Genomic DNA, 144,179 nt, shown 5'->3' with positions numbered 1-144,179 from the left:
AATTATCATCACGACATGGCCAACATTTTGTTCTCAGATAAGTGTGCACGCACGTTTGTGAATGTGTGCTCGTTTATGTATTTTTTGTGGCCAGAAAGCATTTTAATCTCAACCTTAATTCCTTTCTGGTTTCTAAAGTTGCAAACGTGGCTTCTAAGCAAGTTGATAGTTGACATTGTTGGATTTCATTACAAAAAAAGTCCCTGTCTTATCCTCCGGGTTTATGACATCCTCTCATCTTCATATTCTTTCACTACCCTCTGTGGGTTAGGTTAGGCTAGGTTAGAGGCTTGCTTTATTTCCTGTCTCCTGTAGCAGGTCTTCATACATTTTGAAACACCAAATAGATGTGTTTCCGCTCTTTCCAGTCATCTTCCCTGCATTTCCATTTACCACAGAGAGTGATAGTAGGCTCAGTACTGATGGGAGAGGAGCTATTTTATTTTTGACTTGCCTCTCCACAGTTTCAGGCAGTTTGAGAGAGTGTGTGATGTGGTTTGGGGACCGCAGTGCGCTTCCTATTCAGCAGATAAACAGCCGCTGCAAGGGTGATGTAAATCTCTTTTTATAGTGTCAGTCAGTGCAATTTTGGAGGGAAACAAATATTGAGTACTGCCACCTTTCACAAATGTTTTTCATCCTACCCCATTCAACTCAACTTCTCTGAAGAACTGTATAAACAACTTGGATTGATTTCCTCCCTCAGGGCAATTCTTTGGAGGCCGAAACATAAAACATAAAAACAGTTATTGTGCATTAAAAGGAAGTGAGCTCGCAGCTAACACTTGGTCAAATGACCGTGGTGAAACGTTGTCAGCTAAAAGTCTCTGTTACTTCTATGGTCAAGAACCAATGTTTCTATCAAGAAATGCAGTGTGAGGAGTACTGTGATTAGTATGACGTTGAACTTAGGTCCATGTGGGTAGAAAAAATATATATTACCTAGATTGGTTGATGGGGGAAATATCCTGAGAAAAATAATAAAAATGTCCCCAGATTACAGTCGTAATATTATTTTCTGAGATAAATGTGTATAGTTACACATTTATCTTGTATTTTATTTATCTAAAACACTACAGCAAGTTATGCAAAACATGTATCTTTAATCTAACATATATTGTATACTATAATTGTATGTGAATTGGCTACAGAAACACTGGTAGGGTGAAGGCTCAATTCACATGGGTCACCTTGCAATGACGGATCGGGGGTATTCTGATGAAGTGAATGACATTGAACCCCCGATGGACAGTGTGTCCCTGGAGGAGAATGGAGAGCATTTAGAGGCAGTGAGTCACCCAGTGTTGATGAATAGAGCCAATGACCCCCAGATACAGCACAAGGCCACTCTAAGACGTCTTATAAAGGGGGCAGGTCGTAGTCAATAACATGTTTGATTCAGTTTATTAGGACTATATATAGAACAAGTTACAAAGGGCTACAACAAATCATGTCCTTCAAAAGTTTGTATTGACACTCACTGCTCCACCAGAACAGTCAATATTGGTTCACTTACTACTTATTATAATATTCTACACTATAGCCTGTTTAACCTTGTGTAGCTTTTGTGGAGGAAGTTAATTATCTTGCAAGTGATGAGCTGGTAGGTGTTGCAACATCACTTTCCTGGTTACAGTAATCTGTTGTTGAGTGGAAGAGAAACATGATACTGCAGGTGTGGCCGAGCTCTGAAGATTACACATTTAAAAGAAGTAATGCTACTCAACACAAGGATAATCCTCCCTCGGCCTCAGGGCTGCAATTTCTATCCAATCATGTCCAAATAAACTTGAATACTTGAAGGTTTATCAAATAAAATAAAATCAAATAAAGTTTTATTTATATAGCACATTTATAAATGATTTTTGGTCGAGCCAAAGTGCTGTACATATAATAAAAATAGCCTACAGTAGAGACACTTTACAGCAAATACAACAGCACAGATTGTTCACAATATCAGTATGAGAAAAAAAACGACACCCTCTATCCTTAGACCCTCACGTCGTACAAGGAAAAACTTCCGGAGAAAACCCACAGTTTAAAGGGGAAACAAAAATGGGAGAAACCTCGGGGAGAGCAACAGAGGAGGGATCACTCTCCCAGGACGGACAGACGTGCAATAGATGCAGTGTGTAAATCGAAGAGATAATACATTTTGCAGCGTAGGTAGACCAAATGTTAGGAAATGCATGTGTCTGTAATAAGAAGATGAATCTACGAAGATGTCAACCATAATCCTGTGGGATTGGGTTTACTGTATGAGAGAGGTGATTAACCTGATGAGTAACCACCCAGGAGAGGAGAGCAATGTGATGATACGACCATATTCACTAGAAGTGGGGAGAAAAGGCAAAAACTACTATTTGCACTTAGTTTGGGGGTGGCGTTAAACATCTGCTCCTCTGTGTATGTGGTGGTTTACACATTCTGCAAACGTAAATCAAACTGTATCCCTCCATTGAAGATTTCCTTTTTGTTATGTGAGAAATGTCATTACAATTTGCAGATCTTAGTAAAGCGGTGACCTAAAAGCGCCATGAAGTGATGTCTTGTGTTCCCTAATGTGATCTTTTGTTGTTCCTGCGACAACCGAGGCCGGAGGCGTAATGTTTTCAGGATGTCTATCCAAGTGTGTCCCAATCTTGTGAACACAAAGTCTCAAGAACGCCTCGAGTGAATTCATTTCATTTTGGCTCAAAGTTCCACTCCAACTCAAGGATGAACTGATCAGTATTTGTTGGACAAAGTTGAAAGTCTTTGTGACCTCATAACACATCTCAAACCCCCTCTCTTTACAATCTGTGTGTCCTTTAAGTCACAGCTCAAGGTCTTTTTCTTTAAAGGAATGGCCTCTGGGGATCATTTGGAGTGATGTTTGTCTTGGACTCCATTAGTGATGTCTGGCAGGGGGGCCCAGCCCGGCTGTGTGTGTCTGGGATGATGAGTTTTGGATGAAGGCCCAGCCCTCCTCTGTAGGGTCAGTGTGGCCGTCAGCCAGGGCTCTGCACAGCCTCCTCTTTAAACCTGACAGTCTTTGCTTTCCCCGGGACCTGAGCATACACACATAGCAGGGTGTTACACAAACAGAGAGGAGAGGGAAGGAGCTTTTGATCGTGGCATCCTCTACGGCTACGCAGACAACACAATGAATCATAGTATTGGCCGCACAGATAGAGGAGATAAAGTCAGCCACTCCCCAGGCTGCCTTCAAGGGAACCATGAAGCCTTTTGTTAAAGGCAGATTAAAGGCCTTTACAACAAAGCGCTTAGTAAGTTGACTGTCTACAGTTGACTTTATTCTACTGTATTTACTCTGCAGGCCAAGGCCATTACATTTCCCTTTTAGTTTAGTGCTCAAACAATTAGTGGGAAATGATCTGGTCTCCACCAACCACTGGAAAGTGCCTGGCTCTTTAAAAAAAGAATATGTGCTCTGTGGAAGTGAACTGAAGATCCAGCTGATACATGTATGGCTCTGTGGGTTTGGAACTTTGAGCCTAACATATGGTCATTTGATTCATTGTGTTTATACAAGTATTCAAGAGTGGCTTTAAGTCATTTTTCAAGCAAAAATACCAAACGTTATCAATTACACTCATCATATGGGAGGATTTTCTCCTTGTCTCTGTTTTATGTAATTTTCAATTAAAACAAGGGTTTTAAACTGGAACTCAAACAAAACAAGCACTATTGTGTTAGTATTATTTTGTGAAATGATGGTATGACATACTTTTGATGGATTAGTTGGCATTTAGTAATCATTACTTGAAAAAACACGTGGGTTTGCTATCCTGGCTCCAAAATGGTGGAATGAGCTCCCCATTGAAATCAGGACAGCAGAAAGCTTACACATCTTCCGGCGCAGACTAAAAACTCAACTCTTTCGACTCCACTTTGAGCAATAGAATTACTAACAAAGAATTACTAACAAAGCACTTATATACCAACTAAGGACTGGCTTATCTAAAGCCAGTTGAGTAGCACTTGAAATGTTTTAGCTCTATGAAACCTGATGTACTTATATGATTCTGTTTTCTTCAAGTTTGTATCTTCTTGGTCGAATGCACTTATTGTAAGTCGCTTTGGATAAAAGCGTCAGCTTAATTAAATGTAATGTAAATGATAAGTCTGTGCAACGATAAGACACTTTTAGTTACCTCATTATTGCTATTTCCAAAGTAATGACGTTAGCGTAGATGCCTCTTGCCACATGAAGCGCCACATTGACCCAATGAAACGTTTCCATTTGACCTCAGTTTCAGACCACATCACTCACTGTGGCAGCAATCTACGGCTCTAATTTGCCCCGGCGAGACCACCTCCTCACTTCAATCCCAGGAAGAGAGCAGCCTTGCTTTTAATCTCGTCTTCTAGCCTTGTACCCAGCAGAGAGCCAAAGCTGATTGCATCCCCTTTCCCTTAAACCAACCCAAACACACTTTTGCATGAACAACAACCTTGTCCTCCCGGCCCCTGGAAGAAACAGCAAATTGGCAACAACAGCAATGTTTTGAAAGGTTTGTCATGTCCTTTAGAGAGAGGTTTGTCTGCTTCAGATGCTATCATATCTTACTGGAATGAGCAGTATGTGATTGGCGGGTGTTTCCTTGTGTCACTTTTCGACAACAAAGAATGATGTTTCTGTGAAACCTGTTGCGTAGATCCTAATCTTTCCAAAGCAGCGGGAAACCTGACTTTTTAGTGTGGTGTTCATGCCTCTAGTGTTCAAATCCATCCTTGTGTTTTCCACCTTCGCCTCTAATCTGCATATTGGACTGATGGATGGATGAGATACTCGAACAGCACATCAAATGACTCAATAGCTCCCGTGTCATTAATTATAAACCTCTCCGGCAGCAGCACAAGGTGAAGTAATGGAGAATGGCTGTGCATGTAGAGTAGTGCATTACTCTTAGTGTTGCGTGCTCGCTGTAATCTATCTTTGCACAGGATACTTGATTAACTGACTTGGTCACAGATATTGGTTTCCACACAAGCGAGCCAGTTGTTGTTTAAAGGCAAGGACGAAGAATGGCTTACAAGATTCTGTGTGGCAGCTGTGCAATACCGCTCTTAGTGTCACAATATTAATACAAAATTATAATATATCCCGGATATATTATGACATGAGCTGCAGGATAAGTGACAGGGCAGCTGTGGCATTTGCCCCGGCCTGTTTCTCTGATAACGTAAACTTCCTCACCAACTACGGCCCGTTCCCACCATCCCGCATATCTGTGAGCGTGTCAGGCTGCTGAGAGCGAGGGCTCTTTGGCAGCCGCTGCGCTAATGGCTGTTTTCAAATAGGTCATAAAAGAAAACTGGGCTTTCTGTGGCTAGGGCTTTCACGGGGTATTCTTGTCAAGAATTACAAACCCACGCCTAAAATTGAAGTGAATCAAATCAAAGACTGTGTCCTAAAAACACTTATCCACTATTCCTTACATAATAAGCACTCCATATGGTTTAAGTAAAGCTGGATTTGGGGCACTTATTACCACTTACAGGCGTTTTGTTGCCAGTTTTAATGTCAGTTCATGGAAAAATCCCAGCTGTTCTTTTGCTCTGGTGATGCCGTGGTTTTTAGTTTCCAGGGGAAAGTCTTCATGTTACCACTTCTTCTGAATTCTCTTGTCCAATTCATATTTTATTTGTATGTGATCACTGATGTTGTGATACCTGTGACGTAGCTGTGGCGAACATACTGTAAGCTGTGGTGATTTTTCCTCCTGCTTTAGTCTTGACGCGTATTGTTTCTGGTTAGGGTTGGCCTGCTTGTCTTTTTGTGAGCAGGTTAACAGATTTTCTTCGAACCTTGGTAGGAAGAACAGCACTGGCCAAACGGGGAAGCCTTTAACATCTTAAGAGGATCCACTTCATGGGGAGGATACACACATTCAATTCTGCCCTCTCTAATTGACCTTCTAGTTCTAGTTATTCCAGTAGGTTTGTAAAAGTGACTACCTGCTGTGTATTTTAATGGTTGCACGTAAAAAAGCTGTCGCCAATTCAGAGAAACTCTCCCAGTACGGACCCTGTAATAGGCCCTTTCAGCCCCCTCAACTGTCCATGGAAAAGAGGAATTACACCCTATAGAAAGACGAAGTAGAGAAATACTAGATTACATTGGATTATTATGCTATTTACAGCCAATAGACACTGATTAAGGTACTTTTCTCCTTCTTACGATGAAGCACATAGCAGTACAACTTAAACCCCTGCACTGTCTCCGATGTAAGCTGACCTCATTCTAGCCCCTCGTGTTTTTGAACTACTCTCCTGTTTGATGAAGAGAAAGTGCTGCCTGGGATTCAAACCATGATGATCACAAGTTCATGCCCTCCTGGCCCGGCAGCAGCACTGGGAGTACCATTGCCAATCTGGGTCTGAGCCAGGCATAAACTGACACAACAGCAGCTGTCACTCAGAGCCGGCTGCTGTAATTACAGAGTCCCTCCTCCGTCAGACATAATGTAGACAAGGCCCTGACGCACACACACACACAGAAACATAAGCTCCCTCACAAACAGCCTTCATACAGGATGGAACCTGGCTTATGGTGTATTAAAAAAAGAAAGACACACTGCTTAAATCCTAATATAATGAATTCTAATTAGATTAGCCTTTAGCTGCCTGGGAAAGGATGAAGTGGAAGAGGAGACCTGCTGGTTTTTGTGCAGTAATGCAATCTGGGATAAGAGCTCTTAAAAGTGTTGGGCAATTACGTGGGTTTGTGTAAAGGGCAATGTCACAACTTCACATACTGGAGCGGGGGGGTTAAGCTGAAGGATGTTGGGAAATGTGTTTTTAAAGCCTTGTACATGTTTAGCAAACATTTTTGTTAAGAAATGATCACGGGCATATGGCACATGTATTTGCCCCATAAAACACCATCCAGGGGGAAAGAAAATTGATTGTGTTTGTAATTGCAAGCTGCCGGTCACAGCAAACAATCAATTTGAGTAGTTTGATCACAATCTGGACTTTATTAGTTATATACGAAGTCACTCGGCTCCCTTTTTTACAGGAGCTAATATATCTAATTCATCTAATCTCATAATCAGGCCATCACCCGACCCAGGACTCGCTCATTTCCGCTCTTATCTTATCCACAGTTCCTTCCTGAAACAGAAGGAGACTTGGATGATCCTCATGCTTAAATGCACCCCAGTGTTGGTATGAGCAACAACCCAATATATTCCTGTAACTCAAGCTGGTGCTGATGCTACGCCTCCTGTAACGACACGCTGTAATGTTGGTTTTGCAAGATGAGCGTTGGCCCCTGAATCTCTCCCTCCTCCTGGCTTGAGTTTCCCACTTGGCACTTGTCTCTTAGCTTTCGATGTCTCCATGTTGGCACCGGGATGTAAAAACGCCTGCCCAAAGTTGTAGAACTCAGCTACTCAGCGACATTTTGTTTTACAACGTTGGCTTTGTTGTTTAGTGAAAAGCACTGTCTTAGCACTGCCATGATTCAATTTGACTAATGCTGCCGTAATTGTTGGTTGGATTTGCAGCCTTTTGTGCCCTCCCCTTCTTCTCCTCCACCGCCATCTCCGATAGCTGTTGTCCACTTATAATGGTCTCAGCCAGTGTGCAGCTGTAGCGCCCGCTTTTCTCGTGTCTCAGCAGCACCCGGCTGAACCACTAATGGAGGGCTTGTGTGAGGAAAAGCTGGAGGCAGCGTAGGAAATGCAGAGTTGCAGCTCAAATCAACCTGCAGACCTCCCGGGGAGCGAGGCTTTGAGGAAACACAGAAAAAACCTCTCAGTCAGAAGAAAAGGAAAGATGAAATAAGGCCAGAGTGCTGCTGAGTTGTTTTCTTACGCCTTCAGCATCTCCAAACTTTACTTTGAAAAGACCCTGTGGCTTTGGACACGACGCAGAACTTTGTCAAGATGGCATCATAACCTGAGAAGCTGGTCCCTGGAGGTTTCAGCGCGCGTCCTTGCTGTCCAGTACTTTGACATTTTTTCTTTCAAGTCTTAAAACAGACTGTAAAAAGCATGCTTATCTTATTCATCAGTGACGACACAACAAGGTTAATAATGACACACATTGTCTGAGCTTTATTCTGCTCGTCCTTCACGACGCATATGATTGAAGAGGACAGGATCCGGGAATTATAAAAACTATCAGGCAGCCTGGAAAAAACACAAATTACCCAGTAGGGCTTTGTATAGTTAAGAAATGACAGTACAAGTACCTTTCAACCCTTAAGGTGATACAGATACCAACAGAATACTTAGTTGAATACCATTTATTTAACTTTATTCCTATTTTTTCATGTTAATGAAAGTATTCAGTTGTATAGATGCAAGAACACTTCTCATCCCCATCCATAGAACAGACTGTATGTGTTGTAGCTGCTGCAATAGTGGGCTAATCACATGGCACATTAAAACAATGAATCCTTACAATGATTGGCTGTGAGAAAAACAAACAAAAAGTCCTACTTTTTAAAATGTTGGTACAAAAATTATTAGTTGCAGGTATCCATTAACTGGAGAATTGTAGAAAGGTGCTACTTGGTTACCTTCACCTTGCCTCGGTAAACACTTGCATTTTAATACGAATAAACAGACAAACTGTACTTCAGGACATAATAGCCTCTCTGGCAGACCTCAGAAGAATGCAAGGGATGTGCCCGTCCATTCCTACACTTTTCCAGCTGCAGGAACATTTCCATTGTCAGGCGTTAATCCGTAGTGACTTTCAGCCCCCCCGCTCTCGTCCTTGGGCACACAGGGACTCTGTGTAGCACAAAACAGGAATGTCAGGGGCCTCCGTCAGCAGAAGACCTTGACCGACCTTCTTAATTCAGTGTGTCTGCATACAGAGTAGTAGATCTGCAGATATTACCTTGTGTGTAAATTATATATAGGATTAGAGGACCTGTCGGAACTTGTGTGAATGTAAATCTCAGTTGACTTTGCTTTCAGCCTGAAAGCCTTAGTTTGTGTGATGCATCGTTTCCACTGCAAACCAGAGGAAGACATAATCAAACACACACACGTTTTTTCTTGTGTGTTTAAGGGAATGTAATTCAATATTGTTAGCGCAGAAGGCAGAATGAAAGGAAATCAAGTAAACACAAGATTGTTTTGTTATCTGGGCCGCGGCTGGCTCGAGGGGTTTTGATTTCTGTTTTCTGTCTTTGCGCAGACATGCCGGGAATCTGCAGCTCGGAGAGAGAGAATCAAACAAGCAGACTTGAAGGAATTTTTTTAATCTTTGGTACAAATCACAAGCTCCACTGAGTCACTAAAAGTGCTGCTGATCCAGCGTCAGCCTTGGCTAAATGTTGTGCTATTGTTGCCAAGTGCAAACGTTTTATTGGTAGGTGGCATCCTTATCAGCACTTTCTTTGACATGCTGGTTAACAGATGTTGGACAGGACTTGACGTGCTCAGAGACAGGAAGCTGTCATCGTGCCTTCAAGAAGCGTGTGTTTGTGTATCATTGTCATGGTTGTGAGCTATTAGCCCACACATCCAACACAACGCTTTGATCAGAGAGACCCATATCTGCAGCATGCCTTACAGAGGACAACAGCAGAAGTCACATGACAGCTCAGATTGATGTCAGTTATTGCCTAAAGAAAGAAATGTTAAAAGCCATACAGTTACAAATGTGCTGTGCCTCAACATAATATATTGTGTTTATTAGAATGCTTTCATAAATTCACTTTTTGACATCCTCAAACTGTATCCTACAATTGTATTTTCTGGACTAGATTTCATGAGGTGAACATTCTCTCCTGTCTGAAACACAGTCTGAATTAGCGGAATATTATCGACTGTGATAAACCAGCAGCCATACTTATTTATTCTTCAGTTGCACATCTACGCAGGGCTTTCCTGGAGCCATAGTCCCGCCATAATAAACATCCAACGTCTCATTTTTCTCAAGCGGCTATATACGCCTGCTGTTATATTGTTGTCTCTGTGGGTTTGACTGTAAATATTTGGCAGCATAATATAGCTACCAGACAGAAGCACAGAACTGCAACAAATCCACAATAAGTGTGTCCTTCTCTTGTATGTTTGAAGCCATATTGTTACAGATAAACTGTGCCGCTTCTTACTCTTGATAATCCATGGAACACGAACTCGTCCATTATGACTTTCTATGTTACTTTTTCCAAAATGGATTTCACTGTTTTTCAAGCAAAAATTTCAACATGTGTTGGTTTCAGCTTCCTAAATGTAATATTTTTTTTCTTTTGCATGTTGTACATTTAAAGGTGGGGTAGGTCATTTTGGAGAAACCAGCTCGAGTGTGCTAGAATTTGAAAATACACAGCCGGAAAAAATCTGCCACTTCCTTACAGAGCCCCTCCTCCAACACACACGAACGTGCACATGACCAATGAGGGCACGAGATAAGTTTCTGCAGAGATGGAAGGCTGACAGGCAGGTAGGCCATCCAGTTATTTTAGCCGGGCCGGCTCAGATGATTGGTCGTGCTTTTTACAGAACTACGGCTTCCACAGATGATGTTTTTTTTATGGATTTTTTGTCAAAGCACTTAAGATATTCATTGCTATCAGGATGTTAAGAAAATTCCATGGAATATAACAAAAAGTATATCTCGAGCCGATTTCTCAAACGTACCTACCCAACCTTTAGGTAAATAGAATATTTGTATAGTTTATATTTGAACTTTGTACAACAAAAACGTTACAAAGTGTCTCATTGAACTCTGGGAAACTGGAACAGACCTTTGTCTTATGATTTTGAAAACATCAAACAATTATTTTATCCATCTATCAAACAATTGAGCTGATTAAGTGATAAAGAAAATACTCTTTAGTTGCAGCACTAGTTTGATTAATAGTTTCTTCTGGAAAAAACATTGAGCGCTGAAAGTAACTAAAACATATCTCGCAAACCTGAGCACATAAAACAAAGCTTTCACCCAGGAAAATACTACATTGTTAGTAGAAGCCATCTTTTGTTGTATACTGTATGAAGGTTAATTGACAATTCGACCCACAAATGATCCAAATCTTTACATTCAGGAATCGCTGAAAATGGGTTAGGGTTAGGGTCACTAAAAAACCAGCAGTGGATTCTGACGTTGCTCATGATTTTCATTTAGCTAGTCAGTCCATTACACTCCTACCGTTATCATAGCAGTTGATCCAATTAAGGTGTCATGGAATAAGAGTCAGAAACACGTCAATCATCATTGGAAGAATGACACAGTGCCAGCGTGGGTCACTTTATTTTGGGTGTGTTTCAGCAGGTGTTTGAGACATTCTTGATTTTGACTGAGTTTCAGTGAGTTTAGATTGTTGAATAAATGTTGAGGCTAAACAGCAAAGCCTCCAACTAATGTTAGTTTGGATATGTCACCATGTCATTTTTTATCATGCAAGGATATCCCTGAGTACTTTTACTCACAAATAACGTAAATGATTGCAAGAGAAGTAATGCAATGTCTCTAAAACAAGGTTAAAGTGTTCTTTAGGATCAGATAGATGTAAGTCAAGTGGGATATTGTTATGATGATTGTAGTTGTACGTCCTGTGCTTGGACTTTGGTCGTCAGATAGTGGATATCAGAGCTGTAAAGTCACGACGTCCCAACCAACAGGTGGTGTTCATGTTGGCCTGTGGTGGCGTCAAAAGGTAACTGGGAATCGATTTACATCCCAATATTGACAAACATTTCTGACAGATATTGCAATTCGATTTGCGATATTTGTTTTTAAGCGACCCAACGGAAGTTTATTGTAAAATGAGGCCATAACTCCGGCTAGGAAGGTCGTATCAACGTGCTCCCGTCTCTAGCACCCCCGCAGCCCGAGCTACGAGTGAAAGAACTAAACCTACATGAAACTTCTGTTGGGTTGCTTTAAAGTCAAGCTTCAGTTTAAGATTCACCCTGTAATAGATGTAAAACATGTGATGTAGCCTTACTGACCTGACTCAGATGGTTTGTTTCACCAAACCATCTAGGAAAGCTCCATTGGAAGCCATTTGGAAAAGGGCAGGCACTTTCAAAAATACTTGGCACTTGGCAGGTGATTGGATCAATCTGTCTATCACCTTCTATCATGGGCCACTTCTGATTGGTTAACAATGACTGGTACATGTGGAGCACAGCACTTCTGATTGGTGTGGATGACTGACACACAAGAAGAAAACAATTGTATTTATTTTAAAATTAAAAAAAATCGCAGGCTTTACGATTTGATAATTGCATCATTTCAAATCTCGATTTAAAATTGATTAATCGTTCAGCCCTACTTTGACTGCATTCACGTTAAAAAAACTCAGTTAACGCTCCATCTGAATATTTACATTCACCCACCTGTCTTAAACTTTATTTTTTAGCACCCGACTCTTTATTCCCAGTTTGCAGACTGTGTTAATGTGTTTGTTCTATTCCAAAATATATCACATTCATTCAAAACATACTTTTACAACCTTGCCACATTAGTGTGATTCACAGTTCAGATTTGGCTACTGCTACATCACTGAGTACTCACACACACACTTCACAAGGACTTCCTGATAACAGTATTTAAACAATGTGGCTGCCAGCCCTCACACTCATTGTATCCTCCTCCTCCTCACTGCACAGGAGCCGTCTGCAGAGCGGGACCTGGACGGGTTAGGGGAGCAGGCAACAGACGGAAACACCAGACTGACGGACATCAGCGGGGGCACAGAGGGCCGCAGCATGGTGTCCATACCGGAGTACTACGCCGGCAAGAATGTGCTGATCACAGGAGCCACAGGCTTCATGGGAAAAGTGCTGGTGGAGAAGCTGCTGAGGGCGTGCCCTGAGGTCAGAGCCCTGTACCTGCTGGTCAGACCCAAGGCCGGACAGTCCATGGAGCAGAGGGTCAGCGACATGATGACCTGCAAGGTAAGAGCTCTGTGTGCACTGTGAAGAGTTGATATGTTTATATATGGAGGATTCCACTCTTACCAAACAGATCTCCAGCAATATGTTAAACCTTCACAGACAACACATTTAAACCTTACATGAATGCCACCATTGAATATATCAGTACGTAAGAGAAGTAAACTACGAGTCTTAATTGTGATCAAAGCTCTTGGGAATTGTGGAGATCCAAACAATAACAAATAATAGAAATGCATGGTTTCAAGATAAATAAAGACATTAATAATTCAAACCTGTGGATAAACTTATAGTATTGCTATATTATTTAGGAGAGTGACTTAAAGTTCCCATGTCATGCTTTTCCGGTTATTACCCGTCCCCTTGTGTGTTATGAAGGCTTTTATGCATGTAAACAGTCTGCAGAGTCAAAACCCTCAAAGTACACCCTGTAGCGAGTAAAACTCTAACACAGAAAATACCTCCCCAAAACGCCTCGTTGGAGATACGTCACTGTCCATTGATTCTTCCGGGCACCGCATGATGTCATGCGTTTCCCAGAACCAAATAGACCAATGCGTGGAGCCGTTACGTACGCGGAGCCGTTACGTTAAGCCCCCACTGATTGGTCCAAATTGACCAATCCACGGACTTCCTCACACACACACTCAGTGCAGGCAGCTCTGCTGATCTCTCCTCCCTGGCTGCAGGCTAATAACAGACAGTTGGGATTGCGGCGAAATTCTCTCTGCAGACCCATTCTCACAGCGTTTATCAACCTTTTTCTTAATCAATATCAGGCCACACTTATTGTTTTTACTTCGGCTGTGACTTTGTGTGTGCTCAGGGTGAGTTTGGCTGTGTTTCGATGTGTATCGCTAAACAATGAAACCACACCTCCACGGAGCTCAGCGCGATTCACAACGTCCCGACCAATCAGAGCACACTGTGCTCACAGGGAGGGTGGGGGCTGGAGCTATTGGAGCTACAACGAGCCGTTAAAGGCAGAGAGTGAAATTCAGTGAATACACGTAGTTTACAGAGATGCTGTATGACAATCCAATGTGAGTTTGGAAAATATAAATCTATTCTAGTAGACCTCAACAATTGAATTATGATCAGTGGAAATGGCCATGACATGGGTGGGACCTTTAAAACAAATGATTTCACAAAAAAAGGAAAAAGTGGAAAAACTTGATGATAAAATGATGAGGGTTAAACTTTTTCTTTTAAATGTTGATGAAAAATGAAATGAAGAAACATAAAGGATTATCCTGTAAAAACGTTTTTATAACCTGTTAATTCGCAAGGAAATAGATCAAAATGTATGGATTACCAGATTAAATGTTCATACTTGCCTCTCGGGGCTTAAAATCCTCCCCCTACTTTGCAACTCCATTACAAACTGCATTGAACATTGGGGAAAACGTAATCGTACATGTATGTAGAGGCATGTAAGACAATGTCACACTGCCTCATTTCTTCACCACTTTTCTGCATGAATCATTTTCAGGGTTAGTAACCATCAAACAGATATGAGATAGTGTTTAATCGCTATGGCAGCATTTGTGAGACCTTCATGCCAGGTGACGCCATGACTGTTTGGATGTTTTGACTAGTGGGCTGTTAATTCAAATCATTATTCAAAACCAGGGATGTTCAAATAGCATTGCATTGTGTGTTTACAGAGAAATAGAAATGTGTCTGTGAAACACAGCAGCAGCTGCTGTTGCCATGGTGAAGCAAACTCAATGAACCCAGAAGAATTTCTCCGAGTTTAAGCAGAGACACAAAAAAGAGAGGAGCTGAGGAAAGGGAGAGTATTGTGAGGGGAGGAAGAGGAGGGAAATAAACAGGTGGCATCAGTTATATCAGGCCAACAGCAAAACATGACTCAACAAAAACACCCAAACTATTTTGGACCTAGTTAGGGCCGGAGCATTGACACCAGTTCTGTTTTGATGTGCTCTGAAGCAGCTGCTGCTCTACTTTGATGCTGTCGACCTCAAATTGTCAGAACACCTGAGAAGAAAATCCCACTTTCTCTCTATTCTCCTTTCTTCTTCTCTTTCTTTTAATAGCATCTATTCTTACCATTTCCATTGAACCTTACATTCTGCTCACTGCTATGGTAGCAGTTTGATAATTTGTCCCTTTCATTAAGCCGAGCACTTGTGTTTATTTGCCTCTTTCTTTTATTTCCCCAATCCTTTTGTCAAGGTGAGCGTAATGCTTCGGCAAACCGGGATCCACAGAATAAATCTCACCGTATAATTAGTTCCCTGTGACACAACAGTGCTGCTGAAGTGCCAGTTAACACCCTGTAATCTCTGCTCATCAGAGTGGGCGACACTGAGAGGACTTTTTATACAAACACCTTATTTAATGTGCGTTCCTCCTCTGCTGCTGCTATTAAGGAAGAAAGGAAGCAGAGATAATCAAAAGTGTTTCTTTTAACCAGCGTCTCTATTTGCTAATATGTCATCAACAAGGCAGAAACTTTTGAGGTTCACAAAACTATAACAGAAGAGAGAGAAGATAAACGGTTCGGTTTACAGCTCTGCATCCCATAATATAACATGGTCTTCATTACAAACAGGCTTTACCAACTTAACTGTGAACATGGCTGATGTAAATGCATATTCTACTTATAATACTGTTGAAATGCCACTATACATACTTTAAATAACATCCTTCTTTTGTGTAAAAATACATTTTTTTACGATTTCTTTATGGTATTGGCCACCTTTTTTCATACTTACTACTTTGTCCATTGTGTCTCTCTTTGATATGTGTTTTCACATATCCAAAAACATGCTGTCTTTAATTATGTTTAAATGTTCCTCCCTTCAACAAGAAATGTGGGCTTGATCGATTGTTCAATGCAAGATTTTCAAGGTGATATGTTAAATTGACTTAAATCTGAATGGACTACATACATGTCCAAAGACTGCTCTTAAAACCCAAATAACGTAGACCAAGGGTGTCCAAACTACGGTGGGCTGCAGGCCCGTGGTCCACTTTTAACTTTAACCTCAGCGAATTCTAAGAGTATAATGGAATTTGGCCCACACATGAAACTTGAGCTTGTCTTATATTGTACTTCTTAAATATGTAAAAATATATTACTCAGTATTCATGGACCTTACATTGGTCAACCAAATTCCTTTTACTCGTCCACTTTACCCACTTCATCTTCACAGAAATCAACGTATAATTGATCTACTGCTAGCGTTTGCAGTATCTCCCCCTCAAAGCATGTTCCATTGGATGCAGCATCACTCTAATGGTGTCCGTTATCAGAACACTGCTTGACTCTCTGCCAAGTTCAGACTCACTCGCGCTCAGCCCGATGCAAATGTGATGTCATTAAGTTTCCATCACCGGGCCTCAAGTACTAATTGGTATGCATGCCAGTCCTCAGGTCAGTATTATTCTATGCAGATTGGGCATAATTCTTGAAGGAGAACAGTGGTTTCGACTCTCGAGTAGCCTCTCTCCTCATCCTTCAAGCCAGGCCAGTCATCATGCCACCTGTTGCTAGGTAACGACTATCAGATCTGTCCCATAGTGGGGGTTTTTAAAGGATGCATTCAGGGGATATGCCCTGGAGCAGGAGAGAGAGAAAGTGATAGAAATCTCAATGTCTGTCTGTCTGCTGCTTTACTGTAGCTCCTGATGAGCTCACCTAACAGACATTTCTGTTCTTAACTTTGGGGTTATATTTATTCTGGACTGGCTGGAATGTTGTGCTCCTCTGTCTTTGTTGTTTTCCTTGCACAGCTGGCAGAAGTGCTCCTCTTTTGGGATCCATGCTGTTTGGACACTGGCAGGCCTCATTGCGCTGCCAGCCTCTGAATGGCATGTCAGTATACCAGCAGGCCTCTCACAGGTCTGTCTGCTGCTTTCGGCTGGAAGGAATTGTTACATTTGCCTACAGAGCAGGAACCTGGAAATGCAACATTTGCAAAACGACTATATTGTAAATCATTGCTTCAGAGGCCATTCAGTGATGGCTGTGACGGCTGAAAAGGAAAGTGATACAAACAATGCTTTTGTGTTTGTGTGCTGACTGCATTAGTAGTATGTTGATTATTTTCAGAAATCTAAATGTGTTGCCCAAAAATCATTAAAGGATTAACTAAAAATGTATTCATATATTATTTATATTTTAATGTTTTTACTTTCCCTTGTAGCACATCATATTTTTTAGTTGAAGATATAACAGAACAAAATAAAAAACAAATACACATAAAAATGGGATCAAACTATAAATCATAAAAAAGTCAACATTGGGGCAGTTCATTTTCACAGTTCAATGGCAAGACTATTATTTTCTTTGCATAATGAGTAAAATATAACTGTATTTTTACTGCAATTATAGGATTAAGTTGATAATACTTTTACATTTAAGGTTTCAAAAGAGGACTTTTCCTTATTGTGGAGTATTGTTTCTTCCACCATCCCACTGAGAGAGTTTGTGTTACAGTTATAAATAGCTCCATGCCTAACATGCCAGACACATAGAATAGAATTGGAATTGGGAGGGATGAAACCCTCTTTTAATGGTCACACATGCAGAGCACACAGCACACACAGTGAAATGTGGCCTCTGCATTTAACCCATCCTAGTACTAGGAGCAGTGGGCAGCTATTGTACAGCGCCCGGGGAGCAATGGGAGTGAGGGGGGAAGGGGGGTGTCCAGTGCCTTGCTCAAGGGCTCCACGGCAGGGCCCAGGAGGTGAACTGGGACCTCTCCAAGTAGCAGTCCACACTCCATATTTTTTAGGTCTGGTCGGGGACTTGAACCGGTGACCCTACAGCTCCCAGTGCCGGACATCAGAGTCCAGCCAGAGCCACGCCATGATGACAATGCTGATGCAAAAGAAATAAGCCACACCAGTTTCTTAATGAGGGGTTGGTACGAGTTAGAAATGAGGGCATCATTGTAATTGCTTTTATTGAAACGATCCCAAATCTGGGCGCTTCATTAGGCGTGCACAAGTCTTTTATCTACCGTGCAGATAATTAAATCTCTTACTCTAAAGAAGCACGTCAACAAATGCCGTCTATCTTGATTGAAGTGCAGATATTCCTCTTTTAGCTGCCTCCTTTTTTCTGCGAGAGGTCAGGCGTGTTGCCTGGAGGCCTGCAGCTACTACGTTATTAATAGTTGTGCATATCAGACACACATGAATGCACAGTAACATACAGTACAAGGAGGTATATTTGCAGTAGGTGGGTTCTAGGGCTGAGGGATTCTGAAAACATTACTTATATTACTTACATTACGGTATGAGCCGCGATAGTACAGTGATTCAGCATTTGTGAAACATTTTCTAAGAGGATCTGTACCAAACAAGGATTTTGTATGAAGTCTGTAGGCTGGAACATCTTTGCAGCACCACCATATTTAATAAGGAATAATATTTACACATTACCATATACCAATACCAAATATTGCACAAACTGCATGGAGTTGAAATAGGCTTTATTGCAATTTTGATATATTTATGAATAATTGTGCATCCCTGCTGTGTGATGTGCTTTCCCATTGCACATTATCTCACTCTGACCGTACATGACTACACGGTTGCATTGATTTCCTTTTATCTGCGTCCAGGAGCCAGGTGATCTTTTGAAGATGTATTGATTCCTGCTGCCTCTAACAGGCTGCCCCACTGTGTGTGTTTCCACTTGTGGAGCGCAATGAATTGTTAATGCTGTCAGTGAAGACACACCAACCCCAAAGAAGAGAGCCAGGCGTTGAAGCACCTCATTTGTAGGGGCCAAACGTTGGCACTACAACTAACGTGTCAGTCTGTAATATCATTGGGCACAAAAATACTTTCTCACATCGGGAAAGAGACGTCTGTAAAGCATCGTATGTGTTTTAAAAATGTTATTTGCTTAAAGCCAAATCCAGAGGTATTTTTTCTCTGCCTGCGCACTTGCGTTTTCCTTAAGCTCCGCCTCCAATCTGCAGCGTTATGGGCGCTCTTGGTTCAGTGAAATGAATAGACAGGCATAATCATTTTGAATTTGGCTTTTGGTGCATTTTACAGCTTATAGGTCATAATGATTTAGGGCTGTTCAAGTGTTCATACTGGATATTTACATTTGCACAATTAAATGTATAAATGTAAATACTTACTTACTAAATCATAAATTGGTTTAAATATGTGTCTTTCTCAATGTAACATGTTTTTAAGGGGAAAATACATCATGGACTGACAGGGAGTAGCCGCTAAGAGAATGTGGCTCTCCACCCGGCTTGGCACTATTATGCTACTATTAGTCGGGTAAATTCACCTTCATGCGCCACTTAGCAACTTTCATATTAATGAACGGGCCCCACCTACCACACTCTATCCAGTTCTAATACATCCATCAGGCACACCTGGCACCACCAAGTCCACAACCTGAAGTAAGAGCAGACCATTTATCAACATGCTCCTCTGCCTCCCATCATGCAATCATTCAGGCTTTATAATCTAAATCCTCAATTCACTGTTTGGCAGGAAGCAAGCTCTGTAGAAAGAGCCGCTTTTAGGGATGAAAACAAGCGAGATGATTGGTCCTGACTCTGAGGAGAGTGCCAGGCTGGCACATTGCGAGGCATTCGCTGTGTTTATGTGCTCCGTTGGCATGCAATGCACCAGGCAGGCAGAATGAGAGGCATCTAATAATCCTGCAACTCCTCCCCAGACACAGGGGCAGCGGGGAACCAATGCTTTTGCGTATAATTAGGCCCCAAATTAAATCCAGTTTATGAAACAAATTAGCACATTTAATGTCGCCGGTGAAGTCATTAAGCGAGAGGACACATGCCGAGTGAAGACTCAGTTCTTTAGGGGACAGATCATTCAGCACAGCTCAGTGCTCTCACAGCATGTGGAGAGTATGCCAGCCGCTCTCTCTCCCGTCCTCCATATGACTCCACAGATATCTGTGACACAAAGCCCTCGGAGACGAAATGTTACTAAAATATATTTAGTCATTAGGCCACTGCATTGAAAATAATGTATTTGCTGTTTGATTTATTGTCTTATCATTGAGGACCTTGAAGTCTTGAGACTTGACTTCTCTCGGATGACTTCAGATTCTTTTTTAAACCACTCAAGCTTGCTTTCTTGGCACTGTAGGTAGATAAGCTGATTCACCATTCAATCCATGCTCCCTTCCATTCCTTGTGGTATTTAATCAGGACACAAAAGCCTGCAGCCCCCACCATAGACTCTCATAAAGTTGCATTTCTGTCAGTTTGATCTTGGAGGGCAGTAAGAGTCTCCTTGGCTCAGCATGAGATCACTGTCTGAAAGACTGGAATGTGATGCCACCAGCATACTGAACACCAAGCCCAAAAACCTTCTAACTCTGCTCACATTGATCTTTTGAGCGTTGGAAGTCCTCCACTTTCATTAGTTTGTTGTGATGCTTGATCAGGTCCCTAAGCTCTTAAGAAGCTGTGAGATTCAGGGCTGAACAGCTGAAGGAAGAGGTATTAGGCCTTGTGTCTATTAAGTGGAGCACTAGAAATATAACACTATTCCTAGACGGTACTTAACTCCAGATAAACCAGAACATTTGGTCCCTCATGCAAATCTAATTATGTGCCTTAGTTTACCTTTTGCTCCTTCTTTCATCAGCATTTCCTCAGAATCCCGGAGCATCACAATGCAGGAATCAGCATTTTAAAGCCCAATTAGTGTGAAATCAATTTTTCCAAAACAGCAGGCAGAGTTTCCACCCTCTCAGCGAAGGTCTTAGAACCTATGTTGAAAAAATGTGCAGAGGCGGCTGGTTAAATCTGGTTTTATGCCACTGGGACACAGGTACAGGGATGGATGGAAGAGAATGTGAACACTTTTTCTCCATAACACGCTGACAGCCCCAGGGGTTAGCCATGTCTGTCCTTCTTTACAGCCTCTCAGGAGACTCCTTGCATGTCTTTCTCTCCCTAGACTTGGTGTTTTGTCTTGTAGTATGCAGCCTTGTCATTTCTGCAGAAGAGAAAGACAAAACCTGGCTGGGTTCTGAGATTCAATCTAGGCTTTCTTCACTATACATTGGCTGTTTTTGACTAATTATGCACAGTGCTGGAGGAGATACTGTTATTAACTTTTAGAAAAAGTGTTTTTCCTGCTCACTTCTCATTTGACTCATTTAAACAGTGCATGTCAGGAAATGAAGGTCACCACTGAGGGTGCAGCAGTTAATCGCTTCGGTCTGACACACTTCAGTAGGCCTTCTCTTGCTACAGTAAAGTCTACATCCTGTTTTTTCTTTGATTAGCAGCATCCGGCTCCTCGGCAGGAAAATGACAAACGGTGACGCAAGCAGCAGCCACTTTTAAGACATGTACAGATGTTACAATGAACAAAAAGAAGGGCATTGACAGTGTTGGTGGTTTTTTAACTCAAGTACCTAAAATATTGTCCCAGAAACGGTTTGTGTGTGCTTGATAACATATGGACCTGAGTTGTTGTTTGTTGCTCAAGATACTGATTTGTTACACTTTAACTAGTTAGTATGTTGGCCTACAACATCTAAAAAGGGTTGCAGACACAGTTCAAAGTCCTGATACACTTTGCAAATATCAATATTTTTCATTAGTGATTAAACTGCAGATCATTTTCTAGATTATAATTTGGTTAGTTAGTAAATGTAAAAACTATCTATATATATATATCACAATATAATTTAAACTAAGGTAATGTCGTGAAATGTCTTATTTTTCTTAACCAGCCTTTTAAAAATTCAAAGATATTCAGTCCAAACTAGGAAATCTTGTCTTTTACATTTTTTGACAGTAATAGTTAGTGTCATAAGGCTGCTGCTGTGACATTCAATCCATCAAGTATTTATACCACACCTCTGCAAGTGTGAATAGCATGGCCATCATTAGCTCTACTGTCCTTTCCTTTGTGACCCCCCTCATACACCCAGACCCTCTCAAAATTGACTCTAGGTTGACATTTTGCTTACATACACCATGGAACAAAAACAACGCTTTCCTCAGAACTTTTGTGCCTCTCTTCTTGCTATTTCTCCCTCCTATAGCCACTTGCTCCAGGGGAAAGGTCTGCATGAAGGGGGCTGTCAGGAGTGGAGCCCAGTTAAAGGGCAGTTAGTCAGAAGAGAGGCTGTGTGAATGGCATCTCGGGTTGCTGTGCTGAAAGCAAAGAGCCATTAGTGTTGGGTTTCTGTGAAAGTCCACAGAGCGGCTGCTTCAAGCACTCTTGATGGAATATTTATTGAAGAAAAAGTGGCAGTGTCCAGCGCGGAGAAATGACAAATGGCGGCCACATGTACAAGCCACCACTTCATCTCAAACAGAGGAAAGTCGTTCACAGAGTTGACTTTATTTCTGACCTTTATCTGTGCTTGTCCGAGGCCATGACTTTGTTAAACTGACCACAAGATGTACTACTAAATCACTTGTGGTTGCACTGAGAGGGAAAACATCACGACACGTCCCTGCAGAGAGTGGAGGAAATGTGAACTGGTGGACCATTGTTTTCCTGTACAAGGCCGTCTCGGAGGAGGGTGGGATGGTAAATGCGAGCGATGGAAGGCTGGCACTAGAAAAGAGCCTTTTACAAAACAATCCCACAATGCCATTCTGTGCTTGCGTCCATGACAAAGAGTGCTCTATAGCCCACATTGGACAGCCTCATTCACCCCTCTGACCCTGATGCACTTGCTCCCTTCTGAGCTTTTGTATAAGGTGACTTGTATGACACAATTATCTATTTTTGTTGAGTTTACTCAGCTGTTAGACACTCGTGCTACTATTTTAGTCGGGTAGTGTGTCATGGAGCAACAGTGTGCACTTAGTGTTTAATTACACTTAGAACAGTACATTAAGAGACAGCATTGTACAGGTTCCTATTTAGCTAGAAATGAGAATTAGACTTTAATGTTTATCTACATTAGTGTACATTTCATTTCATTTCAAACCTATATTTAGCCAGATTGGTCCCATTGAGATCATAGATCTCTTTTTCAAGGGAGACCTGCAAAATACATTTGCAAATATACTGTAAGATCAAGGTTTTGCCAGATACTCTTGGTGTTCTCAGGCATTCAAATAATAACTAAGTGGTTTTCAATTAGATAAAGAAAGCACAATAAATTGCCGCTAAGATTTCCTCCTCAGTCAAACCAACTCTTCTCATCTTGGGGAAAGTTATTCTTTTTGCTTCCTCTGGTTTGGGTTTTTTCTCAGAAGCAGTTGCAAACTTCAGGAATGAGTCACACGTGAGGACTTGAATCTTTTCTCTATGAAAGCGCAGCATTTGACAGCGATAGATGCACATCAACCTGGCCAATCCCCAAAATGCATTTCAGTTGTGTTGTAATTGTCACATTGAACTCTTATGTTACATAACAATCAGCGCAATTAAAACTGTTAAGGTTTGTATCAAGACTTCCTCGTCATTCAAACCACAAGGGTTTGTGGATGATGAACCGCTGGCAATATCTGGTTGGTTTGTTTTTGTTGCCAAGCGACACACCCTCAAGAGGAAGTTGAACTGAGGGCCTTGTATGACCTCAACAGATCTGTGAATCATACAGTAACCAGGGAACATTTTTTTTGCCGTAAAAGACACAACAATTTGGTATTTTTTAAAAGCTACACTTTGATTATGTTCTCCAATCTTCACAGAGTGTGGCTCTGTTCCTGCAGGCTGTTGGCCTTGAGCAGAGGGAGACTATTATTCTTAGATTACATAATGATAGCTGTGCTACATATTGTGCAGAAGATATTGCATTCATCCCCCGCCCCCAGTTGGGAATAGTTCTGGGTTATGACATGACATACTGTACATCAGGACGCCTAATATGGGCTGCGTGGGGTAACAGCGTCACGAAGCAGAAGATTGATGGGGATGCCGAACATGAATATAAACAGCTGTTTGAAGCTGTTTAACTCAACATCTGTCCTCCTCAGAAAGTGGACAGCTGACACACACAGAGCTGCAATCTTATAAAGGGGGGAGATATGCTCCCCCCTTTATACTTTGATGCCAACCCCCACTCTTATTCACCCTTTTTTTTTATTCTCATGCCATTTCTTACTATCTGTCATCATCTCTTACACTGGAAAGGAACTGCACAAAGAAATGCATGACCCAATTTGACATCTAGCTGACTTTCTCTGCTGCCTCTGCTCAGTGTCTCCCTGTATTACACAGTGATAAAAGTCCTGTAGGGATGGGGGTGCAGTGCTTTAGTGTCTGCAGGGTGTCAGACGGCAAGGCTTGTGTGAGACATGAGCTGGTAAATCTAGATGACTTATTCCCCCTCCATGTTGGAATGTTGTCAGCAGTGTAAAAGGTGGAATAATACACGTAAGAGAGGCTTCATATACAGTATAGGGTTAAACAAGGTGATGGAGTGCATGATTTGCTCACACACTTGTCTTCATCAGTCAAGCAGTTTTCCCTAAAGGAGGAATCATTTGCATATGCTGAAACTCTTTGGTGCGACAATGTCAGATGAAAGATTATTCTGAATTGAGTATCTTTCAGTTCTGGACTTTCCATCAGATAAAACGAGCCGACTTAACAGGAAAAGTAATCATTCCTTGCAGCCCACATCTCGCATATAAGAGTTTAATTTCCCTCTCCGATTTCACTGAACAGAGGGGCGAGTGTTCAGTCCTTTATTCAAGGGAGTCCTTTTTGTTTGTTTGGTGTATTTTTGGTAGAAATGTATAGGGATGGAGGTCAAATAAATGGTGATATTTTTTCTTTGGATGATTTGATGATTTGGCCTCGATAAGCTGGACTGCTTTATGGCACTACTAGATGTACTACATTTCTCGATCTATTAAGTAGTAATGTATCATATCTTGCTATGACTCCAACTAACAATCATTTCCATCCTTACTCAGTCTCACTAGATTAATTATAGTCAATTAAATGTAAAATAATGACCAAATATGTTTAAAAATTGTACAAAATGTAAAAATGAAAGCAGTTGTTTCTGTAAGAACAGTTTTGCTTTTATTTAAAAGAGGATTTGTAATTCCGACTCTTACTTTTCTGTAGTTTGACGGATCATTTTATCGCTACCACCACTAAAACACTGTCAGTGTGGAGGAGCAGAATCCTGAAACACTGTGGATCACTGTTGACTGATACCTTTGTTTGATGACACATATGTTTATGGTTTTCATAAATCAAAACAGGACAGACACATCGGATCAGAAACAAATCTGGTGGTGAATCTTGACGTGATTTTTATCTGAGGGATTTTATGCAAAGCAACACATTTGCTGTCGACGCGTCAGGCAGCTTTCATAGTTGATGTGCTCTCAGGCTCTTGTGTAATATGGGAATAATAATAAGTGGCATTTCAGTTTGTCACTCTATTTATTTATTTGCTGATGTAAGATTTTGATCTCATCCTTTTCTTTCTGTGTTTTCTGTCGGGCAGCTTTTTGACCGAGTGCGTGAGGTCAACCCCGACTTCCACCTGAAGATCATCCCCATCAGCAGCGAGCTGACGCAGCCAGGCCTGGCCATCAGCCCCGAGGACGTGGAGAGGCTCTCCGCCTGCATCAACGTGGTCTTCCACTGCGCCGCCACCATCCGCTTCGACGAGCCGCTCAAGTGAGGACCACACCTCCAGATTTAATGCATCAACACAAATCACCACATTCAGCATCACTCCTTTATACAAACACACAAACATACCCTGTGTCCCATCACGGATTCTACTTCCAATCTCAGGGGTGTCAAACTCATTTAAGTGCAGGGGCACAAATGTGATCTCAAGTGGTCTGGACCAGTAAATTCATGCGTAATAACCTATTAATAACGACAAGTCTAAATTGTTCCCTTTGTTTTAGTGCAAAAAGGTACATTCTGAAAAGGTTTTATATATTTGATTATCTATATTTTTACAAAACATTGTGAAAAACCTAAAATGTCCTATAGTGCAATTTCAAAAAATGATGCCTCAATTGATCATTTAGACATGTGCATTGCACCTTAGAGATCACAGTGTATCTGCAAAGGCTAAACACATTTAGTCACAGGTATCTGGAACTGAACCATATAGTATTTTATTCTATTTATCAAAACATCTTGTCAAGATCTAGAAATATATTTAAAATTCATTTCCACGTCTTTCTAGTAATCCTGACCACCTCACCATAAAAACTACAGTAGGAACTATTAAGGAAGAAGGTTAAGTTATCCCCCTGTCTTGTAAATGTATAACATTTATATAAATATATTATATTATCTTCTTTTTTGAGAGGGCAACACTGTGCAAGAAAAGTGTGATAAACCCAGAATATATTGAATTTAGACGATAAGAATGAGACACGTAGGATGTAGAGACAATTCTGTGATCCTAATAGGTGTGATGGCCGATTATTTTTAGATACAACCCTGTAGTTTGTGAAAAGAACTTCAACTTGTTCATTTTAATCTATACTGGGTGAACCCAGTGATGACTTCCCACCCGGTACATGTAGTGGACGGTGTGTCGTCACTCTGCTGCTGCCTCAGGCTCCTGCGCTGAGATTGGATCCTGGTCAGGACAGTGCATTACTGCATATGTAATGTTGGCCCTAGTTATATCCTTTCCTTCTGTGGATGATGCGATGATGATACAGCTGTTTGGTCCAGTAAGTTTGTGTCATGTAACCAGCGCTGCTCCATCCTACTGCCCTCAGGGTTTCATTCTGTTAAAACCATCTCTGACCAAAACATCTAGTTTAAACAAATTGAAACTACAGTAACAAGTCGTTCATTCAAATGAAGCCAAGCAGCCTGATCCAAAACTCACTTAGAAATGGTCTTGTTCATAATTCATAATGCATTTGACCAAGTCTGGGAAATATTTTCCATCTATGGTTTTGAAATCAAAATGCATGCATAATCATACATTGGCAAATCAAATCGCAGGTAGATAGCTCATTGTAGGGGATGAATAGCAAGTCAAACATTTCAAATGTCCCTAGCATTTACCTCAAAATGTGAGTAAACTACCTCAATATTATAGAATCATTTCTATCCAGCTATTTCCAAATAAGCAGGTAATAAGTGTAATAAAGTATAACTTTCTTTTATACATTTAAGGGAAAGTTATACAAAGTTAAATGAAGAAGACTTTGCCTTTTATTCCGCTCATGAACTTTCAAAAATTCCCAAAAAGTGGAAGGTGGATGTTGGACTCAATACATAATTACTGCCTGTGGAAGATGATGATAATAATAATATATTTGTATCAATGGAGCACTTTTCGAGATGTTTTACATAAAGTCTAAGTATCTCCGATAACTAAAAACACACTTAAAAGTCACCTATTATGCAAAATCCACTTGTTCATGTCTTTTATACATAAACATGTCCCCTCAGAAAAAAACATTTGCTCACTTTTTGTCCTGATCCATTTCTATAAAAACCTGTCTGAAAATGAGCTGATCAGATTTTGGCAACTTTATGATGTCATAACGATTTTTTGGCTTGAGTAACCATTAGCCAATAACCAACCAAGGTAATATCACCTGAATCTCCTCCTAGAGCACCATTGTGTTCTTTATAACCAAATATCTCTCAGAGGGACGTGGGGAGGGGCTCCTTATTTTCATCTAAAGTAACAGACAGAGAATCAACACTTTGGAAACAGGGCTGAAACAGAGGGGATTATGGGATGAAATGATCTGTTTGGCTTTTGGAGCCAAACACTTCAGAGACACGTTTTTATATATCTGAGACCTATAATATATTGATGAGACGCAGTATAATAGGGGACCTTGAAGTCCCAGGGTAGCACAGGACATTAAATATAAAGCAATACTCGCAACCTGTTGTCATCAAAGCTACAATTAAGTTCATCAGGTTTTATAATTGTAACAACTGACAACAACAAAAATAGGAAACACCCACAAACACAAGGTATTCTTGCTCTCCGTGTGTGTTTGGAGGCAGGACACACATTAGGATGGAGTCAGTGCTCAGTGAGGGTGGAGCTGCTCCACTGCTCCCTCACAGCTTTATAGATCTGCTTCCACTTTCTGTCTCATCTCTTCCTCTTCAGCTTCAATCTTCTCTCTGAGTGGCCTTCACCCTTTTTCTTTTTTTACCCCTTTTTATCTAGCTTTCACTCCCATTTCTCTCTCATCCTTTCCTTCTTAGTCATCTCTCAGAGTCATTACTCATGTGCCAGGTCAGGGCATAAATCAAACTCCTCTGATAAAGGTTGCAGACTCCAGACTTTATCCGTGTTTAAAGGATGATTCCTGTTTGTCAGAACGTGGATGTTATTTTTCTAGCTGCGGCCATCATTTATTTCTGCTTATAATACCATTGTACTCACCAAGAGTCGGAAACATAACCTACTTTTGAAGAAAGGTCAGACCTAATTATCAAAAGTTAGTCTGAGTCTTACATCATGCCGTCTTCTCTGAAGCCATGTTCGTCACCCAGAAACGTGAGAATGTTAAATGTATGACCCTCTTATGCAAACTAAAGTAAATATAGTTAAATAAACCTCTTATTTAGCCAGATTTATTGGGAAAATTAGGAATTATTGCCGAGAAGTACTTATGTAAATATGATACTATAATATATCATTGTAGGCCATAACGTCCCTAAGCTTTCATGCTTTGGAGAATATAATCATTCAAATAGGGATTCAAATAAGTCATTTTCAATGTGGTATTTTAAAAAAGCAGATTTATCTTGGTGACAGGAACCATGACTAATCCACTTTTTTAAGATTGACATTTTGATTATGTTTTATTGGCCTGAAGAGGAAAACCCCTCCTGTTTATTTCAAGAATATTTCAAAGATGGGACATTTCTGAATAAAACCAAGGCTTGTAAATTAGCAGAAAAATATTTCCTAGCTTTTATTTTACAACCTGTTGCAGTAATGTTCCCAGATCTCAGTATTTGATCTGAGCACTATATGGAATGATGGCAAAAACTACAAAAGTGCAAAGATGTATCAATTCATATTTATACTTTTGAAGTGATGAGATAGTGAATCAGACACAGGAAGCGTCACAGCGGTGCATTCATCACTTCCTGTCTGTGTAACATCCAGCATCAAGTCCCAGAAGGTGGTGGGAGGAGGACACGCCCACACGCACAGAGCTGCTCTAATAACCGACACCATCCTGTCAACACTTCCCTTTTTTCTTTATCTGTACTGTCGCTGACGAGATGGCACCACCTGACCACTTCTGATTCATGCTGGTGGACTCTCCGCCCCCCCGCCACACTCTCTCAATACTCACTCTTCCTGTCGCACCACCCACACAGCCAGAGGAGCACTCTATCTCACAGCATCTGTTTCAACTGACCCTCGGTTTTCTTATTGTCGCCTTGGGGGAGAATTTAGTCTGAACGCTGATGTGCTTTCTGTTACTGGATCTGTTGCTGCGTGTTGCCATCAGAGTGTTAAACATGCAAGAGTCTGGATAAAGTCAGAAGCAGAAACTCTTTTTTTAGGAAATAATTGTGCTCCTTTAATCAGAATTGTTGTCAGGATAATAGCTGGCTAAATGTGCTTCTTCTTATCCACTAAACTATTTATTTAACTGTTGCATAAACAATTATCAGTAGATCAACAGATAGTAGATTACTGTATAGTCAATAGATGTGTACAGTATATACTAGATAGCTATACATGTTCATGGCATTAACTTTTGTAGCCCGGTCTTAGTCTTTAGTGGCTACATTTTCTGAGATTAATTTTTATTTTTGATAATTATGCTTCTGTTTTGTATATGTTCTCTGTTTTTAGTTTTGTGACTCATGTGACTTGTCTGCTTTTCTACTTCACCAAAGACAGTACTCTCTCTTTCTACTTTATATAAATCAACAACAAATCTTATAATGGATGAATCATCTTTTGTGTTAATCACAATTTTCCGAAATGTCTGAACCTGGTGATTATTCGTTAAGAGAAAATGAACTACAGGTTATTCCCTCACATAATTAAGCCATGTTCTCTATCTACCTCCCACACGTCTATGCTATGTCTTTATTTCGGCTCCCTCTGTATTCTTCACAATGTGTAATGCCGTCGTCATTTATTCATGCAGTTTACGGGGAAATTAGTAACGCTTGGTTTGACAGCGTGGATCGCCCCCACTGATGCAGCAGAATTGATTGGTCAGTTATATCCATAGCTCAAAATCGACTTTAAACATTGTACTTTAAAAGCAGAAGAGGAACAGACTTCTATTCTAATGTAGAAATTAGATTTATGAAAGTTAATTACTGCTGTACTTTACATCAAGTGTTTGTTTAAGTGCTCACGGCTAAATGAGAGCCAAATGTGCTGGAAACTATGTTCAGTCAAAATAATGATGATACCAACACAATAATACGGAGAGCAGATGTTTCCCTCATCTTGTTTTTGTACTCGTCTTCCTCCCTCTCGGCTTATGATCATGTTCAGTGAATTCCTAAAAGTCTGCAAATTCTCATTTGAATGGAAAACACTCAGTAGTCAGCAAACACAAATGTGCTTGGATGCAAACGCTCAAACCGAGATATTAGCAGTCGGGCAAATACACACACACACCTTTTATCTCATTTTCCTGACACACATAAGCACACACAAACCTTTCACTCCCCCTCACACACGGATTTGCACCCCCCCCCCCCCCCCTCCCACACAGACAGACACTATTTGACGATGTGTATCTCTCCCGCAGACACGCCCTGCAGCTGAATGTGATCGCCACCCAGCAGCTCCTCAGCCTGGCCAAGCAGATGCAGCACCTCGAGGCCTTCGTTCACATCTCCACCGCCTATGCAAACTGCAACCGCAAGCACATCGACGAGGTCATCTACCCGCCACCCGTCGAGCCCAAGAAACTCATCGACTCTCTCGAGTGAGTAGAGGAAGGGCTGGTGCCCCGAGGACGTGGAATCAATTCTATTTCAGTTTCATTCATACCCTATATGGGATATGATGATATGAATTCCCCCAATTACTTATACGTGTTTTATTATTTAAAATTCAGGTTTACTTCAGTATTTTCCTGATTTCCTTATTATGTCAGGACATTTCTGAATAAATGAAATTGCTAAGCATGACCAAAGAAGATCAGAACTATGATTCTAGACATTTCATTACTCAATTCCACTCAGGTTTCCATCAGTATCAAGTTTGATATCCAGTCTAAGCCTTGTTAACTTAATGGAAATGACTTTATATTATAGTGAGCATAGGCCTAAATTCACTTGGAATAATGAAGCAAAAATTCTTCTGTCAAAGAAAAAAGAAAACACTGACTTAGATAAGGGTTCACCAGAAAAAAAGGTCTTGCTTTCAGGGCTTCCATACATCTGTTTTAAACGTTAGTATTGAGAGAGCTACTGTATCAATTACTTGATTGATTGATTCATAAAACCATGCTCATTTGGATGTTCCTACACACGCCTTATGCTGTAAATAATAATAATAATAATAATAATGTAAAACTGGTGGAACAAGCTCCACATTGACTATCAGGATGGCAGAAAGTCTACACATCTTCCGACAAAGACCAAAAACCACCTGTTTCGACTGCACCTTGAAAAAGAAAACCTTTTCCCGAGCATAACACTTAGATGGGTTTGTCCTAAGTGAAGCCAATGCAGTAGCACTTACAATGGTGTGGCTTATGAAAGCTAATGTACCTGCAGGGTTCCTGTTGTTTTGAGTTTGTTCCTATATGGTTAAATGCCATTATCCTAAGTCACTTTGGATGACAGCTAAATGTAATGTGATCCAGATATCAGTCAATGATCAACATAGAATACAATAATACCACAGTGTGGCACAGTGTAGAGGAACGTTCCTCTGACTCTTCTGTGTGTCTTCAGGTGGATGGATGACAGCATCGTGCGGGACATCACGCCGCGGCTCATCGGGGACCGGCCCAACACGTACACCTACACCAAAGCCCTGGCGGAGTGTGTGGTGCAGCAGGAGCAGGACAAGCTCAACATCGCCATCATCAGACCCTCCATAGTGGGGGCCAGCTGGCAGGAGCCTGTCCCTGTGAGTATTTCCTCTAAACGGTCTGTGATAAAAGTTTGAGTGACTGGTTCCTTAATCCCATGCTCCTCCTGTGACAGTAAACGAATGGAAATCAGATATTGATCGACGTTATTCTGCACAGATCAATGCTGCTCCCCTGGGGGGTTTATCTTAAATGGCCAAGGATTAAAGCAAATTGGTTAATATCTTGGCTGAGGAGCAGCAGGATTCAACCTCACCGGCTTCAGTCTGCTCAAACAGCTGCTGGCGGGGGGGGGGGTGAGGGGGGCTGAAATGGGAGAACGGCTGACACTGAATGTCACATTGAGGGTGGGAAGTTTAGAAGTACAGAAAAGTTCATGCAAAGGCCAGAGGACTTAGAAAGTTAAACGTCGCAGCATCATTTTAAGCTGCTTTCTGTCAAACTGCCGGTAATGCAGGCGTCACAACATCTCTGACATTTGCATTTACAAAACTGATGTTCTTAACACCTTTCTATGTCTGCACAAGGTAAATAAAAAGGCAATCTGCTATTTTCACCTGTCACCTTTACATTCAGCTGGGACATTTTGGTGCTTTTCAGTTAAGAGTGTTTTGTGTTAAACACCCAAGGTTACTTTTTTATGTCTCTAAAATATTATGTTAATTCACATACTATAACTAAATACTTTGGGCATAAACAACAAGAATATAGTAAGAGTATATTAAGTTCAATTTTGAATCGAAATGCCTCTTTCAAGACAACATATGTGATGTATATGAAACTTTCTACAAAAGAAATGAAGAATTTGTATTTCTTTGCTGGTGCTTAAGTGCAGAGGTTTAACAGCTGTGAGGAGGGGGGAGAAAAAACAGGGAAAGATGCTACAATAAACATCACAAATATTGATTGTACACCGTGAAATAATCAAATGTACTCTGAGGGATTTCTAGATCATGCTGCAAAAATGAAAAATCCAGAAATAAGACGTGAAAGCCCTTGTTGGCACAAGTGAAATGTGTGTGTGCCTGCACTGGCACGGCAGTTCCTGGCTTAGCCTTCAGTTCTAAGCCCGGCCTGGCAGCGCCTCTTCAAAGAACCTCACTCACGCTCGGCCATGCAATCGCCTTGACAGCTCCTGCCAGTAGACGCTGTGAGGCAGGGGGGGGGGGGGGGACGAGGGGGGACTGACTATCTATTTATATATTTGTGTTCATGTGTGCTGGGTTTAAAACCACAATATGCATCAAGTTCTCTCAGTTTTAGACTCAAAGATCTTCGATGTAGCCAACATGTATGATGCAAAATATCAAGTCAGAGATGTATCTGTGCATGAAGCAGATTGTAGAGCAGCTAAACACCTCTGGTCAGTTCAACTCTGCTCTTTATCTGCAGCAGAGCATATTATTAGATTCAGGACAAGCCTCACCCCCCCCCCCCACACACACACACACACACACACACACACACACACACACACACACACACACACACAATGCCTCACCAGCCCTCTGTAACCAGTGATTTCATCCATTTTTAATGCACTCTAATTGAATTCGACAATAACGGCGTCCCATGTTCTCCCACAACAGAAAGTACATACATACATAGTACAACATAACCCTATCAGTGGATACAGCACACATGAACACGTATTTACCCACATGTGTGATGCTGTTAGAGCAAAATCCTTAATCCCATTATATGTCACTTTGGATCATTGTATGGCTTGTTTCTCTGTAATTCAATACATTATTTGAACTATAACCAACATTTGGTCCCATTTTGACCTTAACTCATTATCTTACGCCATTAATTATGTCCTGAGCTGAGTGTCCTGGTGTCCTGATTATGTATAGACAATTGCATTCTGGGCTGATGGTGGGAGATGCTTGCCAGTTAGTCCAGTTAAAGGGGCCCTATTCTGCTCATTTCCAGGTTCAATTTGTATTTTCTGCCTCTACTGTGATATGTTTCCATGCTTTAATGTTCTTAAGGGGCATTGTACGTGATTGCTAAAACTTCCCGAAAAGCATTAAAAAATATTGAGTTATTAAATGCTTGGTATTATCAATCTCCACAATATAATTCAATTGAAAGACTATAAATAATCACATTTAATTATCGCCTAGCCTTAGTTAGCTAGCATTAGTAACATAATGAACCTGACTGACAAAGCTCTGTTTCATCCCATTAACACGTTTCTCTGCTTTACACCTCAGGGTTGGATTGACAACTTCAACGGGCCGAGTGGAGTCTTTATAGCCGTAAGTAAAAACTTTACCCTTAAATCTCAAAGCTTAAACACACAGACATGTTTTGGAGCTCTGTGACTAAGTGCTGTTCTTTAATCAGGCTGGAAAGGGGATCCTGCGCACCATGAGAGCCAACAACGACGCGGTGGCTGACCTGGTCCCCGTGGACATGGTCATCAACCTCACACTGGCTGCTGGCTGGTACACCGCTGTGCACAGGTTAGTGCTATCATCTGACACGCTATGGTCCTCATATTAAAGGACAGATTCACCATTTCTAGGTCCAACAGGCTTATTACTAAATTGCAGGGCTGCTTTTTTAATTGCAATGTTATCAAAATTGAAATATGGACTCGTGCAATATCCCAAATATCATGAGGCGCAATATTTGCCAAAATATGTAAACATTTCTAAGTAAAATATTGTGGTACTACAGAAAGGTCAGTTGGTTACATCTAGCAAACTCCTGCTAGATTAGATTAGATTAGATGTGTTGTCCCCAGGGGGAAATTGGTTTTAACAGCACCATACATGTTCACAATATACGTATATACTGTATATAAACAAAAACAATAACCCAGACAACAACAGATAGTTATTGTTTACTATACTGCTGACATATGCATGTACATATTTATATATAGAATAGGTAACCTGATAGCGGTCTTTAATTTGATTTTATGATGTACATAATATATGTGTTGTGTTAAATGTGTGTTATATGAAAAATGGGATGTGCATACATAAAGCTTATTTATCAGAATGTGACATACTTTTTGATTATTAGTTCCATCATGGCCACAGTAAAATGACAGGGATAAAAGTGAAAATGTACTGGTAGAAGAGTTGTGAGCCTGTATTATCCTGCTGTCACTGTTCTCTACAATGGTTAGGTTTGAAAGCCATTACACCTAAAGTAACATCTTTATTAAGTTGGAAACAATCAAATGAAGTGAAAAAGTTTTAAAGAAATGTAGTGGTGAGAGTCCAAGAGTTCAAACTGTGTAAAATCTCATACTAGCTATCTTTACTACAGCGTGTACTGCAGCACCAACACATGATGAGGAATTGGGTTGCCTCCAGGCTACAACAGACATATTTGGAACAAAAAAACTGATTTTGGTTGATATTAATAAATGATTAGGTGGGATGGGGGGAATATTTAGGAAGTAATCAGCTAAAGCTCCTAAATATTATTTAGCTAACTAGACAGAGATGGGAAAATAATTAGAAAGTTGATGGAAAGGAAAGAACGATTTGTATTTCAATAGGATCAGTTTAAAGGTTTTAGGGGGATGTGGGGGAGGATAAATAATAGCTACAGTGATACTGAAAACATCTGGATGCCTAAATTACATTCAAACAAAAGTATTTCATGAAAGAAAACACATATCATAATGCATCAACATTACTGCCTGTGATGTGATTATACCAGTGTTCATGTTCCTGACCACCTGTACTTATTTTCAGAAGGAAAACAGAAAAACAGAAAGATGAAAGTTAAGTATTTACTCTGAATTGGAAATGATGTGAAAAGATGAATCTAGCTTTCCCTCAGCCAACATGTTTATTCAGTATCTTTTTGGCACAGCTCTGCATGTGTTGTGTAACATACTCAATACTTAACTGTAATTGAAGGCACCTATAAAGCAACATAGTATCATAGCTTACTACTTGTTTAGTGCAGGAAATACAGTTTAATATGTGTTTTATTGGCTTCTTTATGACCTTCCTCTCTCCCACTTTGCAGACCTAAATCAGCTCTGGTGTACAACTGCACCACCGGCGGCATCAACCCGTTCCACTGGGGACAGATTGGTACGTACAATAAGATTGTCTTTCTTAAAGGAAGTACAGACCTGTTGCTGCAGGCGGGTCTTTATAGAGCTGTTTTGTCTGAGCCTGCTGGCATCCCATAATATTGTTGTCCCATTCATCATCATCTCCAATCAATACCTTGTGACTTAACTGCCCTGAGAAGTGGTTAAGTCCTGTAGTTTGTAGTCAGGGCTCCTGTGGAGAGGGTCTGCCCCCTGCTGGAAACACATATAAGATGGGTCAGTGGGACATTAAAGAGGGGTTTTCCTTTCTTATATAAGCAGGTGCTCAATATATTAGCTTTTCTTGAAAGCTATGAGAAAAACTGGTTTGCAATTTCAATTAATGAGCTCAATTGTTTCCCAAAAATGTAAAAGGCATGTTTGAAAAGCAATGATTTGGCCATGAAACAATGTTTGGAACATCATATTGGTAGGAACCTGTTTTGGTTCATATCAACTTCACTTTTTTTTTGCTGCAACCAGTGCTATACTTTTGACAGTTGTCGCTGAAATTTGGCCTAGAGTCAAGGTGGGTTTGTGTGAAGACATGAACATGTTTTGCATGTATGTATGTGGATGCAGCAAATACTAATTTTAGCTCTACTTTACTATTGAAATTGGCGAAATAATACTAGCTTGCATAAAAATTACATTATACTTGATTAAACTTGCATAAGAAAAGTGTCTATGACTGTAGACACATGGACTTGTTCAATATGTAATGAATACGAAAATCGTTTTATCTGACTGAATTTCCCAGACATGGATTGTTAGGGACACTACATATTACAAATACTACAATACAATTATTTTTGAATCACTCAAATTATTATGAAATTAACCCAATTCATGAAAAAACACAACATAAAACATATATTTAAGCACATACAACTGTGTTTCCTGTGTACAGAAAAGTAAAACACTTGCTCAGCAGATACAGTAGGATTAGAGGGCTGTGGATGTCAGGCTGCGCGATGACAACAGACTCTCTTTCCCATTTCCTCTCAGATTAGCAAACATGCTCGCTCCACCGAGGAAATTGCTCCCAGATGTCCGTAGCGGGATTGGGTCTCATCACTGCAACTCACTGTTATGAAAGAGAAAACGTGAACTATAATCCCACCGGCCAAAATGAGAATCAGAAATGAAGCTAATCTAAAAGGACGAGTTGTTGTGACGGATAAAGGAGGATGTAGCTCCCTGTTGCAGAGAATTGTGGGATTTTAGCCCTTTTTTGTGTGGTGACTCTCCCAGACCTTGGAGGGTGGCTGAACGTTAGCGGCGAGGTGCCGGGCCACAGCTGGCTGTCCACCTCGGATACGGTCATCTCTGCCCCTGCAACCACTACATATCTGTTGCCATGGAAACGAGCGGTGCAAGGCCTAGTTTGCGTGCCGTGTGTGATGTAATGTCTGAAGTCACATGGCTGCTTTCTGTTTCTGTTGATGGCTGCTGCTGTATTCTGGGAGGAGGTGGATGAGGGGGGGGGGGGGGGGGGGGTTTAATGCCGGTGGGGGGAAGTCATTGTAAGGCTGCTGAAATTCCCCCTAGATCCAGATCTGGAAATCATGTTATGATTAAAGCCATGGTTCCTGGAAGTCGTGATCCCTGTGTAGAAATTGCAATTTGTGCATTTTCCCATCTCTTTGCTCCTGGTCAGTGGATGTTGATAACCTGGACCATTCAGAGTTTTTTCCTCTTCATTACATCATGAGATCCAAGATCACTGCTCGCCCTAGTTGTTGCGCCTCAAATATTACCATTACGTTCAAGCTAAAACAAAAACCATAAATATCTGTATAAAAACACATTTTAACCACTGCACAATATTATTGCAACTTTTATTTCATAATCCAAACAAATATGGATGACAGGAATCACATACCCCCATGCAAAACTTTCACAATGTATTGTTCATGTCCGGTATTGGATTATTTGGATATTTCCTGGCCATTCAGATTGAACAAAAACTAAGAAAAAGTTGGATTTTAAAGAAATAGGTCAAAAGTATTTTTTTATGGTACAAAAGATTACTGTATTTTTATTTGAATAATTCACCTTCTGCAGAGCACCACGTGATGTCGTCCTTCAAGAGGAACCCTCTGGAGCAGGCTTTCCGCCGGCCCAACGCCAACATCACCTCCAACTACCTGATGAACCAGTACTGGATCCTGGTCAGCCACAAGTTCCCCGCCCTCATCTACGACTTTGTGCTGCGTCTCTCTGGACAGAAGCCGCAGTAAGACTCGCCACAATCTGTCATACTTGAAATCTAAAGAGAAGTTCAAGTGTGCAGTGACATTTTACCCCTTCTCATGATTCAGGATGATGCGCATCTTCAACCGTCTGCACAAAGCCATCGGCCTGCTGGAGTACTTCAGCAGTCAGGACTGGGAGTGGAACTCGGAGAACATGAGCATGCTGATGGGCCAGCTCACCCCAGAGGACAGGAGGGTACGCTTATCCACAAACACACTGCCACTTTGAGCCAAATATTGACCTCCTGAGCTTATTGAGGAACCAGATTGCTTGATCCAGTCTGAATATGTATATTTGCTTCATCTGATGCCATCTGAAGTTGTTATTAAACTCCTCCTACTCATTGAATACAGGTTACAACTTAGTGAAAGAGATACAGTAAAAGGAAATTAGTTACCAAACTTATATTTGACCATATTTCAGAGGGTATTATGGTACTTACAGTATGTATTACATTTCTAGTTATTTTGCAAATGAAGGTATTCAGGCAGAGCGTGAATACTTGCTATAGATAGAACTACCTAGGTGTACATAAAGTAGTTAAACCTGGCTCCACAATGACAAAATACAACATTGTGTATATCATATAGGTTAATGCCTCAGTCATAAGAATTGAATAACATAGATTTAACTAAACAGAATTCTGGGCCATTGTCCAAAAGAGAAGTTTTACTTATGAGACTTTTTTAGTGATAATGCTAAACTTTTATTTACCTATTTGTATAGTATGGTATTGCTACTTTTAAGTAAATTATGGTCTTGCCCCCTATAAATAGATGTATGCATGATTTATTTAACCCTATTATGATTAAGAGAAAAAGCCATTTAGGGAATATTCCATCTGCTCTTATTTGAATGGTATTATTGGGTCAATTGCTCCATCTAGTGAGGGATAGTGGGATTTCATTTTAATGTTCAATTACAAATGACACAGTATCTTTGGTCTTGCCTTTGTCTCTGGAATTCTTAAACTTCTATTCTATCTTGCAGACATTTAACTTTGATGTGCGCCAGCTGAACTGGCCTGAGTACATTGAGAATTACTGCATCGGCACCAAGAAGTACGTCCTGAATGAAGACATGTCTGACATTCCTGCTGCCAGGCAGCATCTGAGGAAGTAAGTCAACAAGACAATGCAACAGAAATAAAAGAGGACAAGAAGCCTGTTATAACAAGTGTGCCACTAACATCAGAAACAAAATAAATATAAGATCTAGACATTTTTCATCAACATTTTTCCTCTCTCTTTCCCAGACTGAGGAACATCCGCTACACCTTCAACACCCTATTGGTGGTTTTCATCTGGAGAGTTTTTATCGCCCGCTCCCAGATGGCCAGAAACATCTGGTACTTTGTGGTCAGCCTCTGTTTCAAGTTCCTGTCTTACTTCCGCGCATCCAGCACCATAACCAAGTGAGTGTTCCTCACCTCTTCAAGGCAGAGACGGCCGCCCTGGCCTTTAGCTGTCAGCAGGATGCAACATCTGAGACTCTGACCGTCCGTCAAGGACACTCTGAGTCTGAATCCTCCTTTGTGTGTGGATCAGCTGGGGGCTCTCTACAGGTGGGAGGCTGCAGTCGTATGAAGCACTCTAAGGAGAGAAAAGATCCATGAATAATTTGTCTCGTTCGGAAATCTATCATCAGTACCTGCACCGTTCACTCACCAGAATCCGTCCAAAAAAGTATTCATCTTGTTCCTACAGTTTCCTTCTCAACGTGAACGCCAATTATATATGCAACAATAAGCCTTTTGTGTGCCGTCCATTTTCTTTTCCACATCGTTGTTTCCATCCACTTGAATCTAGCTTCATTGCCTTGCCTTATTATTATGTTTTCATACTTGATATATGGCAGAGCTTCACTGGATTTCTCTAAGATTTGTTTGGTTCTCTGCAGTTTAACTGTGGGGAAATCCAATTCCTCTCTTTACTACGCAAGTGATTTTGATCTCTATCTTACCGTACATTATGTGTATCTACTGCCTTTCTAAGATTACACCTTAAAAACTAACTGGTTATCTATCTCAAGTCTCTAAACTGAGACAAGTATTACATCTAAATTCCGACTATACCGTTCAAGACAACAGTATCATTAAATAAACCAAAAAATATATATCTGTCTCCATTATTTACTATCACAAAGAGAATGTTCATATGTCTTTGAACATAAACCATGTTTGTTTGAATGCTCATCTGTTTGTACAGCAGTTTGTACTGAAACTAAGTTTACTACTTTTACATCTTTATACTTGAGTCAAAGTCTGATATATGTGGTAGATCTTGGCAGTGTAATATATATAATTAAGAGTACATCAGAGTTGAGTTTATTTGTTTAGCTCTGTACAGGTGGAAAAACATTTGAATTAAAATTAAGTTATAGTAGTTGGAAATTCCAAATAAAATTCTGAAAGACATAATGGTGATATAAAAGAACCAAAATGAAGAAGTCCAAGGAATGGGTCCAGTACAATATCAGTGATTTATATGTCCGAGATTGTGGGTTAGAGGACCAAGCTTAGAGCAGGCAACTTAGCGGAGTAGAGAGTGGGGTCATTTGATGAAAATGGAGACCTAACCCCAAGTTGTGCCGCCTGTAAATTAGCTTTTGAATTGAGTCACAGCGTTTATTTCTCTTTCAATTAATTACAGAGCTGTTGAAAAAAAAATTGTTTTATAAAAAAAAACTTTGCAGGGTATTTATTTATTAGAGAAATGTCCTGATCTGTGATGCTTTTACATGAGGCACAAGCTGGAGTTGTACCTTAGGTAACAGCCAAACAAAATGTATATGCAACGTTAAGATAAAGAAACTTTTGACTGAAGATTTGCTTTAGTTTTTGAGGCAGGCCTCTTGTTACTGAAAAGGTAATTAGGTCTGTTAAAAAATTATCAAAGATCGTACTTTTAGAAAACTGCTGCTTTAAACACCTACTGCAGAAACTTTATTTGAGTAAGAAAAGCAAGATATGTTCTGCTTTTGGACAGCTAGTGAACAGGACAGAGAATGGAATCATTATTACGAGTTCTTGCAATACAGAGTTAAGTGTCATCTGCATAAGAGTTAGAATTCATGTTGAACATTCTGACGAACAGAAGAAGTGAAAAGTAGTGGACTAAATATGGAGCCTTGAGGTACGCCATACCTACCCTGATGTGGACTACTATTTTAAGCAAAGAAAAATTGTGACCTATTTGTTAGTCTGGACCTAAATCACAAAAGTACTAGGTTATAAACAAAGGATTTAAAATCCCTCATGGTGTTGAATCAATGACCCAAGTTTGGAAAACCTGTAAATAGTTGAAGTTCATTTTATTCTTTTAAACTACCAAACATTTTATTTGACTGTTGATCTTTGCTTGGTGAGAGTCTTCACAGGATTCCACCACAGAGCTTCCTACAGAGTCTACCAAAAGTGTTAAATGTGACAGGCCAGTCCGTGTTTTACTAAACATGAGAAAACTGTGTTGTTTTGTATGTGGCTTGACTCTTGACTGAATACAAATGCATAACAGTTACGAGCCTAAATGGGAGAAAAAGGGACACAACTTAATAAATGTTTATGCAAAGCCCATGTCTGTGGTGTATTTATGGTAACTGTACTCTGAAATTTAGACGGAGATAATCACCCAGAATGTCTGCAGTCATTTCAGTGGCATCATAACAATTCTTACAATGTTGTTTTAAGAGTTGTGTTGCAATTGTTAACTGCATGCTGATGTCCTTTGAAAAATATTTGATCACCTTTATTCTGAAATGACTTTAACACAAGACTTAAATGTTTTTCACAAAACAACACTTAGGCACCAAACCTCATTCTTTTGTAAATATGTAAACTTTAATGGACTGAATGGCAGCCAAACAATCAGATTACAACACATGGACAGAAAGTCTAAAACTTTGCGAAACAAACCCATCACAGTTTTAAAAAAAAACAAAAGTATGACTCATGCATTCACGGGAAACACATTTTCCTAAAGTGCAATTATCTTATGTAAACTGTACCATTTGTCAGTCAACAGCACAGATCATTTAGACTGTTTTGTAGAAAACACAATTATATGACATTGATGACGTTATTTAACAATGGCCAAAAGCCTGCTCACAGAGAAACGGTTACTCCACGGGGACTGCTTCAGCCAACAAAGGAGTCTGGTGATTGTTAAGATTGTTCATCTCGTTGTGTAGCTGCACCTCCTAGAATAAGTTTCAGTACAGGTAAGTCTATCAGTAAGGAAGATAGCCTGTTTATGTTGCAACATGTATTTTGTATTAAAGACTCACCTCTCTTCTGAAGACTCCAAGTTTGAGGCGACAGCAAATAACGTCAAAAAAGAGGCCAACAAGCCCATGAAGCATGCCTTTAGGAGAGAGGAACACACAACGATAAATAGATCGATTCGGACAAGTTTTAGGTCATAAATGATTTTCTATATGAAGCTGTTTTACTTTGAATTTAAAAGCTCAATGTGACATTGTTGCTCTACATAAGCTCTAAGAGGCTTATGATTTACATGAGAAAAAAGTTTCTTGCAGGATGTTTCTAAAATATGTTTTTATCATCTGAAAACAGGTAAAAAAGGTTTTGGAAGTTGAAGATCTTAGTTTTGATCAGGATCCTTTTGACATGACTGTAATAAAACATACATGTTCTAACTGATAATATATGCACTTGTAAACCCACCTGAAAGAAAATATGAATGCTGTTAGTCCTATTTATCACATGTGGTTTACTTCAGCCTCTTGTGGCTTAAATTAGTATTACAATAACAAACTAAATGACCCTGACAAATAGAACCCTGTTTTCATAGATTTATAAAAACAAATAAAAGGTAATTCAGAAAAAGAATTCTTTGCAAAACCTTTTTTCACTCGCTCTTAAGTCATAGAAACAGGAGAAATGGATGAAAAGATGATAAATACATGTGATTGCAGTTAAACAGACTTGCCTGTGGTGGAGAAAATACCCCCGATTATGCCGCACAGACGCACCAGGAACTGCCAGAGAGGCATGTGCTGCTCGCTGACCGTCACCATCAGAGAGCTGGTGTCGTACTTGATGAAGATGCCGGAGACACCGTGACTGCCCGCTGCGTGGTTTATCACCCGCTCCTTGGAAACAGATGGCATGATGGTTAGTGGTATCCTAAGTTTCCCTTCGTTTCTTCATCCTCTGTTCAATATGCTTCTTTGTAATGGGCTTTAATGACTCTTCACCCACCCGCTCAGTCACAGAGTACTGGTGTGTGTCTGCAGATATCTTGTATGTGTTCAGTCTGGTTGGAACCACTGTGATGAAGTACTGGAACATCTGGTTATCTGCAGGAAACACGCCACCAGAAATAATGCATGAAAAAACCTCAATATTTAACATTTTTCTATCAATTTCAAGAGGTAAAAAAAGGTTAGTTAAAGAAACTCATAATGAAACTTAATTATCTGATCAAAGAGCTTACAATAAAGGCTACCTCTTTCCAATAATCTCTACTAAGCAGTGATCCACCAAGGTGAGCAAAGGACCATTTGAGTTAACTCATGATCAGATTAATGTCTCAACGTGTCATTCATTTAGCAGGAAACGCCATCAAATGTTTTATCCTTTCCTACCTCTTGGTACATAACAGTAACTTACGGTTATTGGTGATTTTCTCTGTGCCGTCCAGAGGATTTATGATGCCCGGTATCTCCTCCCCGAAAGATAAATGGTCAATCCGATGGGAGAAGTTGTATGCTGTAATGCAAAGACGAGAGGAAGCTCAGGTTCAATCAAGGTGAGAATCACAAAAAAGAAGCTCCATTTCAACCTGGAAATAATGTACTCTGCACTGGATATAGTTGCTGTTTGTCTACAAATCGTTCAATACAATTCTGAATAATAATAACATCTAAAAATGCACCATTTATTAGTATCAATCATAGACTGGTATCAATGAAGCTAACATTTGCCTGCATATTCTTTCAAATTAAATGCCCTGTGTGTCATCTCTACTTTCAAATGTAGTTTGCACCAAGAGTAGATTACTAAAACAATTGTACTGTTAAGAAAATGTAAAGAAAACATATGCAAGCATAATTAGAAAGAGTTACTCACTATCATGGCTGACAAAAGCAGCAATGTGGGCATGACCCTGTGGATGTTGAATGGGCCTGAAAAACACAAATTAGTATTAAAGGTGAAGTGTCAACAAAAGCTTTATAATATAGCATAATATCTATGCCTGTTTTTCATAGCCCAGCAAATTCTACAGCTGGATCATGGTAAGAAACGAATGAACGTTGTCTAGTTTCTTACTTTCCGACAGTTACGTGTAGGTTTCCTGCCACCTTGTTGACGTAGACATGCCCGTGTACCCTACAAGCATTCAACGGCTCTATAGAGGCATACTCCCTGTAGCAAAAACACACAATTATTCAGAACATAATTTGACACTTAAACGCACCAGAGGACATTGTGATGTAGTGTGGAATAATGGGAGTTTGGAGCAAAAGGGACCAATGTAATGTATGTCCCTAGGTCTAAGAATTGTTAAACACTTTTAGAATACCTTTAATTGCTTATCAGCAACACACCTAACAGGCTGCACAATATTTGCATATAGTATAAAACAAAAAAGAGCTTGTTTGCATGTGACTGACCGGGGGGGCAGGGCAGTAGGACCGCCTTTGAGGAGACTTTTGTAAAGGACTTCCTGAAGAGCATGTTCCTCTCTCAGCCTGTTCTGTATGAGAAGCAGCGTCCTGAGGACAAACACAAGAGTGGCAACGTGTACACTGTCGGACTGAAAACTCAAAATACATTTAAACTAGATCTGAACTGTAGATAACTATTCCAGTTTTTCTAAAAAGCTTTAAAAACATGTTCTTCTTTCTTTTTCAGTATGCATGCAAATGTATGACCTTGAATACATGTTTAAAATAACTGAACATTAAATCAATGTATTGTTTTCAGACACAACAAGACTTTTATAACACTTCCTGTTCTCCCAGTATTTCCCTGTCTGATGTCAATACAGCTTACCTTTGCCACATTCTCTGTTGTGGAGTCAGATCAAAAATAACCTGAACAAACACAAAGAATACACTTGGGAAAAGCCAAATCTTAATAATGCTTCTACAAAAAGAACAAACACAGAATTAAACTTGACCTCATGTTTGGAGACATGCTTCACTCACAGGCTCGTACTGGAGGCCGTTGGATGTGATCATGGTCTCAGCCAGGTCCAGAATATCTGCTCCAACATCTGCAATCACGGTCATCAAATGCATGCATGACGTGACATATTTTCACCATACATTTTATGATAAAGAGGATGGGATACTCACGCTGGCATTTCATGGCAGCTGTGATGTCGATGTTTATTCTCAATTTACTGCGAATGATGAAAAAGAAGAGGGGGAATAATATTTGTCATCTACTGTTTAGCATGTTTGTTTGGGGACTTTTTCATGTGATCATTTAACAGCTATGGAAGTAAGCTTACCTGGAATAATCCTTATCAACTTCATATTCATACTTCATCCAAGTGTCTCTATAAACAAAGAACTCCAAGACAGCCAGAAGAGCCATGGCACCGAAAGCAATCAGCGACACTGTGGGTGAGACGAAGAGGGTTACTGTTAATAATTTCTGTATGGTGTTGTTGTCTTTCTGTTTTCAGAGGAGTGTCCACCTGTTCCTCCAGAGGCTGAGGTCTCCACGTGGCTTTCTGACACCTTTGGGAAGGCGTCCAGCTCTCTCACCAGGGTCAGGGCTTTCCTCCGAGACAGACGCCTCATCTTCAGGTTCAGGGATGCTCTCCACCTCCTGCATCATAACATCAGTGTTACATTCAGGAGCCCTGTCTGCAACCTCTAGCTTTATAAAGGTTTGAATGATGATACAATTAACATGTTATTAAGTCATGCAAATTCAACCATGTATGATCTTTCTACATTTGAATTATTCGGTAAAACCAATGCTCGTTACAGATGAAGACATTGAAACACACTGTTCTTTAGTAGCCATTCTGATTTATTATTAAACAATGTTTAAAATGTCCCTACAGAGAGTACGAATACACTTTACATCTGTATATAAGCACTGTACTACTAAAGCAAAAAGATAGATACAAATGGATACAAATATTAGGTTTCTGCACAGTCAATATTCAGATCCATATGCTGCAAAACAGTATTAACAGTAGAGATGTTTCATGTCAATATATTACCGTCACAATAAAGCAGCACAGCCTTCACAATAACAGTCATTTATAATAACTCTTACCTCTTTAATCATCTACTCAGAGGTTAAATCGCACCACAGGATCCCTGGAAGCCATTATCATTCAGTTATTTTCGGCTGTATGAATGATCTCTGACTAATGTTACATCCACGGTCTGCGCTCACGCGGACAGGTGGGCGGACCTGCGTCTTCCTTGTTTGGGTAAATATGACGTCGGTGAGTGCGAAGCGTGCGCGCACAGTGAACGCGCAGGTAGCAATGTCGCCGTTCTAACACAAGATGTCGCTTTGATACTGAAACCTGAATCCGATGCCTTTTTTTGTAGAACTATGTGAAGTAGTTTGTTAATATAAACTGTTAAAATGAAATACAATTACCTATCTTGTAATATAATATTATTTAACACAATATGATACAATATAGTATACGATATTTTTGGATTGCTTTTACTCTTGCAGAGGCGGGAGAATTACTTGCTTGAGTGCAAGAGTGTGGGAATACTCTGTTACAATAAAAGTCCTGCATTCAAAATATTGCTGAAGTACAAGTACAAAGTATTGTCATCAAAATATACCAAAAGTTCTGCAGATTGGCCCATTTCAAAATAATATATATTATATGTTTCGATTATAATTATTGATGCATTAAGTTGTTATCAAAGCTGGAAAAGGTGCAGCTAATAAAGTACAAGTACCTAAAAATTGTACTTCAGTACAGTACTTGAGTAAATGGACTGATTTACTTTACACCACATACTCTAGTACTTTTTCTTCTGAATACTTCTTTCACCAGTGCATTTAGCACAGACTCAATATCAACATACTTTTGAGGATTGGTTAACTTTGCATTGTCTTTAATGCATAGTTATTGTTTTCTCACTTTTCACTTTTCATTCTCTATATCTCAATTGTTCTACTCGCTGATATTTAAAGCATATGTTAAAATGGTTCTGTGAAAAGCAATGGTTTTATATCACTTGTGCTTTTGGACTATTTGCAAATACAACAACAGTTTGTGTAATGCAGTATTTGTTTTGGTAAGCACACCAGCTTTGAAACTACCTGAATAGTCAGTGAATAAAGTCAGACAAGAGGAGTGTTTGTTTTAGATATGTATATTTATCTTTGTTTGCAGAGAAACCCAAAGCCAACACAGCAGACTTGTGTTAATATTTTAAACTGTAGTGTAATGTGTATTCGTCTTTGTCCTGTAGAAACAGACAGTACATTTTTGGAAATGTATCAGATAAATTAATCAAGTAGTGTAATGACATATGACTCGTAGTAAAGCACTGATAATGTTTTTAGGTGAAGTAAACTGGCCAGTTTACAGTTAGTAATCACATTATGTCTATGGCCATTCATCTGCAGTGACACTAACAACATCTGTCCTCCACTTATAAAGGATAATTGATTTCCAGGAGAAGTATTTACAGGCGTATGTTGGAACTGCACCCCAGAAATGAAGTTGCTGCTCGCACTGAAAAGAGAAACCCTTGTGAAGACGATAATGTTTGACTACGACAAACTGGTTCAGCATGCTATTATCACCATGAGGACAAAGGACATGTGTATGCCTCGCTGCAGGCTGAGGATGCATCAAAGAAACAACTCAGATGTGCAGATGAACTGTGTGAATCACATGAGTGTACTGTGCAGTGAGTGTCTGCATGCACCAGGCCTGCTTGTCTATGCAGAGCAGCACAGATGGGCGTGTTGGGGGATGGGTGCTGTCAGCTCACAGATCAAGCTGTGGGTCGGTGGTCCCATTGCTATTCAGCGCACAAGCACGTAGGGCATGTCAGACACGCTCCGTGGAGACATACCAGGGGTGGATATTGTGTTTTGGTTATGCTATTTGGCAGTGTATTGGTTAAAAATGTTTTTTTTCCCCCTGCTTTTGTTAAGATAATTATGAAAATGATAACCCTGCCACTTAGCAAATATTCTGCTGATATAGCAGTTTTGGATTGTTAAAAAAAATATATGATTTATTTCCCGTAACATCACATCACCTGCCTGATAAGTCAGTGCTGAGGCAGCACACTTTGCCAACAACATATAAGGTTTTTGTTTCCTTAAAATGTTGGCATTGCTTTTATGGCTCAATTAATACTTTACAAACATATACCTTTAAATGAATGTGCCTCAATGCAAATTCATATGTTTATTATTAGCAACAATTTAAGATAACAAGTTTTGGGTCCTCAAGGGTTGTAATGGTTAAATAAATACATCCACTGATTCTCAATGTATTTTTAAGTATACATTTTAAATCACATATATCTCATTGAAATAATGATACACTATGTGGGCTTATAACATATATAATTTACCTACTAAGGCCTATGAGGCTCACCATTTTCCTTTCTGAAAATCCTGAGATTTTGCTGAACATAAGTCTCTGATTGTAAAAGTGACAACATGGTCAAAACAGTACCATTATGTAATTCCTTTGTTGGAAAAAGTGTGTGTCTATTGTTGGCGTGTGTCTACACACAACCAGATGAAAAAGAATAATTTGGAAAGTGACGTCAGAGGTGGGATTGCCTAGGAGGAGATCGTGTCCGTTCGGCTCTATTCGGGTGTTTCCGGACGCTGGGTTAAATCCCCGCCCCACTTCATTCCTGCGTTGTTTGGGGACAGAAGGAAGATGGCGGCGGCCCCGCTGTACTGTGTCTGCCGGCAGCCCTACGATGTAAGCCGGTTTATGATCGAGTGTGACATCTGTAAAGACTGGTTTCACGGCAGGTATGTAGGCTACAGTGTATTTGATATGTGTGGCTCATTGGAAGTGATATACACTGATTGTTTATTGAAGAAAGGCGACGGCTCTCTGAGCGGTGTTGACTGGAAGCTAACTTAGCTGATAATGCTAGCGGTGAGCGACGGGGGTTTTAAACCGTCTATTGACACGACTTTACCAAAGAAACTGGGGTTTCTCTCTCTGAAATTGGCTTGAATTCAGTCAAATGTTCTGCCAGTTATTACCCATTCAAACAGTGTGTACGTAGTTTATGTAAGTATGTTTATAGTTAACATTATTGACTAAAATAAAGCCTTTATAAAACAGTTGTTATCTGCCTATATGCGACTCATGAGGATTGCATATCTGTGTCAGTCAAAGCTTCGCGGGGTCACCGTGGCTTAGAAAGGGTTGCCAGCTCCTTGGAGTCACTTCAGAGATACATTTATTATTGTTCAAACTGTGATTTATGGATTAAGAAATCGTTAAACCAATCGCTGTGTACCATATCACACAGCCTACTGGCTAAACGTACTCAATATATTGACAACCATAGACAGTATTTGACTTTAAGCTACATTTCATAATCAACTTCCATTTGTTTGGACATAATCTGTATGTTGTTGTTGAACCTGATGTTTTATCATTCAATTTCATACTTACTCTATTTAAGATGTATATAACATTACGTTTTTTTGTATTTTGATGTGTTTTGGGTGGTTTTATTTAATAAAAAGCGAAAGATAGAGAACAAGGAGCTTGTTATGGTCGGGCTTTTGATTGACAGCTTGAGACATTTAAATCCCCCTTTCAGGCAGAGCAGGCACATGGCAGGGACCCCTAGTGGTGACAAGGGGGATTATTTAAAAGTACCCGGCAGACACATGTCTTTGGATTGCTTATGGCCGGGTTGTACCCTATATTTTCGTTATTAAATGCCCCCACATCTCTACAAATTACAATTGGACCAGTAGTATTATAGTTGACTTTCATGATTCATGTTGCATGTTGGGTGGGTGTTGGCTGTCATATGGGAAGGTTTTTCTGTTGTGCAATAAAGCATTTTTTTTTTTGTCCAAGCTGTATGGCACAATATAATGTCCTTTTTAAGTAGTGTGTGCTCTAATAGTCCAGACCTTAAACTTTGAGTAAGGCTACACTGTTAAAGGGTGTCAAAGTAACCCAGTTAGTTTTACTTTTAATTGAATGACCTGGTTTAACCCCTTTTTTATGAAGCACTATAAAGCCTGCTGGTGTGTCTGTTAGCAAGGCAGGCAGTTTTTGTAGCTCACAGTCTGCTCTAATCATTAGAGAAGGCAGATAATAAGATTTTGCCATAGAAGAACATGTATCAAACTTGTTGTCTGATTACATGTTGGTTTTTAGAGTCAGGTAATCAGAAAGACCTGACTTTAAAACAGTTTTAATGGGGTTTGCTAACTTAGACATTCCCCATTCTCAGTCTCTTGAATCAGCCTGTGTGGGTGCATCTCCATGGAAACTGCTTATGAATACAATAATCTGTTTTTGCTCGTGTTGAAATGACGGAAGCCATTGCGTAACCACATTGAGCCCACTGCCAGAAAACTTGCCGGCCAGAATTTGCGGTGTATCAGAGCCAAAAAAGACTGGCTGGCTGCGTGTCATGTGCCAGGAAGCAAAGGAACAAATGCTGGAGCTTCCCCCATTGGTGACTAATAAGCAGATAGACGCACACACATGGAGCGGATCTCCAAAACTAGCCACATTTCCTGCCTCTTTCCCACGAGGCTGGCCAGAAGGAAAAGGGATATTCTCTGGCTATGGATGATGGCAAGCCGATGAAGTGGAGAGGCGCTCAACCTCCCGGTGTCTGTTTGTCAGTCTGTGGGGGACTTTGTCTCACTGCCTGTGTTTCTGGAGAGCGTCCTGTTTTCCACCTCAACCTCAGGACACAATACAGCCTGGTCCTTTAACCGGTTGGGCAGTGTTATCACAACACTGTGGAGCTTATCTTTGTCGGAGTAGTGATCAGTGCGGTGAACTGGAAAGTAAAAGGATCATATATTTGTCCGGACAAGATGCTCTTAATTGCTTTCCTATGTCATCTCTTGTATTGACACACATGCCCCCCCCTTAGTCTAGGCTCGTATTACAATAGTTATAGATATATTTCCCCTCAGGGATCTGCAAACAAGATTTGTTGCTGTTATGATGCAACAATCCAAGTGTTTTCAATACTGAGTCTTCTCTGAGTATTTGCCAATATTGAGGGTTGATCTCTCCCCAACATTTAAAAAAAGCTGTATATCTAACTTAGGGTACCATTATATGAAAAATATTTGTTGTAAGGTTGCTGAATAATCTTTCTGTTTATCGTCCAATTAATAGAAGCAATAAAACTAGTCACTATTTAAAAAAAAAAAAAAAATGATATAAGGTATCAAAAATAAACCTATGATGCAAAGGGAATATTTTGTGGGTTTTTCTTTTATCCCCACATCTTTTTGCTGCCCACATTTGCTTTGGTAGCACTTCCTTGGATGACTCCTTTAGTCACCAAAACAAACAACTAGAGCCTGTGGTTTGGTTTACAAATGTTAGTTTGAACCCTGTTATTTACCATTTAGAGCCTCCCCTAATTACAGGACCTGCTTCTCGAGATGGACTGTTTCCAAGATGCCAATTTACGTCAGCATTGTGCGTGTTGTCGCACTGGAAATCCTCACTGAGTTACGTCAGATCAAAGGGTTTACCCCGGCGTAGGTGTCAGGCACTCCAGTCAGACCGTCTGGTTAGGTACGGGCGGCGGGGGGGAGGTGGCGATGGACCTGCGGGGCTCAATGGGACAGAGGGAATGATTGATGGGCGCTCCAGCCAGCCAAGTTCAATGCACGATCCGTCAGTGTCGCACAGATTGTGAACACGCTAAAGAGAGATGGATAGCCACTTCAGAGTGCATTTTTTTTTGTTTATGTTTATGCTAAGTGGATGCATGGATGAGTCAAAGGATCTTATTTTTTACCAACGTTGTCCATGAAACAAAAATGTTTCTGATCATTTGTTTAGATCTCTGATGAGTTAATAGCAGCCTCACAGCTACTGTTAAAAGCTGTGTTAACATTCATTAGCAATGCTCTCCCTGGGGGCGGGGAAACAGCATTACCTCCAGCTTGATCAATGTTGATTAGGGGACAACAGCCTCTTGTATTGATCAGCAGTCAGATTCAATGAGGATGTTATAGATAAAGAACTTGAAGTTGTTGTGCCTTACAATAGAAATCTTGATTCAGTAATATCACTTTGATCAATAGAAGTAAAGTAGCAGTGTCTGTGTCTTATTGAATCTAAATCCATAGAAAACTGTACATTCCTTCTAATATACAATATGGCTCAGAATTCAAGTTTATTTATTGGTGATCTTATGTTTCAAACAACAAGCTCAAGGTTTTTGATCATATAAAAATGCTTATTGACGAGCATAGAGAGAGGATTGCATTCACATACCAGCCCACCTTCAGGTGAGTTCAGCCTGAGTTTGTTGCTTGATGTTTTTCAGCAGCAGACAGTCCACAGACTGAGGACTTTGTAGATTTTACAGGGGCACTGAGAGCTTTAAAATAACCATGTTGAAGGCATGTGTGAAAGTAGAGCCCCAGTGCTTGGAGCCTTGAGGCAACTCAACCTGCTGCACCAAAAACAATGAAGTTGTTAAAACTCCCTGACGCCCCATAAACAACAAAGTGATCCTCTTCTGTTGTTTACCAGCAGACTACAGAGAGGTCTCTTTCAAGCTGTAACTGCTGCTGGGTCGCTATGACGCGTAGCTAGCTGAAATGATTGAACCAGTAAGGCCCAAATGACAGATCCCTTTCCATCTGTCAGGGCTGAGTGGCTCTTACCGCTGTCCAAGTGCAGCACTGTTTATGTAAGCTTTGGTTGCATTAGGACTAGGGCCGGAAGAGTCAGGTGCTCCTGTCGGGTAAATAAAGACAGCCAGGTGTGTTTAACTGCCCTGATCTCCTCTATCTTTATCTCCACCTCCCATCCATTAGGGATCTGCCCGTTTCCTAATGTAGGCGTGTCGCTGCCCCATGCAGAGCGGTTATTTAGAGCTGAAAATAATGGTGATGACCGCCTTCTGCCTTTTGTGTTTCTGCACTGATCATGGAGGACAATGAACCCCTCACAGTGCATGCACTAATGAATAAGCCCTCTCAGTCACACAGGAAGGAGGCCCTTGATGAGAGGAAGTGGAGGGAGAGGGGCTGTTGATGGCAGGGGTTTAAGCCGAGTACACACATCTCCTCTTATTCAGGAAGGGACGTTTTGCTTGGTAATCTGCTGCAATGCTGTCACAGAATAACTCTCCAGTCTGGCAGGGTTTTGTTTTATCTGTGAGGCATATTGGCTGTGCTCTGCGTCAACTATCACATTATGCTCTGTTATTGTCAGACAATACATGATTACACTATCTTATTAAGTAATACGATGACGTAAACTCGGTTTTCTCCAATCTGATAACGGCTCTGATTCTTTCAGAGCAAATAAGGTTCATGTTCGTGCAAGAAGGGTTGGCACACTTTGCAGTGGTGATGCAATACATTATCAAGCCTGAGCAATGCAGGAAATACTTTGCTCTCTTTCCTTTTCAGCTGAGTTCACTTCCCCCATTTGTTCCTTCTCTATCTAGAGCCCACACAGTTTCACCAGCTTCACTGTCTTGTTGTGTATTAATCATTACAGGTGACAAATAGGCTGAGTCAGGCTGGCATATGGCACAGTGCCCTGATTTCCCCGCTGTGGTATTACATAAAGGAAAGTACCGAGTGAGATGAGGACAGCAAGGTCACCTCGGTTAAGTTCACGCTGCTCTCACACGTTTAAAGCATCCCGGGCCAGCGGCAGAGTGCTGTGACTCATGATTTCCCCCAGCGAACGGCCACATGTGAACCAAGATTCCTGACACATGAGCTCGGCTTAAAACTACAGCCAAGCAATGCAGTGTTATTGTTGGATGTCCACTCGCTCACGTGCAGGAGCAGGAATACTTCCAGATTTTTGCTGTTTCCTCTTTTTATACATTTTTATAGCGATGTCAAAAAAAATGATGACATAAATTCAATATTCCATCAGAAACTAAAGAAAGTTTGCACAGGGTTTTATAATTGCACCAGGTTTAATGTGACAAACAGGAGAGGCAGCTAATGTTTAAGCCTGTTTGTGCACCAGGGTGATCAGGGCCAGGATTCACACGTGCTCACCACTTCCTGAGGAGTTAATGGCCCTAGCCTTTATTTCCTTAACAGTTTCCTGCAGTTTCTGGTGGATCAAAGCTGATAACAGGCTGCAGCTCCATTTCCCCTGCAGGCGCTCACTTTTCCTAACAGACAATATGTCAACTATAAATATGTAGTTCATACACTTTTTCGCTACAGAAGCTGTCAAATCTAAGCTTCACTGTATCAATGAGGGTTAAAAAAAACAGCAATTTGTTAGTTTGAAATAAGTGTGCTTGTAGTTTTGTTATAGTTGCATAATGTTTTTTAGGGTCAGCCATCACAGTGCTAACGCTGCTTAGCAACATATGTCTTTATCAGCCAAATAAAAAAAAGCAGTGGAAGCAAAATAATTGCATTTGCCTCTGGCTTCCTATCAGATTTGTATCAGTCCTTTCTATTGTTACGATGTTTGCGTGCAGACATGGACACAGGAAGAGTGTCATAATTGGCTGTTTCCAGGTCAAGTGGGGACGTGCACTATGATATCATTCATTACCTTCAGATCCCAGAATTCACCTTAAAATGACAACCATAAGGACGGCCTGTTAAGTACAGAGGGCTCTTTTGTGTGTGGCCTCTCTCTCACAACACTAAACCATCAAATGAACTATCACATGTTCGAGTCAAACAAACGTGCAGCTTGCAGTTTTTTTCAAACTGAAAATAGCCATTGGTGAAATTGGTTGAGTTCATGCTGCTCTGGAATGGAGCTCTGGTATGCAGCAGAGGAATGCATGTGTGTTGGTGCCTGTGGTTTGGCTGCTGCAGGACAGTCGGGGGTTTCAGTATTGCAGACACTGTTGCAAATCCATGCACTATGCTAGGGCTCTAAGAAAAGTATTATTGCGCAAACTGCAAAATACTTTATAAAGGCTTCAAAAAAAACTTCATCAATCTAGAACATAATCTAAACATGAGTTTCATGATAATCGTTTGCTGCAGCCCAATTGTAAAACCCCAATGCTGTCTCAACAATATCTCCAATGAGGTAGGCATGAAGGATAGACCCTAACTTGTGTTTACACATGTTGTAAGAAGTGAGAACTTTTACTAACTGCATCTCCTCTCCATCTCCAGCTGTGTGCAGGTAGAAGAGCATCATGCTGTGGACATTGATGTTTACCACTGTCCCAACTGTGATGTGGAACACGGACCCTCCCTGAGTGAGTACTTCTATTTCTCATGAGTGGATATCAACCTTGCTGCTTCCCTCTGTCCCTGTATCTTATTCATCAAAACTGTTCTCTGGTTGGCTTTCTTAGAGTTAAATGTCTAACCCTCGCTCCATTCAGATGTCCCCCTCCTGCCTGTGTTTTGTATGTTTGACCGGTCACAGGGGGAAAGGGCCGCTCTTAACTCTTGGCAAATGTTTTTTGGGGGGAAGGGTGAACCTCCAAGAGCCCAGGGGGCAGACATTAACAGACTAATTAAATGGTGTTGTAAGCCCCCCACTTTGGTTGGCCAAGCCCCTCCATCGCCATCTCTTAGCCCAGGGATTGACTGGTGAATTATTGTACGTAAAATAAGTGGTGGTGATGTGCGTAATTTGCCACTTTGTTAGGAGAACAAGCCTCAGAAGGGCAATGACATGATGAAAGTAGAGCGAAACAACCCAATGAACCTTGGTTGTCTTTTTTATGTTGCAGTGAAAACGCGCAACAACTGCCACAGGCACGACTACACAGAGCCAAACGATGGGCTGAAGCCGGTGCAGGCTGGCACCCCAGTGTTCGTCAAGGAGCTGCAGACCAGGACCTTTGCCAGGTATGATGACGGACACATGTTTTATACCAATATTACAGCAGAACTCTTTTGTAAAAGTTTGGGTCAAAGCTGCTATTACTTTCCAAATGATGCCCAACTATGGCTTTTGGGACATAACTTTAAGGCTTTGTTAGAAGCTTTGTAGAATGTTCCTGAACTTCTTATGATGTTGTTTCAGTGGTGAGGAGATCATGATGCAGATGAAGGGCGAGCAGGTGACCACCCGCTACCTGGAGAGACACGGCTTCAGCTACCCCATCAAAGTCACAGAGATGGAGGGCCTGGGACTCAAACTACCACCCCCTACTTTCTCTGTCAAAGATGTGGAGCAGTATGTGGGTAAGGACACTTCATATGGCTTTGTTCTGCAGTGTAAGAGTTGCCTTCAGCTGTATGAAGCTTACATTAATGCACAAGTGTTTTGGGGAAGGATGATGTAATAAACCGTAGCGTCAGTCTGTTTAAAAGCTAATGAAACCACCCAACACCAGCCTGCTAAGTGGCTAACGCTGAGCAGGCACCATCTGTGTGTCAATAAGAACAGGTCTCTAGGTTCATGGGGTTTTAACCCACTTATCAGGCATCGGGCGAGGGCTGACTGAGTTCTAAATGAGTGATGGCTAGGCTTTCACTAGCCTCTCTATGACCACTACGCTTCCTCGTTGAAAGCGGCCTGCCACTTCCCAGCTCCTATTACAAGCCCATTACCAAGCCCACTGGTGTTTTTATCATTAAGTTCAGATTACAGACTCCCCCTTCTCACTTCATCTCTCTCCCCCATGCCCTATTGAGCATTAAGCCAAGGCACAGGTGTTGTGACGAGAGACTGAGTGTCGCGTTACGTTTCTTACAGTTAAAAGACAATGGGACAACTGGAGTGATCGCTGATGTCTTCTGTGTGTCACGAGGTTCGTGTGGCCAACATGGTGTGTGGTCAATGATTAGGACAATGGTGGAACATTGAGGAAATGCCCCAGAAAAATCTTGTCATGGATAAATTGCAAGTGTTATCACAAAAAAGGGTATGAGTACGGGTTACATTTCAGTAAATGTGGGTGGGCAGCAGAGCAAAACTGGACCTGTGTTACTTGACCTTACGTTCTCCTTCTCCACATTTAGTTTCTCAAATAAGATATAAAAAGCTGTACTCTTGACCAAATAACCTAAAGAAAGTTTTTGGCAAATAGTCCCGTTTCATTTGCCTGGAAAAACCTTTATAAAACGTTTAATAATCCAATAAGCATGTATAGAAATGTAAAAATACAACAGAAACCAAACATACAGTAACATGCAGCACTAGACAAAGTAAAAGAGCCCCACCCGTGACCTCAGTGCTCCGTATGTTACACCCCAAATCAGTCAATTCATATTCACTATGCAAACTTTAGCAGGACAAGTCAAAACCTTACTTTATGAAATGCATTAAAGCAACGATGTATAACTTGTCAGTGATCCTACATAAATCTAAACTGTGCCCGGACAGATCAAATGTAGCTCAAGGCAAAACCAATTTCCACAGTCTGCAGCTGACTTAACGTCCGTCCAGGGAAGAATAAGATCAGAGTGACTCTCTATAGAAACACTGGCTTCAAGCGTTTGGTCTGACCCCCGGGGGGCAGATACTCTCCTTCCATGCAGACGGTACACATCTGTGGGATCGTCAAACCACCTTTGAAGTAGCTGCGGGATAACGCTTAGGAAACAATATTTTGGACTATTCCCATAAGGTTGGCTTAAGAAACGCTGTGGGGAGGAATTACACAGTAACGCTCGGAGGTCACAGATGGGGCCATGATATAACACAATAATGTTGATCATAGAAAAAAAGAAGAAGAATAAATGGTGCAATGCAATATTAATAGTAGAGCTTAAAACTGCAATGTCGAGTTAATACTTGTTGACCACATTGCTGTAAAAATAAAGTATTCAAGTAACAGTTCACCTACAAAGTGGCCCTCTGTGTATCAATTACTCACGAAGAATTCAAAAACTGAGAAAATTCTTCTCCTCAGGAATATTCTGTGTTTTTAATTCGTCGTTCATCCTGTAGGGATGCATGAAAAAGTGTTCCTTAACAATTCAAGGTCACATTTGGTGAGTAATTGATATACAAATGATTATTTTGTGGTTGTTGCAAAAAACATATAAATTTGATTTCAATTAAGAAAAGATTATGTAGTTCTGGCGTGTTGAGTAGGACGTTTTTGAACCATTATATCAATGAAAGACTCCTTAACATTACCGGCTATCATAACATATCATTGTGATGCAGCAGGTAAAGCAAGTGTCGCTCAAGCTGGTTCAGGAAGGGCGTTGATTTTGTTTTGTCTGTGGCTGTTTGGTTTGTGAAGCTGGTGTCAAACTAGACGTAGTGAGGTTTTCAGGCAGCTTTGTCTCTCGCCTTGTGACTGACTGCCTTTATTCCAGCTGTTCTGTCATCAGACGCTGGCCAGCTGGGCTTTCAGAGAGGTGTGTGTGTGTGTGTGTGTGTGTGTGTGTGTGTGTGTGTGTGTGTGTGTGTGTGTGTGTGTGTGTGTGTGTGTGTGTGTGTGTGTGTGTGTGTGTGTGTGTGTGTGTGTGTGTGTGTGTGTGTGTGTGTGTGTGTGTGTGTGTGTGTGTGTGTGTGTGTGTGTGTGTGTGTGTGTGTGTGTGGTGAAGACAGGGAGAACACGCAAAGGGATAATAAAAAAGGTGAGTGGGAGGGGTGAGGGGGAAATACAACAACCAGCTGTCTTGCTACACACACACTGCTCCCCGGTTCTACTTCCGGCCCCAATGTGTCACCCGAGTGTGATTTGTAGTGTTCCAACTGTTAGCCTTTTTTGTTGTTGAAGCATCTGTTTTCTGTCTCATACGTGTAAACACACCACATGAAGCCTTTCTAACATCTATACTCATGTTCCTCTCAATGCTTAATATCTCCACACACACATAGGCATTGAATACATAGGCCCTCTCACTTCCACCCACTCCTCCTCCTCCTCCTCAGGGACTGGTGGTCCGGACAGATTGTTTAGCTTGCCTCCCTGTATAACCCCTCCCCACACTGCCATATTGGTGCCAGTTTCCCTCAGGGCTCGATCTCTAAAAGCACATGGAGATGCCAGCAGGCCGCTGACCCCGGTGAACCCCACGCCCACTCGGCAGCCAATTTAAAAAAATAAAAAAAAATAAAAAAAAAAGAGTTGAAGATATTCAATGTCTACAGGACTTCTCCATCTGATATGTTGTGGACTAAACAGAACATTTCCCCCATCTAGGTAGCAAAAAAATCATCGACGTGATAGATGTGGCACGACAGGCGGACAGCAAGATGAAGCTCAGTGAGTTTATCAAGTATTACTCCAACCCGTGTCGACCCAAAGTCCTCAACCTCATCAGCCTGGAGTTCTCTGACACCAAGTAAGATACGCTCAAATCTGTTCACATGTTGGCTAATGAAGAGCTTCAGTATGAATGAATGAATGAAAACTTTATTACAGACTCAGGGTCCAGATAAAAGACAAGACATTACATATAATAAATTACATACACAGCATAAAAAGAATTCATAGTTTAAGAGTAATTTAAATCAGTGTCCTACAAAGAGACAACTATACCAATGTCTCCACAGCTGCGATTGGTAGCATGTAGTACTAAACCTTATGTTCGATAAGGCCAAGAGGATTTCATTATCAGTCATTAAGCCGGCAAATACATTTATAGATAAGGTTTCTTAAAAAAGCTTGTAGAGTATTGACTCCTGCAGCCACAAACATTTCACTCGCACTACTAGACCATCGAGGTCTCTTCAGCAATATTCTCATGGCATCATTATAAGCTACTTGAAGTTTCCGTAAACTTGCTTTTCTTTAGTTTGACCACAAATGTGCAGTATAGAGTGGTGTGCAATATGCTCTGAACAGACATCTTCACACCATCTGTACTTGCACTAAAATTACGTAGGAGAATGTTTGCTTGTGCATACATCATGCGGCATTGCCTATAAATATCTTCATCATCTGTCATTTGTTCTGTAATAAAGTGTCCAAGATATTTTAACTTATTACAGACACTAAGATTAATATCAGACCATTTAAAATCAGGACATTTTAGACATTTATCTTCTTTGGTTCTAAAGATCATGACAGCACTCTTACTGGCGTTGTATTTGATGTCATGTTCCACACCACACACAGAACAAACAGTAAGGAGCTGCTGAAGACCAGCGCTAGATGGACTCAGCACAACAAGATCATCTGCATACATAATATGGTTCACTAGAGTACTACCAATCATGCATCCAGTATTACAGGCTTTCAGTCGCTTGGTCAGATCATCAATATAAAGGTTAAAAAGAAAAATATGCACATATCCATAATAAACACTGGCAGTACAATCCCTCCTGTCACTCTTCAGGAAATGCTTGTATAAATTAGCCATGGCTTTATATCTCTTATTTTAATCATACTAGAATATCCATCATGCCTCCATAGATGGGCTGTCTACCTTAGGGCTGCACGATTTAATAAAATCTAAACAAACAAAACAATTTGTTCTGATTATTTGACTGATGTTGCAATTGTGATATTTGTTCACGATAATGGAACATTGAGGGTCTGTCCTAAAGAGGGATTTGATGTTAATTCTGTAGAATATTCTTTGTAGTTTGGGACTTCTCTGCAGCACGGCGATACTTCATTCAAATATGTAAAAATTTAGCCTTTACCAAATATTGCGCCTACTGAGATTTCGAATTGCACTATTATAAAACTTTAATGTATTGTGCAGATCTAGTCTGTCTTAAGCCAAATCCTTTCAAATGTTGTTTGAATTTCTGTAGAGGTTGGATGTAAAAGCCCAAAAAGAAGAAATCCTCTTGTTGTAATGTATCTCAGAATATTAAGACAGCCCTCCTGTCAGTTTTAGAACAGTTTGCTTTTGTGTCACTTTTAACTCCAACCATCTACTCAGGATGTCGGAGTTGGTGGAGGTTCCCGACGTGGCTCAGAAGATGTCCTGGGTGGAGAACTACTGGCCCGACGACTCCTTCTTCCCCAAGCCCTTTGTCCAGAAGTACTGCCTCATGGGAGTGAAGGACAGCTACACAGATTTCCACATAGACTTTGGAGGCACCTCTGTCTGGTATCATGTTCTCTGGGTGAGTGTTTGCATGAAGGACACCTGAGTGTATGTAGAAATCAGACAAACATTTATGAAACATTCCACAAAAGCCAAATAAACTACCACTCCTCGCATCACATTTGAATCATCAAGCTGCTCTGGGGGCAGCACTGCTGTGCCATATGATGATCTCATCGGCACTGTTCTATAAACTAAAGCTGACTTTGCTTTCCCAGTTGTCTGTGGGTGTTTTTTAACAGCGCCATCACCACAGCCGCCATGCTCAAACAACATCAAAGTGTTTCATTAACGTGTGGTGCCTACTCTTAACTCCTATTCATCTGCTCTGCAGGGTGAGAAGATCTTCTACTTGATCAAGCCCACCCCCGCCAACCTTGCACTATACGAGGCATGGAGCTCCTCGCCCAATCAGAGCGAAGTGTTCTTTGGGGACAAAGTGGACAAGTGTTACAAGTGTGTCGTGTCCCAAGGAACCACCCTGCTCATCCCTACAGGTCGGTGCTTTTGTTTGTGCGTGTGACAAGTTTATTTTAGTTTGTCTATGCAACACTGTTACGCCCCGTCCACACAGCGGCGTGCGTTGACGCTTCACCATTTACTTTGAATGGGGTGACGTCACTTTTCGCCGAACTGCATTGTGGGAAGCGACGCAGAGAATTGCTAGCCTGGCTCGCTGTAAAAGTTGAGCAATGTTCAACTTTTGACTCCTCGGCAGAAGCGTCAGACAATCGAATCATATGCCAGTACAAGCTCTAGGCAATCAAACTGCTGCTTGTGTGTCAGGGGTGGTAGAATCATGTGATTGGTTGTTGGCCGAGTTTCAGACACGCCCGCCGGCAAGCTACAACGCACGCCGCTGTGTGGAAGGGCCGTTAATCATAAAGCTCTAGTTTTTTAAGGGTGTTGTAGTTTGGTTAATTCGGTGACTAACAGTAGGGAAACAGGCTTTTAATTCCTATTAATTTAGTCAAACAATAAGGCTGTCAATCAACCTATTGTTATTAAATGATAACTTGATCCTGGTTTATTTGCATTGTACCTTTTTAAACAAATGGTAATTCATGGCTTACATAAGACATAACGGGCATTAAGAATACAAAAAAACACAATTATAAAGGATTTACAAGAGTAAAATAACAACACAAAGTAGTCTGTGTCATTAGTTTTGGTCACTGTGCCACAGTCTAATTAAGTTTTCCAGTCTGTCTAGTTGAACGTGTTGAATGCAGCACTGAGATCTAATCATAAGAAGACTCAAACTTTGCCACTTTTGTTCAAGTGAACGTCCTTCAACCAGCTACGTAGCAACGGCAGGAACTGCTTCGATAGCGTTTTTGAGGAGCTTTTTTATTACAGATTTGAAACCATCGTTGCTTGCTTTAAAAGTAGCACAATCCATTATGTCAAAGCTTGGAGAATATCTAGATATCCCTGCCCTAATGCCAAAGGAACTGGCAACTGAATATGTTTTGTCGTTTGATGTCTATGTCTGGACCGTTGCGTAAAAAGGACCGCAGCTCCGTGTTCAGGGTTTCTGCCCCGTTACTTCTCCGCTGTTTTCTTGTCCCTCTTGTCTTTTTCTTTTCTTCGCTGGGGACTCATCAGCCACTAACCATTCATCCAAATTACTGTGCTCTCCAAATATATTGAAATTAATATTAAAATCCTCCATGTTGCACTCAGACATTAGACAACTGAAAACTAAAGACAAGCATGCAGTTTGCTTTTCGGCCAAACTGTATACAGTTCAATCGACCGGACTTCTTTCTGCAGATGTGAGCGTCCTTAACAACTGTCGATAAGTCCTTGACAGAGGTCTGTACTACTGGATTAACAATGTGTCACATGTTCTGAAGGGTCACCTTCCTATCACAGCCTAGACTATCAGCGATTCATTTAACATGGCTAATACAGTGGGGCAAAAAAGTATTTAGTCAGCCACCAATTGTGCAAGTTCTCCCACTTAAAAAGATGAGAGAGATCTGTAATTTTCATCCTAGGTATACCTCAACTATGAGAGACAAAATGAAAATCTGAGATCTGGAGACTGGCTAGGCCACTCCAGGACCTTGAAATGCTTCTTACGAAGCCACTCCTTCGTTGCCCAGGCGGTGTGTTTGGGATCATTGTCATGCTGAAAGACCCAGCCACGTTTCATCTTCAATGCCCTTGCTGATGGAAGGAGGTTGTCACTCAAAATCTCACGATACATGGCCCCATTCATTCTTTCCTTTACACGGATCAGTCGTCCTGGTCCCTTTGCAGATAAACAGCCCCAAAGCATGATGTTTCCACCCCCATGTTTCACAGTAGGTATGGTGTTCTTTGGATGCAACTCAGCATTCTTTCTCCTCCAAACACGTTGAGTTTTTACCAAAAAGTTATATTTTGATTTCATCTGACCATATGACATTCTCCCAATCCTCTTCTGGATCATCTAAATGCTCTCTAGCAAACTTCAGACGGCCCTGGACATGTACTGGCTTAAGCAGGGGGACACGTCTGGCACTGCAGGATTTGAGTCCCTGGCGGCGTAGTGTGTTACTGATGGTAGCCTTTGTTACTTTGGTCCCAGCTCTCTGCAGGTCATTGACTAGGTCCCCCCGTGTGGTTCTGGGATTTTTGCTCACCGTTCTTGTGATCATTTTGACCCCACGGGGTGAGATCTTGCGTGGAGCCCCAGATCGAGGGAGATTATCAGTGGTCTTGTATGTCTTCCATTTTCTAATAATTGCTCCCACAGTTGATTTCTTCACACCAAGCTGCTTACCTATTGCAGATTCAGTCTTCCCAGCCTGGTGCAGGTCTACAATTGTGTTTCTGGTGTCCTTTGACAGCTCTTTGGTCTTGGCCATAGTGGAGTTTGGAGTGTGACTGTTTGAGGTTGTGGACAGGTGTCTTTTAAACTGATAACGAGTTCAAACAGGTGCCATTAATACAGTTAACAAATGGAGGACAGAGGAGGCTCTTAAAGAAGAAGTTACAGGTCTGTGAGAGCCAGAAATCTTGTAGGTTTTGTAGGTGACCAAATACTTATCTTCCACCATAATTTGCAAATAAATTATTTAAAAATCAGACAATGTGATTTTCTGGATTTTTTTTTTTTTCCCATTTTGTCTCTCATAGTTGAGGTATACCTAGGATGAAAATTACAGGTCTCTCATCTTTTTAAGTGGGAGAACTTGCACAATTGGTGGCTGACTAAATACTTTTTTGCCCCACTGTATGTGTGTACTGATATTTAGCATTTTGCGTGATTATGTTTATTAAAATAATAATGCAAGTGTGAAATACTCCTATAGAATTGGATGAGCTTTCAGGCACTTGGACACACAGTTATCTGTGTTACTAATGTAATGTCATGGTTGTTTCCTGACCCTGTTCTCTGCCTTTATTTGTCTTTTCACATGCATTCATACGCTAAAATAATCCCGCTTCCCATGGCTCCTGCCAGGAAAATACGGGCTTCTTGAAGGTCCTCTGTCATTGCCAAGGGAAAATAACAGAGAAGGAATGTCTTCCTGAGAAACAACCCAAACACTTCTTAATTATCATAATTGCAATGGAAAAATGAAGACAAACAGTGCTATAATGTAATACGATGATCACAGCTTCCCTCTGTACGTGGCTTTTTTTTTTTACAATCCTTTAACTAGCAGTGTGGAAGTAGAAGCTGTTTCAAAAAGATGTTTGTGTTTCTGAATGTGACATGCTTCCATTCACCGAAGTGAAGCTAACGTCTCCAGTCACACAATGACTCATCCATCAGTCTCTCAATAGACCTTTTAAGTCGATGGAGATCCTTTGCTGTCCTCATGATCCCTGACAGACAAAGCTCAGTTCAGTCCGTCAACTGCTGGTCGTCCTCCATCATTCCTCCTGCCATGCTTTCTCTGCAGGCTGAGGCAGCATTGTAAAGGAGAGCTTTTGGTGTGGAGAGGTGGGAATTAAGTGGGGGTCAGAGAGCACAGTAGGTCAGTCAAGCAGTGCATTATCAGGCCTGTCTATCAGCCTCACACCAACCCCCCTCCACTCTGCTTTCTCTCACTTTGTGTTGTTTAAAGAACACTGTTTATATTAACGGAGCAAATCATTATAATAGACAACCCTATCTTTTTTTAGGTCTTAGGATTTATTTTTAGGACATGAGTCTTTTGTACATGCTCAGGATGTAAATATCTACATGTGTTCATGCAGATCACTCTAAACCACATGTTTGTTCAAATGCCCGGTATGAAGGTGTTACTTGAGCTTTCCTGTTATTGTTTCAAGTCAGTCTGTTGGCAAGTTGTGTGAATGTCTGTGCTCTGGCGCCCTCTACAGGCTGGATCCATGCTGTGCTCACCTCTCAGGATTGCATGGCGTTCGGAGGGAACTTCCTTCACAACCTCAATATTGGCATGCAGCTCAGGTAAGATTGGCCTAACTGTTTATCTCATTTGAATCTATAAATAAAATGTGCTATCATGTGCGTTACTTCATCACTTAACAATATTTTGAATCTGTTGGTTTGCAGGTGTTATGAAATGGAACGTCGCCTGAAAACCCCAGACCTCTTTAAGTTTCCGTACTTCGAGGCCATCTGTTGGTATGTGGCCAAGAACCTCTTGGAAATGCTGAAAGGTGAGAAGCTCAAAAGAGCATGTATGTTCAAATCAGTGCAGTCTAAATGTTGGAATTATAAGTGCAATTATTTCGATTTGTTAAAGACCCAATTCAGTCCTTGTGTGGTTTAATTGCCATTATAGCCTATACATGCAAACTCAGAATCTGCATGTGGATACTTTGTATAAGTATTGATGTTTCTCATTTCACAAGGAAACATTTAATACTGGAGTTCATATGAAAAACTCAAAATCACAAAATGTGAAGATGCATGGTTCTTACTGGACAGAGAGGATATGAGCATCAGCTGGTGCAATTTCCCCAATATGGAATATTCTGCGGATTCTTTCTGGAGGAATCGCATAACTGTTCGGTTTTCAAAATATGATCCCACTCTCAAAGTCCAAGTCAATCATATTTTGTGAGTCCGCAAAGATATTCTGTTTAATGAGATATAAAACAGAATCGCCATGTTTGCGAGGCTGAAAGGAAGATATTCTGAAGATTATCGACTTTGACGATAAATGAATTGTCAAATAAGTTGGCAATTATCTTTGTCGATTGTCTAATCGATAAGTTGACTTATTGTTTCAGCTCTACTTGTAATGGTAAAGACTGGCCGATGTTCAGGTCAGAAGGTTAATACTTCCCACCGATATCGTGCATCAGCACGGGAAGCTGCAATAATGTACATCTTCTTTGGACAATTTTAACATTGGATATGGTCGACTGTCTTGTGAATTTTCAAGGTTTAATGCTTATTTTTTATTTCCCTCTCAGAGCTACGAGAGGACAACTGTCCACCCCCAATCTACCTGGTGGAGGGAGTGAAGGCTTTAATCAGCGCCCTGAGGACGTGGTTGAAGAGAGAGGTGAGCGCCGGCCACAGTGTTCTCACGCTCTTCTCCACAGAAACACACCTGCAGCTGAATAGCTCCAGTCCAGAGGGCTGTTGTTACCCAGCCGGCTCCACTGTGTGTTCTTATCTCCTGGATGTGTGTGAGTGGCCAACAACAGACTTCTTTCTGTTCACTTCTCCTGTCTGAATGTGGTCTGCTGTGTCTCTGCAGGTGACTGAGCCTTCCAGTGAGGTACCAGACAATATCAGGCCCAACCATCTCATTAAAGAGCTGACCAAGGAAATCCGCTACCTGGAGGTAAGAGCTGGAGCGAGGAGGGAAGGATATCGGAGAGGCTTAGACCTTTTAAACTGAATGCATTGATGCTGATTTTAATTGTCAACTGTAACAAAAACTTTGAAGCTAATTATTTTTGAGTTTTTTTAGCTATCATTTTGTTTAAGTCAATGAGCAGCATTTCCTAATGCATCCATTCCAATCCAGTATACCCAATAGTTTAATGGTACCACGTATTAAAGTCAATGTAGAATGTAACCGAGGAACTTATATAAATATTGAATATGTAAAAATATTACTTTACACTAAAGGTGTAACTTTGAACAACACTTTTCATTGCCATTATTAACTTCTTAGTGACCTGTTTTGTTTGTTGTCCTTTGTTATTTGACATAAAATACATCTTGCCAAACATCCAACACACATCTGATTATGAGGCAACCTAAAAAATTGAATACAGAAAACGAAAACAAAGAAGTTTGAGTTTGGTCTTGCCTGCAGTTCATGAACTTGTGAGCATGTACATTTTGGATTTTGGTAAAACCTTGACTTCATTATGTTTAACTTAAATCACTAGGAGGAACCAGTCAGCGTTAGCAAGCCAGTGAAACTTCAGGGAAGTGTGTGTGGAGTAGCATCTGGATCAAACGGCTGCCCGGCCACTCGCGCCCCACTGGAGAGGCTGGACCACGCCCGGCAGGCGAGGAGGGCGGCCCGGAGGCTGAGGGAGCAGCAGCGGCACGCCCCCAAGGTGCCTTCCAACCTGGACATCTTAGAGCGGCACACCAAGGAGGTGCTGAGGAGGCTGGAAGTGGGACCGCTAGAGGAGGTGAGCAGCTGCTGATATCCCACAGTGGCACTTATAAATCACGTCCTCAATTAAGCATTTATTTTTCCCCCATGTGAAACAAAAACGGAAGCTTGGTGCAAATGCTCTCTAAGTGTATTAATGTATTAAGATTAAAGTCAGTGTTTTTCTTTTCTTTTTAAACAAGTGTTTAATACAGGCAAAATAATACACATCACAAACACAACCATATGATCAATGAACAATATAGCCTCACAAAAAGATGAAAAACAACATAAAACATAACAAGAAACAAACAAAGTAAGGAGGATGCTTTCAGGAACTACAAAGTATTTAGTGTTCTCCCATGTAAAGTTGTTTTTATTTACCGTATCCTTAGTTTAAAAAAAATAGTTTCCATGATGTTAAAATAAAAATAGTCTATTGACTGATGCTGGTCTGTGCTCCTCAGGATGCGGCGTTCTGTGCCAAGGTTCGTGGGAAGCTGAATAAAGTGTCGACGGCATCAGCCGCTGCTGCCGCCGAGTCTCTAGAGGACAACCACCACCTACGGCTGATGCTCGTCAATGGAAGAATCATCAGGTGAGAGCTCGCAGCCCTTTGGTCTACACAGCAATGTTGATGCTACTTAGTCAATTAGGCTCAGTGGTCATTTTCTCAGAAAAATACGAACCTGTCTGTGCAGAGGGGAAATCTTGCCAGTTTTTACAAACCTGTCCACCCCAAAAAATAGAGAAAAACATAACAGACACTAGAGTGAGAGAGACATAACAATAGCAACCTTAAATGAATCTGCCTTCATGCAGGGAAATTAAACGGGAATTTATTTGATACCCAATATTGTTTCATTGAAATAACAATAGAGATTTTAACACATTTTGATGCCATGATTCTCTCTAATCTGCAATTCTACAGTCAAGATGATCTATATTATATGTGGAAATTACATTTGATTTCCTAATTTTTCAAACGTGGATTTTGTGTGCAGAGACTTGAGGCAGCCAGCCAGCAACCCAGTGAAGACGGAGGCTGAGTGCTCATCGGGCAGCCCACCAAAGAGTTGTACGGACGTGAAGTCTGAAAGGACAGAGGACAGCGGAGAGCAGCCCAGCACAGTCAGGAAACCCACGTTCCTCAGTAAGTCACTAGAAGCTATTGTTAGTCATATCATTCTGATTAAACTCAAATCTTATTGTGTTTATTGTCTCATGGTGTGTTCCTGTGTTTCCCAGGTGGTCTGGAGAGGATGAAGACTGAACTCAGGGAAGAAGTGTCAGGACACTCCGGTGTGTCAGACGCAGATTCAGACAGTGACTCTCCCACAGAGGTAAATACTGAGAACAGCATCAAATGTCTTACTTTATTGATTTCTCATGTCACATTCAGAGTCATTTGGTTGTTTGCCGTCTTATAGCTTCATAGTGTGTCAGTGTCACTTAATATTGTTTTGTTGGCTAAATGTTTTATTCCTTCAAAGGTTCTACATTATTATCTGTTTACATTATTTACTGGTTTATTGATCAGAGGCAGTGCACCTGACATTGTTGTAAATGCACGTTGTTTTCATACTTAATAAATTCAGACATTTCTGCAGCATAAAGCAGCAGCGTCGTCGTCGTCGTCATCTTCATCATCGTCGTCCTCCTCTTCTGATGAGGATTCAGGGAGTTCCCAGGAGGAAGAGGAGGGTGAAAGGGGCTCAGGGCACACCATAGAGCTGGACCAGTCTGGCCAGAAACTCAGGCACGAACACAAACCACTCAAACGGTGAGAAACACTTTATCAACATGCAAAGATATTGTCCTTCATTCAATGGGTTGAATATGCAGTATTGCATTATCTTTTAAATGCAATACTCATGTTTTTTCATATAACTGATGGTCAATAAAATGGGCTACTTCAAATATTCAAAGTGACACTCATGACAGAAAAAAGCATGAAGGAGCCTCTAGTGTACATGGTGGTATCATGGCAACACTCAAAGCAAATCAATGACAGGTATTAACTAATGATGTCCTGTGTGCTCCTTGCAGAGAACGTCCTACCTCACCCAGCACAGAAGAGGCCATTCAGGGGATGCTGTCTATGGCCGGGCTGCTGTGCTCCTCCGAGCCGGAGAAGGTGGCCTCCTCCCAGGAGTCCTGGTGGTCCGGCTCCAGCCAGGGCTCGCCTCTGGAGCGGAGGGAGGAGGCGCAGCACCGCCTGCAGGGAGACCAGAGCCCCATGGACAGCCAGGGCAACAGCAGTGAAGCCTGGGACAATCAGGGGCTCCCCAGCCCACTCAGCAGGGGCCACAGCGGCAGCCCAGAGACAGAATACCAGTACTGTGACCCCTCCATGTCCCCACCACTGCACCCCTCCAAGAGGCACGCACCCAACCCCCCACCCATCAGCAATCAGGCCACGAAAGGTTTGGAAATCAGATTTTTCACTTCACCAAGCTTTGGAAAGACCAGAGTTTGACCTTTTTGAAAGGTTGTTGTAACTTAAATGGGTTAGGGGTAGTTTCTCTGTGTGCACCTTAAATCTGAGTTCAACACGAGTGCGCATTTGCATGATTTGTGTGTCTAAAGTACTTTTAAAGACTATCCTACTACAACATGTAACCAACACAAGTGTGATGTGGTTACTTCAGTGACCTAAGACACGTTTATTAATGTTATGTATTTGCATTTTTCATTTAAAATTGCTTTACTTGATACTCAGCTTTTTGTTGAATAATTATAATTTTAAAATATCTGTAGGGAACATAAATAGACTGAATAGAAAGACAATATGTTTGAGAGGAATGGACAGCAGCGTTGATGTAGAACAAATTGGACATAAACATTTGTCAGATAAGCATCATATTGATCAAATAAATGTATCATGCATGAAATCAAATACAACATAACATACATGTGGCCAAACATTTTTAGTATAGGAGACACTGAAACTAATTCTCACAGCAAATCGTTTTACAAACCTTTAGTAATAATTATAGCTATTTATGATTCATTTGAATGCTGTTGTCCTTTTTTCAGGCAAAAGGCCCAAAAAAGGAATGGCCACAGCCAAGCAGAGACTGGGGAAGATTCTGAAACTCAACCAACACAATCGTGTGTTTGTGTAACAGTCCAAATCTCCAAACGCAAAGAGATGCGTGGGGATGTGTTCTTTGGGGAAGAAAGAAACACTGGTGTATTTGTTACCAGACACTCTGGTGCTTCAGAAAAGGAGGAAAAAACCATACACACTGCCTGGAGTCGGCCGAATTTTGACACGTAAAACACGCTCACTGTGCATGCTAAGGAGACAGGGTATTGGATTTGAAAAAAGCAAGTGCACGACTTCACCACAAGCACACTAAGAACAAAACAGAAAGGAGCTACGGGAAGCGGAGAGGGACAAGCATGTTGTGAGATGTTCTGCTGCAGGGAAAGGTGGACCGAGGCTCCTGTGGGCATTCAAATGGACCGGGGAGATGTCGGAGGTCTACCTATCAAAAAAGCTTGCTTTGCCAGGGAGCAGCTTCTGATGCCAACATCATCTGGATCATATTTTAGTATTTCTCTCTGCTGACCATCCCCCCCCCCCGCACAACCTTCACTTGCTTCATGGCTTTCTGTGAAAGGAGCAGATGAAACTGAGCTGTATTTTTCGAGCAGGGTCTTTTTTTCTGAAGCTCTGAGGGGGGCAAATGAGGTGCTAAGGAGAACAGAAATTTCAAAATGGTGCTTCTTGCTTGTACTTTTCTCAACTCATGCTTGTCCCTTCCGGCCTACACCTCCCTCCCTGATACACCCCCCCCCTTATCTCAATCACACCAGCAATAATGACTTTGAGGAGAGAGTGAGAGGCAGCACTTTGGAGCATCCTTCTATTTGGTGCATTACAGACTTGCACAATTCAGTGCAAACTGTACTCTCAAATGTGCACTATGTTTGATATTTAAAGAGTCTGCTTAAAGTGCTGCCTCTCTGAATTTGTTTAAAAATAGGAATTACGAGTTTTTCGCTCGGTCTAAAAATCCGAGGACTCGCATGATATCCTGCTTAATTTATTGTTTTATCTATGTTGCTGTTTTTTTATGTGTTATTTTTATCGATTCTGAATGATGTATTTATTAATTGAAAGAGATAATGATTTTATTATATTTCGACCCTAAAGCCTCAGTAATTCCGAGGGTTTTTCTTCTTTATAGGGTATTTTATTTTGTCTTTAACAAACTTTTTGTAAATGTGGATGTTTTAGAGTTCATGTGATCATCTGTTGAGTAGCAATTTACCTACTAAATCTTTGAATAGCTACTATTCTTTCCTAACTCTTTACCCCCGTCCCCCCAGTTGAATAGATGTGTTCTTGTCTGTCTGGTTTCTCCCTGTAGCCAGAGGTGTTGGGCTATGTGCAAACAGAAACCACGTTAGGTCGAAAAATGTCAACTTTCATTATAATTACATCTGAGCTTTTTCAACTAGTGCCAGTTATCTTTTAGCAAAAAAACAAAACAAGTATTCTGAGCCACTGTGGTCGATGCATTAAGAAGTGAACTTCTACGGGATGAGTGAATTGAGTATTTTTTTTTTTTTTAATACCAGTGCTGATGTTCGATGTGTGTTTTGCTCGGGGTGCGCAGTTCTTCACTCTCAGGGAATGATGCCATGGACATAACCTTCGATTAACCAGTAGCCTCGTCGTGGACGCAGACAGGATGTTCTCAGCACTCACTCGAGACTTTAAAGATTCACCTCCTGCTTAAGAGGTTTGTTTTTTCATTGCGCAACAAAAATCATTTCATGGTTTTCATGTTGTAAAGATAAGCTGTCAGTCATTGTACTTTTTTTAAGCAAGCTTTTACAACTTATGTTAACATGACTTTGGTATTGTCCTTCACTGCTTCCTTACACACTTTCAGCTCAGTGTTATTGGAAACACTCTTGTTGGGTTGACTCTAAAACATCCATGCTAACTGGCAGTCTCCCAGAGACTTTGAAAGCTTTGCTCAGGTTGGCTTGTAGTACACATGACCTGCAAGGGACTGTGATCAATCTACCAGCCCCGACGAGGTGTTTCACAATGAACCAACCTAAAAGAATGAGTGTTCATCACATTGCCAGACTGATCGCCTCCTTTTTTCTTACACTACACTTTAACATTTGAACTCTTTGCATGTCAAGTCATTGAAAACAAGAGCTGGCCCGCAGGCAGGGCTTGTAATAAGCTGTAGTATTCATCGTAGTTTCATACAGTCTTTGTTTCGTATGCAACTCTCGGCATTTGTGAAATGTGCGTTGGTTTTTGCAACAAAAAAAAAAGTTTTAAACTTCTTATGATTTAAAATATACAAACACTGGCTAACTGACACTGTTAATGCGTTGCATTTTGTTTCTGCATTTCAAAAAATTGCGTGTAAATAAAACTAATGAAATAACATGCTTGTCTTTTCTGTCAAGCCCAGCTCATGTTTGTGTTGGTTATTGTAAAAAAGGCAACATTTTAGATATTTTTATTAGTTTATTTACAGAACTGACTTTCGGGATATCCAGAAGATTTAGACTTGCCCCGCAGCTAGAATTCCTCATTGTGACCTTGAAAAGAAACAGAAGATTTACTACAGTAGACCAAAACAAATGCCATCCAAAATTGCCCGTATAAGGGACACCTAGCTAAAACCAATTTTTTCTAATACAACATTTCTGCAACAAGTTATAATATTCAGTTTTTCAGTACCCCATTACTATACATAGTGTACACATTAATAAAAACATCTGTCCATCTCTTAAAGAGCTGTGCATTAATTGACCGAGTCTCTTGTAATAAGACAGCGATAACCTGGTTGAAAAAGACTGGTGAGTTTATGGCCAAATTTAACATCAAGTTAAAATGAAATACCTAGTAGTTCATATTTAAGTCATTTGACAGCATTGTAAATTATGAATATTCAGATTTCCCTCCTGTGTTCTGGCCTTCAGGCAGTGAATTACATACTGTATAAAAAAGCTGGATGTCCTGATTTGTTAGCATACCTTTGTCCTTTTTAAGCAAATGAAACGGAAGAAATTATCTTATTCTTCGTCATCTGGTGGGATTCCAAGCTCCTCATCTGTCCATTCAGAGGCCTCAGGCCAGGGGAAGTGACCCTATGAAGAGCGAAGAACCTTCACTTAACGTTTGCATTTCAAATTAAGGTTAGTGGACCTTTGCTATTGCAGTCTTTCCATTTCAACTCCTGACTTATAATGAAGCTTCTAACAAATAGTTAAACATAACTGCATTTCAATTGATTTCATACTGGACATTGTAATTTAGTCCAACATAATCTCATATTCCACCTGCAGCAGAGGGCCATGCTCATGCAGGGACTTGATGGTAATGTATGTTTACTTACATGATCCGTTTTGGGGCTGGATATTGTATAATTAAAGTTTACTGAAGCAGGATTACTTACCAAGACTGCATCAGAGTCGTGCCAACTGTGCCAGAGGATCCAGAACCACATGATACCGCTAAGCAGCTCGGAGGTCAAAAGATGTCTCTTCGATATTATGGGGAACTGCCTGTACCGTGGCACTATAGCCGGTGTGCCGCTACAACTAGAACATTAAAAGCACAACAAAACACTTAAAATCAATATTACATAGTATACAGGATAACATTTACGATACTTTAAGTTTTAAAGACAAATCAATTTGTAATTAACGTTTGTGTACGCAGGTCGTTTGGCTAATAGCTGCTAGTGGGTTTGACGATACTTACTTCCTGATCGTTATCCTCTGTGTACCACGTCTCAGGAGCTGAGATCCTGTGCGAAGGACTCCCAACGCCCTTCCAAAAGAAGCCATGGTTGCTAATTTCCCCGCAACCAGCCCTCTGTTGGTTATTTTTGTACGATTTGACCAGCTAGCCACTATCCGTCTCGCCGAGGAGTCACCTTCTCCCTTGTCAATAAATGACCTCCTAACATCGACGGCTGTGATTGGACAGAGTGTTCACGTCCGTTGTTCCTGTACGCTAATTGGTTGAATGAAAATACCGTTTTAAAGAGACAGCGCCCTCTTCTGTTCTCCTGTGGTGAGGACTCTCCCTTTGAGTTCAACCAGAGCCGTATAAAGATTATAATAATTAATGTATTCATATATAATAAAGTATTTATACGGCTCTGAGTTCAACTGTTTGATAACTTTTGTGCACAGTATTTTACTTTAAAATAAAATAACGTCACTTGTATAGCCACATATGTGCAACTTTAGATAGACATAGACACTTGTATGCTTTACTCCACTACCTTTTCCTGACAGCTTCAGTTGTTATTCAGGAAACATTTTTCTACCCTCTGATTTATTTTCATGGTTTCAGAGTGTACAGTGCATAATTACCTTATCCCTACAAGAGAAACGTTCACCTTTTTAATCTTGACTTAGAAATACGAGATGTTTACCTATTTTGTATTTGGGCTACCCTTACACATTTGTACCTATATTGCATAACTTCATGGTAGTCAGAACATTATATTTGATATTTGACTTTCATTTACGTATCTATGCATTTAATAAAACCTGCTCTAAATACATGACATTGGGGAGGCTATCTCTGCAGAGCAGGGACACAAGTCCTGGTAATAAGAATTAAATTACAGAGTTACAGGGAGTCAATGGCTCATACATGTCAAATTTCCCTGCATTGCCCACTAGATGGGGCCAAAGGCTAAACTGGTAAGATGAAACTCTACCGGATGCTGTACTGTTTTTGTGTTGTACACGGCATGGTAAGGTTTATGGTAATTACAAGAAGCATGGGGCCGTTTAATGTCTTTGTGAAAAGTGGCAAAGGATAATGAAGTGCTTATGCAAGTTATCTAGAATGTGAAGATCACCACAATTTAATAAAACGTTAAGGGTTTGCTTATCGTCACATCTACATGGCAAAACATGGGGTTACCACAAACACATGTTAAAACATATGAATCGGGTCACTTCTTGGACTGCTGTTGTGGTCGAACATTGTTTATAAAGCAAGTACTTCTCAGGATATGAAAACAGGAAATAATAACATAGTGGCGAGAACGCGCACGGCGCCGCCGCCCATGAGTGCTCGACCCTGCGTGCACTCAAAGAAAGAAGTCCTCGACGCCATCTTGTTTCCAGTCGACAACGATAACAAATCCCGTGCAACAACAGGAAGTCTCTTTTTTATCGCCCGCGGCGAGTAGTCAATGTCCACTGCATGGGCAATATAAATATATTCATGTCGACCACTCTATGTTGTACCTACCAGTGGCCCCTATTTAAAATAACTCCACGCATAGTAGCTTACGTTGTTACCTAATGGCGCCTGGTCTCTCCGGTTGCGCCCCTCTCCCCTCACAGCTCAAAGCCCGCCCACAAATACTAGCTGCATGATGTCATCGGAAACCAACTATTTCTTTTTTTTTTTTTAATGAACCATTTCTTTTTGATCAATGGTTAACTTTCCACCATCTGTGCGTCTTTATCTTAAATTGAAATAGGGAATATCATCTTCAAACCGAAAACGCGATGGGCACAACAAGGGTCATGGATACATGTTATCCTCTCCGAAACCGACAGTGATCTTTTTTTTCATCGGTGCATCCTCCAGAGCCGAAACATCTCCGTTTAGAAGCGGGTGATAGTGGCTCGAACGGGCCATGTTTTACCTCCGTCGTCCGCTAAGTTTATTTCAAACAACCCGACTGCCCGTGCTCCAGCAGTTGCAGCGGTCCAGCACAATTGCGCATGCGCGGGGGGATGCGGTTTCGGGTGGGGGAGGGTAAATAATAAATGGAAACGATGAGAACATCCTCTCTCAACATATGATGTCAAAGGGATTTCTACCGACATATTTCTGGAGATTCAACTGTAACCGACTTAGCACAACAATACACCTGTCTGAAACATTGCTATAATTATTAGTTGTCAACAATTCCAGCTTACGTTTAGTTAAATGCTTGTTAAATAAATAAAAAGGGTTACAAGTACATTATAGAGTTACTTACTGATGGTTGCATTAAACAGACAACATATACTTAATATGTTTACATTTTGATAACACAGTCAATTCAAACGTTTGCAAGCCTAATAAATGAGAGTGATGTAAGTCTGTTTATCCCACCTTGTTATTTGCACTTGCACGGTGTGAATAGCACCAACAAATAGGCTTAGTGTGTGTGTGGTTTATGACATGTTCAATAATTTCGTAGCCCTGTATGGTCTGTTTTCTTTGTCCTTGGTATAATCTTATTGGTCAGTGTTTCATGGGCCACCCTTTAGCATCAGCTCAATATACAAAATGCTTCTCTTGTGTAAGGGGTTACATAACAGCTTAGCCTCCTCCTGCATTGGGTAGCGGATTTACGTGCTCCTTTTCAACTAAGGCAGTGGGAAATCAAGGATTCGTGTTCAAAACAACCACATTTTTTATTTTGTAAACTTAGATACATTTCAATTATTCACATGGCAGAATTAATAAACGTCTACTGTGGCCATTTTATTCCCAATTGCCATCATAGCCTATGTTTGATAATGGACACACGAACAGACATAAACTCAATGACTCAAAAGCATTGCAGTGAATACAAAAATATAAACTGGCTCCGTTTTGTTAATTATTTTTTATATTTTTGTCATTATTAGCCCTTTCTCCCTGAGACGAACAAGAGGAAACAGTAGAGGAAACAACAGTAAATTCAAACAAAACCTCCTGATTGAAAACATCCCCACATCTGACTTCACTTTCATCAGATGATCGTGAAGATTACAAGAGAATTCATGTTTACACATCACATTGAGACTAAGATTTCTATAAAGTTGTTCTTGATTAAATCCTAAAGAACGTCATCAAGTGTAATATCACTTAAATCATTTATTATGCTAAGGTCCCAAATGACTTCTAATCCTTGACGTTCTTGTCCGTTTGACAAGCATTTTCTAAAGATTGCGGGCGGCACAATGTAAATCCAGAGACAGAAATAGCAGTCTTGAGGAATCACAGTCGTGTACGCGCATAGAGCACGGTCACGTTGCCCCTGTGAAATTGGAAGGGTAACCCCGCAGTATATGGAGGCGGAGCCCGGGTTTAGCGATGGGCAGGGAGGGGGGCTAGTGGGGGAGGCGGAGTCTCGGCAGTCCTGGCAGGGCCGCCATTTTTGCAAAGGGAAAAGAGACTGGTTTGAGGGGATCTAATTTCTAAAAGTCGCCGATGACTAGGGTGCAGTTTTAACGGTTTTGAATAGATTTCGAGTCATATTTGGGTCATTTCGTAGAACAAGGAAGCCAGGGATTTTTCACAGCAAAAAACTCTTTAGACGACAAGTTTATATACAAACATTTTAAAGCTTTGCTAGGGATCCGCAGTGTGTGGACAGAAGTATTGTTTTGGTTGTGGAAGCTGTGTGGAAAGCGACGGGGGTCTAACCCAGGTCCCCTTATTCGCTATTCAGATCATCCAGAGTGGACATAAAACGGTAAGTAAACTGCTCTAAGTACTAGTTGTAGGGTGAGCACAAATCCGACCTGGAAGGCTATTGTTGGCTTTAGTTAGCTGGCTAGGCTCATCATGCTGATGCTGGCTAACGTAGTTGTAGTATCAGCTGAGTTTAGCTTGCTAGCTAGCCGAGCAACACTGTTAGTTCAGGGGTCTGTATGTGTTTTGTACTTTTATTTTTACGTTTGCCTTGATAACCTATTAAAAACGGCTTACTAATTGACACGTTTTTTAATTAAAGTGGCATGTTGGCAAGCGTAACGCCAGGAGACCTCTTGCTAACTAGCGCATGCTACTAGCTCAAATTAGCTTGACACAGACCGAGCAGTGCATTGACTCCTATTTGAAAGTGTGGCGATACACAAACGTCATACACATGTATCGGGTCAATATTATGTACAGTTCGTATTAATGTATATAGTTGTTTGCCAGAAATAACACTGACTACACATTCACGTATTGGTAACGTAAAACGAAAATGCTGCAATTAGATTAATGGCTGTCCCATAGCCTAACGTGTAACGTCTTTGCCACAGCATACAGTCTTGGTCAACAACAGTTTACATTGCCAGCAGTGAACTTGCCTTTAAAAATACGACACAATATTATTACTCACACTTTGACTATAACCATGAGGCGACACGCTTGGTGTTTAGTTGGACCAAGATACACTGCGGATCATATTGCGCACGGTTTCTACAATTTTAGTGTAAATAATGTGACCTCTTAAAAAAACGTTACCCGCTTTATTTCTAACCAGTTAATTTATGTCTAAGGTCCTTGCAGCTGACCGCAAACGCGCATGTTCTTTTTTGACACCTCCTGTTACTTAACAGTATTTGCATCTTTGTCAACCAGCATTAAAAAGTACATTTACAATTAGTTACCAACTTGAATTAGTCGTGGTTGCTCCCACCCTGCTTAACCAGAGCACGGGACATTATTTCCGTTCAGCGAAATGTCATACAATGCCACTGTTCAAAGCCAGGGAACAATGAGTTTTTACATGCATGTAAACAAATCTATGAAGGTGTTTATTCTAATATACCTCAGTGGACATAACCAGCTGTTAAAATAGCTTAGATGTCTAGCTACATTGCGCAGTAATCACGTAGGCAACAGAGTTTATATGGAATTGTATTTATGACGAGATGTAATCGATAATAGACCCAATGTCAAACAAGACGCTCTTTTGGTTGTATTCGGGCTAAAAGTCCATTTCAAGATCACTTAATTTGGATTCTGGGTGTATAGGGTTCAAATGCTGCAAGCGTGGGGGAGGGGGTCTTACATTTGGGCATCTCACCCCAGTCATACAATTTGTAACTCCATCTCGAATGACAACCCCTAGCCATGCCATGAACTATCGCAATTGTTTCATGCGACCTGAAACTAACAAACGTATGCATGTACAAGCGGATACATTTGGCCCGAAGCAGTTATCTGTCAACGCTGAAGTTGTCGCTCTTTCCTGTCTGTGACGAGCAGAGCAATAATCCACTTCTTTCGTGTCGGCACTAGCCTACTTTGCTAACTTTAGCCCTCTACGCATTATGTCGTTAGCCCATGATCGATACCGCTAGCTTTGTACTATAGACAACCGGTCGCTGTGGCCTGTTATTTACGGCTCTAAACAGGAATTCCAGGTCACTTTGTGTTGAACGCTGTTTCGTTTGCTTTCTGCATAACTGTTAAAACGTACAAATAAATGCGCCTTGTGCTCCGATTGTTTCGCTACTCCGAATGCCAATAAACTTAGCCTGCTACATTTTCAGAGGCCATTGCTAGCCGATTAGCTTACTGGCTTCGCTGTCGACGAATTCACAAAAAACCCTAATGGTAACAACACAGAAACTGTACCGACAGAGTGATACTTAAGGTAGAGTGTATGAAAGAGGCGATTGAATGCATTCTTGGGGATTTTCCTCCCATGGCGAGGCTCCCCTGGCCACACGATTGTCTCGCCGTCCTGAGAAAAGCGCTATGAAAATGGCGACAGCACCAGGGTGTTGTGGAAACATAATAGCAACGCTGTAGCCTCCACACCCCTATCGGCAGGACTGACTGCAGCGCCAACACACTCACTGGGAAGCAACTACACAACACATGCTTTTTATTTCAGTAGGGTTTAAACATAACAATAACGTCGACAACTTTAGCCCATGCCTCGATAATAATGCCCTTGTTAGCTTGTCAAAGTGACAAGCACTTACGCTGTTGTGCCTTATTCCCATAACGAATAACATAGTATCCCTGTAACATGCGTCACGGCTTATGCTATTGCTCGAGTTAGTGTTGTAATGCTGGATGATGGGTAATGACGTTTATTTTCAAAAATAAAGTAAGACAGATGCTGCAACAAATCTTTAAGAGAACATGCATGCCTCTGTGCAGCAGTAAATGCACAAACATAATCCTTTGTCTTATTTGCTAATTAATGGTCATTTATGCCCTTCAGCGTGATATCAATTCACTAATTGTATTGAAATACGTTTCGATGTGAGCTGGTGAGTAATAATGGGTAAATATTGCACTTAGAATTGTAATGTTTAACTACAAGGGTAGTTTGATGGTTGTAGTTATTGTCAATAGTATGATTTAAAGATAGAAATCAGTTGAATATTTAATTTGCTTTAGCGCTAGACTCAACCTAAACAAACATGATACATTTTATACTGGTACAAAAGCAGTACTAGTATAGCCTACCATTAGACAGTACCTACTTAAAGGCCACAATAGTCATTCAAAAACATTGCCTTTCTCACATAAGATTCTTGTCTTGCATATTGCCTCAGCACAATCCAAAATAATAGGAACTATAAAAAAGGGAATATTGTATAAATGCTTTGGTCGAGAAATCCATGTTTAACTAACGTGCCATCTACTATCACTATGTTAAAAATCTTTATTATATTAATTGAGGGAGCCAAATCATAGGCCAGTTTCCAGGGTAGCAAGCCTGTGGGCTCTGACAAAGCCCTCCCATGGCTTGCCTCAGCTGTCCTTTCCTCCATGTCACCCTGTGGGACAAACTTGGGCACTTTTTTCAGCTGAAAAAGGTCTGTTCGTGACTAATGCCAAGTAGTGTTTTTGTCTCTTCTCCTCCTGGTCACTTCTGTGAAGAGAAAGAAAAGTGCATAATTGCTGTTGCACATTGAATCTCAAATATGCTTATTTTGTAGTTCAAACTTATCAACAACTTACATGATTTACATTTTACATGACTGAAAAGCGCTGCTTACCTGTGAGTGTTGGTGAGGTTGCTCTAATGTTGCCAATCATAAGTGTCAGATTAATGTTTTATCAAAAGTGCTTATTTAACTTAAGTACTTGTCAGTAGCAGGATTAATGCAAGGCTTCTAAACCACTGCAATCAATTTGCTGTAAATATGCAGAGAAAATATTTAGTTTTAAGTCACTTTTTTCACACACATTTTTCACATCATAATCATTACTAAGCACTTGGATGGTCTGATAGCTTCTATTCATTGAGGGTCTTTGTAAAGTTAAAATTAAGTTCAGCTGCCTGTGGATATAGTTTACATAATAGTAAGTGCCAAAGGGTCTTCTCTTATGTGCAGGATTTATTACTACTAGATGAGTGAAAGGGCCCTACTGTGCTTAATCAGTCTCTGCTACATAATACACAAATCCCCAGCTATCTTGTTCTTCCCTGTAAAGGAGCAGAGGTCTCTGCTCTGATACTCACTTATTTGTACCCTTCTGTCGACAAGCAGGGTCTCTACAAAGTCTTGAACATTTTCAAAACACACCTATTGACATACATATTTGGTGTCTCCTTGTGAGCTAATTAAACATCAAATCATATGGTCGAAACATACAATTAGTTAATATTAACAACTGGTACAATTAACAAAGCAACAATACTTGGATATAAAGGAATCCTGTTGAATTTCCTTTTGTATTCACATTTATAGGTAAAATCCAACAGAGGTATTTAATGCCTGAGAACATCTGATTTTATGTACCTTGAAAGGGCTGTCGATCGCAAAGTTAATGTGGGTAGATCACATGGCATTGAAAAAGTTAACCTATCATCCATCCTGACTATGGCATTTGCCACTTGATTGACGTACAGGTAAGCCAGTCTGAGTTGTACTGTGCCATACGGGTTCATGCAATTATGAGGGGGCCTCACCTCCTCATCTGAAGCGCAAATGCGCACACTATTATGCGCTTATGCGGCGCAATTAGTGTAAGCGCGCCACAGTTTATCCGCTGTTTAGTCCACTAGCACCGCTCGCTGCAAAGATTGGGCGGGGGCGGCCCTGTAGGTAGATCATTTGGGCTTGGTCATTTTAAAAGTCGCTCCCAAGCTGAAAAAGTGTTGGCACCCCTGCTCTACGTGATATTGAAGTGGAAAGCATTAAATACCTGACTGTCTATATGTGTGCCTGGTTGCCTTGAGCAGTGTTTGCTCGCCTTGTTGACAGACGGTGACAGGAGTTGAGCTGCCACTTCCCCTCTGCCATAGGGACAGGGCACTCTGACAGGCAGCTGGGACTCGTAGCAGTCCCTGATGACACACCTTTCCTCTCACCCTTACGCTTACACAGATTCTCATACACACATTCATCGAAAGAGCTAGCACAGAACTATTTTATTTTTTCAGTCTGCTCATCTAAGGGAGACGATAAACAAGTCAAGCATGTGCACAGGATGTCTATTAGTGTATTGACATATTGACAGGACAGATGAAGGCCGCAGACTCCACAGCTCACTCTCTTTGTACTTGTAGTTGCTCCCCTTGTTATTGTGCTCTTCCCAGTCTCTAGACAATAAACTCTCATCCCTGAAACAGTAGCACCTCTGTGCGTGTGCGTGTGTGTGTGTGGATACACACCACACCATATGGGGTTAAGCTGTGGGGCTGTGGCCTGGTCTCCAGTGAGCTCACTTGTGTGGTACCCAGACCCTGAGCAACCCAGTAACAAACGGCCTGGCTCTGGGGCCCAAACCAGTCATGTGGTATCCCAGCTGGGAAGAGAAGCAGGGCTCAGGTGACCTGTTTTTGTGCTGCTAGCTGGGCTGTAACAGATCCTTCTTTAAACTAGCAAGCTGCCTCCCCGACAGGTGCCTTCAGCTCCCCTAAACCTCCCTAACATCCTTCCTGTTCCTGTGTTACAATAGCATTCATGGGTTGTAGCACAAGGTCAAATAAAGAGATGTGCCGTCCAGAGTTTCCGTTAGCCGGTAATTACCGGACTTTGACCGGTAAAATATGCTGAAGACCGCCAAATCTAAATCTCTCCGGTCAAAATGTCCAGTCAAAAATAATTTGCCCTTAGCACAATACCGCCTCAGTTCCAATGTCTAACATTTAATATGGAGAAAGAGATGTCATGTATGGGTTGATTGTGCGTTGATCTGTTGGTAATGCCACCGGTGGGCATGTAAACAAATGCATAATGCTGCACTATACTTTGCGGCCTCACCCGGTTGCATAGCGACGCTTATTGTTTAGGTGTCTTGATAAGCAGGTAGTCATATCATTAGCTAGAACTAGCTAGATCTGATCGATATGGACATAAATGCGAGTGAAGTCTAATCTGACGGGAGAGAGAGAGATCAGCTGCTGCTGACGAGTCGAGACGCAGCTCTGCATGATCACATGCAGCGGTGAGCGGACAAAACACACACTTCAGGTTAGAAAATCACACTTAGCTATTTTAATTACCTCTCAAACTACCTAAACTAGTTATATATTTATTTTTACTGTCGGGTCACTCATTACTGGATCCGCGAGCTGCTTGATACTGACGGGCTTTTAGGAGAGAGAGAGAGCGCTCCGTTTATTATTCTCGTGTTATTATAAATTACTGTACACTTTTGAATAATGTAGTTAATCTACTATAGGCCTAATTAGTTTTTTTAATATTGAATCATATCAATTTGTTTTAAAGCAAAGAAGACCTTTGACCGGCACTTTTCCTCATTCTGTCCGGAAGATTTAAACAGAAATGTTCACCGGCAAAAAAAGAATTCTAACGGAAACTCTGGTGCCATCAATGTTGGTGATGTAACGACACTGCGGTCCAGGCGTGAAATTGATCCTTGAACATTGTTGTAATGGGGCCTGAGTTGTTCTTACTGTTCTCTTGCCATGAAGATCCTGAGTTGCCTCAACCTATTTCTCCTTACACACATGTACAGCTTACATTTTAGCTGCACATTACATTCTCCCTATGCTGTAATTAGATTAAAGCTGCATATGTGTGTATTCTGACAATAGATCAAGAGACAATCATATCAGCCTTCACAAGTTCAATTACAGTGTAATATCGTATACGTATGTCATTTGCAGATGTTAAAGGAATTCACTCTAGACCACACAGAGCCCGGCTGTGATACTCTGTAAGCGAGAGGGAGATGTAGAGATCGTGCCCCAGGGGTTCTCCCGAACAGACATTACTTCGACTACAGGAGGGCTGCCCCATCATTGCTGCCAGATCCTGTGTTCCGACTGACTTTAACTCACCCAGTCCCCTGGCTGTTTGAGCTGAGCGCAGAGGATTTGGTTGTGCATTTTTACTGTCCTTTGGATGTTGTATTACATCTCACATCACAAACATATAAAAACATGCAGATAAAACACGTGGTAGCCTGTTGTGATTCACCTTTTAAGTTGCATGCTCAGTGAAATGATCATGTAATGTAGCCGCTAAAACCTCCTAAATGTTGTTACTCTTTTTTTGAATTGCCTGCTGCACGGCTGGCTCTTCTCCTTTTACCTAGTTAAAGGACACTGCAACACTGCTGTCTTCTCATCATCTGACTCCTAAATTGCCTGATCTTTACAGTCTGCCGAGTATTGGCTTTCACTCTCAACTGCACAGGTCCTTTTCTGGCCACAAAAATAGCTTGGGTGGACGCTCACATCCATATCCCCTGCTGTATTGATGTATGACTTCACCTTCAGTGCTTCCAGTGCAGAGGGAGTGCAGGCAGCCATGGGCACACTGATTCATGAAGGACAGGGCACTGTGGGTACCGTGAAAAAGAGGGCCAGGCCCACATTCCATCTGGGTCATGTATCCTGAGTACATTACTGTATTTCTATGAGTTTGTATGTTTGAGCTGAATCATTGCAGCCGGCTACTAGGACGGTGTGAAGTCACATCAGCTCGGAGAAGGGGGGCTGTGGGATTCAGTTGGAATCCCTCATTTTCTGTTGCTCCTCCTTCTTATCGGAAAACATAATCTGCGACTTGACTGTTAAAACCAAGAATGAAAACACTTACACATTCAGAGCGGTAGTAATAAACCGAGGAGAGAGGACAGCTGTTGAGTGTGTTGAGCGGCACGGTTTTTGAGTGTGGTTATGTGGATTTTCCCTCTCTGCCTTTAGTGCGGTTCGGTCTTAAAAGGATAGTTATTCCCCACACAATGACGTGACTGTGTCCCCGTGCTGAGAGGGAAGGAGAGACTGGGCTAAGCTATGTGCTCCACTCCGCCACCCAGAGTCCATCCAGGGTCTAGGCTGTGTAGTGTCACTGTCAGACAGACCCCATGTACACCTCCCCCACCCCGCTGCCCTCTGAAATGGAGGGGCTGTGGATGATTTCTAAAGCTCCCTACAGTGCGAGGAAATATGCTCAGAGCATGAGTGCATGAAAGGTGAACGGTTTTATAGAAAAGAGACATGCTGCCAACCTAAACCACTTCCATCCTGTGGCGTGTTTGACTATTGTCCACTTTTGCGACATGTCTCTCCATGTCCCTCTCCTACTCGCCCTCCCCTGTGCATGTTCCCCATTTTCCTCACCCCCTCGCTTCTTATGTGTTCTCATAACAGCTTTGGATTTTGCCAAAGGTGGCTTTAAATGGACTCTCCTGGGCTCCTTGTAATTAGGAACTGCGTCTGTGACACTCCCCTTTCCTTTCGCGCTGCAATACAGTCTCAGGTTTATTTAGGAAATGCACAGAGGAGGGAGAGAAATCCGGCTGGGCGGGGTGAATGGGCACAGGAAGGGGGGCTGGTATTTTTTTTTTCTTTTCTTTGGCTGCGCTTCTGCAGGGTGAAAGACGTCTCTTCTAGAGGAAGTAGGAGGAGCAGGCAGAGGCAGTCACAGCGCTGCTCAGATTTACTCAGGAATGCTGCTGTACTGTACTTGTTTTTCTTTTTTCCACCCGTCTTTTGTCAGTCTTGACTATCTAGCTGCAGTGCAGCGCACGTATGTTTGCAGACAGCTCTTCCTTTATAGGTGGAATGTTTGAAAGGACAGAGCAGGGGGTTATCTGTGTTTGTGCGTATGTGTTGAGGGGGGTTAACACAAGCTTGTGTGTGCATTCCTTAGTTGTGACAGCAGGATTCCCTGGATGAAGTGGAGACAAACCCAGTGGGAGAGGGACAACAGGCTGTATCGGAGGAAAGCTATTTCCCAGATCTAAAACGCAAGGGGCTTCTAAGATAATACAAAGAAGGGGGAGTCCGTAGTTTCAGTGTTTATGTCAAACAGACCTTTCCTTGTTGAAGAAAATTGTTCTGGATACATCAGCTCCCATCATGAAATTCCTCTGCCTGTTATAAAGCCCAGTCACTGCACAACGAGTCAGACTATAATTTGTAGGGTGATCCCATCAGTCTCCCTGGCAAACACACATAAACACAAGGGGTCTATTTCCCGCTATTAATTAGGTCTAGAGCTGACAGCTGTCATGTCTGTGAGCCTCTCGCCAGTCCTGCTGGCTTAAATAATGCATTTGGTTAAATTAGTATCTGAAATATTCACACGGCTCACTTTTACCATTTAGGGAATCTTTTGTTGTTCATTTCATTTCAAATCTTTATTTATCCAGGTGTATCCCATTGAGATCATTGATCTCTTTTTCAAGGGAGACCTGCTCAAGTAGGTTCCACATGAAACATAAAAACACAAACAGAACAACAAAAAGGACATCATACAGCATCAGATCTCTTTAGTTGTGTTTTTTTCACATGTGAAATATGACTTTCTCTGACAGCTAACATGATAATGAAATAAAAGTTTCCTGGAGAGACATGTGTGTCTAGGCTAGGCCAGAAGAATAGGCAGATGCTTTGCGTGTAGAGACAGGTCCTTGGTGTGATGGTGTTATTGCTTGCCAAGTATATGGAGTATGTCCCTCAAAAATACATGACACACATCCCGGCTTTAAAACCCCTCTTCCATCTACATCCCGAGCCATGATCTGAGCCTTTGTTGGGCCCTAGTGTGCACCAGGCGGAGGTGTGACCTCCATACTATTTTGTCTCGGCATCTGTCCCTCCCATTAATCCTGCTTATCAACAGAGCTCTCCGTATCAGGGGCAGGCACACTGACACATATGCTCCCGTCTGGTTTCCCCATCAGACACAAATACATGGCTTAATATTCCCATCAATATTATTGCTAGTGTATAAGTCATTAGTCCAACCAAGCTCTTACTTGGGGACAAAAGGGACACTACGTTCATCGCTGGCACCTAATGCATTCTATTATTGATGACTTCATCTTACAACATTATTTTCAATGTTAATAGCTTGAGCTGTAAACAGCGGGAGGCTGTGGCTCAGTGGATAGTGTGCTGGACTTGGAATCAGGGGGTAGCAAGTTTGAGTCCCACTGCAGTCAGCATGTCGTAGTGTCCCTGGGCAAGACACTTCACCCCAAATTGCTCCTGTGGGGATTGTCCACAGTACTGAATGTATGTAAGTCGCTTTGCATAAGAGTGTCTAACAAATGATATGTAAAATAAAAGCTGCTCTTTCATTACAATGTGCATGGTTTTAAAGATTTTCTGTGTATATTTTATTGGGAATAATGCGTGTTAGGGCTTAGAATGAAGCAGATCTCTTTAGTTGAAGGGGGAAAAATGGCCTCTGTGTGTTGTTGCGTTTTTCCTCCCTCCTTTCATGGCGGCTGGCTGCTCTGTGTTCTCTTGCTCCCCTTTGTGGGAGCTTTCTTACAGTGCAGCCTTCTTCATTCCTGGCAGATAGTGTGTAGAGGTCGCTTTAGCGCAGTTAACATCGGCAGCTCGGGCTTCACCTTACAACACTGTATACTCTCGCTTTTCATAAGTCAATACCTTTTGTAAGAGGGGAAATTCCTGCCATTCAATTCCCTGTCAAACACCGTTCTTCATCTGAAAGTATGAGTAATGCATTGACGTGCTGGAAATACCCCGTTTTCGCTATGATTTGTAATTTCACGTTTGCTAGATAATGCATCTTACAATGCCTTTTTGTGGTATGAAGGAAATTACACATTGACGATATGCTCATCAATTTATGCCAGCAATAATGCTTTCTATGCAATAGAAACTGATTCTTTTGTGTCTCTTGTCTTTTTGTTCAGGCCTTGTGGATGCACTTAGATGTCTGCAATGACTGCTGTGGCTGGCATGCCTCAGTGTTTTGGACTCCCATTCTGTGGACTCAGTAGGACAAGAACTGATCAGCAGAGAACGTCATGAGCATAGTCATTCCAGTAGGGGTGGACACAGCAGACACCTCATACCTGGACATGGCTGCGGGCTCAGAGTGAGTAACACACCAAGCCTTCTCGTTTCACACCTTCTATTCCCCCTAACTCCCATCTTCTCCCCTCATTCATTATTGCATACCATCTTTGGTGTTTGCCAGAAGATCAATTATACTACCACTGCTCTCATCTCTTGCCCCTCTTTGGTTTGGCTGCACACATGTATCTTACACTCTTAGCAGATGTAATATGATTACATGTGTCTCCCTCTCTTCTGTATATCCAACATGCTCTCTCTAATGACTAAAGCAGCTATGGCTTCATTCAAATTCGGTTTACCCACACAGATCTCCTCTCCTACATTTACAAAGTTATGGGAAAAGAGTTGTCAGTTCAGTGCTTAGTATCTGCTCTAATGGATAGTTCAGCTATGCCATTGATTATACTTGCACTCAACTATGGCTTATCACATAGAAGTTCTCAGTATACAGCTATAAACCTTATCAGCCCATGTGGAACTGGCAGTAAGCCTAGAATGTAGATCCATGCCCGCCAGCTGTGTATTACACATTATGAAGTGTACACAAGTTATCAGAAAACAGGGTTAGGGTTCGCTGGAGCCACAGTAAGAAAATATGCAACTATTTCAAATCAATTATCTGTTAAGGTAATGTTGCTGCAAAATGGCAGAAGATGCTATTTTTAGACTCTGAAAAATGCATATTTCCTTCTTTTTTGTTTGATCTATATATAAAATGAATCTATTAGAATAGACACTGCCTTGAACTTAGAGAGACATGGATGAACATGTATTACCTTTCTGATATTTTTAAGCTATAATTAAGAACATAATTCAGTGATGCAAATTAGTCGTTTTTCGACGCCTCCCGCTTATTTAACGCTGCTTTGCGTGACTTGTGTAATTCGTGGAGAACCGAAGATTTTTCGTTTTGGGGGGGGGGGGCGGGGTCCGTTAGTCCGTCCGACGGACAATTTCTCACTTCAAAAAAGAAGAAGAAATCTAGATCGCAAAATAATTAAACAAGCGAGTGCCTGTTTTTCCTGGCCAAAGGACAGGTTCCTTGAACACAACACGAGCGTAACGTGTCGTAACGTGGTTATGTCTCGTCTGAAAGCAAGGAGTGTAGACTAGACTAGAGTGCTTACGGAGAGCACCGGAACGCCGCTCCAACTCTTCAAATATTGCAGTACCCATAAGGAGCCGTACACATGCTGCAGTGTTTGCGAGGCTGTGTCTTTAGTTGTAAGCACAGTGGCGATCTGTTGTTATTAGCATCTGGTTAGCTAGCTATGCTAACGTATTTAAAGAGCTTTTCTACAACCAGGTGGAAGAGAGTTCTCTCCTGAGAGGCTCAAATAACCTCAGCTCAGTGAGGTTAAGGCACACCTTGATATGATCATTATAATTATTAATGAGACATTAGAGACTAAGTGAAAAACGGGTATAAAATACTATATGACAGTAAAAAAAAAGTTGTTAAAAATAAGTGATTTGTAAAATATCCAAAAAGAAAGATCTGCTTACAGTTCTGTTTCAAATGGGTGTTAAGAGATGTATCCATAGATCTCCTCATGTTGCTCTCAAAGTGCACCAGATTGATGCTTTTAACTTCAATATTTAAAAAAAAAAAAAAATCTTCCCGGGGGAGCATGCCCCCGGACCCCTCTAGAAGAGGTTAGATCCCCCCCACTTAAATCATATTCACATGGATACTAAATACATTTGCACACATCTTGTGTCCATATCTTTTTTTTTTGGTGGTCCTGCCACACCGTGCACATGCATGCATGCATGCATGCATGCATGCATGCATGCGCGAGTCATGGTAAGATATCTGGATTAAGAGGTTGCTTTTTCTTTGCACAGCATGAAAGAAAGGCCAAATGAATTGGCTGTGATTTTAGTTTTTTTTAAGCAGAGGTTGAGTTCAATAATTTGTACGGCCCTCGGAGGATGTTGTAAAAATTAAAAGGGAAAAGGTTCTCCACCCCTGCTGTAAATAATAATAAAAACCCTTGATTTATAACTTAACATCTCTGTCTCCTATTGATCTGAGTATATTATAAAGAATAGCCAGTTCATTGAAGCATTATAGCACAGGCCTTTGTCAGATGGTATATTACGCTGTTTTTTTCCTGCTTCGAATAGTTCTCTCTTTTTTCACCATACCTGTGTTTGCATCACTGATAATTGCCAGATACATCAATAATAGAATGAATCATTAGTGTCCGTTGTAGTGAGTGCACATCCAACAAAAGAATACTCAAGCAAGATCTTGAACATTTAAAGTGATTTAGAGCTGTATATATTCTGCTTTCTCCCTTGTGCTATGGCCTGCATACCAAGTAGATAACATCATATTTGATCCTTTACTAATGCTTTAGCTTGATGTTTGCACATGTATATGCTGTATTGAGTCAGTGAAACAAAAATGGTGCATGGAGCCATGGCAACAAGCTTCCTAATGCCCCTCCTCTCTGTTTCCTACAGTCTTGTCAAGGACATTGCCGTGACTTTTTTTTCTGGTCAAATAATTGAAGCGAGAGGTTCTAGTATGAAAGAATAACACACGTCATCAACTTGTGGAGGGGTTCCTGTCTCTTTAACAGAGAGAGAGCCCTCCCCTCTGCCTTCATCAGAGCTGTTGCGGAGACGACTTGTGTTGCCATGGTATCTGCTCCTTGCCCCCCCTCCCTCCGCACTGCGCAGGGCCCGTTGCCATGGTCACTGGCCTGAGTGACAGCTGGTCCTCACATAGACATGGGGTTTTAAATGGTCCCTTCGCGTCCCCCTGCCCCCCCCTCCTCTGCTCCACGGAGCTCTGCTGCCACCGGGGGTAGGAGTAAGCCCTGACTCTCTCGCTCACTCTTTGTCTGCCCAAGCTCTGCATCCGATCGCCTGCTGCAGCTTTTTTCAGAAGCAGATACAAGCTTGGAGGGGGGTTTCCACCTGCTGCTGAGCAGGACCCATGCAGGCCAGAGGGACCGAGCGTAGCTGGACACGCACTCACGTCTCTGGAGAATTGTTAGCGTGCCAGCCGAGTCTAGAGTAGCAGGGCTGGTTACTCACCAGCGAAACATCATCACGTCCCTTCCACATCCCCCTGAAGTCTGCAGCAGCGTGACCGGCTGTTGGCTAATGCAGTGTGTATGTGTCCACGGTGACACACAGCTCGCCGTGCGCACACACGGATGAGTACGTAGTGTTGCCATGGCAGCAAGTGGGAGCTCTTTAGGAGCGAAGGCGTTGCCTCTGGCTGTTTCAGCGCTGCTCTTTTCTCTCCTGCTGTTGATCTCTCTATTCTCAACGCTCGTCCACTCTGCCTCCTCACCCTCTCGCAGCGGGTGTTCACGTTTTTAATGACATCTGTTCCTTGTTAAATACTCTTTGACGTGTACGAGCTATAAATAGTGCATACCTTGTAGGGCTGCACTTTGTAATTTATCTTTTTTTATTCTTTTATTTTTTATTGTCCTCATGGTGTCAGCTTGAACAATAAACACATTAAAAAAGCTTTCAATATTGCAGTCAAGAGAATACTTTAGAAAACTTCACATTCAAATGTTACAAGCATTTTATTTGTATTGGTCCCTTTTGTGTTTGGTTAAATTGGTACAATAAAAAAAAGGAATTAATTTCCTTATTTTTCATTCAACAAATAGTGAGTTATGTTTTAACACTATTTTGGAAGCAGCATCAAGGCAGAACTGAAACACATTAATATCAGTTTATTTTTGCAAGTGATATCGTTATCGCGTATCTTCCTCATATTGTGCAGACTTGATATCGAGATGCACGCCTTCATTTTAACTTCCCAAACATTCTCCCTTCTTTCTCTCACTCGTCACCTTTTCTTTTGCATCATGACGCAATGCCTTTGCTGTTCATCTTCAAGTCTGATCAAGACTGCCTGTATGTCTGCAACACTCCTACTTATGTGTACTCCCTAGGCCCTCCTTTCCACTTCCCATGAGTAGAGACATGAATGATACAAACCCTTCTGACACATGCACACTTACATGCTCACTTCCTTCTTACGGAACAGACTGGCTCACTTTTGCGTTCTGCATGAGTTTTTGTCTGTGCCTCATTTACTGATTCACTGCTAGGTCAGATGGAAGGAGAGCAAAAAATAACTTTATAAATAATTTCCTCCTTCAGCCACTTAATGATACATGATTTGGCTAGATCCATGTATTATAAAATGTAGACTTTGATCTGGTTAATCATTAATAGTACAAAGTTAGTGAGCCTAATGCAGCCAACTATGATTTTAAAATTCTCCCTCTATCTTTTCAGCCAGGCTCTTTCCTCATTGTTAAACAGTTTAGATTCCTCCGTTTGGCAGTTAATCTGTTGTGCACACACGCACAAAAGCGCGTATAAACACACACACACCTTTCCCCGGGATCCGCCTCCAGACCTCATGCATGCACTTACGTTTTCACTTTGACAGTCATTACTTGAGCGGCAACGCACACAGGAAGTGTTGCACATTGCTCCTACAGCATGCAGCAAGAGCGAAAGCTCTGAGAAGGGCTCACACAGGTATCGTACCACCACTTTACCTCACTTTACAGTACTTTAATATTTCACTTGTAGCATTAATACTTGCTTCGGCTATAAGTAGTATCTCCAAACTTCTGTACTTGTTTTCTGGGTTAGGGTAAGAAAACCTGGGCAGTTTCAAAAATGCAGAAATGCTGCATGGCCTGTTCAGAGTTGCCGTAGTCAGTCTTTTGTACCTATCCTACCCCGTATACCTCAGGCTGTCCAGTATGCTTAGTGAGCTTTTCATCATGTTCTTTACCTTGTTTATGGAAGCTTATTGGCAGTATCCCTGACACATTTTATTGCTGTAAGGTGTACTTTTAGTGTTGATTGATAGGCATACTAAAGAAGGAAACAAGCTTAACAGCTGTCACGTTTCCCTACAATCCTTGGTTTTCATTTGTGTCTGATCTTAGAACAGTTTTCTGTACAATACTATGTGAAACGAGGAGAATCCAGTGATGTTTCACATTCTTGAGCCATTAACACATGTGAATATCTGACAGTCACATGAAGAGCTACCGCACCTTGCCTTTAAACTCCTTGCATGGTGCTTGTCCTGTAGTGTTTCCCGCTCTTCCCTTTTTATTCCCTCTTCATGCCGGACTTTGTTGTCTCATGCCACCCGTTTTTGCCAGTTCCACTTCCCTCTTCCTCTATAGCCAACTGAAGAATAGTTTAATGGTGTCAAAGTAAGGGTGGGTTGGGTCTGAAACGGCCAAACAGGCTTACTCCTCAACTGCATTGTTATCCTGTTGAAAGTGGATCTACTGGTTTGGTATGATGGTTATGCGTTTTTTGTTTTGTGTGAGTCTGAGACAGCTAATTTATAATGACATGTTTATTATGTGGTTTCAACGGATGAACCACAAATCACTTTGACATGCAGTATTGGTAGAATTTGTCGGGTCTACATTTCTGTCTGACCAAGATGACAGTATGCACAGCCAGTCGTACAAGAAGTACTCAGACCTATTGCCTAAGTAAAAGTACCTGCATATCCCTGCATTCCAATTCCAAATTAAGTAAAACTGCTGGGACAATGTACTTAAAACAAAAGAAAAAGATCTCTCAGTATTAACTATGTTGAAACATTTCCCTTTTATCAGATATATGGTAATATATGATAAAAGAGAGTTCTGCCATGCATGTGTCTTATCTTTTCTCTACACTCTTATCTTTGCGCTTTATAAAGAGCAGATTGTTTTACCTCTTAAGGTTATTAACTTGAAAGCATCTTAAAAGAGGAGGACATGTTTGTCAAATCCAGTAACTATAGCTGTTCATCTAACAATGTGAAAAGTATCCACCCATCTTATGGAATACAGAAGAAGTAAACAATAGCATGATATGGAAATACTTAAGTAATATATACATCGTAATTGTACATAAGTCAATTATTTGAGTAAATGTACTTCTCACCACTTTGTGTGCATTGGCCTGCTGCCCCAGGCCCCCTGACAGTGGTACTGTTTAAAGCATCCATATTCTCCCCACTCTGCTGCTGTGTGACCAGCAGTAGCTACACTGCTTCCCTGCTAAGCACACTGACGCACACACACTTCCTCACACTGTTAGAGGGAAACACTTACTCTATGTAACCTTGTTATCTGAGTTTTTCAGTGTACAGTAATGTGCCCTCTTTGTTTGTTTTGCTGCTCAGCAGACCAGAATCGGTGGAGGCTAGCCCTGTGGTGGTGGAAAAGTCCAGCTACCCACACCAGATCTACAGCAGCTCTCAGCATTCCCACAGTTACATTGGCCTGCCTTACGCTGTGAGTACACACACTGTTCTTCACCATGTGACAAATGACCTATACACCTTGAGCCCTATAAAATAATCATATATCTCCAACGGTCTTTTCAAAGGATTTTATTGTGAAGCATTATTTCAAAAGATAACAAAACATGTTATTGCCCTGCTTTCTTTCATATAAAGAAACATGAGTCAAAAGACACAAGATAAACCCTTTTTTTATATAAAAATAAAGAAATCTAGGAATTATTTTTAAAATAAAAAATATGGTAAACATTAGATGTGACAGCATTGAAGTGAAGGTCATATTTTTGACTCAAAAAACTCAAACACATTCAATCACTACTTTAAGAATGTGTGATCTGTTATACTGTAATAATTCATGAAAAAATAAAGTGAACTAATCTGCAGTTGTAGTCCAACATGAAATAGTTTTCCTTTCCCATATTCCTGGGAATCAGCAGTTGATACTATTTGAACCCCATCAGGGTTGAAGTTCTTTCACCCTCACAAAAATGCCTGTCTCTTACCTATATCTCAAGACACTTAATCTTCCCTCCTTCCATCAGGACCATAACTATGGGGCACGGCCCCCACCCACTCCACCGGCCTCCCCTCCCCCCTCCATGTTGATCCGACAAGGAGAGGGGGGGTTGTTTGTTCCAGGGGGCCAGGACGAAGCATCCAGGGGCACCACACTCAGCACCTCAGAGGATGGCAGCTACGGGGCTGACATCACCCGCTGCATCTGTGGCTTCACCCACGATGATGGCTACATGATCTGCTGTGACAAGTGCAGGTAAGATACAGGATCAAGATCTGTATAGGATTCACACATATGTCCCTCCTGTGGCCCTCGCTTTCCACACCATTGATTTAATATTTTTTTGCTTTTCATTTTTAGTGCATGGCAGCATATAGACTGCATGGGCATCGACAGGCAGAACATTCCTGAGACCTACCTGTGTGAACGCTGCCAACCACGACACCTGGACAGAGAGAGGGCCATCCTGCTGCAGACCAGGAAACGGGAATGTTTGTCTGGTAAGCAAAATTGCACGGATGGATACAAAGCCCCTAGTCCTCACCTTATTTGTTTTGGTTAACCTTTTGAAAAATCAACAAATTTACTGAGTATGGACACAACGTTTGGTTAAATTTGGTTAAAAGTATGTTGTTTTTTCCTAGCTGCATCCCCCGCTGTAACTTGCAATGTTGTACAAAGTCTTAAAGGTTTGGAAAACTGTCAAGACAATCTGTTTTTTTTTCAAGATTATAAATATGCTTTAATTTGCATATATATTTTAAAATGCTTGATTTTCAAAATGTTCTATGTTTTATCTGAAAAATAAAGCATATCAAATCAAATTCACTCACCAGTCTGAAAGAATTATCTCAGAAAACAGTATTTTTTTAATTAGTGGAATTGGCTGAATGCCATTCTCTAGAGTCTGTACAAACCCCAACATGTTGAGGCATTAGAAGTTTTACTATAACAGCTATTCGATATACCTTTTACTTCTTCTTTTATGGGCCTCCCTGCTGCTGCTGTTAATGGCGTCAGTGAGCGAGTAGGTTGGAGGTGATGTTAGGATGCATTGTCCTCCCCCTGCAGCCTGTCAGCCCCAGCCTGGGACACACTGACACCTGCTGGACAAGAAGCAAACTCCTGCAGCAGCTCTAGCTTTTTATAGCGTTGTTCACTTCTCTCTCCTAATAACTCATATTTGCTCATTCAGATGGGGACACCAGTGCTACAGAGAGTGGAGATGAAGTTCCCCTAGAGCTCTACTCCACCTTCCAACACACACCTACCAGCATCACTCTCACCACTGGGCGCCTTGGCAATAGGCAGCCTGATAAAAAACGCAAAAAGAGTGGTGACAAAGAGCCTCCAGCTTCCTCTGCCCGAGCTAAAAAGGTCAGATTCGACTTTGAATTGGTAATGAACCCATTTAACAAGCATAATATATTCTATTCTTGAATCTCAGTTTGTATTAAATTCCTTTACTTCTCCTACAGGCCTTCCGAGAAGGATCCAGAAAGTCCTCCAGAGTAAAGGTAACCTCACAGAATAAAACCCCTCACTGTTAAGATTGCTGTTGTTGTCCTCTGTGTGAACCAACCACTGTAATGTTGTTTTTTTCTCAGGGTGCAGCTCCAGAGCAGGAGCCGACCGAGCACCCGTCTCTGTGGGAGAACAAGATCAAAACGTGGATGGAGCGCTACGAGGAGGCCAGCAGCAATCAGTACAGTGAGGACGTCCAGGACCTGCTGCGTGTTAAAGAGCAAGGCGACGGCAAGAGCCTGGCATACAACACGCACCCTGCCTCTTTCAAACCGCCTGTGGAGGTATAAACGGTTTGCAGTCTGTACAGTAACATGTCCAAAACGATCCACCCTTAAAAGAATGTGGAGTCATTTGATGTGCCTGCCCCTGATCTATGCTAATGGCTGACTGTCTCTCTCTTACAGAGTCAAATTCAGAAAAACAAGAAAATCCTCAAGGCGGTGCGAGACTTGGCCCCAGACTCCCTCATCATCGAGTACAGGGGAAAGTTCATGCTTCGACAGCAGTTTGAGGCCAACGGATACTTCTTCAAGAGGTCAGGAGACTTATCACTTATCACAGGGATCTCTCCTTGAAGAATGATAATAGAATACTGCTGTATTTTTCAATGCGTTTCCAACAAATGAAGCACTATTAAGGGCTATGGCCACTTGTGCTTTTGATTTAAATGAGTAACATTCATGCATTTCCTCTTTCAGGCCATACCCCTTTGTTTTGTTTTATTCAAAATTTGATGGACTGGAGATGTGTGTGGACGCTCGCAGCTTCGGCAATGAGGCACGCTTCATCCGTCGCTCCTGCACCCCCAATTCTGAAGTAAGTAAAGATTATTTTAAAAGTGAGCTCTTATGCATAGTTACATCACTCCTATTTATCATGTTTTTTTCAACCTCCCCCAGGTGAGGCACGTCATTGAGGATGGGATGCTGCATCTGTACATCTACTCATTGAGGCCTATCATCAAAGGCACAGAGATCACCATTGGTTTTGATTACGACTATTGCAACTGGTGAGTTTCTAAAAGAATAAACCTTGGCAAGTAGCATGCTGATCAAATGTCGCCTTAGAACTTCATATTTGTTCTTTTTCTTTTCTCTTATAGTAAATACAAGGTAGACTGTGCCTGTGTGAAGGGGAACCAGGAGTGCCCGGTGCTCAAGCACAACCTCGAGCCCACAGAGAACCTGGGCTCTGGAGGCCGGCGCCGAGGGAGTCGCAAGGACAGAGAGACGGTCCGGGACGACCTGGGCCAGAACCAGAACATGGGTTTGGACGGCGAGGGGAAGAGCAAGAGCGTATGTGACGGCAAACAAAGGAAACTCTCTCCTCTCCGCCTCTCCATCTCCAACAACCAGGCAAGATTGCACTTTTTAAGAACATCACACTGATGCACCCAGTTTCATCCTTTTTGAACACTTGACTGTTTACATAACTACATAACACAACTGTTAAAAAGGCATATTTATTGTTTATTTACGTTGGCCCTTGTGGTCCATGCATGTCATTTAGTTTGGTCTTTGTTGAATGTTATTTGCATGTGTTTTCCATTGTTAGTCCCTCTACATCCTCTTTAGTTCCCTCTTGTTCTCATCATCCCTTTCTTCATTCACTTCTGCCCCCACCAACTAATTACTTTTACAACATAGTTCAGATTCATTGCACAAGACACCTTTATGCCACTTGTCTGGCAGAGATGTGTTGCATTGTATGACCCTTTTGTGCAATGCACTCTAAGAATGGCGTTTCTCTTGGATGTGTTAACAGCAACAGAAATTCTCCTCTGTCGTAGTTCCATAAAAGGAATGCTCCCTTGACCAAGCCAAATTGTTACAGATTGGTTTCTTTCAGCAGCTTGAAATCAGAGAGATGGTGTTAGTGCAAAGTGTTTATGTATACTATGAGACTGTGGTTTAGACATCCAGAAGTTGTAAGGAGTAGAGGTGAGATGATATGTCCCAACTGAGGAGAAAACTATTACTTTATTCATATCTATCACTATTATGTTAGCTGCCACAAGGTGTGTTCTGGAAGAGGGTGCAGGTACAGCATGGTGTGCTCACAGTGGAACAGTTGCTATGATGTGTTTTAGATTAGTTAACCATTCATTATCAACATAATTAGACCAATGCCAAGTTTAAAGCAGTTACTTTAACGATATATATTACAGGTTAGCACCTACCCCTCCTTCCTCACCCCCCCTTCCCCCCTTCCTTCCTTCCTTCCTTCCTTCCTTCCTTCCTTCACTCTAACCTGTCTCCCTATAGTCTGTAGCCAGACTGACTGAACAGCCATGATAAAGCGCCATGCCCCCCTCTCCCCTCCTCTTACAGGATCCTGAGTTATATGAGGATCTAGAAGACAAAACCTCCGTTAGCAATGAAGTAGAGATGGAATCAGAGGAGCAGATTGCAGACAGGAGGAGGAAAATGGTAAGTGTGCTATGCTAGGGGGCTACAATCTTTTTTTTTTGTTGCCATGCAGCCACCTAGCAGAAAGAGTTCAAATAAATATAATACTGTCCCCTGTTGCTCTAGGTGTGGACCGAACTGTTTTTCTGCTGTGGGGGCTGGGGCTCTTATAGGAGCAGCTGCTACCCCCCTTCCATGAATCTCCCCTCGGCTTCATCACTTATCTGCTGCTAGTGCTCACGCCTCCGTCAATGCCCCTGTTGTTGTTTCCCTTTTGTTTGTTCCTCCCTTCTGCAGCTTTGCTCGTCGCCTTCTTCACAGTACAGAGGCTTTAAGCTGCTCTGCTATTCACTTCTCGCATTTTTTGGCTTTTGAGAAATGAATGCGCCTTTAGTGTCACACGCTAAGGCCATCTCATGTCAGTGGAAACAAACCAGTATGTTGTGTCGTCATGCAAACTGCCACTGGCCCCCAGGGTTCATTAGTAGTAGAAGCACCGCTCGACTCCCACCTTCATTGCGGTTTGAAGTTCTGGAATGGGCCAATTACTTGTTCAACCAGTGTTTTTCTTGCCAAACAGCCGTATGTCCCTGAGAGATGAGATAAAACACTCATGCAAACAGGCGAGCACTACCCACACACTCTGGAAATTACCCCGCAGTAAGCTTCATTTCACACAGTGGACCCAAGGTGTAAAGTGCTGACTCATCTTTGGCCAACATACAGCTTTGCTAATCGGCTAAAAAGGGATAGATAGTGGAAGAGAGGGAGAGGGGAGGGGCTGCAGAGGGTAGAGCCTTGTTGCCAGGGCCATATTGACTTTGGGAGATCCAATAGGCTGGTAACTATGGAATGTGGCCCAGGAGAGAGCTCAGCCGCTGGATCAGAGAAGTGTGTGTTCACAAACTGACGATCATAAAGCGCAGTTTATGCATGTGGGTGTTATAAATCTGTTCCGCAACAAGGTGCGTGGGAGATAAGGTTGTTGTGAGCTGGCCTGATATTTAGTCTACCTAAACAGAAGCCTCCATTGTTTAAAAGGTCCTCCTAGTTTGCCTGCTGGATTATGGCCCAAAGATCATGATTATTTATTGGAATTGGCAATAAAAACACACCGCTCCAGTGCCCACAAAGCCGTCAGTCCTCTCTCACAGTGCTGTGTTCATCACTCGTCCTTAGTTGATATAAGATAATAATTTGCCAGTTCTGTTGTGGTGTTAGCTCATTAAAGATGGCATGTCCAGCAAGCATGTTTCTAGGAATTGCTTAGCATTTGAGCAAGTGTGAAAGGAAGCCATGTGTCCGAGAGAATAGGAAGCTCAACTGCTACCGCTGTGGGTATTGCAGAAATTAATATTGAAAGTGTTTTCAAATATTCAAAATTATCGAAAAATCTATCATTTTGACAAAATGATAAGAAGATTAACCAAAGGTTCCTCTCCTTGGACTGTGGGAGGAAACCAAATCACGTGGAGGGACCCCCGCAGGGAGAACAGGAGAATGCACAGAAAAGCCCCAGGTTCGTAGGTTGCTGAGTCGACAGTGCTAACCACTGCAGCAACGCCTGTTGTTTTCGGTGATTGGGGCACGTGTGGTGTTGTTTCTTTGCTGCAAACCAATACACAACCTTTGGCCAAATTTGAGTCCTTTGTGCACGTGTTGTTTGTTCTTCTTTTCTAGACTGTACAAGAACAAGCATATTTTCTGATTGATTGATGGGTCTTAACATCCGACGAATTGTGAGACTTAGAAGCTTAAATGTATCCGCAGGTGTGTTTGTATCCAAAGCTTCCAATAGGATGTCCCAGAGTGTGATTCAGGGCAATGGTTTTGGACCAAGACCAGTTTATTACCAAGTTTTCCTATTTCCCTCATGATTGTCAAATTTCTTCAGACAGCCGCAGAGTGTAAAGTGTACTTACCAAGCTTGTTCTGTAATATGATATCACAAAGAGTTTGTTTTTAAGGATGTAAAAACCCTGAGGTTGCTGCTGCAGGCGTGAACAGCAATCAAAGAAAACCATTAGCTATTTGAGAAAACCCTATGTTTAGATGACGTTAGGAATAATTTAAAACACTTGGCAGTTTTGGGGTTTCATGCATGCTTTCCTGAGACCTATATAGTTACCTGTATTCTCTGTAGAAAGATATTACTTAGTCCAATACCTACAGTACCTGTCGCAGGCCTATTGTGTACCACCAGAAGATGAGGGAGCATACGTCTAGCCCTGTCCAGTGTTTGTGAAGCCTTGTTTAGGGGGGACGTGTCTCTTCTAAACTGGGCTGTTTTTGATTGAACATTCAGGCCAACCCAGCGGAGCAGTCCCATCTCCCCGTCGGGGCGGCTGCCAGCTGGATAGGACTGAAACACAAGGAGGTAAACTTGAACCATTCATAGCCAACTCTTCTCCACCCATCTACTAGCCTCCCCACCCCCAAATCTCCCCGAGGTGACTGACTTAACAAGTGTCTTTACAGAAACCTGTCTTCAGCCTGATCTCTCAGAAATATGTCTTTGCAGTATGTGTTCTGGTACAAATATATTTTAGGGGTGTGCTGACTGGAGATGGGGCTCCTGGTTTGTTTTGGTGGAGGTAGAGGTGGGCTTATTTGTGGCTAGGGTTGCAAAGGGGTAGAAAGTTTCCGGGAAATTTCCAGAAAGTTTCCATGGGAAGTTAAGCTGGGGAATTTTGGAAATATTCGATGCAAAATTAAACAAACATTGTTTTTTAAGTAGAACAGAACACATTTTAATTATTTTATTGAACAATTATTTGTTTAATTGAAAAACGAAAAACAGGAATGTTGAGTTAAAAAAATGCACCCCCCATCCAAAAATCCCCACAAAGTCCCATTCAAAATGTTACATGAAAAAAGCCCTTCTCTCTCCAAAAAGTCCCATTTAAACATGCAAATCTCCCTTCAGGCAATCCCCTGCATTTTTGCTAAACCCTTCCAGTCAATGGGCTCTTCCTGGGCCTCATCAACATCCAACTCTGAGTCTTCCTCTTCAGTGTCACTGTCCAGCCTGGTTGAGGATGGCTCTGTGTCAGGCTCAGAGAGCCTTAGGTTTGCCCGAATGCCAACCAGTTTTTCCACCCTCACATTTGTGAGCCTGTTGCGAACCTTTGTGTGGTCTCAATAGCCATGCAGTAAGCAGTGTGCTATGGCATGGATATTCAAGTGTACTTGAATGGCATCTGTTTGTTTTAGTCAAGATTATGCTAAAATATACTTTCCCCAACTATATTTCAGTTCCCTATGAAGGGCCAACCTTCAATTTTGAAAATTCCCAGTTTATTCCCATAAATTCCCGTTTATTCCCTTGGAAAGTTTCCATCTTTGAAAATTCCCGGAATTTTGCAACCCTGTTTGTGGCACAAACATGCATATAGGAACACATAAGACATGCAACATCCTGGTTTGTCATTGTTAAATGTTAAGCGCTATGTCCGTTAAGGTTCAGCAAAGCTTCATAGTTTAACTACATTCATTTATTTTCCTGTTGCTCCTGCCTGGACTTCTTTCCTTTTTAGTTGTTCTTATTGTGAAAGCAAGGGGTAACCTTCTTTCCCTCTGCACAGCTAGACCGGCTTTTGCTGTGCAGCACACATTACCAGTTGTATCGCTACCTCAGGTCCTCTGTGGGAGAGAAGTACCTTATGGATGATGAATGTGTCTGCTTCCTCTTACCCTTCTCTGAACCCCACGTTTATGTCTCTGCAGACGCGAGAAGAGAGGAAGATGGAGGCCATCCTGCAAGCCTTTGCGCGAATGGAGAAGAGGGAGAAACGCAGAGAGCAGGCCCTGGAGAGAATCGGCACTGTCAAGCCGGAGCTCGGGGGTCGCAGTGACATCAAGGAGGAGCCTCCAGCCACACCGGAGATGGCAGATTCTCCAGCTTTCATGCAGGTGAGAACATGGAGACACAAAGACACTCCTGTTATGTGTTCTTTTGAATACTTTATCATCACACTGCAGAAATCTGGAGAGTATAAAGTCGTATCACTTTATGAGAGAAAGTAAATCAGCTTTTCAACTTCTGTTAATAGATGTATCCAACGTTTGCATTATTTTGAATCAATATAAATACTCATACTTTCTCATAGCCACTTCTGGAGGTCAAGGAGGAGCCAGGGTTAAAGCCAGCCAAGGTCAAAAGCTCGAGGAACAGGAAAAGTTTTTCAAGGAACCGAACACACATTGGCCAGCAGCGCCGGCGAACTCGCACCATCAGCACCTGTTCGGACTTGGCACCTGGCTCTCCAACCGAGTCTTTGGAGCCTATGTCCAACGAAGGCATGGAAGGAGAGATGCCCTCTGCACCGGAGCCAGAGTCCCTTCCAGCCGAAGCACCGGACAGCAGCCCTCCACACAGCAGCTCACCTGCACCCGACAGACACCGCATGGGGGGCAAGAACTTCAAATCTAAGAAGGTACGGCCATGGTTACACTTCTACACGAGCAACAGCAATGACTCTTTTGTTTTGTCTTGCATCACAACTTTGTTTATTCAATTGAATTACTATGAACCCAAAAATACTTTCAATAGTTTATTTGTTTTGAATAATATGTACATGAGTCAAACACATTACATTTATGGGAAACCCAACCCCTGATGGAGTTATTTTAAACATTTGTATCAAACTCTTTTATCCAACAGCACTTTGTAAGTGAGTGGGTGGGAGAGAAGCAGCAGGAGTGTGGGGCACGAACCCCAGAGCCGGCCCCTGAGAGGCCGCTGAGAATAAGCAGCGACCCTGAAGTACTCGCCACGCAGCTCAACGCCCTGCCAGGCATGGCATGCTCTCCGCAGGTCTACAGCACGCCCAAACACTACGTCCGCTTCTCGTCCCCGTTCCTGGCCAACCGCAGCCCCACCACTCCCGGAGTCCCAACTGGGAGACGGCGTTCCAGGGAACTGCCTGAAACACCGCCAACCACTGGCTCCTGCAAGAAGGTACGGAACACCGATTGAGAAATATTTGGATCTGATACCTATTTAAGAAATGTTTATCTGCCCAAATCATATGGATCTATCCTTTGATTATTAGTGATCCATCATTAGCTTTGTCAATCTGAATTTAAAACATGATATGAATGAAAAAGTTCAAGTGTGGTAAATATGAAGAAATGTCACTCTCAGTCTTCAGCTAGACCTAGCCCTGTGATTTTACGTGCTTACATTTTTATGCTTTTTGACACAACTTCAGACAATAGCAAATACAATTTTTTTAAAAAAGGTCTGTCGTAAGGCATTTCTGAACATTGAATTTACCCAAAGCAACAGTATCTCTAAATCATCTCTTTAACCAAATCTCATACATAGGCTTATTTATGTCTTCTGCTTCTCACTGAGCCTCAACTGAAAATGAACCTGTTCTCTTCCTCACAGCGATGGTTGAAGCAGGCTCTGGAGGAGGAGGGCTCCCCCAGCCCGGCCAGAGGGCCCAGTCTCCTCATGCCCTGTGAGGGTCCTCTCAGCCCCTCCATTAACGGAGACTCTGACAGTCCCCTACCTTACAATGGCACCTGCTTACTACCGGGTATGAAGCCAGCACCAAGTCTAACTTTTTGACAGTTAAAATGTAACTTTATTGAATGAATGAACGTTCAGTTAAATAACACACTAAATGTCTTCCTACAGAGTTGCCGACTCCTTTGAAAAAGCGGCGGTTGAGTCCGTTAGATGCCTGCATGTCGGAGAGCTCGACTCCCTACGGCTCCCCTTGTGCCACGCCCACCAGGGCAGAACAACTGGAGGCACCCGTCACCCCCATTTTACTGGCTACCCCACCACGTCCCCGAACAGAGGAGCCGAGTACAGAACCCCTGCCCACTACCCCAACACAGACATTTAATGCTCTTCAGGAGGTAAGGCTCCCCTTGAAGAAACCCCATTGATGTTTCACGTGTGTTTGAGGAGCAAAATAACAGATGACTGAAGTTTGTTCTTGTTACACAGAGTGACTCTTCAGTGGAAAGCTCCCCCGAGGTCAGCCGGAAACCCAGTGTGCAAGAGGTGAGTGAATAACGCAACAAAAAGGTTTGAGGATTGAATTGTTCTACGGGTCAACAATTTCATTAGTATTTCCATTGATGTCTTGCAATTCCTTCATTGTGGCTGTCCCCTGACATTTCTTCCTCCCTCCTCACCTAGGCCGATCGTCCTCCTTCGTTGGTCTCCTCTCCCTCCGCAAGGACTCACAGTACAGACGGACTCCCAGCAGAAACCAAGGTGTCGGTTCCTGAGAGTCCCCAGCCTCCTGCTGCTGAGCCTGTGGAATGTGGAGAGGACAGGGCAGATGGTGTGGTTGTCGAGGGCAGCAGTGATGCTTCCTCATCTGCAGAAACATGTGCTTCCTCTTCTATCTTATGGATAAAAAGCCCAGAGAGAGTCACGACTGGACCAGCTGGCCTGAACTTCTCTCCAGTCAACTCGAACTTAAGGGACCTCACCCCCTCTCACACCCTGGAGCCTCTGGTGACTCTTTTCAGGCCTGAGGCTGCAGCTGGGGCTGTAGCAGGGCCCGCAGCAGCAGCAGCAGCAGCAGCAGCAGCTGTGTCATTGGTTGTGTCTCAGACACCCTTCATTGAGGGCCAGGGGCCGCTCTTTTACCCCTGCATGGAGGAGGGAAGCGCACTCGGCTTCTCACGCTCACTGAACGGGGACGGCTCTGGTGAGGCGGGGGGGTCATCACAGAACCCCCCACAGAAGAAAAAGGTGAGTTGGCACCATAGACTATATATAAATGGACGTAGTGTCTGTGACGTCACCAATAGGATTCTGCAGAGTTGCAGAGAAGCCCTTAGTAGGCGGAGTCGGCCACTAACGGCTTGACAGCGACGTCAGAATCTAATCCTGCCTGCTCCAAATAAGGGCAAAGAGACGGAGCCGAGGCGGGACCTGCTGCCTCCGAACTGGAAGTAAACAGAGCTAGCTCAGGCTAAGAAGCTAAGCTAACATGAAATACATGCATACCAAGTTACTGCTAACAGTGTAGTTCCCCTATATAAACGTTACATTCATAATCAAATGAGACAATCTGCAAGAGAATTAGCTATGTTTTGTTATTCTTAATGCTTGTCCTTCACACGTTAAGAAAAGACGGACTCCACCACCCGGCCCCGGACCTAACGGAGCGGCAGTGGGCTAGCTCCGGGATGCCGGCTGGAGCTAGCCCCCTGCGGCTCCGTTAGCTCCGGCGGCCACCACTGGGATGATTGGGTCCCCTATTAACATTTGCTCCCGTTTAGCATTATGGGCGTCATAGCCATAGACTATAAAAGTCTTACCCAAGGCTGAATCATAAACTAAAATGTATAAAGGGTTACGTCCTTAGCTGGCTAATAAGTAACAAGCTAAGCTACCAAGCACACAAACACCTGCGAACGGGATTAACATGTATAATATGATCATTTTAGACTTCTTGGAAGTTCTATTAGTACATTCAAGCGCACAGCACAACATTTTAATTGACCGGTATTTGTAACAATATTCCCTAAAAGGCACAATCACCACGAACACGGCTAAAGCTAAAGGGTCAAGTACAGTAACTACAACTAACTAACTAACGTTGTAGCCTCTATGGTTGTAGCCTAGCAGAGTGGACAAGTTGCTGTTGGCTGACAGTGAGGCATGTAAATGTCCATCAAAGTGACCACGCCCTAATTTATGATGCAATATATATATATATATATATATACCCAGGTATTACATTTGCAGGACAGAAGGTGATATGAATGAGGGCCTCATTTTTCACATGGATTTAAGATATGCATTGACTCGCGCGTCTCTCTCAGTAACTCTCCAAATGCTGCCCTCTGCTGGTTGATCATCACCCAGGCTCTTTATGTCTAATGACACTGTGCTTCTCGTTCTGCCCCTGCCAGGTTTCCCTGCTGGAATACAGGAAGCGTCAGCGTGAAGCTCGTCGCAGCGGCTCCAAGACCGAGTGCAGCTCTCCTGTTTCCACCATGCTACCTTTGACCGTGGAAGCCTTCCCTGTCGCGCAAGAGATCGCCAGTGAACCTCCTCCCCCCCCACCTGCTCCCACTCCTCCCTGCAACACCCCCCCTGTAAAGGAACCCCAGACAAGTGAGGAGGCAGAGGAAGAGGCACTGGCACCGGGAGAGAAAGGAGAGCAGGAAGGAGGAGAAGGACAGTGGTATGTAAACTACTTGTCAGCTTATGAATTTAGGGTAGTATCTCTGTTATTTATTGTACCCTTTAGACCAGGGGTGCCCAATACGTCGATCGGTAGTATTGGGCAAGGTAGTGTGGGTAGATCGCATGGCATTGAAAAAAAAAAAAGTGACCCTATCATCCATCCTTACTATGGCATTTTCCACTTGATTGACGTACAGGTAAGCCAGTCTGAGATCTCATCTTTTCTAAAACGCAGTTCACCACGCCTGCACGGTCAACCGCGCCAGCTGCAAATCACCGGCGAGCTGATTACCTAGTTAGCCTTCAAATTTATACAATTCTACTAAAGAAAGGGTATAAAATGGACGTACTGAGTTGTATTGTGCCATACAGGTTCATGCAGTTATGCAAGGTACACCAACATCAGGTATACTCAGTATATATATATAAATAAATATATGCTTAGCATTTTTAATGTAGGTAGATCATTTTGACTTGGTCATTTTAAAAGTAGCTCCCAAGCTGAAAAAGTGTGGGTACCCCTGCTTTAGACACTACAAGTAGTTAGATTTTGATCGTCCCAATATCTGTTTGTTTCTTAAGGACGTCGTCCACTTCCGTAGAGCAGGCTAGAGAGCGCAGCTACCACCGGGCTCTGCTGCTCAGCAAAGACAAAGACACAGGTGAGGAAACTGACCACATGTTCTGAAGTTTGACATTTTGCATCGTAGCAAACATTATTTCTGTTAAGAATAGGATGAGAATAGATACCACTCTCAAATCTGTCTTTTGAATCGGTGGTTCTCAACCTGGGGTTAGCTAGAAAAAAGAATACCATATTCAAACCCAGGAATTAAATGGATAGCACAGCTTGTACCGGCTAGGTGGAAATAGTTCATATTTATAAAGCTGTAGCCAGGTTACAGCTAAGCTTAGCATAAAGACTGGAACCAGAGGAAAGTTGTTGCCAAATACATTTATTTCATAACATGTGGAATTATTAAGCGGTTTCTTTTTTTTTAATCAACATTTTACAGGTTTTAATAATAATATTTCCACTCTTTGTAGATGGGGAAACAGAAGGTGGAGATACACCTGCACTTAGAGACTGCCTATCTCCGACCCTTCAAAAGACCCCCACCCACACAGTAAGTCAACGCTACCCGCATGGAGATCTGACTCCTCTCAGATGGGTATTTACTCCCGTATGACCTCCTCTCTCTCTGCCTCCCCCCTCACAGCCCTGCTCCCCCGGTCCTCTCGCCCAGCCTCCCAGCCGCACAGTGAAGGAGGAAGACGCCGACAGTCAGCCCCGGACACCCAATCCGACCAGCCAGACCCCCAGCAGGCCCGCGGCCCCCAAGCCAGCTCCTGTAACCCCCACCAAGCTGCATCCGACCCCGCTACCCTCCTCCCCCGTCCACTACCCTGGACCCTCTCTACTTCACTCGCCTCAGCCTCAGGGCTCTCCGTACCGCAGCCAGAGGGCGCTGTTCCCCGCCCAGCCTCAGAGCCAGCCCCCCCCTCAGGCTCAGGCTGGCCTCACTCCTTTCCCCCAGTATAACGCGGAGAGTGCCCCCCCACCGCCTCCCCCTCCTCCACCAGCACCCTCCGCCTCCACGGCATATTTCCCCACTCAGAGCCCCTCAGCGGCCGGACCTTTCCCAGTGTTTAAACCTGCCGTCACAGCCCCTTACCCCCCTGGCTCGCAGCCCCTGATGCAGACTATCCCCCTCAGCGTGCACTACCAGAGCGCAGCCGCTGCCCCTCCTCCTCCCCCTCCACCCCCGCACCCGATGCCCGGCCCCACCCTGCTGCACGTCAACATGCAGCCTCTTCCCATCCAGCAGCTCATGCTGACCGCCGCCCCCCCTCCCCCTCCTCCTCCGCAGGGACAGACTTCTCAGCAGCAGCCCACCGCTGGCAGCACCCTGCTATCCCTCACCCCTCCTCCGCCCCCTCCTCCACCTCCCCCCGCACCCTCGACCAACTCCTCGATGCAGCCCCTCCACTTTCAGACCTTAGGAGCTTTTCAACCGGCGTTGATGCACCCGGGCGCCGCCGCCAACCCCTCAGTGCCCCAATCCTCGTACCCCCCAGCCCTTCAGCAGACAGGACTGCCTCCACCTCCCCCTCCTCCTCCCCAACAGACTCAACAAGGCCAGGCCCAGGTCCCTGCCTCCCAGATGCCTTCTGGGACTCGTGGAGCCCCTGCGTCCTCGGCCCCCTTCCACAGCTCGGGGTACCTGAGCACAGGGTGGCACTGATCGCCCCTGAGAACTCTGCCTGAGAGGGGCTTGTATCATAAGCTGTAGATATGTTTTCTATGTACCTGAACACGTGGCCAGTGGAAAAACAGCTGATGGTGGGATAAAAGGTTACTTTTTTAGGTCGGAAAATGTTAGAAAAAAGGACAATGACAAACTGTATAAAAATGAAGATGGACGATCTCCCCTGGTGCTCATCGCCCTCTCTCTGGCCTCCGTTTGTTTTTATATATCCTTCCTGTGATGGAGAGGAAAACTGTTCTGTGTCTTGTTTGGACCCCTGTTGTAAGGCTCCGCACTTTGTTTATCAATGGACATTCCAGCCTATACCCCCCTCTTCCTCATCCTCTTCCTCCTTTGTCAGTTATTCCTTTTACACCCTTTTCTCTCTCGTCTATTGTCGGCTCTCTTCACCATTTATTTGTTTTTATCTAGTGGCTCATTATAGCAAAGAGAAAGCTTTTTGTATAGAGAAAAAACACAATTATTTTTTGTATTCCTCTGTCTAACAACGTATATCTGTTCACCGCTGCAGATTCAGAAAAGACCCGTTACTGGTAGCCTGCGTCACCAACCCGGAAGGCTGCACTGTGCGTGTGTGTTATAGGGTGTGAAAGAGTATGTCTGCTTAAAGAGTGTGTGTGTGTGTGTGTGTGATTTCTTGTGAGTGCTTTTAGTCTTCTGAGGTAGGCAGAGTTGTCTCGCCCACAGGTAGGACGTTAGCGGTTTATTTTTGAATATCAATGGTTATTTGTAGAAAGTGTAATTTAATGTATAGGAGGTTACTCCAGCTTTCACCAGGAACAGGTTGTAAATAATCGCTTCTTTTCTTTTCTATGCTGGTACAAATTGCTCCCATCCCATTTTTGGAAATATGGTTGTAAATACAAATGCTCTTCTTGGCAAGGCTGAATGTTTCTGTGACTGTAGCATTTTCATTTCTTTCTCTTCTGGACTCTTCAACTTTGTCTTTTTTATTATTTTTGTGTGCGAGTGTATGTTTGTGCGGAGGGGAGAGACTCACAGACACTGCACTGGTTGGCTATTTTCATGGTTCATTATAATAAATCACTGTAATGACAGTTTTATACAACTCGTTGTGTCATGTGTCTCTGGGAAAGGTTTGTATGTTGCTTTAGCTGCAAACGCAGCATTCTACCTTCAGGAGGAAAAGGCGGTTACCTTTTACACTGTAAGGTACTATGTTAAAAACCAGCAAGCCACAGTCTGTTACGTCAACATTATCGTAGAAATAATAATAGAAGAAGCCATGGTAAGATTTGCAAAAGAGTCAAAGTATTATTATTTTTTAGAAAGTCAGCATAATATGCAGGGAAAAAAACATAATAAAATATGTTAAATGTTTTTAAAGTCGAAATGTTCAGAAAGGAACGACAAACATCGAAAGCTTTATGGAGATGCAGATTTGAATCCAGCAGGACTTGGCCCCTGCTCACACTGAATTGCTATCCTTGACTTGACCTGAACCTTCATGGGGTGTCAAGAGGAAGATGAGACGGAAGACCAACAATGCCGAAGAGCTGAAGGACGCCATCGAAGCAGACTGGGCTTCCATCGCCTCAGCAGAGCCACAGGCTGGTCGCCGCGGTGATCCATGCAAAATGAGGCCCAACCAAGTACTCTGCATACATACTTTTCAGAAGGCTGACATTTCTGTAGTAAACAGGTGTTTGTATGGTCTTGTGTAACATTAGAATTTTCTGAGAGTGAATTTTGGGTTTTCATTAAAAAACACTTGAAATAATTCACTCTACACACTAGTTTCACCTTTTGAATTATAATGCACTTAGTTGTAATTTTACTTCAGATTTTATTTCATATTATATGTATTTGCATATTTTCGACATGCTATACTTGTATATTTTATTTTCAACATCCTACTATGCCTTTTTTTTGCAAAATTCGACAAACTATACTTTGTCGTGTTTGTCATATTTTCAACATACTATTCTGTCGTTTTTTTTATATTCGACGTTATACTGTAATTTATTTTCATATTTTCAACATACTACTATGCAGTGGCAAGCCGTGACTTTTATAGCTAGACTGTTTTACTCTCGTTGAGTTACTATAGTGGGCCTTCTGTGAATTCATAGCTGGACCACCAATCAGCTCCTCTCTTCACAGTAACTCGCAGAGACGAGCTTCTTTCATTTAACCCTTCACATTCAAACAAACTGAATAGGAAGATTCAAAGGATTTATTTATTTGGAAAAGTTATACAATCAAACCAAGTTATTTAGGTAAAACCAATTAAAAATATAACAAATGTATGTTTTTAAATATTATTTTGTAGAGTATCTTAGGCCCTATTCGAGATACTATTGTCGTTTTTTTTAAATAATCAACATACTATGTTTTTTGAAATATTCGACATACTATGCCTTTTATTGCATATTTTCGACATATATACACCATGTCCTTTTTGGGCTTTTTTTTCATCGAAATATATATTCAAATATTCAACATACTATATAATCTATACTGTGTATATAGAATATTATAGATATATTTTAAATCACAAAGCTATGTGTTGCACTGATTACTAACCAGGAAGGGGGAGATAGTATAGTCTTTGTGAATTGTCTAGGTGTTTTTGCGAAAGCACTTTTTGATGCCACTGTGTCTTGATATCCAACCTAAAACTAACTTTACCAATGTTTGTTTAGCTATAAAATGGCCTTCATAGCTGTGAGACTGAAAAAGGGACAGAAAACGAGATGGCAGGTAACAAACAGCCGTATCCAGCTTCAGTTTATGTTCAGTACTCCACAATACTGTCAAATTACAAGATACTGTATGGTACACACTAATAAAGGACCAATAGCTTGACACAAAGTGTACATTTCAAATCAATGTACAGGGACATAATAAACATACACACATATTTTAGACTTGATACAATTCATGTTTTTTTCTTCTACTTAGTATCCATTTTGCAAAGTTGTCACTAGCAAGACCTTAAACTACACCCATTGAAATTATCACATCAAACATTTATTTTTAACAAAGCAGTACTGTTGTTTCTGTTCCTTTTATCAAGTGCATCTTCTTTAGTCCTCACTGTGTGTCAAAGCCCAGGACAAAGTGTGTTGTCTTGATAAGAAAGAAGATCTGACCTCAAGTCTGTTAAGTCCTTATTTCTGTCCGTCAGAGACTGGATCATTTCTTGTGATTTTAATCTATTCAAGCAGCTGTTGCTCCGTGGTGTGTGGGAGCTGATATGTCTTCAATAGTCTTTTAAATATGTTCTTCTCCACCTGAACCTTTTCACCTTTTCGCTTTCCTCTCATCCAAACGGACAAACATGTCAATCTGAACGTTAGATAATGCAGCGACATACCAACACAGGTAATCTTTAAAAAGTTATTTTATGAATCCATCCTGTAAAAAGGAGCCGTTTGAGATGAATGAGAAGGATATTTTACAGAGGGGGGGGGGGGCTTTCAGAGAAGACAGCCGGCATCCTGGTCTCCACCAAAGTGATGTGGGCTCTTCCAGACAGACCTGACCTTTGACCTGTTCTTTCCCCACACATCAGCTCTGCTTCCCAGCCACAGGTTGGACCAGGAGAGATGCTGGATCCTGAAGTTTCATCATGTTTAGGTAACAAGACCTGCAGCAAAAGGACATTATTTAGAATCTGCTGGCATTCATGTTGTGTAAAATCAATATAAAGCAGATGTTTGCACATTAGCTCACTGATAAAGCCTTAAAAGGCATTTGCTTTGTATGGGTTTGAAAAATATAAAGGGGAAGCCCCATGGTGTACTCGCATACACACATCATCCAATTATTGCACAAATCTACCACCATCAAAGTGATTATAATTAGTGGAGACGTAATTATTGTTATTTAAGTGCTGATTTATGTAAAAATAGCCAAGTTAAAATCCAAATAAACAGTTGTTACATGATAATTATTTTTGATCTGATTATGAATACATATTTTGAATTTATTGTGATTACTGCTGCTTTTTATGATAATTATAATAAAGATTGCTTTAAGAGCATGCGGTTGCAGGAAATATGTTCTGCTTGATCAGAAATGATCAAACAAGCTCAGTTGAAACCAATCAAACGCTATTTTATCATCAAAAGAACTTTCCAGGGATACTAAACATATCTGCCAAAACTTGAGTATGATTCTAACCTCTTTGTGCTTGATCATCACCAGGTATTATATGGCGTTACTGCCGCTCTCTGTGGGTAAAAACAAAGAGAACAATTCAGCATGGACAGGATAGATACCCATCTATTTAAACAGCAGGTGGCAGTGTTACATCAATCATCTTCCCCCCTAAAGGATGCATGAATTAAAACAGACGATGTTTGTGGACAGGTGTCACTATCCATTCTCCTTCATTGACAAGACAGGAAAACATCCCATTTAAACTTGATCTCCTGTTTGATGGATCCCCCATGTTTCACTTTGATTTGCAATACTTCACGCACATCTGTCTCCCCCCTCCTCGGCTCATTATCCTTCTCAGTCTTGTCCTTCCCTCTTTATAATGGCTTCTTCCTCCTAGCCTTTTGTGCCTATAGGAGCTAACAGGCTGATAGTGTGGCTGTGATTCATTTGGACAGGCTGGCAGCAAGCTGTGTAAACAGCCATTAGTAATTCATGACTCTGTCCAGCGTCCCCAGGCTTCAATTAACCCTTGCTATCGCTGTGAATTCATTCATTTTCTCTCCTCTCATTGCTTCTCATCTCTGCCCTTCTTCATCAGTATTCTCCTCTCCGCTGTTGGCTGACGTACGGAGCCACACGAGAAAGGCTTATTAAGCACTAAATGATAGCAGAGGTGTGGATACAATTCACACATTTAACTCATTGACTCAAGAAACACTGACTTAGCCTGGACTTGAGCATTACAACTTTGAAGAGTTATAATATCGAGCCAAAAGTGGAATACAATGCAGACTCGGAGCACACGTTCAAGCCAAATGGATTTTCTAATAAGTTCAGGGAAAATAGCCTGAATCTCATTTCAGGTTTTAATTCACTACAGCTTTTATTTTATTGTTAATTACAAAATGTACTACCAATCTTTTGGTGTTTCCAATTTGAAATGGCAACACATCTAGTGGAGAAGGTGTTATGAGTTTTAGATTTAACTTGACAAAGCTGTCAAGAGTAAGGCTTTGTGTGTTTTACCTTGATTCCTGTCATGGTTATCAATTAATGGCCTCTAACAATATATACAATTTGAAAAAACCCAAAGTCATTTTAAGTAATGTATTTGTTGCGTCACTATTACTGCCGCTTTTCTTGGTCTACTCAGTCCCTTTGGAGATTAAAATGCCACTTCATGATGATTTTGAGAGCCTGACCATGAAAACTGTACACAATAGTCTCCTTGCTTCCCTACAGCACCGTCTAAACTCTGTGTCTTCTTCTGTGTTATGACCCATGAAGGTTTTATTCTCACTTTCCCCCAGCAGCTCGTCAGACATCAGACCGTCCTGCCGGTTCCCCAGGACGAAGGCCAGGAAGGAGAGGATGAGGGCGTCCATGATGCCCATGATGGCCAGGATGTAGGCCCAGCGCACCGAGCAGGCACCCAGCGTGTATTTGTCCGTCCCTTCGCCGCACATCCGCTTCACCTCGTCACTGTCCCAGCCGTCAGGGTAGATCAAGCAGCCCAGGACCAGAGAGGTTCCTGGAGCGGGGGGAGAGGGGCGAGGGGCTTAATGGGCTTGAAAAGGAATTCATGTTACATTTGGGATACTCTGCAAACCTCAATCTATAAAAAGGCGTGCCTGGTATGAAGTGCAAATGCAAGGACAAATGTACCTTTAAGATTTAAAGGGGACCTATCATGCAAAATGCACTTTTGTACGTCTTTTATACATGAATCTGTGTCCCCGGTGTGTCAGGGAAATCACCAAGTGTCAGAAAACACAACCCTCTCTTTTCCTCCATACCCAAATCTCTAAAAACGGGGCTGCAACGGATCTGATACAGACTGATCCAGATTTGAAATATCTCTGACGTCAGAAACAAGGAGCTCCACCTATATGGGCAACTCTCCACCAATCAGGGGAATGGGGGGTTGCGTGGCATGGTAGCAGCATGGTTTACTTTGAGAAACAGGATCAAATAATATATTTTTTTTGTTATTTATTTATTTGCATTTTAAGAATTGAATTTGTTACAGGGCATACAAAACAAAATGAAGTATGTGTGATGGACACTTCTGAAGCAATGGAGAGAGGAGTCAGAGAGACACGGAGAGAGCTGGAACTTTGATGGCAAACACTGATGGTTTATTTGGAGCTTCGGCCGGAGAATTCACAAGACATGTGCTGAGCCACGAGTTGACACAGCGGATACGAAACCAATTCTGAAGAAGTTTTCTGTAGTTCGAGGTTTCAACTAGTTCAGAGTGTAATAGACAACATTCCTCATCAGCGAGACTAAACAAATATGGACCCTGAATCTAACTAGAGCTGTCGTCCATAGAAAACAATGTGCGCCAGGGAACTTACGTTCCGGAAAAGAAGGGCCTCTAGATGTCCATGAACAACAAACTACTTGTGCTCTGTCATAGCCTCAACAATGCGCCCAAGCTGCCCCTCCTTAAGAGAGATAGCAAGGCCGTAGACATATGCCATGGGAAAAGAGACAGTGAAAGAAGAAAACTATGAACTGTGTCAAAGGTTGAATACCTAAGCAAATTATTCCCTAACAGTATGGATAAAACTTAATTTAAAAGAATAATCCACAAATCAGAAAAAGAAAAAAAATCTATCAAATAAATATTTTTATTTATAAAAAATGTGTAGAAGAGAGAAAGCAGAAAGAGATTAGGTGACAGCAAAGCCTTAATAGGACAGAGAGGTGAGGGAGGAGGCAGAAGGAGAGAGAATATTTTCAACACTTCACAATGTCGTGCGTCCGGCTGTCTTCATTACAGTGACACACACACACACACACACTGATGCTGTGGTCGCACTCATAGTTGGTCCAGGCAGCAAATGATTCACAGCTCTGAGAGCTCTGTATTTCATTGTGGAAAATTCTGCCTAAAGATGAGTCTGTCAAGTAAGTAAAACTGTCACCTAATAGTAGTATAACATAACTAGGGTTGTTTGATTATGGCAAAAATCATAATCCTGATTATTTGGGTCAATAATTGATATCACAATTACTAAAAACGATTATCCATTTACTTTGAAAACATCAATTTATTGGAGAAAAAAATGTGAACAGTATGTTTTTAACAGTTGATTACCCTGAACTTTAAGTATAATTGAAATGAAAAAAAAAAAAAAAGTAATAATAATTTGAAAAAAAAAAGAAAAGTAATAATAATATAAAAATAATCGTTTTATTTCGATTACGTTGTTTTTGTAATCGTTGCAAGCCATAATCGTAATTGCGATTAAATTACGATTAATTGAGCAGCCCTAAACATAACCCTCTGAAATGTAATGGAGTAGGAGTTTCATGAGAAGAAACGGCTCAGTACTTAAGTAAAGTACTTAGTTACATCCCACTGCTGCATTCAGGGGCTTCACAAATGTAGGTACTAAAGAGTGTTGACACAAGGTGAGCAGCCAGCAGATAAAGCAAACAGATTATCTCCAGAAATGTCAAACTTGTGTCCCTCCTCTCCCCCATTTTCCCATCTGTTGCTCTTTGTGTGCACCATATCCAGAGAGAATAGATAAAGAGTGTAGACAGATGCATGATGGGTGTCTGGGTCATGAGTTAAACGCCCCCAGCCCCTCACAGTTGTACCAATAAAAGCAGCAACAAGCGGCTGTAATAATAACCAGCATTGATGTGAAAGGACTCTAATCCATATCCTACGCCTACATTTCCCAGGAGGCACAGAGTCTATTGACTTTCCTGCAGCCTTCCTGAGTTTGGAGATCAATGTGCTCACAGCAAAGGGAGGCACAGTTTAAAGCAGCAGTCTGCTGCTGAAAATAAGACAAAACATGTTCACAATTTGGCGCATAAATGTGAGTTCTATATATATATATATATATATATATATATATATATATATATATATATATGTTCTATACTAATCGCTGTATTTAAATTATATTTTTGCGACAGGTTTAAGGCTAATTAATCAGATTCCAGTGAATTCTGCATCAAAATGTTGGTTTGGTGATTTCTGTCTCAACAGTGAAGATTGTCAACAAGGACGTGGACAATTATTAACATGCTGGTACGTTTTCAGGAATGCTTTGTTTATTTGTTTTACAACAGATATTAATCCTTGGGTCTATATATACAAATAAACACAGACAAAAAAAAGCAAATTATATGGTTAAATATATATATATGTGTATCAAAACTATCAAAATTAAAAATACTATAAGGTAAATATGTATTAACTATACGTTTTCTTGCCGTGCTGGCTGATTTCTACAACCTGATCCAGACTCAAATTCCCTCAACAGTTACTTGATCTATACATTAATTAGGCGAATACAGTCTCGGCGCCATTTGGTGTTGGTAATGGAGTTTGCCAGGGGGGGCTCCTCTCACCATGCCTTTTTAATATCTATTCTATATGAATGATCTATAAGCTGATTTAAGTGTCTGTAAAACAGGATGCGTGATTGATAATGTATGCCGATGATTTCGCTATTGTTTCTCCTAGCAGCGCTGGATTTCAACAGTTGCTAAATGTATGTTCTGATTATGGAGTCAAATTTGATGTTATGCTGAGAAGAGCGCTGTAATGATCTGCAGAGCAAAAGGGGATAAGAACCTTGGTTTTCCAACATTCTCTGTCAGGACAGGTGCTGTCTGTTTGCTGTAAAACAAAGTATCTGGGACACATCATTACAGATGAAATGGCTGATGATGATGACATGTATAGACTTTGTTGTAAATATGTCTTAAATGTAATTTAGGTTAACTTCCTGTGTTATTTAGATGCTTTTATTTTGAAGGCGAGTTTACGCTGTTGACAGGAAGTTGTTGACGGAGAAAAGGAGCGGAGATTAATCTACATATAAAGACGGAGAAAGTAAAGGATAAAGTTTGTGTTTAAGTTTAGCGCCCCCCCCCCCCGAAGAGGCACAAAGTTGGTATTAACTATAATATAAAAATGTAGGTTGTGTCCTAATTCGTTTGTATGCTGTTTTGTAGCTTTGTTGTCTGTTTACGGTTCACTTTTGGTAGTATGCTAAAGTCATTCTAATACGGATGGAGCCTAAATGTATTTGTTATTGTTGTGTCTTTATAGCTCTTACGTTGATATTGGAGATTTCAATGAATTCCTATCATCAGTCAAGTCTTCGACCATTATTCGGAGGGAAATGCTACAACGATGCTTGGCAATGGGCATTATTAGGGTCTGAGACCTAGGTCGGCGAAGACCCTATTGAAATCGGTCGCGCAGCGACCGATAACCATGCAAAACCCACACAAAACAGGGCAAAAGACGGGCAAAAGTGGCCTAAATCATGACAGTAGGTAGCCCACGGCCGTCCATAAACATGATTGATATCGGTCCGATTATTAGGGTCTGAGACCTAGGTCGGCGAAGACCCTATTGAAATCGGTCGCGCAGCGACCGATAAACCTGCGAAACACACACAAAACAGGGAAAAAGACGGGCAAAAGCCCATCAAAAGTGGCCTAAATCATGACAGTAGGTGGCCCACGCCAACCTAGTCACATGGGCGCGAGCGCCCATGTGACCTCGGCCACCCTAGGCCGAACATTATTGATATCGGTGCGATTATTATTATTCTGATTATTATTTTAATACATTGCGCGCACTTTTGACCCCCGCAACATATGTGAAAACTCACCAAATTTCGCACGCGCGTCAGAAGTCGTGAAAATTGCGATGTGTAATTGGTTCCGGAACTTTGCGTCAAAAATTGCGTAGGCCACGCCCACTTCCGTTTTTAACGTTAACTCCCCCCACTTTAACTTTCACGTAAACGAACGAAACTCGCTACGCATATCTAGGGTGCGGAGACGAGCAAAAAAGCCTCTTGGAGGGGTATAAAATAACGTACAGGAAGTCGGCCATTTTGAATTTGGCGTTGGAAAAACGCGATTTATCGCGTTTTTCGTCCCTCGCACTTTAACGAACTCCTCCTAGGGACATTATCCGTACCACTCCAAATTCCTCGGGTAGCTTCTCCACAAATGGGCGATCTAAAGTTATCACGGAAATTTTTTTCTTTCGCACGGCGTAGCCGTGATTTGGCGCCAAAGTTCGCGTTCGCTCGATGCTAGGCCATCCCTCAACATGGAACACGATGATGTCATAACTCAAACTGACATGCTCAGAACGCCACCAAACTTCACGTGATGGTTAACACTGCGGCCCTGAACAGCTCTACGTAAAATCCGATGTTACTTAATGTGGCGTTACCATGGCAACGGATCCCTCGCCATAATTTGGCGTCGGAAAAACGCGATTTATCGCGTTTTTCGTCCTCCGCACTTTAACGAACTCCTCCTAGGGACTTTATCCGTACGACTCCAAATTCGTCGGGTAGCGTCTCCACAAATGGGCCATCTAAAGTTATCACGGAACTTTTTTTCTTTCTCACGGCGTGGCCGTGATTTGGCGCCAAAGTTCGCGTTCGCTCGATGCTAGGCCATCCCTCGCCATGGAACACCATGATGTCATAACTCAAACTGACATGCTCAGAACGCCACCAAACTTCACGTGATGGTTAACACTGCGGCCCTGAACAGCTCTACGTCAAATCCCATGTTACTTAATATGGCGTTACCATGGCAACGCATCCCTCGCCATAAAACACGGTGTCGCTGTAACTCCAATGGACACGGTCCCATCGTCCCCCAATCTCCACTTTTATATCACCGGTTCATGCCTCAACAGCTCTACGTGAAATCTCAGATCTCACCGTATGCCGTTTCCATGGCAACGCATCGCTCGCCAAAAAACACGATGTTGTGTTAACTCAATGGAAAATCGTCCAAACGGCACCAGACTTCATATGATGGGTGATGGTCAGGCCCTAAACAGCTCTAAGTCAATTAGGGGATGTCATCATATGCCGTTGCCATGGCGACAGATCCCTCGCCATAAAACCCGGTGTTGTGTTAACTCAATGGAAAATCGTCCAAACGGCACCAGACTTCAGACTATCATTAATGGTCCGGCCCTCAACAGCTCTATGTCAATTATGGGGTGTCATCATATGCCGTTGCCATGGCAACGCATCCCTCGCCAAAAAACACCATGTTGTGTTAACTCAATGGAAAATCGTCCAAACGGCACCAGACTTCAGATGATGGCTAATGGTCCGGCCCTGAACAGCTCTATGCCAATTATGGGATGTCATCATATGCCGTTTCCATGGCGACAGATTCCTCGCCATAAAACCCGGTGTTGTCGTAACTCAACGGAAAATCGTCCAAACGGCACCAGACTTCAGACTATCATTAATGGTCCGGCCCTCAACAGCTCTAAGTCCATTATGGGATGTCATCATATGCCGTTTCCATGGCAATGCATCCCTCGCCATCAAACACGGTGTCGCTGTAACTCCAATGGACAGGGTCCCATCGTCCCCCAATCTTCACTTTTATATCACCGGTTCATGCCTCAACAGCTCTATGTCAATTATGGGGTGTCATCATATGCCGTTGCCATGGCAACGCATCCCTCGCCAAAAAACACGATGTTGTGTTAACTCAATGGAAAATCGTCCAAACGGCACCAGACTTCAGACTATCATTAATGGTCCGGCCCTCAACAGCTCTACGCCAATTATGGGATGTCATCATATGCCGTTGCCATGGCAACGCATCCCTCGCCATAAAACACAACGTTGTGTTAACTCAATGGAAAATCGTCCAAACAGCACCAGACTTCAGACTATCATTAATGGTCCGGCCCTCAACAGCTCTATGTCAATTATGGGGTGTCATCATATGCCGTTGCCATGGCGACACCGCGGAGCGTCGGCGTCGAAGACCCGATCAACGCTGCTTGCAGCTTTAATTATTATTCTTCTTCTTCTTCTGATTATTATTTGAATACATTGCGCGCACTTTTGACCCCCGCAACATATGTGAAAACTCACCAAATTTCGCATGCGCATCACAAGTCGTGAAAATAGCGATGTGTAATTGGTTACGGAACTTTGCGTAAAAAATTGCGTAGACCACGCCCACTTCCGTTTTTAACGTTAACTCCCCCTACTTTAACTTTCACGTAAACCAACGAAACTCGCTACGCATATCTAGGGTGCAGAGACGAGCAAAAAAGCCTCTTGGAGGGGTATAAAATAACGTACAGGAAGTCGGCCATTTTGAATTTGGTGTCGGAAAAACGCGATTTATCGCGTTTTTCGTCCTCCGTACGAATTTTGTATCGCGTTCGGGACTTTATCCGAACGACTCGAAATTCGTCAGGTATTATCTCGAGACATGGGCGGCAAATTGTTATCATGCAGTTTTTTGGTTTTTCGCACGGCATGACCGTGATTTGGCGCCAAAGTTCGCGTTCGCTCGATGCTAGGCGGTCCCTTGCCATGGAACACGATGATGGCATAACGCCAACTGAAATACTCAGAACGCCACCAAACTTCACATGATGGTTAACACTGCGGCCCTGAACAGCTCTAGGTCAAATCTGATGTTACTTCATTTGCCATTACCATGGCAACGGATCCTTCGCCATTAAACACGTTGTCGCTGTAACTCCAATGGACACGGTCCCATCGTCCCCCAATCTTCACTTTTATATCACCTGTCCATGCCTCAACAGCTCTACGTTAAATATGAAATCTCACCATTTGTCGTTTCCATGGCAACGCTTCCCTCGCCAAAAAACCTGGTCTTTTTGTAATTCAATGGAAAATCGTCCAAACGGCACCAGACTTCATATGATGGCTAATGGTCCGGCCCTCAACAGCTCTCCGCCAATTATGGGACGTCATCATATGCCGTTTCGATGGCAACGCGTCCCTCGCCAAAAAACCTGGTGTTGTTGTAATTCAATGGAAAATCCTCCAAACGGCACCAGACTTCAGACTATCATTAATGGTCCGGCCCTCAACAGCTCTATGCCAATTATGGGATGTCATCATATGCCGTTGCCATGGCGACAGTTCCCTCGCCATGAAACACGGTGTTGTCCTAACTCAATGGAAAATGGTCCAAACTGCACCAGACTTCAGACTATCATTAATGGTCCGGCCCTCAACAGCTCTATGCCAATTATGGGATGTCCTCATATGCCGTTGCCATGGCAACAGATCCCTCGCCATGAAACACGGTGTTGTCCTAATTCAATGGAAAATCGTCCAAACGGCACCAGACTTCAGACTATCATTAATGGTCCGGCCCTCAACAGCTCTATGTCAATTATGGGATGTCCTCATATGCCGTTGCCATGGCAATGCGTCCCCCGCCAAAATACCCGGTATTGTCATAACTCCAATGGACAAGGTCCCATCGTCCCCCAGTCTTAACTTTTATATCACCGGTCAATGCCTCAACAGCTCTACGTGAAATCTGAGATCTCACCATATGCCGTTTCCATGGCAACACTTCCCTCGCCATGAAACATGGTGTTGTCCTAACTCAATGGAAAATCATCCAAACGGCACCAGACTTTAGATGATGGCTAATGGTTTGTCCCTCAACACCTCAATATGACAATATCGAGTTTTCCCCAAAAGCTGTTGCCATGGCAACACACCCCTCGCCGTTAACCACGATATTGCTATAAGTCCTGTGTATATGGTCGAAAACTGTTCAAACTTTACATGTGTGCTAACTGTCAAGCCCTCGACACATATATGTGTCAGTTTTGAGATTTTGTCAAATTTCGTTGCTATGATAACAAAATGGTCTCCGTGAAACACGGTTTTCAAATAACTCCAGTTAACATGCTCCAAACGGCCCAACACTTCACAGATCTGATAACGATGCAGCCCTCAACACATCTAGGCGTATTATGGGGTTTCATCAAATTCCGTTGCCATGGCGACAGATCCCTCGCCATCAAACACAATGTATCTGATACTGCTGTAACTCCTAAATACATTGTCCGATCGGCCTGAAACTTCCCACGTTTGCCAACGGCCGAGTCCTTCAGACACCTAGCCACGTCGACGTGCGGACAACAGCCTGCGGAACGTCGAAGACCCGCTCAACGCTGCTCGCAGCTTTAATTCTTCTTCTGATTATTATTTGAATACATTGCGCGCACTTTTGACCCCCGCAACATATGTCAAAACTCACCAAATTTCGCATGCGCATCAGAAGTCGTGAAAATAGCGATGTGTAATTGGTACCGGAACTTTGCGTAAAAAATTTCGTAGACCACGCCCACTTCAGTTTTTAACGTTAACTCCCCCTACTTTAACTTTCACGTAAACCAACGAAACTCGCTACGCATATCTAGGGTGCGGAGACGAGCAAAAAAGCCTCTTGGAGGGGTATAAAATAACGTACAGCAAGTCAGCCATTTTGAATTTGGCGTTGGAAAAACGCGATTTATCGCGTTTTTCGTCCTCCGTACGAATTTTGTATCGCGTTCGGGACTTTATCCGAACGACTCGAAATTCGTCAGGTATTATCTCGAGACATGGGCGGCAAATTGTTATCATGCAGTTTTTTGGTTTTTCGCACGGCATGACCGTGATTTGGCGCCAAAGTTCGCGTTCGCTCGATGCTAGGCGGTCCCTTGCCATGGAACACGATGATGGCATAACGCCAACTGAAATACTCAGAACGCCACCAAACTTCACATGATGGTTAACACTGCGGCCCTGAACAGCTCTAGGTCAAATCTGATGTTACTTCATTTGCCATTACCATGGCAACGGATCCTTCGCCATTAAACACGTTGTCGCTGTAACTCCAATGGACACGGTCCCATCGTCCCCCAATCTTCACTTTTATATCACCTGTCCATGCCTCAACAGCTCTACGTTAAATATGAAATCTCACCATTTGTCGTTTCCATGGCAACGCTTCCCTCGCCAAAAAACCTGGTCTTTTTGTAATTCAATGGAAAATCGTCCAAACGGCACCAGACTTCATATGATGGCTAATGGTCCGGCCCTCAACAGCTCTCCGCCAATTATGGGACGTCATCATATGCCGTTTCGATGGCAACGCGTCCCTCGCCAAAAAACCTGGTGTTGTTGTAATTCAATGGAAAATCCTCCAAACGGCACCAGACTTCAGACTATCATTAATGGTCCGGCCCTCAACAGCTCTATGCCAATTATGGGATGTCATCATATGCCGTTGCCATGGCGACAGTTCCCTCGCCATGAAACACGGTGTTGTCCTAACTCAATGGAAAATGGTCCAAACTGCACCAGACTTCAGACTATCATTAATGGTCCGGCCCTCAACAGCTCTATGCCAATTATGGGATGTCCTCATATGCCGTTGCCATGGCAACAGATCCCTCGCCATGAAACACGGTGTTGTCCTAATTCAATGGAAAATCGTCCAAACGGCACCAGACTTCAGACTATCATTAATGGTCCGGCCCTCAACAGCTCTATGTCAATTATGGGATGTCCTCATATGCCGTTGCCATGGCAATGCGTCCCCCGCCAAAATACCCGGTATTGTCATAACTCCAATGGACAAGGTCCCATCGTCCCCCAGTCTTAACTTTTATATCACCGGTCAATGCCTCAACAGCTCTACGTGAAATCTGAGATCTCACCATATGCCGTTTCCATGGCAACACTTCCCTCGCCATGAAACATGGTGTTGTCCTAACTCAATGGAAAATCATCCAAACGGCACCAGACTTTAGATGATGGCTAATGGTTTGTCCCTCAACACCTCAATATGACAATATCGAGTTTTCCCCAAAAGCTGTTGCCATGGCAACACACCCCTCGCCGTTAACCACGATATTGCTATAAGTCCTGTGTATATGGTCGAAAACTGTTCAAACTTTACATGTGTGCTAACTGTCAAGCCCTCGACACATATATGTGTCAGTTTTGAGATTTTGTCAAATTTCGTTGCTATGATAACAAAATGGTCTCCGTGAAACACGGTTTTCAAATAACTCCAGTTAACATGCTCCAAACGGCCCAACACTTCACAGATCTGATAACGATGCAGCCCTCAACACATCTAGGCGTATTATGGGGTTTCATCAAATTCCGTTGCCATGGCGACAGATCCCTCGCCATCAAACACAATGTATCTGATACTGCTGTAACTCCTAAATACATTGTCCGATCGGCCTGAAACTTCCCACGTTTGCCAACGGCCGAGTCCTTCAGACACCTAGCCACGTCGACGTGCGGACAACAGCCTGCGGAACGTCGAAGACCCGCTCAACGCTGCTCGCAGCTTTAATTCTTCTTCTGATTATTATTTGAATACATTGCGCGCACTTTTGACCCCCGCAACATATGTGAAAACTCACCAAATTTCGCATGCGCATCAGAAGTCGTGAAAATAGCGATGTGTAATTGGTACCGGAACTTTGCGTAAAAAATTTCGTAGACCACGCCCACTTCAGTTTTTAACGTTAACTCCCCCTACTTTAACTTTCACGTAAACCAACGAAACTCGCTACGCATATCTAGGGTGCGGAGACGAGCAAAAAAGCCTCTTGGAGGGGTATAAAATAACGTACAGCAAGTCAGCCATTTTGAATTTGGCGTTGGAAAAACGCGATTTATCGCGTTTTTCGTCCTCCGCACTTTAACGAACTCCTCCTAGGGACTTTATCCGTACGACTCCAAATTCGTCGGGTAGCTTCTCGACAAATGGGCAATCTAAAGTTATCACGGAACTTCTTTTCTTTCGCACGGCGCAGCCGTGATTTGGCGCCAAAGTTCGCGTTCGCTCGATGCTAGGCCATCCCTCGCCATGGAACACGATGATGTCATAATTCAAACTGACATGCTCAGAACGCCACCAAAATTCACATGATGATTAACACTGCGGCCCTGAACAGCTCTACGTCAAATCCGATGTTACTTAATATGGCGTTACCATGGCAACGGATCCCTCGCAATTCACATGATATCCGATGTTACTTAATATGGCGATACCATGGCAACGGATCCCTCGCCATAACACACGGTGTCGCTGTAACTCCAATGGACACGGTCCCATCGTCCCCCAATCTTCACTTTTATATCACCGGTGAATGCCTCAACAGCTCTACATGAAATCTGAGATCTCATCGTATGCCGTTTCCATGGCAACGAATCCCTCGCCAAAAAACACGATGTTCTGTTAACTCAATGGAAAATCGTCCAAACGGCACCAGACTTCATATGATGGGTGATGGTCAGGCCCTAAACAGCTCTATGCCAATTATGGGATGTCATCGTATGCCGTTTCCATGGCAACGCATCCCTCGCCATACAACTCTATGTTGTCGTAATTCAATGGAAAATCGTCCAAACGCCACCAGACTTCATATGATGGGTGATGGTCAGGCCGTAAACAGCTCTATGCCAATTATGGGATGTCATCATTTGCCGTTTCCATGGCAACGCATCCCCCTCCATAAAACCCAATGTTGTCTTAACTCAATGGAAAATGGTCCAAACGGCACCAGACTTCAGATCACAGTTAATGGTCCGGCCCTCAACACCTCAATGTGACAATAGTGAGTTTTCCTCAAAAGCTGTTGCCATGGCAACGCATCCCTCGCCGTTAACCACGATATTGCTAAAACTCCTGTTTAAATGTTCAAAAAGTGTTCAAATTTCACATGTGTGCTAACGGTCAACCCCTCGAGACATATATGTGTCAGTTTTGAGATTTCGTCAAATGTCGTTGCTATGGTAACTAAATGGTCGCCGTGAAACCCGGTTCTCTCATAACTCCAGTTAACTTGCTCCAAACGGCCCAAGACTTCACAGGTTTGATAACGATGCAGCCCTCAACACATCTAGGCGTATTATGGGGTGTCATCAAATTCCATTGCCATGGCGACAGATCACTCCCCATCAAACACAATGTTTGTGATACTGCTGTAACTCCTGTGTACGTTGTCCGATCGGCCTGAAACTTCCCACGTTTGCCAACGGCCGAGTCCTCGAGACATCTGCCTGACGTCGACGTGCGGACAACAGCCTGCGGAGCGTCGAAGACCCGCTCAACGCTGCTCGCAGCTTTAATTATATATTGTTATTATTGGCCAGGCCTAACTTAAAGAGCAACTTCCAGGTTAAAGACACCTGTGAATAAATGTGTAGGAAAATGATGAATACACTAGATTTTCAAAAAAATATACAGAAATATACACTAGTGACATCTGGTGTCGTTTTTGTAAGAAATGTTCACTTCCGCATAAAAAAGCCTCGGCACGTGACCTCCCGCGTGTGACGTAACACGGGGGACACAAGGGGGAGAGCGGCCGGTGTAACGTATTAATAAACATGGATCCCAATGCTAGTTTCGACACAGGAGACACAGAAGAAGTTGAACATGAATATTCGAATGCATATGACGGACCACAACCTTACAATTATGAGCCTGCTAGGCGTCCAAGAGACCAGGAGCAGCCAAGGATTAGAAGAAATAACGGCCATCGGAGAGAAATTGAGCTGTGGTGTGAGGAGAACCAGTGGAGAACAGAGCAGCTGTCTTGGTGAGTGACCGGCGTTAGCTACAGAATGTTAGCTAACGTCACATCACAACATTGTAAAGTTAGCTATCACATACCAGGCTATAACTAAAGTAGCATTGATAATATAGTAACGTTACTGGCAGGACTGTTGATACTGATCCATAACAGAAACTAATGCGCAAGTATCAGCCGTATCTCGCGTTACCTAATGCAACTCCACACTACGGTGCTGTGTACCGGAGGAGAGACGCGAGATACGGCTGATACTTGACGATCTGGCGGAGAAAGGTTGTATGTGCTGCAGGGAGGTGGATGCACAACGCACGCAGGAACGAACGCTAGCTCCGGTCCTTTTTACTGTGGACTCGATGTCCTGACAGGCTGGTATTTGTGCAACCTGCACAAACACAATACTGCACCATGATTACAAATGGTGAAATCCAATGTAAAACTACCAAAAAATACCAGCTCCTTAAAACACAACCGCTCTACTCAACGCAACTCTACTCTACTATACCCGCGGTCAGAGAGCGGAGATGTGTCCCCTGTGTGATGTAATATGACGCGTTTGACGTATGACCTTAAAAAAAAGCCGTTTTTAAGAGCAGAGCTCAAAATTGCTTCTTTCCCTCTGAATTCCTGCCTTATGTCTCGTAAAACATATCAAATCCTGCATTCACTTTTTTAATTGTAATTTTCAAGCAAGTTTAAGCATAAATGTAGAAAAAATAAAAACCTGTAAGATGCTCTTTAAATTCATTTTTCCCCCTGGAGAAAAGCTGGCCCACCCTATTTTATACAGGCCCGCCCTAAAGTACATTTCTACGCTACAGGGTATAACTGCCTTTTTTAAATTTATATTTGAGTGTTGTATGTCTTTTAATAATGGACCAAGAGTCTCTTCAATAAAAGCTGATGATGATGATTAAATGTGATTTAGTGATTCACGTTCTCCACAGGATTTATTGTAATAACTTTTCTGATTCCCTTATACGCCATCTCCTGCCACCATCAGGTAAAAATGTTACCGCTAAAAAACTGTAATGTAAATCAATTTCTCGATGTTTTTTTAAAACAAGATTTGGGTACAGGACTGCTTTGTTAAAATCTGACAAAAGTATAAATCCACAGGTTAATTCTCGCCTTTCAATCTGAAAACTAGGCTTCTCAAAATGGATAACGTAAGGACGTCTTCATTAACATTTTTGAACTATTCGGAACTTCAGGAAATAGTTTTTCATATTCACAAAATGCTAAACTCACCCCATGTCTCCCACAGTGTCCAAGTGTTGATTTCCTTGTATTTCTATTAGAGGATTTGGTACACACTCAGTTCTCTCCTGTGTAAACACAGCTCCTGCAGGCTGTTCAGATGTAATATTAATAGAATGAGTTGAACAGCAAGCAGTCTCAACAGCAAACCTCGACTCTCCCGCAGAGTTTGAATAAAAGAGGAATACAGGGGATCAGAGAGACCTGGGGTTTGTTTTTTCTGACTCATCTGAATGCCATTTCTGTGCAGTAGAGACAGCCTTCAGGTTCAGTGCCTTAAAGCCAAAGTGTGTGTGTACCTAAGGTAAATATGCAGTCTTCAGTCTTTGCATGCTTTTGCATAAATGTAAAAAATAAATGAATTATTCTCAGTGACTGTTGCATCATCCTTCCATTTTCAATACGTAAATGCTTCCTGCAAAGCACTTTTCTCCATGTTTACCAAAATGTACTGAATCTAATCTTTTAGCTTTGGCAGACATGTGATTTATTTTCTCTTCTCTAACATACATCATGTCTATTCCCAAAATGGCATTCAAATGTTTCTAAAGTAGGCAGAGGGCAATCTTTTATCTTTGACACATTTGTTTTGTTTCAGGCTTGCACAGAATTGCGGTTCAGCTAAAGTGTAATGAGCAATAACAACAGGGGGAGGCCAACGTTGTAAAAATACTCATCTCCTTATAAATAAATTCTCATCTCATCTCACTACAGCCTGCACAATCTCCCTCACATTATAAAGGGTAATGGGAAATCATCCAACAGGGAATCATGTCAGCTCTTTTCAACACTTTCAATGAGTGATGTTTTCAAACACATAGGAGCTCAGGGTAACATTCAGACTCGTAAGAAAAGAAAATATCTAACGCTTCAAATGAATATGATCAACTCACAGGCTCTTCAGAAATGTTAGAGACAGGTTTCTTCAGTGAAGGTTTTGTTGATTGTGGTAGTAGATCAATAAAAGCAGGAGGTGGTGAGTAATGATCCGAAGCTCACGCAGGACTCCTAGGAACAACGATTCATCGATGAGAAGGTGAGTTACTGAGCAGAGCTACATCTCACCCTTCATCTTTCTCCTCTTTGGTCATTTCACTATTGAACAGATAAGGTGTGATGGATTCCTCAGTAGGAATGAATAGATTCTTTTGAAAACCAATAGACTGTTTTTCTTACTGACTGCAATTAACTAAAGTAAAGCTGGAATAAAAGGTTATTATTACACAACTAGTGTTTTGAAAGTGGACTGAAACAGACTTAATTTATCTTTGAACGAGGAACTGTTCTAACAGTGAGGTCACCCTGGAGTACATTTCTATATCACCAGTCTTAAATAATAATACATTTGATTTCTAAGGTGCTCAAAGACACTTTGCAGAGGCGATAGCTCCTTGAAAGTCTTTAAGTAACGTTTTATTCTTGTAATCAATTAATCTGGAGATTATCTTCCCATTAAAGCATTTTTAGTGTTTTGCAATTCAGCTTATGGTATAAAAAGCAGGACATCTAAATGTTGAAAGGCTCCGCACAGCTTCTGCCATTTTTGCATTCAAAATTACTTAATGTTTGTTGTATTATAAATATAGTACGTTTTTATTGTCCTTTTTCTGTTGATCTAGTCCGGTCTAGTCCACACACACACACACACACACACACACACACACACACACACACACACACACACACACACACACACACACACACACACACACACACACACACACACACACACACACACACACACACACACACACACACACACACACACACACACACACACACACACACACACACACACACACACACACGAACGTATAAACATGTAGGTAGGATTAAAATATCAATTTCAACCTCAGATTGTACTCAGATTAACAAGATATGTTTGTAATGAAACTTATTTTTTTATCTTTAAAGTAAACCTTAAGACTAAGCTGAACGTACAACATTCACCACAATGCAAACCATGCTAGTGCAGATACAATTGAACATTTTAAAAAGATTTAGTTTGAAGTTAATGACTGCACACTCAGCCCATTAACATCTATATATGCAGTGATTTTTAATGAATGTTGGCATGAGCGTCACGCTTTGTTCAGCACTACAGAGAGCTGGTGAAAAGATAAACCTAGCCAAAATTAAATCACAATGGTACCCATTTGTGTTCATAAGAGATGTAGATAATAATAACAGGAGAACATCGTTAATCCAAAACATTATGTAAAGCACACTAGGGAAAAACACAACAAGAAAGTTTACAAGAAAATACAAATACCGTACGAATATCTGTGTTGCAATATCTGTTCACTGCAAGACTCCACATCTTATATTTGAGTTCTCACAGACTATAGGCAGGATTTTAGAAATCTTCCACACACCAGTAAAAAGAAAAACATTCAAAATACTTTTGTTTGTTGCGTTGTAATAACTGTATAGATTAAATCATTAGATACTACACATAAGGAGGGTGTTGAAATACTAGTGTGATCAAGTACGATCCTTAAATGTCTGAGTCCTCTTTTATCCACCCTGCATTTACATAACAAAAAAGTATCCTCAATATAAAGTATTTATCAATATTTAATATATACATGTTCTCATATTGAGCATACCACCATTTACCAACACCGCAATCACTGCAGGTGTTACAAAGAGGACAATAATATCTTGTAGCGCATTCCATTTAAACCGCCCTGCTAACACTGTAATCTCACGAGGAGCTGTCAGCTCACTGCACCGCTGAAACTGTGTTCAGCTCTATTCTGCACTACACAGACTCACATTCTTTGTGATTTACACACTGACGGGGGTCACTCATGGCCGCTCTGTTGCATGCCAGCAAACAGGGGGGGGAACAAAAGATGTTCCCTCCCCATCTCGCACAACAACGAAGAGGGGAGGCTGAAAAGAAGATGGAGAGGTGAGCAAGATGAAGCACAGACTAAAGGTGAAGGGACAGGAAAGAGAATAAAGACAGGAAAAGGGGGAAATAAAAAAAGGTGCTTGATCTTTGAAGCTCGGGCTTAAAACAACATGAGTGGCTGCATGGAGAAGGTAGGAGAGAAAAACTGCAGCATTGGGATGATGAGATTATTAATCACGAGGTGTCAGGGGGAATCTGAAAGTTATTGATATTGTAAGATCTTTGTCTCACTTATGTGTCATTTTCAGGTAAGGATTGGAAATGAAGGTTGGAGGGAGGCGGCAGGAACAAGTACTACAAGATTGGAATACCAATGCACCTCATTTTAGACATGAAGGGAATGAAAGTGGCTGTTTAAAAATGCAGCGCCAGACAGACCACTGCCCTCCATCAGATCAGAGAATGGCACACAGACGGAGAAAGCTCACTTCAAAGACATAAAGCAGACGGACTGTCAAGTCAAGTGGAGGCAAAAAAAACGTTTAACTCTTAATATTACTCCTTAGTTTGAAAACGGCCATTAGGCTGTCCTCCTTAAATGTATTGAAAAGCAAAATAATATTTAACTCTGTGTCAAAGACAAGCTAGTTTGGGGATTGTCCCTGGGGAAGATTGTGCTGTCAATTTGATTGAGATTCGAATTTACAATCTAATTATGTCTGAGAGGACAGGTCTATATCGAGCGCAGGGCAAAATGAAGACTTATTTTATTATCAGTGCTTTATCATTTCTACCAGCTGACCTTTCAAGGATATACACACCTTTATTTTAAGGTAACTCTGCATTGACGGTTTATAGCGGTTTAAAATGATTCATTTACAACTTTCTTTGAGCAACTTTAAAATGATGAGTCTTGGGTTTAGACAAAAGTAGAGAAAAGCTTTAAGTGTTTTTTCAGGCATCAATAATGTCAAATGTATCAAGCTAATGTGTGCTGCTTGTGTTGGTAGCCCTTGTGCATTTCTTACACTTTGTTTATAACAAGAACATAGGAAACTTGAATTAGTGTAGCACACAGGACCAGCTTCCAAAAAGTGGGGTAATAATATCTGGAACTTATTTATCCATAGAGAAGGAAATGCTTCTTGGATTTGAATGTTGCAGTTAGCAGTTAGCAAGCTAGTTAGCCGCTAACGTTTGCAGTCTAGCTAGAGCAAACAAAGTTTATTCCACTTCTTACACATAGACTCAAAGTTTCAACCTCTGTGGAGATCTAAATATTGACCGTTCTCGCTACAATTGCTAAACACAAATTGGACAATGCCTGTTTAGAGCGGTGGAACTCCTTCAAAGAAAAATAGTAGACAATGTTGTTGTACTGAAGACGTGAGAATGTGCTCACAAGTGTGTTTGCAAGCCACTTAAAACACGTCCCAGTGGCCCACAACTCTGCATGCAGTGTCACAGAAACATTCCTTCTTATTTTAGAAATAATCAGCATAAAAGTTATTCTGATAATCCTCCTGGGTGGCGATATTGTTTGCTTTCTGTTGCATGCCGCCCCCCCGCTGTCTCTCGGTTCACTGGAGACTGCTTCAGAAGTTTCTTCCAAATGCAGCCTTGTCTTCTTTGAAGTTAGTCCTACTTGGAACAGAGTTTTTCAGACGAGCTTTAATCAAAGCTCTCTCTGATTTCCTCTGAGCACAGACTATGTTTCGGGGAGCAGGAGGTCGCTCCCCCATGCAGAGGATCCAATCAGCTGGTTGGATGAGGTAGAGATGCTGCATCGCCATGGTGACGGGCTGCCTGCAGACTGCTATTTGGATTTGTACAGACGAGTGTCAGGACACCTCAGTGCTGTGAATATGACAGAAAAAGACTGAGAATTAAAGCCAGCCACGTGTCCATATGAGACACACATGACTCACGTATGACCGTAAGCTTAAGCAGCTTAGGTGGAAGTACAGGAGGACAGCACTCATTTATCAAGGGGGGATTTAGAAACAGGTGTCCTTATTAATAAAGACTCCCGACAGTAAATCTGCCAACATGTTGCACCCCAGACAGGAATAAAAAAAACACGTGTTAAGCATTGAAGCTGACACCCTTGCAGTGATACGCTTTGTGAAGCTCGTAATTGTCATGGCTCATTGACGACAGGCAAGAGTAAAATATTTAAGTCTATCTCTTGTAGTCAGAGGAAAGAACCCACATGATCGGATTATTTGAATACGATCCAAATCATGTTGATCAATCCTTGTTTTATTTAAGTGCTTTCTCTTCTCTTCCTCAGATAGTGATGACAGCGTTCTTGAACACAACTTTGGCAGAATCTTTAATGTTGTCCCCGTTTCTTCTTCCAAAACCGACTGCCTTTGAAGTCGAGTCGAGGGGATTGCTCCTCTGTTTCAGGAACCTCTCTGATCTGAGGAGATGGCAGAGAGTACATGTTCTTCTCTTTTCTTTCAAGCTTTCCCCTCCCTACTCCTGAATTGCTCTCTTTTTGCTTTAATGATGACTGATTACATGAGGAGGACAAAGAAATACAGAGCTCCATCTCACTGATATAAATCCACCTAGCACCAAGCAGGTAAGAACAATGGAGCGCTGAAGAAGGGTCAACCAGTAAGAGCTTGTATCATCAAAACAAAGTTATTTTACTAGCTTATCAGGAGCTTTTGTCCACTCAGCCATGAGGGGTTTTATATGTTTACATTATATTACTGAACTTATCCCTTTCGTCTATTTTGGCTTTAAAAATTAGAAGTTTGCGTTCTTGACCTCTGGAAACAGCTTTTATAAATGTACCACAAGGGCCACTTAGTAGCTTTCCTTACTGTTCAAACTAGTGTTTATCGGCTCAAGCATTGTTCAACACCACAGAACTATATGTTAAAGTGTGGCGAAGATCAAAAAGTTCCCAAATATATTATGCTTTTCGGAAAAAGGCTACTTTACTTAATACAGTTTACTTGGGGTCTGTTTGAATCTACATTTTTAGGGAAGTCCAAAGGCATCTCCATCTCCAGGAGAGGAATGTTAATGTAATCTCTCTGCTGTCAAAATCAGTTAAGTCAAGATCAGAGATTTAAAAAGGTCCCCTATTGTACTCTTTTTCATCAATATATTATAGTTCTCACACTGGTGCTCTAGGAGGAGATTCAGGTGATAAGGTGGATGGGTGTTACCTTGGTTGGTGATTGGCTAATGGTTACTTAACCCAAAAATACATTATGACATCACAAAGTGGCCAAATTCTGATCAGCTCATTTTCGGACAGGTTTCTATATAAATGGATCAGGATAAAAGGAGAGCCAATCTTTTTTCCTGAAACTTTCAGAATCTCTTTACACAGAAGGGACACATGCTTATGTATCAAAGACGAGAAAAAGTAGATTTTGCATAATAGGTAACCTTTAAGGGAACATAAAAAGGAAAAAAATATGTTACGTGAATGGGATATTTAAGTATAAAGTGAAATTAATATAAATGTCTTCATATTGTTACGCCACTGATAGTAGGATTCGTGCTGCTTCAAGTGTCGCCACTCATTGATGTATTAAGAGAAACCCTCATGCTGCCACTTGTCATGCAGCTGTGATGCTTCACCGCTCTCCTGGCCTTAAGTCTGTGACGTGAAGCGGCCAAATGGAAAGAGTTTGAACCTGAATGGGGGGTCATTCAGCTCCCAGACGGTGCCCCCATCCTTCCTGCAACTCCTGAAGGGGTACGCTGATCCTGAGCAGCTCACCTTGGCAATCTCTTGGAGACAGTGAGAGTGATGGGATGCTGCCAGCGGGAGCAGAACGGAGAGTTTCCATGGCAACCGGATAGCTCGGAGGGAGGAAAGGCACTAATGGGTGGCTGAGGTGGCTGCGAAACATCACTGAAACAACACACGTCCCCTCTCAGAGTCCGTGTTCTCTGATCCGTTACCTTTGGAAAACGGTGACGGTAAACAAACACTACCGGGCAGAAGCAACCGTTTACCCACAAACACACACCTAAGAGAGAAAAACACATCACTCAGACATAAGAGAGCCTCCTGCGAGTGTTGTTCCTCTGGTGTAATCTTAAGTAAGTCCACTGGGATGCAAACACTCCCACGGCTCGTGCTTCTCAACTCCCCCGGCTAAGTTTATCAAATAACTGAGAGCCACGGAGCCTTTTGAAGTCCTCTCAAGCTCGAACCTCATTTGTATTCTACTTATGCCCCCAGTTTTCACTAAGCTGTCTTTGATTCGGTCCCTCCCGCCAATATGTTTCCAGTGTTGGAGTTGTTAGTCATGTTTTCCACACAGCATGGGTCCCTCCGATGTGGCACTGTTATAATCGTCGGTGGATGATCAGTGTAATTAGGCGTCTACCTCGGAGGAAAACCAGCTGGAGGAGACGCCTTGTGCCCCTGAACCGATGTGTGTCCCATTCGGAGCTAACTCCTTTGGGTAAACATTTGTTTCTGAATAACGACCGTTATGTTTCTCATCAGTCAACCATATGCAGCACTTAAATCTGAGGCCAGAGAAAGGAGAGTAATATATTCTGAATGTAACGTCTGTATGATGGCTGAAAGGCTGCAGTCATCAAACAGCTTCCTCTCACGATACAACAGTATTGATTGATAAGAGAATGGGATGATGGTGGAAAGGAAATGTCCTGCTGAGAAGTGGATCTAATGGATCCAAGTTTTGTTCTGGCTCATTACTGAGGAAATGAGGATGCACTTTAGATCTGCAGAGAGGACCAGAACGAAGGATGTGTGGGCTATATACTGGGATTAAAAAGGCTGAGAAAGCAGAGAGTAGAATACAAAGAGATACAAAACTGGGATCAATAAACATTTCATAAAGTAAGATGTGTCCATGTAAAGATGGGAACGTTGTACTGTCTTTAGTATCAATAAACCACATTTCTAGATTTTAAATTTCAACACACATTTTTTAAATGTATGTAAAGTTTCATATGTTATATTCTTAATCATTTTTTAATAGACAGTGCAGACTTCACCTCTCTCTATGTTTCAGTCATATGTTTTGTCGTAAAATTGTGTCTCACTTTACCGTGTTGACTTGAATGAGAAACATATCAATATTTTGTCGTCGATCTTTTTAAAATTATTTTCTTACCTTTCTTTCCTTTTTATTGTATTTAATGTGATTCTGTTTATATTCCATTGAGTTTATATAGGGAGTAGGGTTAAAGTGTGTAGTTAACACCGCTTTTTATAATATAAATGTGTTTCAAAGTAGGGGAAAACAAATACAAATGAAACTAAATCAAGTAAAACACTTTTTGCTGTATATGAAAGCAAAGGGTTGACATGAGATGATGGGCACTGGTATATGAAAGTGTTTTCTTTTGCCACAAGCCTGTCAAACAGCAGGGATGTAACACAAGTCAAAGAGGCATACCACTAAGAATCCACATGACATTAGCACACAGCGTCGGCACATCATAGTAAGCAGTGACATCTGTCAATAGAAATCAGTATATGCCATTAATAAGTATGTGACAGTAGACATGAGCGGGACCAGAAACATAGTGACATACAACTCAGACCCGAAGCTTTCAACCACTTATCACTCTTAACATCACTTGTAATATCTGCTAAATGTAAAAGTAGCTTTCTTAAGGTTATATCCTCCTTATGTCTTTCAAAAGAGAGTTCAGAGCTGTTTTTCAGAGTTTAAAAATGCCCCATGTGGTGCAACCTTCACAGAGGCGTGGTCTTCTATAAATCAAGGAGCATCTGAGCATCATTCACCCTCAGACAGCCATGTCAAAACAGAATCTGATACATGATGGAAACCTTGGACTGGGCGTCAGTCTCCTCAACACCAGCAGACAGCAGCATCATTAACTCAAACACTCGCACACGCTGAAATGAGCATCACTCAAAGACACATGCAGGGACACACATGGGCTTATTGGAGGCAGATAGTTTCAAATGGGTCACCCCGTCCTTGTCCTGCTGCCTAAAGACACATGCAGGGACACACATGGGCTTATTGGAGGCAGATAGTTTCAAATGGGTCACCCCGTCCTTGTCCTGCTGCCTAAAGACACATGCAGGGACACACATGGGCTTATCGGAGGCAGATAGTTTCAAATGGGTCACCCCGTCCTTGTCCTGCTGCCTAAAGACACATGCAGGGACACACATGGGCTTATTGGAGGCAGATAGTTTCAAATGGGTCACCCCGTCCTTGTCCTGCTGCCTAAAGACACATGCAGGGACACACATGGGCTTATCGGAGGCAGATAGTTTCAAATGGGTCACCCCGTCCTTGTCCTGCTGCCTAAAGACACATGCAGGGACACACATGGGCTTATTGGAGGTAGATAGTTTCAAATGGGTCACCCCGTCCTTAACTCGGGGGAGGAAGATAAATCAACCGGCTGTCTTCTCCATCCATGTCCAGTGATCAAGAAGATACTCCCCTCCCCGAAGGGAAATCTATAAAGTCTACCCCTCCTCTGGGAAACATGTGAAAGCAAGCAGCAGAGGAGGAGACTTATTGACAGTAAGCGCACGATGGAGAAGAAACAGCTACAAAGTCTAATGGATCAAATGGACGTGTGAAAAGCTGCTGCCTGCTGGTCATTCGTTTGTTTGCAAAAAATGAAGGCTTACGTGCCTTTGACCTGTAGTGTCATGGCCCTTTTCGCTAAGTCAATAAAACACAAGGAAAAAGTTAAAAAAAAGGCACCATCTTCTAATGTTGGCTACCAAGTGTGAGTAGAAAAGTGAACTCAAGAGTGAAGATATCCGCTAGGTGAGTGTCCCTTTCCTCTTGGAAAAAAAAGTGAATCATACTCAATTGTATCTCCAGAGTCCCTAACAGTAAAATGCTTGAGAATATAACAAAAACAGAGATTTATTTCTCTTGGATCATGCCTCACTGTAGTGAATTATAACACCATGTATAGGATTATTCTGCAGATAAGACCAAACTTTTCAATGGATTTTTTAACATGAAAAGGCCAAAATGTGTCCTGCAACCGAATCAGTAATGCCTGCTTTTAGCCCATTTCCTCTTGAAAATATGAATCAACCAGGAAGTTATGCAAAGTACTTTTTCACTGCCAAAATAGAAAAAGCCGAAACCAGCCCACGTACATGCTGGTGAATTAAATGGTTGGATCATTATTAGCAAGCAAGTAGTAAAATGATCTAACATGGCAAAAATATTCTTACAAACATGAAGTCTTGTTAATACACAACATATTGCTTTTCTTTTTACACACATACGGCACTCTGTCATCGCCCTTGGGTTGAGAATACATGTGAAGTTATTTCTCTCTGTGCACTCAGGTCATAATTAAGAGCAATTCAACTTCTCGTAATTATGGAGTGGGGGACTGAGGATGTATACCAACAGATTGAGGAGGAGGGTCTGAAGAATCTTGTTCGTTGGATGTTTTTTCTGTAGGTTCATTTGCATGATTAAGAATCAAGTTGAAATAAGGGCATTTACTTTGTTGGACGCAAACATGACTACATTTCTGATAAACTGTACCATAACAGAGACGTACCCATTCATGTCTGAGAGTAATGATTTATTCACAAACCAGTGTTGTGGTTGCATGTATAATTCATATCAAAGTGACTCGCTGCAGAGACAATGTCCAACATCAATGGAAGCAGCATTCCTTCTGCATTCCTCTCGGACAGAACAGGCCAGAGGGATCAAGAAGCAACAAAGTCGCTCGCTAGTCGATTTCATACTGTTGGTTTGGGGGTCTTGTTATTTGCATTCGGCCTGTCACATCCAATAAGAGCAAGCAAAGCCTGAAAGCTCACTCGTGTTTTAGCTCTGACAGGAAGCTTTTGCAGAAGTTTTTAGTCGTTTGAGGTTATGAGGAGTTTTCGGGAGAAGGTGTGCAAGTGGTACAGGACGGAGCCTTTGTTTATCCTCCATCCTTGCTACACTAATGACATTACTCCTGGGGAGTCGGGATAATCAAGTCTTAATGAGACGTGGAAGTGTTTAGTGCCGTGTTTGACATTCACTGCTAACAGAGGGGCTGATCCTTTGCTGATCTCCATCTGACAACGTTTTATCCAGAGAAAACATCAAGTGGAATGAAGTCCAGCTTAATGGAGGTCAGAGACCAACGTTTACTGCACTCTTATTCTTTTTCTTGGCACTATTTGCTTATGCATTCCAAAAGGGAGGTTACCTATTTGGTTATGTTTGTCAGCAGGATTACGGAAGATCTCAAAGCCCAAATGTTATGAAATTTGATGGAAGGGACGACATATAAAAAGATTAGGAGGAGAACATTTATATCAATATTAAGATGATGTGAAGAGACAAAAAAGCTGAATTGTATAAATTTGTTTTATTTAAATGTTGAATTATAGATGTATACATCCCTGCCAAAGATCTGAAAAAGCACTTACTGTATTAATAGGTAGAAGTAGGCATCAACATGCTTTAAGCTCATTTTGCTTTCTATGTCGCATGAGATTTTCCCAACTAAAACTCAGAGCAGCATTCATTTATGAAAAAAGTGAGACATTCAAATCACCTCTGTTTTAACCCTGGATAATTGAGGCTTTTTCCCGTCCAAGTTCTGCAAACTAGTCTGACTGGAGGGACTTCAGCAATGACTTAATGTGAGGAATCGATCAGGACCAGCTATGATCTACTCAGTGGAGTTAGTCCAAAATGGGCCGGATGATTGGATATAAATTCAGCCACTCAATCAAAATAACATTTCTACAATGCCGTATGAAAACAACACAGAACGTGAATACGATTACATTATTATTTAAAACTCAAGGATGCAGTCGTTTGATGAAATATGAAGTGATTGTACAAAAACGGAGACAACAAAATCCACCAGACTTTGATATGCAGATCAGACTGATATGAACAACTCTGAAGAAGAAGTTATTGTTATTCTGGAGCTTCCCGTAACGCAGCAGGAAAAACAGAGGGTGTTATGTTTTCCTGTGGGACGAGCTTATGCTTATGACTTTCCCCTACTGAGGGATTTGTCAATGATCCCTCAAGCTGCGGGCAAGCTCTTTAGTGACGCTCCCTCATGGATACATAGAACAATAGGATAATACAACAGCAGATCAAAACACAGACGGTAAAATAACATCCACGGCTCGAGTCAGTGATACTCCCACTCAGTCTGAATAAACCTCTTGTCTTTCATACACACTGGCACAGTTCCACGACACACCAGGGATGTCAGACTCATTGCTGCTGATCAATCTTCTTCCTCTCGTTGTCGTCCCAACCCCATGCTGTTAGCTCTCCCACTGCTCCATAACTAGCACCTGATTAGGAGTGATATTAAACCCTATGACTTCAGCACGTCCACATCCTGCTGAGACCTCGGGAAAGTTCTCGCTATCTCAGCCTCCTCTGGCTGGCAACTGGACACTTTCCCATCATCATCATCATCTTCCCATCAATTTAAAAGGGCAGCACAGCTCATGATAATGCCAGCGGTCTTCCAAAGCAGCAAACTCTGCAGTAACCAGCGCTACAGGCTGACTAGGAAAGAGAGACATGTCTATTTAGACTTTTGTGTTGCTCCATGCAAGCCTAGTGAGGGTTTAATTAGAAGTTAAACTTGATATATTTTTATAAAAAGCAATGCTGAGGAATCTCCCCTCAGCCGTCGTAACAACAAGGACATTAAAGCAGCCACCTCATGGTTGGTTTAATGAAGAGGTAATGGAGCCTGTGAGGATGCTTGTCCCCATAAAGCACCTGACTAGAACAAAGCAATGAAAGAGCGATTAAGTTTTAAATAAGGCGTTTAAAACAAATAGAAAGCAATCAGAGAGCACAGACGTACACATTATTCTGATGATAGAAAGTGTTTGCCAGTAGTTAACAGAGACAGAGATGGACCCTCTGAGAATATTAGGTCCACGCACAACAACAAATGAAACAACACTCTTAATCTTTATCGAATTTATGTAGCAGCAAATTGCACTTAAATATATAGCGACAATGCACCGATTAAATGTGCACATAGTTTACAACAAATAGCCAATTATAGGGAAACTGTTGACATGTCAAAAAGATACAAAAGGAATTATTCTCCAGAATCGTTAACATATTTAGGCTAAACCTATTTTTTGGAGATGAAATGACAAATGAGGGAAATCCATTTAAAGTGTGAGGAGATGAAAGATGATAAAAGCTCGGTAGAAAAAGATAATCATTTGGGTTCATGTTTATTTTATGCAGTTTAAATACAAAGATTTAAAAAGTGAAGAAAAAAAGTCAGACACAAATGTGCCTATATCTGTGGCCTTGATGCTGATATCATGTTTTGTTAGACATGTTAATGTACACCCCTATCACTGCTGTTCATTTATTTGCACTTTAACCTCAATAGAGGAGTATCCATTTTGTGGAGCGTAATTCATATTTAGCCCTGATGGGTTCTTCTCCTTTTTCTTGGTCTCACATAATCTCCATCTCTCTGCTCATTTTGGTCCTAACTCCTCTGCAATCAGAGATGTCAGTCACACTTAAAGCTCTAAATACCTTGCGACTCCTCAATCAGACACACCTCCACCCTCGCTTCCCATTGGACCTGCTCCAGGAGCTCCAACAGTCCCATCTGTCCATCACGCCACGGCTAATAAAAGACTAAATCATCATCACCTCAGGATGACATGTTATTCATCAACAAGCGGCAGTAACTGGCTCAAATATAATGTGACCTTGATGATAGCCAGGCTTTTTTCTCATTAAAACGTATAACATATTTCATTGTAATCGCTTTAAGGAATGACTAACGAAAATGTCAATGTACTTTTTTGTTCCAGAAAATTCCAAAAATATTGGATTGCTTGCCAAACAATTCTATGAAGAAATTATACATATTTTGGGCATCGCAACACAAATGTTGGCATTCAAACACGCACAGTTAAGATGGTGAATATACTGTAGCAAATATAACTGCTATTATGGACATTCTGAGCATGCAAACGTATCAGAAAAAAACTAGTTCGCTTACGCAATTACAAGTTTCATTTACAATTGAAGCAAATCAGTGAATAAAATGGTAAACGTGGTTAAAATTACACCAGCTAGTTGCATGTTAGCATTGTCATTGTAAGCATGTGAAGGCAAAGCTATGTCTACTGTATGTAACATGGCGTTACGTATTCTGGTTAGCAGTATATTTACCATACCCTACGCCTACGGTATGTGCATTTGTAAAATATTTATTTTATCTGTTTTTATTATTGGCAATGCACTTTGTTACACCATAATAATACCTCACCCTCTGGGACATGTTTAAATTGCCTCGCTCACGCTGATTTATTCTCTCTGGTGACTACCTGTAATATATTGCTGATCATCTGGTGGGTATGCTTTTAAGGAAACATTTCAAGCTCTTTATTGGCGCTTCATTAAATGAAGCTCTTACTGTTTAATGTGTATGTATTAAAAGTCAATTAATTTGTTTTTAG

The 144,179-nt window shown here is 41.8% G+C and overlaps 6 protein-coding genes across 19 annotated transcripts in view; 3 read left to right on the top strand and 3 right to left on the bottom strand.

The window, feature by feature from the left end:
* Positions 1-41,752, top strand: part of LOC307021490 (fatty acyl-CoA reductase 1) — a 43,353-nt gene extending 1,601 nt beyond the window's left edge. For both annotated transcript variants that reach the window (XM_079653653.1, XM_079653652.1), the window contains exons 2-13: positions 12,594-12,881; positions 25,306-25,481; positions 30,554-30,733; positions 31,710-31,887; positions 34,069-34,113; positions 34,202-34,320; positions 35,572-35,601; positions 35,852-35,919; positions 37,989-38,160; positions 38,246-38,375; positions 39,171-39,298; positions 39,436-41,752. In XM_079653653.1, the coding sequence (XP_079509779.1) occupies positions 12,594-12,881; positions 25,306-25,481; positions 30,554-30,733; positions 31,710-31,887; positions 34,069-34,113; positions 34,202-34,320; positions 35,572-35,601; positions 35,852-35,919; positions 37,989-38,160; positions 38,246-38,375; positions 39,171-39,298; positions 39,436-39,598 (1,677 nt within the window). In that variant the 3' untranslated portion in view covers positions 39,599-41,752. The remainder of the gene's footprint in view (positions 1-12,593; positions 12,882-25,305; positions 25,482-30,553; positions 30,734-31,709; positions 31,888-34,068; positions 34,114-34,201; positions 34,321-35,571; positions 35,602-35,851; positions 35,920-37,988; positions 38,161-38,245; positions 38,376-39,170; positions 39,299-39,435) is intronic.
* Positions 41,513-46,589, bottom strand: LOC307021491 (endoplasmic reticulum-Golgi intermediate compartment protein 2-like). 3 transcript variants are annotated; one of them, XM_079653655.1, is made up of 14 exons: positions 46,444-46,589; positions 45,851-46,035; positions 45,662-45,770; positions 45,504-45,550; positions 45,354-45,421; positions 45,199-45,239; positions 44,817-44,918; positions 44,473-44,568; positions 44,272-44,327; positions 43,813-43,911; positions 43,402-43,499; positions 43,130-43,292; positions 42,465-42,541; positions 41,513-42,377 (listed from the first exon to the last, which is right to left on the bottom strand). In XM_079653655.1, the coding sequence occupies exons 2-14, from the start codon at positions 45,954-45,956 to the stop codon at positions 42,297-42,299; spliced, it is 1,143 nt and encodes a 380-aa protein (XP_079509781.1). In that variant the 5' UTR covers positions 45,957-46,035; positions 46,444-46,589; the 3' UTR covers positions 41,513-42,296. The 3 variants fall into 3 exon arrangements, with proteins under 3 accessions (XP_079509781.1, XP_079509780.1, XP_079509782.1); XM_079653654.1 differs by having other exon boundaries at positions 45,851-45,984; XM_079653656.1 differs by having other exon boundaries at positions 45,921-45,984.
* Positions 46,590-48,998: 2,409 nt separating this feature from the next.
* kdm7aa (lysine (K)-specific demethylase 7Aa) lies at positions 48,999-73,255 on the top strand. 2 transcript variants are annotated; one of them, XM_079654517.1, is made up of 18 exons: positions 48,999-49,152; positions 55,486-55,571; positions 56,055-56,172; positions 56,351-56,511; positions 59,433-59,574; positions 61,126-61,312; positions 61,628-61,790; positions 65,620-65,707; positions 65,813-65,919; positions 66,682-66,773; positions 66,972-67,058; positions 67,615-67,866; positions 68,297-68,427; positions 68,834-68,982; positions 69,078-69,172; positions 69,440-69,612; positions 69,879-70,255; positions 70,869-73,255. In XM_079654517.1, exons 1-18 carry the CDS (start codon positions 49,055-49,057, stop codon positions 70,955-70,957), a joined length of 2,595 nt encoding a protein of 864 aa, XP_079510643.1. In that variant the 5' UTR covers positions 48,999-49,054; the 3' UTR covers positions 70,958-73,255. The 2 variants fall into 2 exon arrangements, with proteins under 2 accessions (XP_079510643.1, XP_079510642.1); XM_079654516.1 differs by having other exon boundaries at positions 69,428-69,612.
* A 63-nt stretch (positions 73,256-73,318) lies between these two features.
* On the bottom strand, positions 73,319-74,794 carry ndufb2 (NADH:ubiquinone oxidoreductase subunit B2). Its single transcript, XM_079654518.1, has 4 exons — positions 74,581-74,794; positions 74,273-74,417; positions 73,851-73,964; positions 73,319-73,412 (listed from the first exon to the last, which is right to left on the bottom strand). Exons 1-3 carry the CDS (start codon positions 74,664-74,666, stop codon positions 73,890-73,892), a joined length of 306 nt encoding a protein of 101 aa, XP_079510644.1. The 5' UTR covers positions 74,667-74,794; the 3' UTR covers positions 73,319-73,412; positions 73,851-73,889.
* A 2,489-nt stretch (positions 74,795-77,283) lies between these two features.
* On the top strand, positions 77,284-111,105 carry kmt2e (lysine (K)-specific methyltransferase 2E). Of its 10 annotated transcripts, none has more exons than XM_079652873.1 (26): positions 77,284-78,304; positions 88,663-88,847; positions 95,028-95,136; positions 95,687-95,916; positions 96,022-96,161; positions 96,857-97,059; positions 97,140-97,178; positions 97,269-97,469; positions 97,593-97,723; positions 97,887-98,004; positions 98,088-98,197; positions 98,291-98,543; positions 99,519-99,617; positions 101,053-101,115; positions 101,902-101,973; positions 103,323-103,508; positions 103,706-104,032; positions 104,260-104,556; positions 104,992-105,142; positions 105,244-105,470; positions 105,562-105,618; positions 105,757-106,320; positions 107,490-107,764; positions 108,349-108,428; positions 108,814-108,893; positions 108,987-111,105. In XM_079652873.1, exons 2-26 carry the CDS (start codon positions 88,777-88,779, stop codon positions 110,010-110,012), a joined length of 5,109 nt encoding a protein of 1,702 aa, XP_079508999.1. In that variant the 5' UTR covers positions 77,284-78,304; positions 88,663-88,776; the 3' UTR covers positions 110,013-111,105. The 10 variants fall into 10 exon arrangements, with proteins under 10 accessions (XP_079508999.1, XP_079509000.1, XP_079508997.1 ...); XM_079652874.1 differs by having other exon boundaries at positions 95,025-95,136; positions 96,857-97,038; XM_079652871.1 differs by having other exon boundaries at positions 95,025-95,136.
* A 1,651-nt stretch (positions 111,106-112,756) lies between these two features.
* Positions 112,757-144,179, bottom strand: part of lhfpl3 (LHFPL tetraspan subfamily member 3) — a 39,070-nt gene continuing 7,647 nt past the window's right edge. Inside the window, exons 2-4 of the mRNA XM_079655178.1 lie at positions 115,468-115,698; positions 114,186-114,235; positions 112,757-113,649 (exon numbers count right to left, since the gene is read on the bottom strand). Of these exons, the coding sequence (XP_079511304.1) occupies positions 114,213-114,235; positions 115,468-115,698 (254 nt within the window). The 3' untranslated portion in view covers positions 112,757-113,649; positions 114,186-114,212. The remainder of the gene's footprint in view (positions 113,650-114,185; positions 114,236-115,467; positions 115,699-144,179) is intronic.

The sequence above is a fragment of the Notothenia rossii genome, assembly GCF_949606895.1.
Source record: "Notothenia rossii genome assembly, chromosome: 10".
Lineage (NCBI taxonomy): Eukaryota > Metazoa > Chordata > Actinopteri > Perciformes > Nototheniidae > Notothenia > Notothenia rossii.
This window is presented reverse-complemented; position numbering and strand designations above follow the sequence as displayed.

What these genes read in the sequence shown, in the direction of transcription:
- LOC307021491 (XM_079653655.1), bottom strand. Translation starts at nt 45,956, where the DNA reads ATGAGGCGTCTGTCTCGGAGGAAAGCCCTGACCCTGGTGAGAGAGCTG. An exon ending in AGCTGCCATGAAATGCCAGC is followed by an intron (nt 45,422 to 45,503) that starts GTGAGTATCCCA and finishes CCGTGATTGCAG; the next exon opens with ATGTTGGAGCAGATATTCTG. An exon ending in CTACACGTAACTGTCGGAAA is followed by an intron (nt 44,328 to 44,472) that starts GTAAGAAACTAG and finishes TGTGTTTTTCAG; the next exon opens with GCCCATTCAACATCCACAGG.
- kdm7aa (XM_079654516.1), top strand. Translation starts at nt 49,055, where the DNA reads ATGGCGGCGGCCCCGCTGTACTGTGTCTGCCGGCAGCCCTACGATGTA. An exon ending in CTGGAGTTCTCTGACACCAA is followed by an intron (nt 59,575 to 61,125) that starts GTAAGATACGCT and finishes CCATCTACTCAG; the next exon opens with GATGTCGGAGTTGGTGGAGG. An exon ending in GAACACAAACCACTCAAACG is followed by an intron (nt 69,613 to 69,878) that starts GTGAGAAACACT and finishes TGCTCCTTGCAG; the next exon opens with AGAACGTCCTACCTCACCCA.
- ndufb2 (XM_079654518.1), bottom strand. Translation starts at nt 74,666, where the DNA reads ATGGCTTCTTTTGGAAGGGCGTTGGGAGTCCTTCGCACAGGATCTCAG. An exon ending in CAGAGGATAACGATCAGGAA is followed by an intron (nt 74,418 to 74,580) that starts GTAAGTATCGTC and finishes TTAATGTTCTAG; the next exon opens with TTGTAGCGGCACACCGGCTA. An exon ending in ACGACTCTGATGCAGTCTTG is followed by an intron (nt 73,965 to 74,272) that starts GTAAGTAATCCT and finishes CGCTCTTCATAG; the next exon opens with GGTCACTTCCCCTGGCCTGA.
- kmt2e (XM_079652871.1), top strand. Translation starts at nt 88,777, where the DNA reads ATGAGCATAGTCATTCCAGTAGGGGTGGACACAGCAGACACCTCATAC. An exon ending in CCTGCACCCCCAATTCTGAA is followed by an intron (nt 98,005 to 98,087) that starts GTAAGTAAAGAT and finishes AACCTCCCCCAG; the next exon opens with GTGAGGCACGTCATTGAGGA. An exon ending in TGGCACCTGCTTACTACCGG is followed by an intron (nt 105,143 to 105,243) that starts GTATGAAGCCAG and finishes GTCTTCCTACAG; the next exon opens with AGTTGCCGACTCCTTTGAAA.